At 46.7% G+C, this 128,417-nt stretch overlaps 1 protein-coding gene and 2 non-coding genes across 5 annotated transcripts; 2 read left to right on the top strand and 1 right to left on the bottom strand.

Moving 5' to 3' along the window:
• Positions 1 to 47,291: 47,291 nt before the first annotated feature.
• On the top strand, positions 47,292 to 47,364 carry TRNAV-CAC (transfer RNA valine (anticodon CAC)). Its single transcript has one exon. It is a non-coding gene; the product is annotated as a tRNA-Val (tRNA).
• A 754-nt stretch (positions 47,365 to 48,118) lies between these two features.
• Positions 48,119 to 48,190, bottom strand: TRNAG-UCC (transfer RNA glycine (anticodon UCC)). Its single transcript has one exon. It is a non-coding gene; the product is annotated as a tRNA-Gly (tRNA).
• A 1,081-nt stretch (positions 48,191 to 49,271) lies between these two features.
• DPP9 (dipeptidyl peptidase 9) lies at positions 49,272 to 98,572 on the top strand. 3 transcript variants are annotated; one of them, XM_060275381.1, is made up of 22 exons: positions 49,272 to 49,491; positions 55,246 to 55,335; positions 58,626 to 58,700; positions 61,324 to 61,580; positions 63,320 to 63,432; positions 64,323 to 64,496; positions 68,479 to 68,647; positions 70,754 to 70,864; positions 72,521 to 72,649; positions 73,080 to 73,141; positions 75,883 to 75,983; positions 77,803 to 77,980; positions 80,533 to 80,698; positions 82,802 to 82,881; positions 85,349 to 85,501; positions 86,020 to 86,155; positions 88,246 to 88,391; positions 90,344 to 90,490; positions 92,348 to 92,500; positions 93,893 to 94,035; positions 95,311 to 95,422; positions 96,967 to 98,572. In XM_060275381.1, exons 2-22 carry the CDS (start codon positions 55,280 to 55,282, stop codon positions 97,057 to 97,059), a joined length of 2,754 nt encoding a protein of 917 aa, XP_060131364.1. In that variant the 5' UTR covers positions 49,272 to 49,491; positions 55,246 to 55,279; the 3' UTR covers positions 97,060 to 98,572. The 3 variants fall into 3 exon arrangements, with proteins under 3 accessions (XP_060131364.1, XP_034974305.1, XP_034974303.1); XM_035118412.2 differs by having other exon boundaries at positions 49,273 to 49,491; positions 70,754 to 70,867; XM_035118414.2 differs by lacking the exon at positions 58,626 to 58,700 and having other exon boundaries at positions 70,754 to 70,867.
• The last annotated feature ends 29,845 nt before the right edge of the window (positions 98,573 to 128,417 follow it).

The raw sequence follows: 128,417 nt of genomic DNA, 5'->3' as shown, positions 1-128,417 counted from the left end.
CTGGCTAGTAGGCAGTTCAAGGTGTTACTATACAGTGGTACCTTGGGTTACAAACACTTCAGGTTACAAACGCTTCAGGTTACAGACTCCAGTAACGCAGAAATAGTACCTCGGGTTAAGAACTTTGCTTCAGGATGAGAACAGGAATCGTGCTCTGGCGGCACGGCGGCAGCAGGAGGCCCCATTAGCTAAAGTGGAGCTTCAGGTTAAGAACAGTTACAGGTTAAGAAGGGATCTCCAGAACGAATTAAGTTCTTAACCCGAGGTACCACTGTACTATTAATATATAAAGCCCTTAACCACTTGCGACCAGTTTACCTGCAAGGTCACCTTACCTCATATTCCCAGCGTCAGGATTTCCCCAAGCGCCAGATGTGTTTTGCAACTGCAGGTCCTATTGCAACCATGCATACCGTAGATTTCTGGATACCAGGCTGGCAACTGACATCTCCACCTGGCTGGCCCCTCCATCTTTCTTAAGCAGATAAGCAGAAGAGCTTATTTATTGCATTTATCTCCCAGCTTTTTCTCCACGGAGCACATGGTTCACCACCCCACCACCCCACTCAGTTAATCCCTACCACGACCCTGTGAGGTAGGCTGAGAGAGTGACTGGCTCCAAGGTCAACTCAGTGAGCTTCATGAGAGAAGGGGGATTTGAACCCTCATCTCCCAGGTCCTACTCTCACACACTAACCCAGGCCTAGGCAAACTCCGTCCCTCCAGATGTTTGGGACTACAATTCCCATCATCCCTTACCACTGGTCCTGTTAGCTAGGGGTGATGGGAGTTGTAGTCCCAAAACATCTGGAGGTGCCAAGTTTGCCTATGCCTGCTCTAACCACTACACCCCACTGGCTTCCTAGAGTACTTCTGCTATGGGGCAGCTCTATAAATTAAGCAGGGAAATAAACCGGGATTGTAGGATTGGATGTTTCAATGTGTTGTAAAATACAAAGTGGTATAGAAATGAGATTAATAAATAATAATAATAAATAATAATAATAATTGCCATTGGGGGGGGAAAGGTGCCTACACCAGGCATCCCCAAACTTCGGCCCTCCAGATGTTTTGGACTACAATTCCCATCATCCCTGACCACTAGTCCTGTTAGCTAGGGATCATGGGAGTTGTAGGCCAAAACATCTGGAGGGCCGCAGTTTCGGGGTGCCTGGCCTACACATTTCATTGTCGCAACTGCAACCTAGGTTTCAGCCAGGCGCCATTTGGTGATTAGCTAGATCAGAGCTTTCCAGGGGCCTGGGAAAAGGTTAGTTTTAACCTCTGGTTTGCTAGCAAAACTGAATTACCGTGTCACGAAATGATGCATGCCTAAAAAGTGTGTCGCCAGCATGAGACGTTTGGAAAGCTCTACAAATGCCCGACTGAGAAAAGCAGTTAGAACAGTTCGTGCCATTCAATAATAGTATCACCAGTACCCAGAGCAGAGCTTTCATAGAATCGTGGGATTGCAGGTGTTGGAAGGGACCCCAAGGGTCACCCACCCCAACCCCCAAAGCAGGAATCACAGTTCAATCATCCCTGATCGCCGCAGGGGAGTGGGTTGCCATTACTCAGAGGGAGAGAGGGCTTCCTTGGGGGCAGGGATGGGAAACATCTGTGGCCTTCCAGATGTCGTTGGAATACAACCCCCATCATCCCTCATGCTGGCTGCTGGGAGATGCAGTCCAGTCGCCTCGGGAGCAGACGATAACTGGGCTGTGTGGTCAAAGAACCTGACCGCTCCCTCCGTTAGCATTCATGTATGAAAAGGGGCATAAAAGGGAGACTGCAAATTTTAGCAGGGTTTCCAACAGATATAATTTTAGAGGTGATAAATATTACAAAGGGTGGGATAAGAAATGGGATGCTGCCGAGTCAGACCGTTGGGTCCCCCTAGTCCAGTGTTGTCTGCACTGACTGGCAGCTGCTCCCCAGGGCTTCAGGAAGGAGGGTCTCTCTCTCCTCCAGCCCTACCTGGAGGTGCTAGCGAGGATTGAACCTTGGGTCATTCTCCATTCGAGACAGGTGCTTTGCACCCAGCGATGACGCTTCCACAAGGACAGTGTGGTGTACCAGTTTCACCAGGATTAAATGAAAATTAATGCATGTAGGCAGCTTTTCTCTATCCGGTCTACCTGACACTTCTTTGCAGTCTTAATTTGGCCTCATTTCTCCCCCCCCCCAGATCTACCCCCTGCCAAGCTGCCTTTGGGGTCAATGCTGAACTAAGTCCCTGAAAGGGGACCATAATAATAATAATAATAATAATAATAATAATAATAATAATAATAATACAGTGGTACCTTGGTTCTTTTATATGCCTGTTGTCTTTGTCCATGGAGTTTTCTTGGCAGGGATACTGGAGTGGCTTGCCAGTTCCTTCTCCAGGTGGATCACGTTTAGTCAAAACTCTCCACTATGACCTGTCCATCTTGGGTGGCCCTGCATGGCATAGCTCATAGCTTCTCTGAGTTATTCAAGCCCCTTCGCCACAACAAGGCATTGATCCATGAAGGGGATCAGCCCTGAGTGCTCACTGGAAGGACAGATCGTGAAGCTGAGGCTCCAATACTTTGGCCACCTCATGAGAAGAGAAGACTCCCTGGAAAAGACCCTGATGTTGGGAAAGATTGAGGGCACTAGGAGAAGGGGACGACAGAGGACGAGATGGTTGGACAGTGTTCTCGAAGCTACGAACATGAGTTTGACCAAACTGCGGGAGGCAGTGCAAGACAGGAGTGCCTGGCGTGCTCTGGTCCATGGGGTCACGAAGAGTCGGACACGACTAAATGACTAAACAACAACAACACCTTGGTTCTTGAATTTAATCCATTCTGGGAGTCCGTTCGATTCCCGAAACTGTTTGAAAACCAAGGCGCGGCTTCCGATTGACTGCAGGAGCTTCCTGCCATTCTGGACGTTCAATTTCCGAAAAACGTTCGCAAACCGGAACACTTACTTCCGGGTTTGCGGCATTCGGGAGCCGATTTGTTTGGGAGCCAAGCCATTCAAGAACCAAGATACCACTGTAATGTAATACAGGGCGATAATTTGTTTGGGACCAACTCCCATTGGGCGTGGTGGCAACTTTCCACAGAACTCTTTGCCAGTCTCTGTGCAATCACAAAATCTCTCACCGTCAATAAAAAGCTGCGTTGGATGAGCCTCCTCTAAGCTTGTCTCTATGTAGCATTGCATCATCAATATTCTTTTGGAGATGGACACACACACACACAATTTCGGCCTCGTTTTCTCCTGAAGCTAAAAAAGAGCAGAGTGAAACCTGGAACCTTATTCATCATCTTCCCTTTGGGGGGCTAACCCAGTTGATCACAACAGCGGGTCAGGCTGGCGTAAGCTCACGTACCTAATCCTTGGAATCCCTTCCAACTCTATGATTCTATGACTACCTGCCCGAAACTGTTGCCAGTCAGTGCAGACACGACCGGGTTAAATGATCTGACTTGGCAGAAGGTACCTAGGTTCTAGCAGTTCGAAAGCACGTCAAAATGCAAGTAGATAAATAGGAACCGCTACAGCGGGAAGGTAAACGGCGTTTCCGTGTGCTGCTCTGGTTTGCCAGAAGCGGCTTTGTCATGCTGGCCACATGACCTGGAAGCTATACGCCGGCTCCCTCGGCCAATAATGCGAGATGAGTGCGCAACCCCAGAGTCGGTCACGACTGGACCTAATGGTCAGGGGTCCCTTTACCTTTACCTTACCTTGGTTCTCAAACACCTTGCTACTCAAACGCCTTGGTTCCCAAATGCCGAAAACCCGGAAGTGAGAGTTCCGGTTTTTGAACATTTTTCGGAAGCAGAACATCCGATGCAGCTGTTGGCTATTGTTTCCAGGGCGCCTGCACCAATCAGAAGCTGCGCCTTGGTTTTCGAATATTTCAGAAGTCAAATGGGCTTCCAGAATGGATTGCGTTTGGCGCTTTTGTTTTTGCTATTTATTTTGCGTTTTTGTTTTTGAGGCTTTTCCGGTTAATTTGTTTTTGTGACTGTGTGAAACCCAGTTAAACTACTGATTGATTGATTGAGTGAGTGAGTGAGTGACTGCGGAAATGGATAAAAGCCCCCCCCCATCCAAACAATGACTGTCATCAGTGCAGGTAAGAAATTAAAATTATTATTATTATCATCATCTACAATACTGTTTCATTTATTTTATAGTACGGTACATTGATTATTGCTTTCATTTCATGGAGCAATTAGATAGTAAAATTCATGTTAAATTGCTGTTTTAGGGGTTGTTTTTAAAAGTCTGGATTAATCCGTTTTGCATTCCTTTCTATGGGAAAGTGCACCTTGGTTTTGGAACGCTTTGGTTTTGGAACAGACTTCCGGAACTGATTAAGTTTGAGAACCAAGGTACCACTGTATTCCAATTTAAACCAGCCCTTTCTTTCAAAGTCATGCGGACCGAAATCTTGCTTTAGTTTATTTTTTTTAAGGAAATGAACATAACTCAGCGGCAGAACTCTGGCTTTGCACCCAGAAAGCATTGAGTTCAATCCTCGGCGTCTCCAGGAAGGGCTGGGAACATACCCTGCCTGAAAACCTGGAGGGCTGCTGCCAGTCAGTGTGTAGACACTACAAAGCTACATGGGCCAAAAGGTCTGATCCTTCCCAGGCGCTTTGATAAATTGGCAAGGCTTTAAACTGCCAGGGGCAGAACCCTTTTGAGCGCCATCTCCCTTCTTTTTCTCCAGTGAGTCAGCATGACCACATACATGGAAAATTGGAACAGAAGACAGATCTCTGCCCCAAGGAGCTTACAGTCTCAGATTCATCATGTGAAAAAGGCTGTAAGCAGGAACATTTAAAAAGCTAGCCTGAAAATATTCTAAATGAGAAAATGATGTATCAATGATATTTAACTCCTAGCAAATTAGCAAAAATGTATAAAACTGGCTCAACTATATGCTGGAAATGTAAGGGAAAAGAAGGCACCTTTTATCATACGTGGTGGAAATGTAAGGTAGTAAAAGATTTTTTGGGAAATGATATATAATGAATTTTTAAAATGTTTAAAATAACATTTGCTAAAAAACCTGAAGCCTTTCTTTTAGGAATTCTAGGTGCCGAAATCCCAAGAGAGCAGAAAAGACTATTTATCTATGTGACCAAGGCTGTGCGGATGTTATTGGCCCAGAGATGGAAAGAAGATAAAGTCTTGACCAGAGAAGAATGGCAGATCAAGTTGATGAATTATGCCAAAATGGCAAAAATGACCTGAAGAATCAGAAATCAGGAAGACCAAAATTTTAATAAAGAGTGTGGGGAAATTATATCTTAAAAACCATTGTGAACAGTTAAAATCGTTACTAGGATTGGAATAACACTTGTAGTTTAACGGTGAATTTTGAATATAATGGAGAAGTAAAATATTTGGATGGTCATAAAAGATGCAGGAGGAAATGATGAAGAACGGGATCCTCCACAAAGGAAAGGAGGGAAGTCCAGGAGATTCCTTGGAATCTTGTTTTTATGATCTATGTTCAATATATGACTGGAAAATTTTAATCTGAAAAACCAAAAAAATAAATGAAACAAGTATATATTCCTAATGAAACAAAGAATGGAGGTCCACATATTCTTAGGCTTCATTACAGTAGAAGATGGGGTCAGTTTTGAGGTGCGCACGGTTGGAATTTGTTAATACTGGGGCAACCCTTCCACCTTTTCTCTCCAAGGAAATCAAGGCGGAGTACTGTGGTTCTCCCCCTCCCTCCCTCCCTCCCGCCCTCTTCATTTAATCCCTACAACAACCTTGTGAGGTAGCTTAGGCTGAGAGGAAGAGATGGGACCCCAACACATCCACACACCCCTGCGAGATCCATGGCCAAGTGGGGGATTCGAACCCTAGTCCCGACACTCTAACCACTGCACCACCCAGTCTCTCTTCCTACATCCCCAGGGAACCGAACAGAGGAGAAGCACATCATTTTGATTCCCCCTCCTCTGATTCATGTGGATATTAAGATACAAAACAGACAAGCACCAGAACCCCAGGACTTTCCTCCCCACCAACAACTGCTGGAAACTGTGCCCCACACAAGAGGAACACCCAACCCCAGAGGCTACCCCCGCCGCCCCCACCCCCCACCCCAAAAAAGCCCAGAGGAGGGATTTTGCAGCCTTAATGGACAGGACAAAGGTGGAGACTGTCGGAAGCGACGCATGCAAAGGAGCGATGGAGAGGGATCTTTTGCAAGAGGAGAAGCTTGCAACTTTTCGCCTGGCAGTCCACAGGTGGCTTTTCCATCCTGAGTTTCCCCACTTGCCTTGGAGATCAGAAACAGCTGCTGTGGGGGGGATGCAACCCCCCATCCTCCCCTCTCCCCTCCCTCCCCGTCGGATTTCCTTTCTTCCCATTCCCCAGCCCGTTGCCTTAAGAGCAGAAAGAAAGAAAGAAAGAAAGAAAGAAAAGGCACAGAATCCAGACCTCACCTGCGTCTCTCTCTCTCAAGGCAGCTTTTGCAATTCGGAGCTCCAAAAAAGGCAGCCCGAGCCGGAGAACCCCCGCTTTTTATAGAGGGGCATATGGGAGGGGCTGCCATGCTGATGAGCCCATTCTCTCTCTCCCCCCCCCTCCACCTTCCCCTCTTTTAATGCAACCAGTAAGTTTTCAGCTACCCACCCTCTCGTCTCTCATCTGTGCAAAGGCACAGATTACATCATAGATATAGTAGCCTCTCTTTCATGATAAGAGTCTCCTCCCACCCTGGGTGGGAGGGGAGGAAAAGAGTAGTGGGGGGGCAAGGCAGAGGGGGGAAAAGCAGGCTAGCAACAGGTTTGATGAAGCCGGAATCATTGGAAGTTTGGAGGGAGGGAGGAGACTGGGAATGAAGGCGAGCTGGCATAGACACTGTGACTTGGCATCAGTAGGGGAACACATCTCCACCAAACACCTGTGCCATTTTCATCCTGAACTTTAAGTGCCTAGCTATTGCTTCTCCATCACATTGAGGGGAAGAGGTCAAGAGTGGCCGGTCCAGCTGCCAAGAGGACGGTTCTCTGCAGACCTTCAAGTGTCCCTGTTTTTCAGTGGCAGTTCTGGGCCGGGTTTGAGCCGCCCCAAATTTCTGATTTGATCCTGCTTTTCTTTAAGGCGTCCCTATTGTTACTGTGCCCTTTCTTCTAGCACAGATCACTGGACGTCTGTGGTAGATCACTGGTAGATCACTGGCTCCCCTCAAAGAAGCTCAACAACTTTGACCCGAACCCCCTCCAAAACAGGGCTTCCCCTCCTAAGAAAAGCTCAACAACTTTGACCTGAACCACCAGAAAGGGGGCAGATCACAGCCAGTTTTTTTTAACTCTGTGAGTAGATCACAGACTCTTGGGAGTTGGCCACCCCTGCAGATCAAGAGGATCAGGTGACAGCAAAAACTGTTTTCTTACCGGGAGGCAATTAGAATAAGATCTATTATTTGATTATTGAAGTAAGTCTCCAAAATGCATTTCGTATCGTTATGTTTTTACCTCTATCTTCAGTATTTTTCATTTTATTGCTATGGCTAGTGGCTGATGCAAATAAAGATTTTCCTGATCTGATCTGTTCTTGTTTGCTCTTTCTACAGATAGTTTATTTCACTTAAAAGAGACAGAGGTATATAATATGCATTCATTGTAGAAATGCTGAAAGGTATGGAGTCCAGCAACACACACACACACACACACACCGAGCCAAGGAGATAAGTAACTTTACAACCTTTAGAGAACACCTGAAGGCAGCCCTGTATAGGGATGGGTTTTTTTTAAAATGTTTTATTATGTTTTTATATATATGTTGGAAGCCGCCCAGAGTGGCTGGAGCAACCCTGTCAGATGGGCAGGGTACAAATAATAAGATTATTATTATTATTATTATTATTATTATTATTGAAAAGGACATCCCTATTTTCATTGGAAAAAATGTTGGAGGGTATGTTTCTGTAGACTCTTGAAAGTCCCATGGACTGCAAGAAGATCAAACCTATCCATTCTGAAGGAAATCAGCCCTGAGTGCTCCCTGGAAGGACAGATCGTGAAGCTGAGGCTCCAATACTTTGGCCACCTCATGAGAAGAGAAGACTCCCTGGAAAAGCCCCTGATGTTGGGAAAGATGGAGGGCACAAGGAGAAGGCGACGACAGAGGACGAGATGGTTGGACAGTGTTCTCGAAGCTACCAACATGAGTTTGACCAAACTGCGGGAGGCAGTGGAAGACAGGAGTGCCTGGCGTGCTATGGTCCATGGGGTCACGAAGAGTCGGACACAACTAAACGACTAAACAACAACATGTTTCTGTAGAGGGAAGTGAGGGGCAGGTGGGGCTCGTCCACCTGGGAAGGGAGCCCATGTCGGAGAAGGAAAACACTGATCCTAAACCTCCGCTGCTTTGCAGGATATTTTCTAGAGAAGAAAAGGCTCAGGTGTAGACTCTCCGCAAAAATGAAGCGGAGTCCCTGAGGTGGTTGGATAGCGCCTTGTACGCCTCCTTCCGGCAACTCCTGCAGCCAAGCTGGTGCCAAACGTCTTGCTCTGTTTTCCTTTGGACCACCTCAGCGAGGCCGAGAGGGGGGTCTTGCTGTCTGTGCAGCCCAGGACCTCCATCCACACTGGCCAGGCTGGTGCCCCAGGGAGGTACCTGCAGTGCTTCACCCCTGGAGACGCACTCCATTGTCTCTCTCTCTCGAGACAGACAGATGCCAACATCAACTCTGAATCCCCCAACCTTCAAGCAGGATGACACTCTCCTGTTCCCCAGCAACTGGGCTTCAGAGGCAAGCTTCCTCTGATAGCTAAGGGAGATTATACCGTCAGGGTCATTGGTAGCCTTTCCTTTTGCTGAATTAGCCCAACCCTCCCCTTTAATGCCATCTAAGAACTATTACCCCCTTCATGGATCAATGCCTTGTCGTGGCGAAGGGGCTTGAATAACTCAGAGAAGCTATGAGCTATGCCATGCAGGGCCACCCAAGATGGACAGGTCATAGTGGAGAGTTTTGACTAAACGTGATCCACCTGGAGAAGGAACTGGCAAGCCACTCCAGTATCCCTGCCAAGAAAACTCCATGGACAAAGACAACAGGCATATAAAAGTTATGACGCTGGAAGATGAGCCCCTCAGGTCGGAAGGCGTCCAACATGCTACTGAGGAAGAGCGGAGGACAAGTACAAGTAGATTCAGAGCTGATGAAGCGGCTGGGCCAAAGCCGAAAGGACGCTCAGTTGCGGATATGCCTGGAAGCGAAAGGAAAGTCCGATGCTGTAAAGAAAAATATTGCATAGGAACCTGGAATGTAAGAACCATGAATAGAGGTAAGCTGGATGTGGTCAAAAATGAGATGACAAGAATAAATATCGACATCCTGGGCATCAGTGAACTAAAATGGAAGGGAATGGGTGAATTCAGTTCGGGTGACTATCATATCTACTACTGTGGGCAAGAATCCTGTAGTAGAAATGGAGTGGCCCTCATAGTCAACAAAAGAGTGGCAAAAGCTGTAATGGGATGCAATCTCAAAAATGACAGAATGATCTCGATACGAATCCAAGGCAGACCTTTTAACATCACAGTAATCCAAGTTTATGCACCAACTACCGGTGCTGAAGAAAGTGAAATTGACCAATTCTATGAAGACCTACAACACCTTCTAGAAATGACACCAAAGAAGGATGTTCTTCTCATTACAGGGGATTGGAATGCTAAAGTAGGGAATCAAGAGATAAAAGGAACAACTGGCAAGTTTGGCCTTGGAGTTCAAAATGAAGCAGGGCAAAGGCTAATAGAGTTCTGTCAAGAGAACAAGCTGGTCATCACAAACACTCTCTTCCAACAACACAAGAGACGACTCTACACATGGATATCACCAAATGGGCAGCATCGAAATCAGATTGATTATATTCTCTGCAGCCAAAGATGGAGAAGCTCTATACAGTCAGCAAAAACAAGACCTGGAGCTGACTGTAACTCAGATCATCAGCTTCTTATAGCAAAATTCCAGCTTAAACTGAAGAAAGTAGGAAAAACCACTGGGCCAGTAAGATACAATCTGAATCAAATCCCTTATGAATACACAGTGGAAGTGAGGAACAGGTTTAAGGATTTAGATTTGGTGGACAGAGTGCCTGAAGAACTATGGATGGAGGCTCGTAACATTATACAGGAGGCAGCAACGAAAACCATCCCAAGGAAAAGGAAATGCAAGAAGGCAAAATGGCTGTCCAACGAGGCCTTACGAATAGCGGAGGAGAGGAGGCAAGCAAAATGCAAGGGAGATAGGGAAAGATACAGGAAACTGAATGCAGATTTCCAAAAAACAGCAAGGAGAGATAAGAGGGTCTTCTTAAATGAGCAATGCAAAGAAATAGAGGAAAACAATAGAATGGGGAGAACCAGAGATCTGTTCAAGAAAATTGGAGATATGAAAGGAACATTTCGTACAAAGATTACCATAATCAAGGACAAAAGTGGTAAGGACCTAACAGAAGCAGAAGACATCAAGAAGAGGTGGCAAGAATACACAGAGGAATTATACCAGAAAGATATGGAGGTCTCGTACACCCCAGGTAGTGTGGTTGCTGACCTTGAGCCAGACATCTTGGAGAGTGAAGTCAAATGGGCCTTAGAAAGCACTGCTAATAACAAAGCCAGTGGAAGTGATGATATTCCAGCTGAACTATTTAAAATTTTAAAAGATGATGCTGTTAAGGTGCTACACCCAATATGCCAGCAAGTTTGGAAAACTCAGCAATGGCCAGAGGATTGGAGAAGATCAGTCTACATCCCAATTCCAAAGAAGGGCAGTGCCAAAGAATGCTCCAACTACCGCACAATTGCGCTCATTTCACACGCTAGCAAGGTTATGCTTAAAATTCTACAAGGCAGGCTTAGGCAGTATGTGGACCGAGAACTCCCAGAAGTGCAAGCTGGATTTCGAAAGGGCAGAGGAACCAGAGACCAAATAGCAAACATGCGCTGGATTATGGAGAAAGCTAGAGAGTTCCAGAAAAACGTCTACTTCTGCTTCATTGACTATGCAAAAGCCTTTGACTGTGTCGACCACAGCAAACTATGGCAAGTTCTTAAAGAAATGGGAGTGCCTGATCACCTCATCTGTCTCCTGAGAAATCTCTATGTGGGACAAGAAGCTACAGTTAGAACTGGATATGGAACAACTGATTGGTTCAAAATTGGGAAAGGAGTACGACAAGGTTGTATATTGTCTCCCTGCTTATTTAACTTATATGCAGAATTCATCATGCGAAAGGCTGGGCTAGATGAATCCCAAGCAGGAATTAAGATTGCCGGAAGAAATATCAACAACCTCAGATATGCAGATGACACAACCTTGATGGCAGAAAGCGAGGAGGAATTAAAGAACCTTTTAATGAGGGTGAAAGAGGAGAGCGCAAAATATGGTCTGAAGCTCAACATCAAAAAAACCAAGATCATGGCCACTGGTCCCATCACCTCCTGGCAAATAGAAGGGGAAGAAATGGAGGCAGTGAGAGATTTTACTTTCTTGGGCTCCTTGATCACTGCAGATGGTGACAGCAGTCACGAAATTAAAAGACGCCTGCTTCTTGGGAGAAAAGCAATGACAAACCTAGACAGCATCTTAAAAAGCAGAGACATCACCTTGCCGACAAAGGTCCGTATAGTTAAAGCTATGGTTTTCCCAGTAGTGATGTATGGAAGTGAGAGCTGGACCATAAAGAAGGCTGATCGCCGAAGAATTGATGCTTTTGAATTATGGTGCTGGAGGAGACTCTTGAGAGTCCCATGGACTGTTAGAAGATCAAACCTATCAATTCTTAAGGAAATCAGCCCTGAGTGCTCCCTGGAAGGACAGATCGTGAAGCTGAGGCTCCAATACTTTGGCCACCTCATGAGAAGAGAAGAATCCTTGGAAAAGACCCTGATGTTGGGAAAGATTGAGGGCACTAGGAGAAGGGGACGACAGAGGACAAGATGGTTGGACAGTGTTCTCGAAGCTACGAACATGAGTTTGACCAAACTACGGGAGGCAGTGCAAGACAGGAGTGCCTGGCGTGCTATGGTCCATGGGGTCACGAAGAGTCGGACACGACTAAACGACTAAACAACAACAACAAAGAACTATTACGGTCAATCCTGCAGTGGTGATTCTCATTGATCAGGATTAACATGTGTGGTTCATGAAGACGCTCTTCCTTTTGTCCAGGCATCCCCAAACTTTGGCCCTCCAGGTGTTTTGGATTACAATTCCCATCATCCCTCACCACTGGTCCTGTTAGCTAGGGATCATGGGAGTTGTAGGCCAAAACATCTGGAGGGTCGCAGTTTGGGGGTGCCTGCTTTTGTCTGACCCGAATCTCCTGACATTCCTCTTCACTGGATGTCCCAGGTTCTGATGTCCTGGCGAGTTTTCCCACCTGTGTCCACTTGTCTCACCTAATGCTATTAAGTCTAGATACCTCACCTCTCTCTCTCTCTCTCTCTCACACACACACACACACACACACACACACACACTCATCACCAATTCTCTAAGCGTCTGATGCGGCTGTTGGCTATTGTTTCTGGGCAGCCTCCGCCAATCAGAAACTGCGCCTTGGTTTTCAAACATTTCAGAAGTCTAATGGACTTCCGGGACGGATTAAGTTTGGCGCTTTTGTTTTTGCTATTTATTTTGCGTTTTTGTTTTTGAGGCTTTTTCAGTTAATTTGTTTTTGTGACTGTGTGAAACCCAGTTAAGCTACTGATTGATTGATTGATTGATTGATTGACTGAGTGAGTGAGTGACTGTGGAAATGGATAAAAGCCCCCCCATTCAAACAATGACTATCATCAGTGCAGGTAAGGGGAAAAATAATTTTAATTTTTATCATCTACAATACTGTCTTATTTATTTTACAGTACATTAATTATTGCTTTAATTTAATGGATCAATGGTCTCGTTAGATAGTCTCATTAGATAGTAAAATTCACGTTAAATTGCTGTTTTAGGGGTTGCTTTTAAAAGTCTGGAGCGGATTAATCCGTTTTGCATTACTTTCTATGGCAGGGGTAGGCAACCTAAGGCCCGGGGGCCGGATGTGGCCCAATCGCCTTCTCAACCCAGCCCACGGGCAATCTGGGAATCAGTGTGTTTTTACATGAGTAGGATGTGTGCTTTTATTTAAAATGCATCTCTGGGTTATTTGTGGGGAATAGGAATTCGTTCATCCCCCCCCCAAAAAAATATAGTCCGGCCTACTGCATGGTCTGAGGGACAGTGGAGCAGCCCACGGCTGAAAAAGTTTGCTGACCCCTGTTCTATGGGAAAGCGCACCTTGTTTTCGGAAAGCTTTGGTTTTGGAATGCACTTCCAGAACGGATTAAGTTTGAGAACCAAGGTACCACTGTATTGTCTTTTTTTCTCTCCCCGCCCCCTGAATTTTAAAGGTGTGGCTTATATTCAGGCCAATATGGTATTTTAAATCCTTTTAAAACATCATCTTTTATATGTTGTTAGCTTTCGTGTATTTTATTCAAGATTTTTTTAATTTTTGTGAGCCACCTTGAGTCCTGGTTTTGGGATATAAATAAAATTAACAACAACAACAACAACAACAACAACAACAACTGGAAATACTTGGCAGTCATGTTTTTTTTAACAAGAACAACAATAACTGCAAATACTTGGAAGTCTTTATTTAACAAGTTCTATGCAATTTTTCACACATTTTACTTACCAAGCAAAACTAAACAATACTAATTTAACTAAAACATCTTTCAAATTCCCAATTCATGTTACAACCTTTTTTAAAAAATCATTTTTTGGAATTTGAAAGCTGAAAAATTCAGCACACCTTAGTCTAGCAGGAATCTCAACACTCAGGGATTGCATAAATATGGTGTGTGTGTGTGTGTGTGTGTGTGTGTGTGTGAGTGTTTGCTACTATGGTATGTGTTCTTGTGTTTTTTATATTGTATAAAAATACCAGCGCCACATCCACACCACACTTTTAAAGCACCACGATACCACTTTAAACAGTCATGTCTCCCCATCCCCCGAAAGAATTCTGGGAGGTGTAGTTTGCTAAGGATGCTGAGAGTGGACCAAAAGCCCCTATTCTCCTCACCATACTACAGTTCCCAGGGTGCTTTAACCATGGGTAGGCAAACTAAGGCCCGGGGGCCGGATCCGGCCCAATCACCTTCTAAATCTGGCCTGCGAACGGTCCGGGAATCAGCGTGTTTTTACATGAGTAGAATGTGTCCCTTTTATTTAAAATGCATCTCTGGGTTATTTGTGGGGCATAGCAATTTGTTCAAAATATAGTCTGGCCCCCCCACAAGGTCTGAGGGACAGTGGACCGGCCCCCTGCTGAAAAAGATTGCTGACCCCTCCATTCCTTTTCGGAGGAAACTTGGGAGCTGTAGCTGTGTGAAAAGAACAGGACAGCCAAACAGGGGCGTAGCAAGCGGGGGGCGTTGGGGACGGTCCGTCCCGGGTGCCACCCTGGGGGGGGGTGACACTTGGCGCGCCGCTCCCTAGCCAGCCCCTCACCTCTGCCCACAAAGGCACGTCCCGTGCTGACTGCGCTCGTGCATGCTGGCCCATTTCGCAACAATTCCCACCTGGCACATTGAATTCTCGAGGGTTTATACCTGAGTAGAAGTGGTAAGGCTTGGGCTGTTAGTGTGGCTTTCCTGTTTCCTATTCCAATTAATGGAAACATCGTTCCAAGGGGCACAGAACTCTTGAGCATAAGCTCCGTGCGAAGACCGTCTCCAACTCACCCGGAGGAGGGGCGAGACCTCGCGGGTGGGATCCGTGTTACTTCCCTCATATTAAACCTGAATTGAAATAATCCAAGTTCACAGCTGGTATATATTGAACGCTGTGCTTCTGAAGGCAACAACGGCCTCTTTCATGAATGAATGAAGGTGAGCATGAGTTGGATGGAGGTGCGCCCTGTGCTGGGGAAAACCGAATTATTTGGGTTGCCGAAAGAGCTCTCCCGACGTCATCCCCCAATGCTGAACTGTTCCGTACGTTGCTCGATCCCTCTCTTGCTGTTATTGCAGCCGGTGGCCCGAAAGGCGGGAAGAAGGCGGCTGCCCCAGAGTGCGTGCGTGCACTCGTGTTTTTGTTATCCGCAGGCTTAATTGGGAGCAGGGCCGGCTCTAGGTAGAGTCCCGGTGGCGCGGGGTGCTAGGGCGCTGGGCTGGTAGGTGGGGCGCTGTGCGACGAAGCCACGCGGAAGCCATGCCGCGCGCTGCGAGGGTGGGGGCGCCAGAGCGATCTCCGCCCCTCAGCGCCAGGGCGCCTGACCTGCTCAAGACTGCCCTGATTGGGAGCTGCTGCTGCGGCTGCCTAGGAGCATCATGCGCTGACCTGGCAGCGGCGTTCCGTGCTGACTGCGCACATGCTGGATCCGGCGTGTGCGCAGTCCGTTCAGGTACCAACTGGGCTAGGAAGGCCACTGCAACCAAAGTGTCTGGGAGCACAAAAATGCAGTATCCGTTTATCATCGTTTATGCTATGACATAATCAGCCGGCACTCGATTCACACGTAAACCATGGCAAAAATGTTTTCAGAAACACAACAACAATTGCTAATGATTTTGTACTCTGCAGCAATTTCAGAGGAGCTTGTAAAGAGTTGCCAGAATCTAGGGGATATTTTGGCCTCTATTTATTACCCCAATATTATCTGTGTTATCCTGGAAAAATTAATAAGAACATTTTTTAAAAAAGAGAGAGAGAGATGGAGTGATATGGAGATAGCATTTTGGGTGTTGTAATTTCTAACACCAAATCCCCCCTCCCTGCCCCAATAGAGGTTTTCTGCTGTTTTCGATCTATACTGCTGACTTTATGCACCTTTATGTGCTGGTCTGCAAGGCTCATAATTCATTGTTTTCATTGTTTAATTTTTGCAAATGGAACTTGAATTTTTTTTAATGATGTAAAACTGCCAAAGTACAGAGTTAATGTGTGACAAAATAACAACAACAATTTATACCTGTGTTTTTGTTTTTTAAAAATATATATGTTTTTGACCATTATTCTGCGTTTTACTTATTGCAGCAAGCCACCTTTTCTGAACATCGTTTGGTGGAAAAATGGGATACAAATTTAACAGCAAGACAGAAAAATTGGCCCAGCGCCTCACGGTATAAACATGCCGAGATCTGAACCCAGGTCTCCCCAGCCTTAGCCCAACACTCTAAGCATCACAGGAAACTAGCAGGGGCCAAGTCACTGTGAAACTAATGAAACTTAAGCTTCAGGGCCCTAATCCCAGCAGGGCTCCAAAAGTAGCTTTAGCCCACATTGCTTTTAAAAACTGGGTCTAGTAGACCCAATCTGAGTCTCATTGATTTGAGTCAAATTGATTAACTTTTTGTTTTGCGTGTGTGTGGGGGGGCACGTGCACCCACACACCCACACATTCAACAACCCCAAAGTTTGAGAGTCAGTAGCACAGAAGTTGTAAATGTTTGATGATCTGCCACGAAAGAATCCCACTCAAGAAGATGTCAGTGGGGCCCCCAGACCTCGTCATGGTTGCCAAGAGCCCCGCCCCGAGAATTCAAGCTTCAGGCCCCCCAAAAGGTCTGCCATTTCCCTTCCTAGACCCTTCTTAAAATAAGATGTCTTGAATCACTGGCAAGGCTTTAAAAAAAAATGAAGCCTTTGTGATGGCTTCTTCCCTCTCCTCCTTCGCCACCAGGTTTCAACAGCATAACACACACCTCCAGAGGTTACCCTCTGGGGAAAGACAACACTTTTTGCAAAGTTGCAATCACTGCGGCTGGAGGGAGGCATTCCCAGTTTTAAAAAACCCCGGACGTCCCGTTGAGGAGGAGGAGGATGCTCACAGCCATAGCTGCCAAGTTATCCCTTTTTTTAAGGGATTTTCCCTTATGCTGAATAGGCTTCCTCGCGAGAAAAGGGAAAACTTGGCAGCTATGCTCACAGCGCATCCGTTTGCAAGATCTGGGCCCCTGTCTCTTTATCCTCCCTTGACAAGCAACGCCCGCGTCTGTTTGCTTTTCTGCAGGAGAGACCCTGTCCACCTCCATGGTGGATCCAGTCAAGGCTCTCCCTCTCGCTTTCTCCACTGTTACTATAGAGACGGCAATGTCGCTCTTGGAAAGTGTTTACAAAGCAAGGCCACTGGCAGACAGATGGTGGCCTCCAGCCCACCTCAACCTGCGTTGCGTGTTTTTCCATCCAGGCTGGGATCTGGAGCTTGCAGAGGATTAGAAAGGAGGGTTAAATTTTACACATCTGTTGTGGCTCCGAAACCTGAGCTTTTCCTCCAGGTTGGAGGGGATTAACTGGCATGGCAAATGCAGGGTCTCACATGGAAACAGCTGGTCTGGCAGTAGGCGCTTGCTGCAGGCAGCTCACCTGGTTTCGAGTGTATTACTGGTTTTGGAGAGAGTGTGCTCTTTTTCTGCTTCCACTGGAGATGTGTATGTAGGATCTAGGATTTAAAAACTGCACTTCCCCAAATTTTTGCAACCCAGTTCTCCAGCCAAGTAAGATGTATTTATTAGGAGAAACTGTGGCTATGATGCATATCTTAGCAGAACAAACCCTACAAAAATTGGTAATTTGAAATTAGCTTGAAGCGACTGGATGCATAAAAACCGACTCCTGCTGGAAATAAAACATTGTCAAGGCCCAATAAGTTTAATTAAAGCTTTTCTTGCATAACTTTCTTCAAAGCAAAACACCCCCCCCCCCAGTAAATTATACCGGTACAACCAAATGAATCCATACAATATCTTGTGCTGTCCAGCATCAGGCTCAGCATCTTGGAACTAAAAGAAAATCCCAAACAGACCTGTATAAGCAAAGGTATTTCCCAGTACAGCCTCCGTTTTTTCCTGCAGTTGTTTACCTGGACATTTGCATCCTTACTCTCACAGAGCCTGGGAACAAAGACCAAAGGCAACTCCTTTTCAAACTGGAGATTTGCAACCCAATACCTTTGAGACTTGATCTCAGTAGAGGACAGCAACAATTAATTATAATCTCATCAAGGAGTTCAGAGACCACTTAGTATACTTTAGTGGAATTGTTGTTGTTGTTTAGTTGTTTAGTCATGTTGACTCTTCGTGACCCCATGGACCAGAGCACGCCAGGCACTCCTGTCTTCCACTGTCTCCCGCAGTTTGGTCAAACTCATGTTCTCGTAGCTTTGAGAACACTGTCCAACCATCTCGTCCTCTGTCGTCCCCTTCTCCTAGTGCCCTCCATCTTTCCCAACATCAGGGTCTTTTCCAGGGAGTCTTCTCTTTTCATGAGGTGGCCAAAGTATTGGAGCCTCAGCTTCAGGATCTGTCCTTCCAGTGAGCACTCAGGGCTGATTTCCTTCAGAATGGATAGGTTTGATCTTCTCACAGTCAAGAGTCTCCTCCAGCACCATAATTCAAAAGCATCAATTCTTTGGTGATTAGCCTTCTCACTTTCATACATCACTACTGGGAAAATCATAACTTTAACTATACAGACCTTTGTCGGCAAGGTGATGTCTCTGCTTTTTAAGATGCTGTCTAGGTTTGTCATCACTTTTCTCCCAAGAAGCAGGCGTCTTTTAATTTTGTGACTGCTGTCACCATCTGCAGTGATCATGGAACCCAAGAAAGTAAAATCTCTCACTGCCTCCATTTCTTCCCTTTCTATTTGCCAGGAGGTGATGGGACCAGTGGCCATGATCTTAGTTTTTTTTATGTTAAGCTTCAGACCATATTTTGCGCTCTCCTCTTTCACCCTCATTAAGAAGTTCTTTAATTCCTCCTCACTTTCTGCCATCCAAGTTGTGTCACCTGCATATCTGAGGTTGTTGATATTTCTTCTGGCAATGCTTGCAATTTGGTCTCTGGTTCCTCTGCCCCTTCGAAATCCAGCTTGCACTTCTGGGAGTTCTCGATCCACTTACTGCTTAAGCCTGCCTTGTAGAATTTTAAGCATAACCTTGCTAGCGTGTGAAATGAGTGCAATTGTGCGGTAGTTGGAGCATTCTTTGGCACTGCCCTTCTTTGGGATTGGGATGTAGACTGATCTTCTCCAATCCTCTGGCCACTGCTGAGTTTTCCAAAATTGCTGGCATATTGAGTGCAGCTCATCTTTTAAAAAATTTAATAGTACAGGTTAATAGTTCATCACTTCCACTGGCCTTATTATTAGCAGTGTTTTCTAACGCCCATTTGACTTCACTCTCCAAGATGTCTGGCTCAAGGTCAGCAACTACACTACCTGGGGTGTACGAGACCTCCATATCTTTCTGGTATAATTTCTCTGTGTATTCTTGCCACCTCTTCTTGATGGCTTCTGCTTCTGGTAGGTCCTTACTACTTTTGTCCTTTACTTGCCCCAAATGGAAAGAAGAAGTCCCAGCAAAAGAAGAATGGATACAAAAAATTATGGATGATCAAAAAATGGAGAAACTTACCAGAAGAATAAGAAATCAAGACAACAAACCTATTATAAAAGAATGGAAATGGTTTATCGAATATTGACAGATAAATTGTAAACAGATAAGAACATTGGCAGGATTATTGTAATAACCTGCAGTTTCATAAGGATACAGTGGTACCTCGGGTTAAGAACTTAATTCGTTCTGGACGTCCGTTCTTAACCTGAAACTTTTCTTAACCTAAAGGTAAAGGTAAAGGGGCCCCTGACCATTAGGTCCAGTCATGTCTGACTCTGGGGTTGCGGCACTCATCTCGCTCTATAGGCCGAGGGAGCCAGCGTTTGTCCGCAGACAGCTTCCGGGTCATGTGGCCAGCATGACAAAGCTGCTTCTGGTGAACCAGAGCAGTGCACGGAAACGCCATTTACCTTCCCGCTGGAGCGGTCCCTATTTATCTACTTGCACTTTGATGTGCTTTCAAACTGCTAGGTGGGCAGGAGCTGGGACCGGGCAACGGGAGCTCACCCCGTTGCAGGGATTCGAACCGCCGACCTTCTGATCAGCAAGCCCTAGACTCTGTGGTTTAACCCACAGTGCCACCTGGGTCCCTTTTTCTTAACCTGAGGTACCACTTTAGCTAATGAGGCCTCCCGCTGCCGCCACGTGATTTCTGTTCTCATCCTGAAGCAAAGTTCTTAACTTGAGGTACTATTTCTGAGTTAGCAGAGTCTGTAACCTGAAGCGTCTGTAACCTGAAGCGTCTGTAACCCGAGGTACCACTGTATATATTTAAAGAATATGAATAAATGAGCAAATTAAGTTGATTTGGATATGCAGGAGATATTAAAAATAAATTTAAGGAGCCGCAGAACGAGGGGGAAGGAAATCGAGTTTGGAAATATCAAAATGATTGTAAAATGAGTGAAATGTATAAACCTGAAAAGTATAAATAAAAATTAAAACATAAATTAAGTAAATTACAAAGCCTTGAATGTGGAAACATTTCCTCATAGTGGGGTTGGTCCAACCCTTTGATCATGCTGGCTGTCCTTTCTGAGACAGAAACATAGAATAGAATCATAGAGTTGGAAGGGACCCCGAGGGTCATCTAGTCGAACCCCCTTGCAATGTGACTAGAATGGTACAGCTGCTCCCCTGGTCAGGGCTGGCGCACTCGGGCAGCAGGACCCAAAGGGGCAGCAGCTCCAGCCACCAAGGAATGCAGTTCCTGCTGCTGCCGCAGTGGCCGCAACGGCTTTGGCATGCTTCTTGGAAGTCGGGCCTGCCATTTCCTCAGCAGTCCCCCAATGCCGGTACTACAGCAGCCCCTTGGCCAATAGGAGGCGCTGATGGACTCCTCCCACTCTTGTTCCCAGATGTAGATCCTACCTCAAGCCTTCTTCCCTGGTGGTGGGACGCCATTTTGTGGTTAGCCTGCCCCCGATGACAGCTTTTGCAATGCACAACAACAACAACTTTGAATCGAATTGAAGATTAACCAGATTCTGTTGCTTTATTTTTTAAAAAGAAGGGCTATTCATAGCAAGTAGAAGTGCTGGGAGTGCTGGGCGAGGACTCTCAAAGAGATTCTCTTTATTGATTTTGACCAAATCCATAACCTGTCCCATCAGGTGTTGAATGTTGCAGGCAGGGAGAGCCCTAGTTTTTAAAACCTATTTTCAAGTCTGTTGTTTGCTGTCCCTCTCCACCAACGATAATGTTGGTCTTATGTGAAAACCTCTTATAATTTATCTGCTTATTGCTGCTTGACTAACCATCTCCTGGGGATGAAGGATGAACTCATCCTTGATACCCTGGTTTAAGAAGGTCTTATTGCAATATCTATTTATAAAGGGGTCCTTTACCTTTACCTTTTATTTATAAAAAATATTACTGTCAATTACTTTGTATGGTTTTATCACAATGGTTTGTTAATTATCTTATGTGATTTGTGTTGCAATTGTCATGTTCCATTGTGTTATTTATTGTTTGTAAGCCGCTTTGAGATTCATTTGAATGAAAAGCAGAATAGGAATGCAATAAAGAGCTCGGCTGGTTAGAGAGTGGTGCTAGTAACGCCAAGGTTGCGGGTTCAAATCCCTGTATGAGGACAGTTGCATATTCCTGCATTACAGGGGGCTGGACTGGATGACCCTCAGAGTCCCTTCCAACTCTACAATTCTATGAAATCAAATCAAATACGGTAAAGGGGATGCTTCCAGAAGACTGAGAAAGAAATGGAAGAAAGGTAAGAAGAACACACAAAGAAGGCTGCTGGATCAGGCCAGAGACCCATCTAGTTTAGCTTCGTTTTTCCCAAAGGGAACAATCTTTTCCAGGAAGCTATGAGCAAGCGGAGAGAACTTGTCCATGAGACTTAATTCCGAGTAGGAGGATATAGGATTACAGCTTTAAGCTCTAGTGGGTGGTGCAGAGAATACGTTCATTTCATGTTCTTTTCCGTTGCTCATTTCCCCCAGCCTCAAATTCGGTTCTCCCCATTTCCACACCTGTTTTCTGCCGTGTGCGTTTTTCAAAAGTCCTCGTGGAAATGCACCAGGGTTTTAGTGCAAATTTCCCCCTGTGTTTGCATGCAGGTCTGTCTAGATAGACACATTTCCGCAAAGCGATTCTGCAGACCGTAATGCTTTATTGCATGTTATTTTCACCAGTATGTGCATTTAAAATAAAAAATGACACATTGGTACGTGGCACTCGTTTATTGGCTGGAGAACTACATTGAGAAATTCAGAGAAGCGCCCGTTTTGAAGGACAGCTGTTTGTCAGTTTGCATATTGTTTCTGAAAGTGAGAATTTGGATATTTCCCATGAAGCGCACCAACTGAATTAAATTTATTATCTCTGCCCGGGAGGGAACAGATACTTCCTGACTCTTAATGCACAGCCAGGTAAACAAAGGCACAAGAAAACAACTGCCAAGACCCGGCCTAACATTTCACATACAGTGTCTAATGCAGTCTATGCCTGCGTTACGGTAAGATGAGTATGATTTTCAAGTGTGTATCCCTGCACCCAGACACCAAGGACCCTCTCTCGGCTTTTAAATCAATGGAAGCTGCAGTCAATAAATAGCTGAATCTAAGTGGGCCTTGGACAATGGCCCTTGACAAGAACATAAGAACTGAGAAGAGCCTGCTGGATTGGGCGGTGGGGTGGGTGGGGGGTGGGGGGCGTCTAGCCCAGCATCCTGTTGTCACAGCAGCCTTTGGGAAACCCTCAAATAAGATCCGAACACAAAAATAACACTCCTCCCCTCCTGCGGCTGCTGGCAGCTGGGGTTCAGAAGCATTGCTGCTTCCGACTGTGGAGGTCGAGCGAAGCCGTCATAAAGGTAAAGGGACCCCTGACCATTAGGTCCAGTCGTGACTGACTCTGGGGTTGCGGCGCTCATCTCGCTTTATTGGCCAAGGGAGCCGGCGTACAGCTTCCAGGTCATGTGGCCAGCATGACAAAGCCACTTCTGGTGAACCAGAGCAGCACATGGAAACACTGTTTACCTTCCTGCCAGAGTGGTGCCTATTTATCTACTTGCACTTTGAGGTGCTTTTGAACTGCTAGGTTGGCAGGAGCTGGGACTGAACAACGGGAGCTCACCCCGTCACGGGGATTCGAACCGCCAACCTTCTGATTGGCAAGCTCTAGGCTCTGTGGTTTAACCCACAGCGCCACCCGCGTCCCAGCTAGCAGCCACTGATCGCTCCAAGAATCTCTCACTGCCTCCATTTCTTCCCCTTCTATTTGCCAGGAGGTGATGGGACCAGTGGCCATGATCTTAGTTTTTTTGATGTTAAGCTTCAGACCATATTTTGCGCTCTCCTCTTTCACCCGGAGCAGAGCCCGTCGGAACGCCGCAGGCTTTTCTGCTGCGGGCACTGAGGCAACCGGCCGGCTCCACCCTCCTGCGCACCTGGGATTGGCAGGCCGCCGAGAGACCCGCCCAGCACATGCACGCTACTCACACGAGGCATGCAGCTTCCCTCCCAAGCCTCTGCGGGGATTGCTCTCTCTCCACCCGCAGCAGCACGGGAGAGAGTTGGGCGCTGGGCAGGTTTTTGCACCCTGGCGCCGCATATGCTAAAGACGGCCCTGCTCTTCTCCAAGGTTGCGCCTGATCCCAAATTTAAGGGGTGTTCTCAGAACCGTTCCTTTCAAGGAGTGTCCTTACACACGGGGAGTCCTTCACTCCTGAGTTGCAAAAGGGCTTTGATTACACAGGCACAAACCTCATTGGGCTCCTGTAGCCTGGGGTCAAATCATGAAGTGCCTTTAGCTCTTAAGTAAAGGTAAAGGTAAAGGGACCCCTGACCATTAGGTCTAGTCGTGACCGACTCTGGGGTTGCACGCTCATCTCGCATTATTGGCCGAGGGAGCCGGCGTATAGCTTCCAGGTCATGTGGCCAGCATGACAAAGCTGCTTCTGGCAAACCAGAGCAGCACATGGAAACGCCGTTTACCTTCCCGCTGTAGCGGTTCCTATTTATCTACTTGCATTTTGACGTGCTTTCGAACTGCTAGGTTGGCAGGAGCTGGGACCGAGCAACGGGAGCTCACCCCGTCGCAGGGATTCGAACCGCCAACCTTCTGATCAGCAAGCCCTAGGCTCAGTGGTTTAACCCACAACGCCACCTGGGTCCTGTGAGCTCTTAAATAGGAAGGGGCAAATCTGACAATTTCAGTTTCTCTCTGCTTCTCAGTTCTTTCCTGATATTAAGTTCAGGCCTCTATGTTTCTGCATCACTTTGCAAATTCCTTTTGAGAGAGGGGGGGGAGGGAGAGGGGGAGAGAGAGGGAGGGAGGGAGGGAGGGAGGGAGGGAGGGAGGGAGAGAGAGAGAGAGAGAGAGAGAGTCCTGATGAAGACTTGTTGTGCCATGTTCATCTAACAGACACATTTTTTTTTATTGCAGTTTCCCTGATGCACACGTTTTTACAAAGCAATTCTTCTCAATATTATACTCGTTTTGAATGCTACGATCATGAATATATGCTCATTTATGCACACTTCCCCCCTGGTATATGCCTTTTGGTACACGCTACATGGCTGGAGAACCCCACCGCAAAATTCAGAGAAGTGAGGCTCTCAGATGTCTGTGTTTTTGGTTTGCCTATTGTTTCGGTAAGTCCGAGTCGAGTAAGTTAAAACTTCAAAGGTGAGCTACATCGAATTTTCTCCCCATACCTTCTTTCAGACCTTTGAACAGGACCCTCTGGAGGTGGCCCAAAGTCGCACCCTGTGAGCTTCATGCCTTGAGTGTGCAGATTTGAACCTCTGTCTCCCAGGCCCCAGTCCGATGCTCTAACCACTGCACCACACTTGAAATGCCTCTATGGATTCCCCCCCCCTCCAAAAAACGTTGTTTTTAATGTCTTGGAGAAGTGTTAATGTGGCAACCCTTTGTATGTTTTTGTACCCTTTATTTATTCCCACCCCTCAAAAGACAAAAACAACACACCTTTATGTGATGATTTGTTGCGCATACCAATTTTACTTCTAATTCTTTGGCCTTTGACTGGAAAGCAGCAAAGTTCTCCGGAGGTTCATTTCTGTTTATCAAGTCGGGGAAGCTCTGCAGGGGGGGCGGTAAGGTAGATCTGTCATCGGAAAGAGTGGGCGAGGGCAAGGGGAAGACCTTGGCGATGGAACAGGTGAGCCAGGCAGATGCAATTGCAAAAGGTCAGGGTTGAAAATGCCGTCATTTCGGAGTTGTTTTCTACCCAGGTGTCAGCTTCCTCCACCCTAATTGTTCTTTGGGGTAATTAGTAGTCCAATCTGATCTTGGCAAAGAGGGAGGCGCATTTGCATCTGACAGAGGAGATTAGTTGGACTTTGGCCTTCGCCAACCCAGTTTTTGCAGCCTGCCTGGTTCACCCCCACCCCCACCCCATGCTAACCACATGACAGGTGTTGGCAACCTATTGCCAGAGCTGATTCAGATGTTTCCAAGGGAAACGCTTCACCTCCCAGGTGAGAAAGAGCAGCTTTCCCTGGTACCACGGCCAGAAAGATGCACCCGGTGTGTGTGTGTGTGTGTGTGTGTGTGTGTGTGTGTGTGTGTGTGTGTGTGGCTTTCGCTCTTCACTGCAAAACCCACAAGGCCCTCCTTTCTCCAAGAAAGAAAAACCTCCCTTCCCATTCAGAATTGTTGTTGTTGTTGTTGTTGTTGTTGTTGTTGTTGTTGTTGTTGTTGTTGTGTCATTTAGTCATGTCCGACTCTTCGTGACCCCATGGACCAGAGCACGCCAGGCACTCCTGTCTTGCACTGCCTCCCGCAGTTTGGTCCAACTCATGTTCGTAGCTTCGAGAACACTGTCCAACCATCTTGTCTGCTGTCGTCCCCTTCTCTTTCCCAACATCAGGGTCAGGGCCGACCCTAGGCCAGGGCTGGGTGGCGCCTGGCCATCAGGGGCGCCGAATTCTGGTGTCTGCCTCCGCGTGCCTCTGCTGTTGAGCGGCTTCAGGCAGCTCTCCGGAGGTGCACGGGGAGCGCTGGCCTGGGGCCGCCTGAACAGCTGAGAGGCACAGCGCGGCGGCCCCCTGGCTCGCGCTCCCTGCGCGCCTCTGGAGCTTCGTGCGGGGAGCGGGAGCCTGGGGCCGCCTCCTCCGCGCCTCTCAGTTTTTGAGCGCCTTCAGGCCGCTCTCCGGAGGTGTGCAGGGAGCGTGAGCCTGGGGCTGCCTCCTCCGCCCCTCTCAGCTCCCTGCGCACCCCTGCTGCCCGCCTCACTCATGGGGGGCGGGATCTTGGCACCAGGGTGCCAGATATGGTTAAGACGGCCCTGATCAGGGTCTTTTCCAGGGAGTCTTCTCCTCTCATGAGGTAACCAAAGTATTGGAGCCTCAGCTTCAGGATCTGTCCTTCCAGTGAGCACTCAGGGCTAATTTCCTTCAGAATGGATAGGTCTGATCTTTTTGCAGTCCATGGGACTCTCAAGAGTCTCCTCCAGCACCATAATTCAAAAGCATCCATTCTTTGGCGATCAGTCTTCTTTATGGTCCAGCTCTCACTTCCATACATCACTACTGGGAATACCATAGCTTTAAGTATATGGACTTTTGTCGGCAAGGTGGTGTCTCTGCTTTTTAAGATACAATGTACTAAATAGCTAGGTTTATACCATAGAATCATAGAATAGAATCATAGAATCATAGAATCATAGTTGGAAGAGACCACAAGGGCCATCCAGTCCAACTCCCTGCCAAGCAGGAAACACCATCAAAGCATTCCTGACAGATGGCTGTCAAGCCTCTGCTTAAAGACCTCCAAAGAAGGAGACTCCACCACACTCCTTGGCAGCAAATTCCACTGCCGAACAGCTCTTACTGTCAGGAAGTTCTTCCTAATGTTTAGGTGGAATTTTCTTTCTTGTAGTTTGAATCCGTTGCTCTGTGTCCGCTTCTCTGGAGCAGCAGAAAACAACCTTTCTCCCTCCTTTATATGACATCCTTTTATATATTTGAACATGGCTATCATATCACCCCTTAACCTTCTCTTCTCCAGGCTAAACATACCCAGCTCCCTAAGCCGTTCCTCATAAGGCATCGTTTCCAGGCCTTTGACCATTTTGGTTGCCCTCTTCTGGACACGTTCCAGCTTATCAGTATCCTTCTTGAACTGTGGTGCCCAGAACTGGACACAATACTCCAGGTGAGGTCTGACCAGGGCAGAATACAGTGGTACTATTACTTCCCTTGATCTAGATGCTATACTCCTATTGATGCAGCCCAGAATTGCATTGGCTTTTTTAGCTGCTGCATCACACTGCTGACTCATGTCAAGTTTGTGGTCAACCAAAACTCCTAGATCCTTTTCACATGTACTGCTCTCAAGCCAGGTGTCTCCCATCCTGTATTTGTGCCTTTCATTTTTTTTGCCCAAGTGTAGTACTTTACATTTCTCCTTGTTAAAATTCATCTTGTTTGCTTTGGCCCAGTTGTCTAATCTGTTAAGGTCATTCTGAAGTGTGATCCTGTCCTCTGGGGTGTTAGCCACCCCTCCCAATTTGGTGTCATCTGCAAACTTGCTCAGGATTCCCTCAAGCCCATCATCCAAGTCATTGATAAAGATGTTGAACAAGACTGGGCCCAAGACAGAACCCTGTGGCACCCCACTAGTCACTACTCTCCAGGATGAGGAGGAGCCATTGATGAGCACCCTTTGGGTTCGGTCAGTAAGCCAGCTACAAATCCACTGAATGGTAGCATTGTCTAGCCCACATTTTACCAGCTTCTTTACAAGAATATCATGGGGCACCTTGTCAAAGGCCTTGCTGAAATCAAGATAGGCTACATCCACAGCGTTCCCTTCATCTACCAGGCTTGTAATTCTGTCAAAAAATGAGATCAGATTAGTCTGACATGACTTATTTTTCAGGAACCCATGCTGACTTTTAGTGATCACAGAGTTTCTTTCTAGGTGCTCACAGACTGTTTGCTTAATGATCTGCTCTAGAATCTTTCCTGGTATTGATGTCAGGCTGACTGGGCGGTAATTGTTTGGGTCCTCTCTTTTCCCCTTTTTGAAAATAGGGACAACATTTGCCCTCCTCCAGTCTGCTGGAACTTCGCCTGTTCTCCAGGAATTTTCAAAGATTATTGCCAGTGGTTCTGAAATCACCTCTGCCAGTTCTTTTAATACTCTTGGATGTAGTTCATCTGGCCCTGGAGACTTGAATACATCTAAACTAGCCAAGTATTCTTGTACTACCTCCTTACTTATTCTGGGCTGTGTTTCCCCTGCTGAATCATCTGCTCCATATTCTTCAAGTCGGGCGTTTTTTTCTTTCTTGGAGAAGACTGAGGCAAAGAAGGCATTGAGGAGTTCTGCCCTTTCTCTGTCCCCTGTTTGCATTTCACCATCTTCTCCTCTGAGTGACCCCACTGTTTCCTTGTTTTTCCTTTTGCTACGGACATACCCATAAAAGCCCTTTTTGTTGCTTTTAACCTCTCTGGCGAGCCTGAGTTCATTCTGTGCTTTAGCTTTTCTGACTTTGTCTCTACACGTGCTGGCTATATGTTTGAATTCCTCTCTGGATATTTCCCCCCTTTTCCATTTTTTGTACATATCCCTTTTAAATCTTAACTCAGTCAAAAGTTCTTTAGATAGCCAGCCTGGCTTCTTTAGGCACCTTCCATGTTTCCGTCTCATTGGTATTGCCTGAAGTTGTGCTTTTAATATCTCCCTTTTAACAAACTCCCAACCATCATGAACTCCCTTCCCTTTTAGTATTACTGTCCATGGGATTTCACCCAGCGTTTCCCTAAGTTTTCTGAAGTCGGCTTTCTTAAAGTCTAGAATTTGGACCTTAGTATGCTTGGTTGCTCCTTTCCGCTGGATAATAAACTCCAGAAGAGCATGGTCACTCCCACCTAATGATCCTGCCACTTCTACCCCACTAACCAAGTCATCACTATTGGTTAGGACCAGATCTAAAATGGCTGATCCTCTTGTTGCTTCTCCCACTTTCTGGACAATGAAGTTGTCTGCAAGGCCAGTGAGGAATCTGTTTGACCTTATGCTCTTGGCTGAGTTTGACATCCAACAAATATCAGGATAGTTGAAATCCCCCATTACTACTATCTCACTTCCTTTGGAATGCTTGGCCATCTGTTCCAGGAAGGCATCATCTGTGTCCTCAGTTTGGCTTGGGGATCTATAGTAAACTCCCACAATGAGATCACTGTTGTTTTTCTCTCCCTTAATTTTGACCCAGATACTCTCAATTTGGCTTTGAAGTTTTAAATCCTGGATCTCTTCACAGGTATACATATCCCTAACATATAAAGCTACTCCTCCTCCTTTCCTGTTTGGTCTATTTCTCTTAAATAGATTGTATCCCTCTATTACTACATTCCAGTCATGAGACTCATCCCACCAGGTTTCAGTGATGCCTATTATGTCATATTTAGTTTGCTGTACCAAGAGCTCAAGTTCATCTTGTTTATTTCCCATGCTCTGTGCATTAGTATACAGACATTGAAGACTGTTGATCATTCCCCCATGTCTCTTATTTAAGGATATTTTCGTCCCACCACTAGGTCTGCATGCTGCTTGCTCCATTTGGTCCTTGACATTCGGATGATCATCTTCAGCATTTGATAGACTCCTACCTTCAGGACCACTGTCTCCCTCCCCCACATAAGTCAGTTTAAAGCCCTCCTGATGAGGTTTTTGAGTTTCGTGGCAAAAACATTCCTCCCAACTTTTGTGAGGTGCAGTCCATCACTTGCCAGAAGTCCATCTTCAAGAAACTGCAGACCGTGATCTAGGAATCCAAACCGTTCCTGTTTGCACCATTTGCGAAGCCAGTTGTTCACTTCCCCTATTTTTCCCTCTCTCCCTGGGCCATGTCGTTCAACTGGGAGGACAGAAGAGATGACAATTTGTGCATCTAATTGCTTCAACTTCCTGCCCAGAGCCTCATAATCATTTTTGATCTTCTGTAAGCTATGGCTTGCAGTGTCATTGGTTCCCACATGCACCAAAAGGAAGGGGTATTTGTCGGTGGGTTTTATGATTCCTTGCAGCCGTTCTGTTACATCTTTGATCTTGGCCCCAGGTAGACAGCACACCTCTCGAGACATCTTGTCAGGCCCACAGATTACTGCTTCTGTACCCCTCAGTAGGGAATCCCCAATCACCACTACACGCCTCTTCATAGGCTTGGTTGGGATTCTTCCATGTGCTGTCCCTTCCAAGGTTACCTGCATATTCCCAGAGGACTGACTACCAGTGCCAGTTGCTGGCGTAGCAGTTGGGCCATGAGTACAAGCCGGCTTGCTACATTCTGAACATTTGCTCAGGGAGATGGGTTTCCCCTTCTGAACCAGAAGTAAGACCCAGGAGGCCTGGGTTCAAATCCCCGCTTGGCCATGATGCTCACTTTGTGGTCTCGGCGTTGAGGAAGTATGTGGATAACAACACGGCATGGATGGGTTGGACGCGGAGGAATGGTGGGAGGAACCAGATGAGGAACCCCCAAGGGATGTCAGCTCAGAGCCTGTGGAGCATGAGTAGGCAAACTAAGGCCCAGGGGCCGGATCTGGCCCAGTTGCCTTCTAAATCCGGCCCGCAGACATTCCGGGAATCAGCGTGTTTTTACATGAGTAGAATGTGTCCTTTTAGTTAAAATGCATCTCTGGGTTATTTGTGTGGCATAGGAATTCGTTTATTTATTTTTTCCTCTTCAAAATCTAGTCCGGCCCTCCACAAGGTCTGAGGGACAGTGGACCGGCCCCTGCTGAAAAATTTTGCTGACCCCTGCAACGAGAAGTTTGAGGAATGAGAGAGAGGATACTGGGAGGTGGAAATGTTGGAAGCTGGAGGGGTTACACGGCTTAGTGAGAAGGTAGAGTCCAGAAGCAGAAGCAGGATAGTGGGATGAGGGAGGCCAACAGGCAGAGAGGAGTCCAGCCGGTGAAGAACCACAGCTGTCTCCCTCTCCTGCTGCTGTGGCAAGCTCTCCCAGAACCAGAAGAGGGAGGCATGAAAAGGGCGGAGCAGTGGTAGGCCACACTCAGGCAGAGTCTCCGATTGCTTAGATAAAGCCCTGGAGAGAACTTAAAAGAGCTCTGAGAAGACAGGGACTAGCAATCTCGGCAACTGACTTTCATGGAATAAGACCACCGTGAATGAGCTGCTTTGTTTGTTAGGCCTAACACTCAACTCAGTCTGTCGAGATCATGTTTTTGCTTAAAAAAAAGAGAGAGAGTTAACTCCAAGTTTGAACTGTGTGTTTAAAGTCACACTCCTGTGACACAACAACCTCCATGGGCAAAAGTGTTACTAACCATTAAATGCATGTGCATTGGGGTCAGTTGTTGTATATACCAAGTCAGATCTTTGGTCCATAGAGCTCAGTATTGTCTACACTGACTGGCAGCAGCTCTTCAGACTCTTTCGCTACCTTTCCTAGAGGCACCAAGAATTGGACCAGGGGTGCACGCAGAGCATCTTCTCTACCATTGAGCCAGGGTCTTTCCTCCTAAAGATCATGGGAACATTGCCAGCCCTATCTGGAGATGCCAGTGACTGAACTGGGGATTGATCTTTCCCCTTAAGCTAAAGCAAGGTTCTAGTCCTCATGCTTCTGAATCATGGCTGAAGAAAACAGGAAGCTGCTGAAGGGTACATGGGTTCCCACGAAGTAAGACACAGTGTATATAAAAGCAATTACCTTTACTGAGGTAATGGAACTGAACAACAGGGACCAAGCAACTGCTTACTGTATATACATTTCTGAAGGCCTGGGCCACTCCCACTCACGTGATTGGCTGTCTAAACTCCCAAGCAGCGAATCATAGCTTTAAGAGCCAATGGGCAGTAGCCCAGATCCTGAAATGTTCTGTGACTGGACATAATGCATCGAATCAGAATTCAGGGGCTCAGAATCATTAGTCCAGACTCCAGCTCAGGCAAATGCAGGCCACTGAATACATAACAGCTGCCTAGGTCCTGAGTTAGACCAATGGGCCATCCAGTTCACTATTGCCAACACTGAGTGGCAGCCATCCTCCAGGGTTCCAGATGGTGACTTTCCAAGTCCTACCTAGGGATAGCGGGGATTTGAACCAGGGACCTCCTGGGCTACATCCCTCCCCCTAAAAAAAACAAACCAAGATGATAGCCCTCATTGTTCTGAATAAAAGGCTCGCTTAAATAGAGACTTAGGAAGCTCAAGGTTCCATGCGGGGAAAACACCACTATGTGCTCTTTGGATAAAAAATGCAACAAATACACAGTGCTTTTTTCAGGAGGGGGGGGGCGTACACATACCCCTAAACATTTTGTGAATCTTTATACTTTTGTCCATTTACTGTATTTATTTTTCCCAATTTAAACTATAAAATGATTATTGTCTTGTGTCAAAATCAGAGTACCCCTAAACATTTTTTTAGAATGAAAGCACTGGAAATACATAATACGGTAGCAGTGCTTCCCCCCCCCCTAAAAAAATGTTTAGGGGGTACTCTCCTTTTCCTATTCATATTGAGATACTGCCCCTCAATGAGGCCAAACTTAGATTCACAAAATGTTTACGGGCATGCGTACACCTGCGTCCCCCCAGGAAAAAAAAGCACTGCATAATAGTAATCGCTCTTAGAAATATTATTTCCCAACTGAAATATTTTCTTAGAGGGCTTCGCAACCTGTCCCCAGCCCCCTCCACACAACCCGAGCCCGTTTCTTTTGCACATGGAAAGGGACGCCGCAAAAGCGCCTCTCCAGCAATCAGAAAAATGTGCCGCCTTCGTCTACCTTCTATTTTCAAACCTCGGCTGCCCCGCCATGCTCTCCCCTCTCTGATCCTGAGTTCCACTTTTGCATCTGTGGCGGGAACAGAAAACTGGTCATTTTGTGGTTGGTGGGGAATCGTGCAGAATAAAGGAGCTGCAGAGATGAGAGGTGGCTGTTTTCCCCCCAGAGCAGAGACTGCTTTGTGCTCCAAAGGCAATCAAAGTCATCTGCTCCCCTGCACGTCCGGCGTTCACCGTGCACTTTGCTGGTGGTTAAACCGTGGCCAGAGTGGTGCCTGGCCCTCGCCGCTGATTGACTGACGTCTCTCTCAAACATGATTGACTGACGTCTCTCTCAAACATCCATAACATGCTCAGGCTGTCAGGGTTCTCGCAGGTTTGCAGGTGTGAATCCAACAGGGGACTTTCCTATCTTTGGAAAAAAGTGTGGCGGTCAAGAGCTTCATCTGATGGAGATGAGTTGTCACCCTCTTGATTGACAGGCCTTGCAGAACGGCATCCTGTCCTGGCCATCAGTTTATGGCAGGCATAGGCAAACTTGGCTCTCCAGAGGTTTTGGGACTACAGCACCCATCATCCCTGACCACTGGTCCTGTTAGCTAGGGATGATGGGACTTGTAGTCCCAAAACATCTGGGGGGGGGCGAGTTTGCCTATGCCTGGTTTACAGCTTTCCCTGGGAGCTCTTGCATTTTGAAGCTGGATGCTAAAGTGCCTTTTTGACTTGTGTGCTGCCCGCCATGTTTCTTTGTTTTTGTTTTTGGCAATTAAAAAAAAACGGGGGGGGGGGGAGAAACCGGCTAATAAATTCTCTGAGAATTTATTTGCACAGGGGTTACGTTCCGAGGCACCATACATCAAAGGCTTGTGGGCTCACTAGACACTATTCTTGCACTATTTTTGCTGTTTTGTGCTCTTTTAGGGCCTTTTTTGCCCCTTTTCGTGCTACTTCTGGGCAAGGGCGTAGGAAGGGAGGGCGGAGGGGGTGGTCCGCCCTGGGTGCCAATCTGGGAGGGGTGACAATATGGCCCTTGCCTCCCCCCAGCTGCAGAGTGGCCGAGGGCACGTGCAGTCCGTATGGGAGCCGCTCATGCGGTGTCGGCATGGGCTGCCGCTCTCGTGCACCATCCGTACGGGCTGCGCATGCCCCTCGCGCAGCAGCCAGCGGCAGTCCGTACGGACTGTGCATGTGCGGCATTCCGTTCAGAGCGCGCATACGTGGGATGCCGCACATGCGCAGTCTGTATTGGCTGCGCCGCCCCGGGTGCCTGAGAGGGTTCCTCCGCCCATCTAGCTGGGTTTCCCTCCAACATTTATCCAATGAAAATAGGGACGTCCCATTCCATAATGATAATTTTACTATTTATAACCCACACATTTTACTGAGTTGCCCCAGCCACTCTGGCGGCTTTCAACATATATAAAAACAAAATAAAACACTGAATATTTTTTTAAATTTTCCCTATACAGGATTGCCTTCAGACGGCTCAGGAGTTGGATAACTCCATACCCTCCAACATTTCTCCCATGAAAATAGGGTTGTCCTAAGGAAAACAGGACATTCCCGGGATCAAATCAGAAATCAGGACGGCTTCTCTAAATCAGGGACGTCCTTGGAAAATATGGTCTGGGTTTGCATTTAAAGTCGTACTTACACCAATTCACACTATTTTTTAAAGAGACCCTTGTTTCTGAAATTTTAAGTTATTTTAAACTGGTTTTTTTTAAAGATATTGTATAATTTTATGTTTTAATTGTTGTAACTAACTCTGTGTTATGAGAATTATTAGGTCCAAGATATAAAATAAATGTTCATAAATGTACCAGGCAAACATATACATATAAACCACGTCTGAAACAGTACAGGAAAAAAGTCCTGAAACCATTTTGACTCTCCCAAATTGAACTCAAATGTTTATCTGCAAGGATGAAGGAAATGGGAAAAGCCTCCCCATTGTGTCTCTGCTCACAAACCCTGCCTTAAGGGAACATTTGAGTATGAATAGGGTGGACGAAAAGCAATGCCAAACCTAGACAGCATCTCAAAAAGCAGAGATATCACCTTGCCGACAAAGGTCCATGTACTTAAAGCTATGGTTTTCCCAGTTGTGATGTATGGAAGTGAGAGCTGGACCATAAAGAAGGCTGATCGTCGAAGAATTGATGCTTTTGAATTATGGTGCTGGAGGAGACTCTTGAGAGTCCCATGGACTGCAAGAAGATCAAACCTATCCATTCTGAAGGAAATCAGCCCTGAGTGCTCAGTGGAAGGACAGATCCTGAAGCTGAGGCTCCAAGACTTTGGCCACCTCATGAGAAGAGAAGACTCCCTGGAAAAGACCCTGATGTTGGGAAAGATGGAGGGCACAAGGAGAAGGGGACGACAGAGGACAAGATGGTTGGACAGTGTTCTTGAAGCTACTAACATGAGTTTGACCAAACTGCGGGAGGCAGTGGAAGACAGGAGTGCCTGGCGTGCTCTGGTCCATGGGGTCGGACACGACTAAACGACTAAACAACAACAGGGTGGACTCAAGAATTTATCATCACAAAAGAATAACTGTCCAGGTAAACCCATTAACAGGTTTCCTGTCGGACAGGATTCTGCTGTAGACCACCCCTTCTATGATGTATTAGGATGGTGGTCTTGAGCTAGAGGATGCCAATTTCAAAAAGTCTATATAAGGGCTTGCACACCTTTGTTCTGGGTTCCTCCTCCCTCCTGCGTCTAGTTGTGAGCACCCTGTTGCAACAGTTTTAATAAAGATCAGGCTTACTAGCTGCTTTGCTTCTCAATATTCTTTGGTTGGCCTCTGTTATTTTCTCCTACCAATGGAGAACGTACATTAGGACTCTATATGGGCTCTTGGGTACCCCATAAGGCAGGCATGGCCAAACTCTGCCCTCCAGATGTTTGGGGACTACAGTTCTCATCATCCCATACCACTCGTCCTGTTAGCTAGGGTTGATGGGAGTTGTAGTCTCAAAACAGCTAGAGGGCCAAGTTTGGCCATAATAATAATAATAATAATAATAAAAGTAATAATAATAATTTATTATTATTATTTATTATTATTATTATTATTACCCCGCCCATCTGGCTGGGTTTCCCCAGCCACTCTGGGCGGCTTCCAACAGAAATATTAAAATACAATAATTTATTAAACATTGAAAGCTTCCCTAAACAGGGCTGCCTTCAGATGTCCTCTAAAAGTCTGGTAGATGTTTTTCTTTTTGATATCTGGTGGGAGGGTGTTCCACAGGGCGGGTGCCACTACCGAGAAGGCCCTCTGCCTGGTTCCCTGTAATATGGCATGTTTGCCTGCCATAAGGGAAAAGGAGCTGTTTTTTTTTTCTTATAACACCTGCCACCTTTGGGTGAGGGAAGGGTAGTAAATCACAATTGTAAATCACATACGTGGCTTGAGCTGGCCTAGAAGCCTTCATTCAAAATCAGTTATCTCTCTCTCTCTCCCTCTCTCTCTCCAACATTTTTTTTTCTGCCAGAGATGGATCCCCTCTTTTCATTATGGTAATGGACTCCTGACTTTCCTCACCTCCATTTGATTCTGCTCTCTCTAGCACTCCAAATGGGAAATGGCATCTGCTTTAAACTATTATCTCTCTTCTTCATTTGCCTGGCATCCTGGGTTATTTTATCCCCCACCCGAAGCAGGTGCTAATAACAGGAGCATCGAAGGAGCCTTGTGCATTAGCTGCAAGCATCTCATTAACACTCCACCGGTCCTATTCTTGGCAGAGACAAAAAGGACTTTGGTGGAGAGGGAGAGACCAGGGGCCTAGAGCACGAAGCCGGGATTAAAATGAAAATGTTCCCCTCTCCTCCATGCACTTGTGCCCCCTTTCCCAAGATCGATCAAAGCCAGAACATGAGAAGAGCCAGCTGGATCAGGCCAATGGCCCTCCAAGTCCAGCATCCCGTTCTCACAGTGGCCAGTCAGGTGCTCCAAAGGAAAGCCATCAAGCAGGATCCAATAGCAACTCTCCCCTCCTGCGGCTTCCAGAAACTGATCCTTGCACTTTGCTGCAGACGTCAGAGCCGTCTTTCCCATAGGGCTTAGTGGTGCGTTGCGCCAGGGCGCCGGCCTCTCAGGGACGCCCCAGCGAGGGGGGAGCTGAGCGGCTTTGCCGGCGGCCTCCTCTTTCCCCGCCCGCCCACCCGCCAGCTGTGCCCTGTCAACCATATGGCTGGTGGGTGTGCAGCTTCCTTCCCAAGCCTCTGCAGGGATTGCTCTCCCGCAGCAGCATGGGGGAGAGTTGTGCCCCCCCCGCATGGCTGGCAGTGCGCAGCTTCGCACCCAACAAATATCTGTGGTAATTTGGGGGCGCTGGGTGCATATTTGCATCCCAGCGCTGCATCTGCTAAAGACGGCCCTGGCGGAGGTGGACATCAAAAGTCCACCCAACCCAACATGGTCTACTCTAACTGGCAGCAGATGCCCAGGGTTTCAGGCACATTGCTTTGATGCGTTAAGTCATGCAACTTTAAATGGTAGACAGCGAGACAAAGTAACCTAGCATTTGGGGGAGGCTGAATTGCAGTGGAATGGAAACAGCGTGGGTTAGTGATTAACGCACATTGCTGCCTTCTTACATCCATAAAAAAACCGATTGGTGTGTACAGTAAGCTGCTCTCTCTAAAAGAGAGAGAGAGAGAGGTTTTATTTTGAAATAGAAGTTGGAAATAAAAAGAACACCACATATTAATTAATTAATCCACATTCCTTGTTTATTCATTAACCATAGAATGTATACACTGCTTGACTTTTTAAAAAGAAACCCTTCAAAGCCTTTTACAAAAAGAATAAAACAATGAGATCATTGGTTAAAAGACCTGCTAAAAACAATGATAACATTTTTAAAAATAATATTAAAATTGAAACCAGCGATAAATGAAAAGCAGATTAAAGCACAAATCCACATTCTCAATATCCGGAGAGGCTTGTCTAACAGGCATGGCCAAACTTGGCCCTCCAGCTGTTTTGGGACTACAACTCCCATCATCCCTAGCTAACAGGACCAGTGGTCAGGGATGATGGGAATTGTAGTCCCAGAACAGCTGGAGGGCCAAGTTTGGCCATGCCTGTTAGACAAGCCTCTCCAGATATTGAGAATGTGGATTTGTGTTTTAATCTGCTTTTCATTTATCGCTGGTTTCAATTTTAATATTACAGTGAATGCACACAGTGAATGCACCTGCCTGATATCAAAAGGCAGGGAGTTCCCAAGTTCAGGCACCACGCAGTAGTTGTAACATATGCCTCGTCTCGCCCAGGTTGGCAGACAGCAAGTGATAAAACAACATACGTCTATTTAAAACAGAATCCCAGGAGTAACAAAAATGAGACCATTCTAATACAGGCTGGGAAAGATCTCAGCTTGAAAGTCTTTTTGAAAGTGGAAAGGTGCTCAGTAGTCCCTGAAAAGACACCAGAGATGGCACCTAATATTCAAGATTATAATATTCGGCGCAGAACGTTACAATATAACGAATTAAGGAAACGTGGTTCCTTCTGGACGTTGCTGGACTACAGTTCTTAACATCCTTGACCACTGGCCATTTGGGCTGAGGCTCCTGGGAGCTGAACCCCAAGCCCAGACAGTACCCAGAGAGAGCCACTTTGAGCATCCCTTCTCTCGGGAGCGGAGAGCATCGTTCTGCCTACGGGAAGACTGGCACTTGCAGCCTGAATGTTGGAAGAAGCGGGGGTGGAGATGGCAGCCAGGACCAAGCCTCCTAACCCCGGAGCAGAGGATGCAGGAAGCGGGAAAAGCCAATTAAAAAGTTTAGATGTTGGTCAAAGTAATTCCTGACAAGTACAAAGAGACCCTCCTTGAGAGAGCTCTTGAAGAAAATGGAAAAACCGGCTCCCCTTTCTCCCCAACCCCCATTCTCCCCACAGATTGCAGCTCCTGTACTACAAATCCATTATCGCTGAGCATCTTGTCTGCAAAAAAAAAAAGAGGAGGGGGCGCAGGTGTGCTTTGTCCAAAATGAAGAGCTCTACTAAAAAAATAAAAAATAAAAAGAAGAGGTAAGGAGGGGGGACATTTGCTTCTCCCTCCCCCAGCGCTCCCGCCCCCCAGCTGGTCCCAGCCCTCCCTTCCCAAGGGCTGCAAAAGCCACCGAGAGCAACACTCCCTTAGGCTATGATGGTTGTACAGTGGAATCTCAGTTTACGAACACCTCGGGTTTATGAATTTTCGGTTTACAAATGCCACGGACGCATCTGGAACGGATTAATTCACTTTCCATTACTTTCAATAGGAAAGTTTGCTTCAGTTTATGAACGCTTCAGTTTATGAACAGACTTCCGGAACCAATTACACCCATGCTTCGGGTTAAGTACGCTTCAGGTTGAGTACTCCACGGACCCGTCTGGAACGGATTAATCCACTTTCCATTAGTTTCAATGGGAAAGTTTGCTTCAGTTTATGAACAGACTTCCGGAACCAATTGTGTTCATAAACTGAGGTACAGTGGTGCCTCGCTTAACGAATGCCCTGCTTAACGAAATTTCCGCTTAACGAAAGGATTTTTCGAGTGGAGGTTGCCTCGCTAGACGAATGCGTTTTACGAAAAATTCGTCTAGCAAATCGCGGTTTCCCATAGGAATGCATTGAAATTCAATTAATGCGTTCCTATGGGCAAAAAAAAAGTCGAAAAAAATTCAATGCATTCCTATGGGATTCGCTAGACGAATTTTTCGTTATAAGAAAAGACCCGTGGAACGAATTAAATTCGTCTAGCGAGGCACCACTGTATCACTGTACTCTTCTTCCAGGATTGGAGGCAGGGGTGCTTCTGGATCCCAGTTGCTGGAAACAGCAGGAGGGGAGAGTTGCTCTTGTGCTCGGATCCTGTTTGCGCGTTTCCTAGATGGGCCACTGGCCAAATCCAGGAGAGCTCCTCTTATTCGCATCTTCAGGCCAGAGGGCTGATCCTTCCTGTGAACCGCCCTGAGACCTGCAGGTATAGGGTGGTATAGAAATTCAACAAATAAATAAAATCTAGTCCAGATTCCTGTTCTCACAGCGGCCAGCCGGATGCTGCATAAGGATAGGGCTGGCCCCGGTTGTGAGGATCTAGCAGAGGGAATCTTCAGTAGCCTAAGCTGCGTTGAGTCCCACCAGGAAAAAGGCAGGGGGGAAATAAATATGTAAGAAATATGTAAGAAGACCCTGGCTGCTGGATCAGGCCAGTGACCCATCTCCCAGTCTGTTTTCCCAGTGGCCAACCAGATTCCTGCAGGAAAAGTGCAAGCAGGATTCAAGCACAAGAGAGCTCTCCCTTCCTGTGGCTTCCAGCAATTGATACTCAGAAGCATGAGTCCAACCATGGAGGCTGAACATAGCCATCATGGCCCTTGCAGGATTAGGCCATCAGTGACTTAGCAGCCCATCTAGTCTAGCAGCCTGTTCTTGCAGTGGCCAGCCAGTTGCCTGTTGGCCTAATGAGCAACTCGTCTTAGTAGGTCTTGCCCCTATGAGGCAGTTGTGGGGGCTGAAGGTCCCTGCCTTACGACAGCTGCCTAAGTCTCCTCTCCCAAGGTCTTTCCCAAGCAATCAGAGACTACACCAGTGTGCCTGCCTTTGCTCCTCCCACTTCATGACTCTCCTGGCTCTGGGAGACAGAGGGGAAGGGAACTTGTCATAGCAGGAGAGGAGGACACCTTGACCTCTTCACCAGCCGGACCCACCTCTGCCTCTTGGCCTCCCTCCTCTCCTGCTTCCACTTCTGCTTCTGCGATTTCTTCTGCCACAGACTCTCCCTGATCACTAAACCCTGTTGCCTCTTCAATTTCCAACACCTCTTCCTCTGAGTCCTCTCCCTCTTCTCTCTCTGACCGCTCGGTGTCATCTAACCACCAATCCCCAGGCTCTGAGTCTCCTTCCCTTTGGCGTTCACAGGCTGGTGGCCCTCCCCATTCCAAGACACCTGAATTTCAGGACCTGAGCACAAGAGCCCTCTCCCCTCCCATGGTTTCCAGCCACTGGTATTCAGATGCATTGCTGCCCCCGACCTGTTGCACAGCCATCATGGCTAGTAGCCATTGATTTCCCTCTGGGGGGATTCTGTGTCCCTCAGGATCAGAGCCCTGCACCCGGTCTGGCTCCTGAGCCTCTGGTTCTGAGTCTTGCCTGCTGCTTGACTCTGAGGGTCATATCATGGGGAAAGGTGGTGACGTTTCTCGGGAAATGTAAGTTTAGACCAGGGGCAGGCAACCTAAGGCCCGTGGGCCGGATGCGGCCCAATCTCCTTCTCAATCCAGCCTGCAGACGGTCCAGGAATCAGCATGTTTTTACATAAGTAGAATGTGTCCTTTTATTTAAATGCATCTCTGGGTTATTTGTGGGGCCTGCCTGGTGTTTTTACATGAGTAGAATGTGTGTTTTTATTTAAAATGCATCTCTGGGTTATTTGTGGGGCATAGGAATTTGTTCATTCACCCCCCCCCCAAAAAAAATATAGTCTGGTCCCCCACATGGTCTGAGGGACGGTGGACCGGCCCACGTCTGAAAAAGGTTGCTGACCCCTGGTTTAGACTCAATCCAATTACCGGCGGACAGTGCTTCCTGTAGAAAGCCCTCATCTTGCCTCAGACACTGAAGTTTTCGGATGCTAATTAGGCTTCCTCTTATTGTGTCTATACCAGGGTCAGCAAGGTTCACTCCACGAAAGTAGGTATATGTGCCCCACTGCATGGGTTTAGCACAGTGGGCAGGGACTCGCCAAGCGGGCGGCTTGGTTCGGGGGTGGCTCGTGAGCCGGTTAAACGACCCCCGTGGGCCGCTTGTGGCCCATGGACCTTAGGTTGCCGATCCCGGTCTATACTGTCAAAAGTAAATATCTCAAGCAGCAGCTTCTGAGGGAGGAAATCTGCCTCAAACCATTCTAGGCTTTCTCCAATGCCTTTGCAATACAGTGGTACCTTGGTTCTCAAACTTAATCCATTCCGGAAGTGCGTTCAAAATCCAAAGCGTTCCAAAACAATAGAAGCGCTTTCCCATAGAAAGGAATGCAAAACAGATTAATCCCTTCCATACTTTTAAAAACAACCCCTAAAGCATCAATTTAACATGAATTTTACTATCTGACACAAGACCATTGATCCATAAAATTAAAGCAATCGTCAATGTACTGTACTATAAAATAAATGACAGTATTGTAGATGATAAAAATTAAAATTATTATTATTTTTTACCTGCACTGATGGTAGTAACTGTTTGGATGGGGGGCTTTTATCCATTTCCGCAGTCACACAATCAATCAATCAGTAACTGAACTGGGTTCCACACAGTCACAAAAACAAATTAACCGAAAAAGCCTCAAAAACAAAAAGCAAAATAAAGAGCAAAAACAAAAGCGCCAAACTTAATCCGTTCCGGAAGTCCATTTGACTTCTGAAATGTTCGAAAACCAAGGCGCAGCTTCTGATTGGTGCAAGTGCCCTGGAAACAATAGCCGACAGCCGCATTGGATGTTCGGCTTCCGAAAAACACTCAAAAACCAGAACACTCACTTCCGGGTTTTTGGCGTTTGGGAACCAAGGGATTTGAGTACTGTACCAAGATGTTTGAGAACCAAGGTACCACTGTGTTGCCAAATTAGGCACCTAATTATAGGCAGAGCTTCAAATGGCCTTAATTTTTCAAACCTTGGGGTTGTATCCAGCTAAATTCTGCACAAGTTAGACCCAATGGAAGTAACACAACTTGGGTTGTTGTTTTTATTGTGATTATGTACTTTGTGGTTTTATATTCCGATTTTATCCTGTAAACTGCCCTGAGACCTGCAGTATATAGGGCGGAATATTGGGCAGTATATAAAGTCAATAAATAATAATAATAGTTTCAATGGTTCTTCTCTCAGTAGGGCCCACATTGGCTACAGCCCTAAGGTTCAGTTCTCCACATTTCCACAACATAGAATTGTAGGGTTGGAAGGGATACCAGGGGTCATCTAGACCAACCCCCTGCAATCCAGGAATTACCGTAATGATTAAAAAAAGAAAAAGAAAGTCCTCATGAATTTTCACCAGCATTCAATTGCAATTTTCTCCTAATATACACCTTATCGTATGCAATATACACATTTTTTAAAAAAATTTTTGCAAATCACTTCCCTATAATATAAGGCATTCTTTAATGTTCTTGTTCACTAACAGATTCATTTTTATACGCATTCTACCCATCTACATTGGTATTATCTGGAAAGCTGCGTGCAAAATTCAGAGAAGTGTGTATATTAAACAGCGGCTTGGTTCATGTATTGTTTTGGAAAGCACGTTTTGCCTTTAAATGTGCACTGACCACATCCACACGCCATACATTTAACACACCACTTTCAAACATAATGGCTCCCTCCAAATAATTCTGGGAGCTGTAGTTTGCTAAGGACGCTGAGAGTTGTTCCCTTTCACAGAACTACAATTTCCAGAGCACCCTGGGAAGAAGGATTGATTGTTCAACAACTCTGGGAATTGTAGCTCTTGGAGGTATTCTATTGGCTCTCCACACCCTGAAAAAACTACAGTTCCCAATATTCTCTGGGGAAAGCCATGGGTGTTTAAAGGATATCTAATCCAAGGCCTTAGATTGTTTGTCCCTCATCTGTATCTCTGATCAACAAGCTGCCCAGTGCCGCCTTTCGCACCCAGGTCTCAAGCATTTGTGGTCTTGCCTTGCTTGTGCCAATGCTTCAAAAACCTCTCCTGGCGCCCTCTCCCCACCAAAGGCAAGTAATCACTGATGAAGGATTGATCAGGGACGGCCGTGGGGGGGGGGTCAGTGCCTCTTGTTGCTTGACAATGAGGCTCTGAGACCTGGCAGACAAAAAGCTCTTTCATAATAACCCTCAATTAGACATTCATTTGATCTGGCGGTGCTGCAGAAATGCAGAGAGATGGGGTGGGGGGGTCTGGAGGAGAGAATAAAGTGAAACAAATGGATTCTAACAGGAGAGAAGGCCAGGCAGGCAGTTAGCTTTCGTCCACTGGAACGGACGTGGGTTCAGCTGCAGTCACAATGTTGTGGAGTGGAGAGAGCAAAGGGGGAAATGAAGTTTTCCCTGGGATTTGGGTGTATCACTTGTGCCCCCTAACCAACAGCTGACTAGGGCTGCCAGGTCAGGAGTATCCTGGACCCTGAGATTTCAGGGTGCGGAGCTGAGATTTAGGGGGGGACCCCTGACGATGTCAGGGGACACGGGTGGCGCTGTGATCTAAACCACAGAGCCTAGGGCTTGCCGATTAGGTCGGTGGTTTGAATCCCTGTGATGGGGTGAGCTCCTGTTGTTCGGTCCCAGCTTCTGCCCACTTAGCAGTTCGAAAGCACAAAGTGCAAGTAGATAAATAGGTACCGCTCTGGCGGGAAGGTAAACGGCATTTCCATGTGCTGCTCTGGTTCGCCAGAAGCAGCTTAGTCATGCTGGCCACATGACCTGGAAGATGTATGCCGGCTCCCTCGGCCAGTAAAGGGAGATGAGCGCTGCAACCCCAGAGTCATTCACGACTGGACCCAACAGTCAGGGGTCCCTTTATCTTTTACCTGACAATGTCACCCTGCAGTAGACACCCAAAACCCTGTCTTCCTCTTGAGCCCAGCCCACTAAGCTCTGGAGACGGAGAAATGAGGCAGAGAGATGTGAGTTTAGTCGTAACTCCCCCATTTATTTTATTTATTTATTATTTCAAAGTAATAATAAGAATAAATAAATAAGAATAAAAATGTGCACCCCATATCGAGACCATTCCATTGTAACTATCCAACCTCCCAAAATTTTAACACCCCTTGCGATGGTTTGACTCCTTTCTGTTTTAACAGTACAAATTCTACAAACACCACCAAAATGATTTCTCCTCCATATTCCCCGTCTTAACCTTAATGGCACATGTTAGTTTATCATTAACTAGCTGGTCCGGCCATGCATTGCTGTGGCTCATCCCTGTGACTGCCCCCACCCTGTCCCGACCTATGACCTATTCTGCCCCCTCCCCCCCACCCCCGGGTCATCCCTGTGACTGGCCACACCCTGTCCCTACCTGTCAGAGGTTATTACGGCTACTCCTGAGTAACGACTCTCCACATACTTGTCTTTCAGAGTCTTTATTGGTGCACGTTATTTACAGTATGATGAGCTGTCGGTTTCATGTCCGCTTATTCAGTGTCAGAATCCGGCACTGCCCCTTTTCGCCCCTTAGACCAACATAAGAGCCTGGGGACAGCGAATCTCCTCCCTCTTCTCCTCCTCAATTCCAGTGCCGGGGGGAAAGGTCTACCCTCCGTCTTTTCCCTCTCCCCCCTTTCCGTCTCTCTCTCTTCCCGCCTGTGGAGCAGGAGCTCTTCCACCCTGCCGGAGCCCTGGCTCTCTCTCTCTGCTTCCTGACTAGCTCCTTTAGACCCTGCGCTTCCATGGCTGCTTGGGGAGGAGCCGCTCCTGATGATAGGGGGAGGTTCTCTATACTCTCTTCCCCTTACACTCCCCATGACCTATTCTGTTCCCTGCCCATCTGACTGGTTGCCCCAGCCACTCTGGGCGGCCTCAAATGTAACAAAAACACAGCAAAATGTCAAACATTAAAAACTTCCCAATACATGAATATAATTATACTAGTCTCATTCAACCCGTTAAGAAAACGGGCGCTAGAGGTGCGACGGGGCCACGGAGAGAGGGAGGGAAGGCCGCGGCCCCGCCGCTCCTCCCACGGGCCAGGTAGGGTTGTCAGGAGGAGGAGGCGGCGGACCAAGATGGCGGCATCAGACTCTGGGGCCGCGGCCCGTGGCGGCGGGGGGACCAGGACCGGGCTCCCGCCACCGCGGCCCCGGAGCCCGGTGCCGCCATCTTGGTCCGCCGCCGCAGGGGAACGGGAGGCAGAGGGTTGGGGGGGAGAGCGCGCGTGTGTGTACACACGCCTCTTCGTCCAGTCCCTGTGTCCGTGGGGCACATGCGCATTAGCGCGGACACAGGGACACAGGGACTGGACGCAGAGACACTTGCACTTTATTATATAGGATTCGAGCCTCTTACATACGTACCTTAAGTATTTTGATACTCTACTATACTTAAAGTATGTAAGAGGTTCGTTTATGATTATAGATTTTTTTGGAATGGTTCATGTTCCTATGCAGCTGCCTTGTTGTATTGTAAAGTACCTGTAGCTGTGTTCTGTGTTGCAAATCAAGCACTGTCAGGAATTGCTTCTTTTTGTTTTCTGATTATCGATAAAACATTCCGTGTCCTGCTGCGAGCAATCTTTCATTCTGAAGGTGTGGCCTTTGAGAACCACTGACCTAATCTATTGGAACCATCCCAATCTGGCAATTGCCCTGGAAGAAAGGGAAGTTTTTACCTGGCCCTCAAAAGATGAGGCCAGGTGGGTGGACTTGAATGCTGGACTGCTTGTGCTTTTTCCATGATTCCGTCTCCAGCCCTTGTGAGATTTTCAGGGCTGCTAATATTAGTTGGCAGGTTGTGGGCACGGATGCCGAGGCAGCCTCTTCCCCAGGGATACCTACCTGCCAAAAAAGAGCCCTTGCTATTCCTGCTGTGTCGATACCATTGATCCCTAAAGCCCAAAAGAGACTTCTGAGGGACTTGATGCCTTATTATTTCATTAAATAGCACAAGGGAGCAGTGTGGGAGGGAGGGAGGGTGACAACCGAAGGACTAGGAACTTGCAAAGTCATCCTGACCTTGGCATTAGAAAAGCCTAGTATGCTGGGTCAGGCCCATGCCCCATCCAATCCCAACATCCTTTTCTCAAAGTTGCTGACCAGATGCCTCTTCCAGGAAACCCTCTTCCAGGACCTCACAGGCAGGAGAACAACGCGGTTAAATACAAAATAACAAGTATCCTTTTAAAACCAAGCAAGGGAACACAAACAGGAAGCAAAATTCGTGACAGAATGGGGAAAATGGGGCAGGCGAATCTAGTCATGCCATTCGATCGGTGAAATCAGCTGATTTTATTTTCAGGCAATCTCCAGGTTACAATCTACCTTTCTCATTAAAATCAAGGGCTGGTTCCCTCTTGAAATCAGTGGCTCGTTCCATCAAATTCCCCCACCCCACCCCAGCATTTTCCAGGTTGCAATCTACCTTTCTCATTGAAATCAGTGGCTGGTTCCCTCCCCCCCCCCCGCAATTTCCAGGTTGCAATCTGGCAACCTTCCCATTGAAACCAGTGACTGATTTCCCCACCCCAAGCAACCTGTGGCTTGCATTCCTTTCTGCTGTTCATTCAAACGGGGGAACTTCGAATTGTCCAAGAGCGTTAGCAGCTCGAGTTTGGCTGCTGATGATAAAAGATGAGTCTCTCCTGACCTCTAATGGCGACAGTGGGATCCCTTTTTTTTTCTTTTCTTTTTTAGCAAAATGCATTGCAATCAGGGAGTGTTGAACAGGGCCACCCGATTGCAAAGGGTGATCCTTGGTTCGAGGTGGGGGGCCTTCGCCTCGCAGGTGCAAAACCGGAACATTCAGCACAGGGCAGGATATTTCAAAAAGCATCAATAACTAGCACGGGCGGATAGACTATAAAGTGGAAGCACTTGAGTTAATATCAAGCAGCATGATGAAGGTTTCCACGTCGGTTTCCGTAGTGTAGCGGTTATCACGTTCGCCTCACACGCGAAAGGTCCCCGGTTCGATCCCGGGCGGAAACATTATTGCCTTTTTCTTGAAAAACCCCTTCCAGTTTTTATTTTAATTTATAATTATGACCCTACCAGTTTAGCTGATTAAAATTAAATGCATTTATTTAATTTCTGTGTTTTTGTCAATGTTTTACTTTAGAATGATGAGTTCCCCAGCATAGCTGATTAAAATTAAATGCATTTAATTTCTGGGATTTTTATTCTTGTATTTATTTTTTAATCAGGGCAGCCACCTCTTTCCAGAGGCTACCATGATGCAGCTCAGCTGGTCATTAGATGAACTTGTTCCTTTGGAATCTGCAACCTAAGGTGGCTTATTTCCTCCTCCCTCCCACTCCACCTTTCCTTTTTTGTCTTTTTTAAAATTGCAAACCTGTGAGCAGGCTTTTTTTAGTTTAACAATATTATTTGAAAACCTCAAATAAACCTAGTATGATAGTTTGCAAAAAAAAAATTCTTTTACAAAGCTGAATAAAACTAATTGCATGGCAATCTGGTTTTTATTTCCTTTCTTTTTTAGAATATTCCCCTCCCCCACACACACATACTGTACTGTAATCATATATACTGTATAAATATAATTTCTCGCTAAATTAGGAGGGGGAATTAATGAATGCACACATGTAAAGAATGATAAAATTCTCAGGTAAGTAACTGAGAAACTTTGTTTAACTTATGAGACGTAGCGTTCGGTCTTACTTGCAAGGCACTGTTTAAATCATTGCAAGTTACATAAGAATGAAAAGAGAGGGAGGGAAAATACTGCGTTGGCCGGGAATCGAACCCGGGTTAACTGCTTGGAAGGCAGCTATGCTAACCACTATACCACCAACGCGGCAGATGCGCTTGTTTGAATTTTCTTAGCCTATACACGATTTAAACGGGTTAGACTTAGAGAACGGTTGTTTCAAAAATACCTCCTAACCGCGTATGTGAAACTGCCTGCCTACCGAAAAAAATTATTAGGCCTGCTTCTTTCGCTGACCCCTACTCCCTCCCTCAATGTAATTGATTCTCCCACCTCTCCGTTTCAGAAAACGGTTTCCGTCCGAACGTGGAAAATCCCAACCCCTCCCCGGTCTCACTACTATGCGAAAGTCGTCAATACCCGTTCCCATAGCAACCCCTCCCTCCCCTTTTTAATGCTAATGGTTCCTTCCAAACTATTTTTAAAAATTACGTAAGAGACCGTTTAATTTGTGCTCTTTATTTTATTTGATCATTTATGTCCATTTATACAATATATGTGAACACAGTCGCGCATATACAAAAAATATATGTGCATATTGAAATGATTTTTTATTTTGCAAACGTTTATTAAATTTTATTATGTATTATTTGTTGTTGTTTAGTCGTTTAGTCGTGTCCGACTCTTCGTGACCCCATGGACCATAGCACGCCAGGCACTCCTGTCTTGCACTGCCTCCCGCAGTTTGGTCAGACTCATGTTCGTAGCTATGTATTATTATTTTAATAAAACATTAGATATAATTAAAGATATAGGCATGGGTTGTTTTTATTTTATTTATTTTTTCACCCCAAAAAATCTTCCATCGTGCTCCTATTGAATGGTTCTGTTGTAAGCCAAATTGGCTTACAACAGTTCCACCAAGTTCGCCGCCATCTCAAATCCTTACACGAACATTCCTCCCCACCCCTCCAAAATTTCCTGGGTGGTCCCTCCCAACCGTCAGAGGAAACCTCCCGTTTTATGCTCTATGGTTCCTTCTGTGTTCGCAAGAGGAGGGGCCCCGCCCTTCTTTCGCTTACTCCCGCGAGAACAACCGACCCATGGAGATGGACAAGAGCAGCGGAAAATAAGTCAGTTCGAGACCCCGCCCCCTTTTCCGCACTCGCTATCTCGAGATCTCGTTCCGGGCCGCGTTTAACTATCGCGAGATCGTAGAGAACGAGAGTTCGGAGATGGCAGGAGAGCGGGCTTCCGCTTCCGGGCGAAAGGTCGCGGCGGGAGGCTCGCGGAGACCGGCGGTGTCCCTTCCCCCCTCCCCGGAGCTCCTGCGTCTCCAAGAAAGGAAATGGAGCAGGAGTGAAGCCTCCGCGGAACCCAACCCTCCCCTACCCCCCTCACCCCGCAGCGGACGAAGCCCGGCCTGGGGGAGGCCGAGGAGCCACAGAGTGAGTGATCAGCCGGCTGGCTGGCAGGCGGGCCCTCTGACGGGACGGGGGGAGGGGCCGACCGGAAGAGGCCCCGCCCCCTTTCCGAGGAGGGGGTGTCCAGGTCACGCTTCGAATAGGTTTTCCTGTGGCCACGCCCCCTGGAGAGGGTCCTGGTGACCCCACCCCTCTTAGGCCACGCCTCTAGTGCGCAAGGCCACGCCTTGGCTCCTGAGAGTTAAAACAGGAAGGGTGTTTTGCAAAGCCCCCTCGGAAGGGGGCTGCTGGCCACGCCCTCTTCCACTTTGTGGGTGGTGGGGCCGAGATTTCTTCGGACCACACCCCAAATAGGGTTCCCATGTACCACGCTCCAGCTGAATGCCCATGCTCCTGGATGGAGGGAACGCCCTTGCTGTGGATCATCAATGGGAGGGTGTTTTGGTCTTGCCTCCTTGGAGTGGGAGAGGTAGGAAGAAAGGGGGTTGCTGGCCCTCATGCCCTCCCCTGCAGTCACCGCTCCCCATGAGAGCCCCTTTTGGAATGGGTGCTTCTTCAGTCCTGCCCCCTCCCTTCCCAGCTTCAGAACTTTGGGGACCCCCATCCCTATAGAATAAAGAAAGTGTTTTGGACTGTTTGCCTCCACGGGGTGGTGGGGCTAGTTTTGTGTGGTGAGTTTCAGTGGCCTGGGTTCAAATCCCACTTCAGCCGTGACCACAGAGCATGCTGGTGAAGAGGCAGCAACGGCCGCCAACTTGGATGGCTTTAAAAAAAGCATTAGGCAGATTCATGGGGGTTCTCAGTGGCTACTAGAACACAGTGGCTGTGTTCTGCCCCCCCACGATCAGAGGCAGCTACCGGTATGTTTCTTGATCCAGGGCTGGGCAATATCTGGTTTTCAAAATTGGAATATGCTGATACATCACGATGTCTGAAATAAGGATGGAGCTATGTAGAGGCATCAACTGGCCTCGTGGTTTCCCCCACATTGTGATTTATGCCATAACACACGTACACATAATGATTTATGATATATTGCCAGGTAAAAAATTATGAAACCAATATCGCAATATGGACTTCAAATTGGTTTTGGATGATATAGCAACCTATCACCCAGCCCTATTCTGAACCCTTTTAGCTGGAAGCTGCAGGAAAGGGATGGAGTGCTGCTCTTGTGCTCAGATCCTGCTCGAGGGTTTCTTAAAGGCATCTGGTCAGTCACTGTGAGGACAGGATGCTGGGCTAGAAGGGCCATTGTCTTGATCCAGCAGGTTTTTTGTGTGTTACTATGACTTACCCGTCATTGTGTAGGCAGCCTGTGCCTCCTTGGATTCTGTGGGCTATTATGGCTGGAGCAGGATACTGCCAAATATTTAAGATCGAACAAGGTGGTATGATAATAAGAAAGCTTACAAATCTCCCTGGTGCACTTGCACCAAAATGAATCTTCAGGTGATACTCTACCTCCACTGTCGGAGCCAGTATGTCTCTGCATATCACTAGTTGGGAGAGTTGTTGTTGTGCTTAGGTCCTGTTCGCTGGCCTCCCATGAGGGCACCTGGTCAGCCACAGTGAGAATAGGAGAGTGGACTAGATGGGCCCTCCCTTGGCCTGATTCAGCAGCCAGGCTCTTGTTACCAGTGTTAGAAACTGGTATATAAGCTAATTGCCAAATAGCACCTTAAACCTAGGTTACGGTTGCCACAACAGAATGGCTAGACTCCATTCTCCCCCCCCCCCCAAAGGAGGGATGTTTTTTTTTAAAATATTATCTAGCTGGCCCGGCCACGTGTTGCTGCGGCTCATCCCTGTGACTGCCCCCACCGTGTTCCGGCCCATGAGCTATCCTGGCCCCTCGGCCCAGTCTGCAAAGCCGAGCCGAGATGCTGTGGAGAGGGAAGGTTTCCTAGGTGCAGTACCAGTGTAGTTGTCGCTAGAGGGCGCTGTTTGGCAACCTCTCCTGTGCTCCCAGCATCCCCGACTGTCTGAGTTTTGTGTTCGGGAACAGTGGATTTTACCTGCCATAGGTGTGACATCTATCTACGCAACCTGTATATGGTCGCTTGCATATTTGCTTGGGACATTGTGTCCAAATTTGAACGCTGTCAGTCAAGCGGTTTTGGAGAAAAGTAGAGACTAACCCACATGCCCAGTTTACATTTTTATAGATATAGATTTCATTTATATACTGTACTGTTTTGTATTTTAAAGATAAAAATCTCAAAAGTGGTTTACAACACATTAAAACACCAAATAAAACAATCCAGAATAAAACAAGTTCAAGCATCAAGTAAAATATTTCTGATGCTTCCCTAAGTGCCATTTGGCTTTCCCCATATTTATTTACCTACTTAATTTATAGAACTGCCCCCTAGCAAAAGGACTCCAGGAAGGTAGTGTGGTGTAGTGGTTAGTGTTGGATTAGGACCTGAGAGATCAGGGTTCAAATCCCCACTCAGTCAGGAAGCTCACTGACTGATCTTGGAGTCAGCCACAGCCTCTTAACCTCACAGGGGTGTAGTACAGATTAACTGAGATGGGTGTGAACCATGGACTCCTTGGAGAAAAAGGTGGGAGATAAATGTAATAAATAAGCTTTTCTGCTGACCTGCTTAAGAAAGCTGGAGGGGCCAGCCAGGTGGAGATGTCAGTCGCCAGCCTAGGCATCCAGAGATCTCCAACGTGGCCGCAATTGGACCTTCCCAAGTCACAAAACGCATCTGGCACCTGGGGAACTTCCAACATGCCTTGTTACATTCTTCTGGCCTTGGCCCAGTTGCTGTCTCTCAGCCTAACTTACTTCACAGGGTTATTTTGATCATTGGCAAAGACTGATTGAGCAAGGGCTCAAAAAAATAAAAGTCATAGTCTATACGTTAATATGTCTTTTATATATTGTAGGTGCTTTATTTTGTAATAAGAATATAATGTTTTAAGAAACATAGCAATTTAGAAGGGTCCCAGGAGTAAAGGCTTGTAAGCTTTGATTTCGTCCACATAATTCTACGACTCCTCTTGAAACTGGGATTAAACTCTGGTTCCTCTTTGGGGGTGGAATGTGGATATTAGACACTTTCATTCATGGCTGTGGACTTGAGAATGAGGATTTCCACAGAATTCTATCTTGAATGTCAGCCCCATTCCTGACATTGCTGCAACCTTCATTTTTTCCTCCTTTCTTCAACTTTCCCCATATCCTTATTAAAAGCTGAATGTTAAAAGGGGAGAATTTGGGGAAATGAATGTACCTCACTTTGAATGCAGAAGGTCCAAGTATGACCCCCCCCCCCAGCTTTTCCAGGTGGGTCTAGGAAGAGCTTTATCTGAAGCTGCAGTCAAGGGATCTAAATTGATTGGTGGGCTGACTCAGTACGTATAAGGCAGCTTTCACCTGATGTTCCTGGAGGCTGCAGAATAAGATGTCTCTGGCGCCGTGCCATGTACAACTCATTGCACAAGTGATAGAGAAGAGGTCAGACAACTGGTGGTACCCTTTATTATTATTCTGTGCTGAGGATCCTAAGGGGGGGGGGTCTTTAGATTCCCCCCGTAATAGTGAAAGTGGGGGCAGATCCACACCCTATATTTAAAGCTGCTGTACATCCAAAGCACGTGACTTCCCCCAAAGCATCCTGGGAAATGTAGTTCCCACTTCCCAGAGCTATAATTCCCACAACTTTTAACAGCCTACAGTTCCCAGGATTCTCTGGGAAATGTCACGAGCTCTAAAAGCACAGTGTGAAGATGTAGTTCCAAAGACTGCAACATTGCAGCTGGGTGTTTTTGTGGTTTGGCAAAAGATCTTTCTATCCTGTCTCCTTGACCCTTGCCCATTCTGACTTATAAAAGCTAGCTGGGAAGGGCTGGGTGATGGGCTTCGCGGGGTGGTGAATGCTTCTCTCTGTGAGGGAGCCTTCCCAGACCCTGAAGGCTGAAAGAGGCGGTCATTAAACCGCTTCTTAAAAAACCATCTTTAGATGTAGCCAATATGGCCAACTATCGCCCAGTCTCAAATCTTCCATTCTTGGGCAAGGTAATTGAGCGACTAGTTGCTGAACAACTCCAGGCACGCCTGGAAGAAGCGGACCATTTGGATCCCTTCCATTCGGGATTCAGGCCTCATCATGGGACTGAAACTGCCTTGGTCGCACTGGTCAATGATCTCCGGCGGGCTAGGGACAGAGGTGAGAACTGTTTCCTACTTCTGCTGGATCTCTCAGCAGCTTTTGATACCATTGACCATATCCGTCTGGACCGTCTAGAGGGGCTGGGAGCTTGGGGCACTGTTACACAGTGGTTCCACTCCTTCCTCCTGGGCCGTGTTCAGAAAGTGGTGGTAGGGTAGGGGATGATTGTTCAGGCCCCTGGGCTCTCACTTTCGGGTTCTGTCCTCTCCCCCATGCTTTTCAACATCTACATGCAGCCGCTGGGAGAGATAATCAGGGGGTTTGGGCTGGGTGTTCATCAGTATGTGGATGATACCCAGCTCTACCTCTCTTTCAAATCAGAACCAGTGAAGGTCCTGTGTGAGTGTCTGGAGGTGGTTGGAGGCGGCTAACAGATTGAGGTTGAATCCTGACAAGACAGAAGTACTGTTTTGGGGAACAGGAGGCAGGCAGGTGTGGAGAACTCCCTGGTCCTGAATGGGGTAACTGTGCCCCTGAAGGACCAGGTGTGCAGCCTGGGAGTCATTTTGGACTCACAGCTGTCCATGGAGGTGCAGGTCTAGGGCAGCTGTTTACCAGCTCCATCTGGTATGCAGGCTGAGACCCTATCTGCCCACTAACTGTCTCGCCAGAGTGGTGCATGCTCTAGTTATCTCTCGCTTGGATTATTGCAATGCGCTCTATATGGGGCTATCTTTGAAGGTGACCCGGAAACTACAACTAATCCAGAATGCGGCAGCTAGACTGGTGACTGGGAGCGGCTGCTGAGACCACATAATGCTAGTCTTGAAAGATCTACATTGGCTCCCAGTATGTTTCCGAGCACAATTCTTGGTGCTGACCTTTAAAGGCCTAAACGGCCTCGGTCCTGTATACAGTGGTGCCTCACTAGACGAATTTAATTCGTTCCGTGGGTCTATTCTTATAACGAAAAATTTGTCTAGCGAATCCCATAGGAATGCATTGAATTTTTTTTTTAAAAAAATTGCCCATAGGAACGCATTAATTGAATTTCAATGCATTCCTATGGGAAACTGCGATTCGCTAGACGAATTTTTCGTAAAACGAATTTGTCTAGCGAGGCAACCTCCGCTAGAAAAATCATTTCTTTAAGCGAAATTTTTGTCTTACGGGGCGTTTGTTAAGCGAGACACCACTGTACCTGAAGGAGCGTCTCCACCCCCATCATTCTGCCCGGACACTGAGGTCCAACGCCGAGGGTCTTCTGGCGGTTCCTTCGCTGCGAGAAGCCAAGTTACAGGGAACCAGTCAGAGGGCCTTCTTAGTAGTGGCATCCGCCCTGTGGAATGCCCTCCCATCAGATGTCAAAGAGAAAAACATCTACCAGACTTTTAGAAGACATCTGAAGGCAGCCCTGTTTAGGGAAGCTTTTAATGTTTAACAGACCATTGTATTTTAATATTTGGTTGGAAGCTGCCCAGAGTGGCTGGGGAAACCCAGCCAGATGGGCGGGGTATAAATAATATATTATTATTATTATTATTATTATTACTATTATTATTATCCCTCACCCCCAAAGCATGTGTGTATCTCTGCCAGTTTGCTTCCAAGTGATCACATGACCTCTGTTTCTTTCCTTCCCCCCCTCTAGTTTCTTACTTCGTCCAAGGCTCGCTTAGCAGTTGATGCAGAAAGTAAAGAGGGCTCGGCTGGAAAACGAAAGTGCAGGAAGTTGGAGAAGGTAACTTTCCGAAGTTGACTTGAGTAGCTTTTGGAGAAGCAGGAAGTGTTGGGGACTCAGGAGATTAAAAACAAGGGGTTTGTTTTCTGAATGGCAACTCCTATCAGATTCCTACCATCTCTGTCTGTTAGCTGTGCTGGCTGAACCTGCTGAGAGTTGCAGTCTCAGGATCATATTGAGTATGACATGTTTCTACTTCCCTGTTGTAACACATTTAGAGCCGGAAATTAAAATCCAGTTTGCCCGGACAGCAGCCCCAGTGGTCAGCATCATCTGCCCCTTAGTTTCCAAAGGCCTGTCTGAACAGGAAGGTCCCTAACCTGCCTTCCTAGAGGAGGGAACCAGTCTAACTTCTTCTGAAAGGGAATTCCACAATATGGGAGCAGATACAGAAAAAACTCTTTCCTGTCACCACCAACCGTGCCTCTGATGTTGGTGAGGCCGAGACAAGGTGTTCACCTGAGGACTTTCACACCTGGGTAGCTTTGTACAGGGAAGTAGGAAAATTACAGTGGTACCTCAGTTTACAACCACAATTGGTTCCGGAAGTCTGTACTTAACCTGAAGCGTACTTAACCTGAAGTGAACTTTCCCATTGAAAGTAATGGAAAGTGGATTAATCCGTTCCAGACGGGTCCGTGGAGTACTCAACCTGAAGCGTACTTAACCCGAAGTATGAGTGTAATTGGTTCTGGAAGTCCATACTTAATCTGAAGCGTACTTAACCTGAAGCGAACTTTCCCATTGAAAGTAATGGAAAGTGAATTAATCCATTCCAGATGGGTCCGTGGTGTTTGTAAACCGAGGTGGTTGTAAACCGAGGCAGTTGTAAACCGAGGTATGACTGTATATGGCTTGGGTGACCTGAAATATCTTACCAGTGCTAATTGCTGTTATTAAATAGCTGTGAGTCAAAAATTCTTGCTAAATACCAGAGATCACCCACCCCTATATTTTGGCTGATGGTCACAAACATTTGTGTATTGTATGATACAGGTGGGAAACTGGCCCGCAGTCTCACTTTATGTGGCCCATTGACCCCTATTCCTCTCATAACTACAATTCCCAGAGTGGTTTAAGAGTCAATCCCTCTTCAAAGGGAAACTCTGGGAATTGTAGCTGTGGCTACAATTCCCAGGACTACAGTTCCCAGGATTCTTTGGAGCCATGGGTGTTTGAAGTGGTACATTAGCGCTTCAGATGTACAATGCGGATGTGGCCAGCAGGGTGGATAAAAATCAATGATTTTTTTAAAAAAATCAAAAAAATCGAATTTTTTTTATTTAAATCGGATTTTTTTGATTTAAATCGATTTTTTTGATTTAAATTGGATTTTTTTAAAAATAAAATGCTTTTTGAGGAAAATATATTACCATCCAAAGGTTATTCCATCATGAAATATAGATTAGTTTTTAAATTATGTAGAATAAGGTTGTATATGTTTAATTTTGGGGGTAAATAAATTCCATTAATCCATTCACAATGTCATGCTCTTCCAGAGGTTTTTGTAAGATTATTGGGCAGTTTCTCTGCCTACAAGATATTATCACAGGTGCTTGGTTTACTTTTGCAGTTCTCAAAACTGAATTTGACTCAACAGAGATCACATGCCTCTTCTTCACAGCAAAAATGTTATAACATGAACAGAGTTGAGAAAAATACCTTAATCCTATTGTTCTACAAACCTATGAATACAGCAACAACCCCTTCAGTGCTAAGTTCCAAGAAGTTCAGTGAATAGAATAGAAACAATATTTTTCTGATTGTTTGGAGTGGACAGCATTTAAGTTTTTCATGTGTAGGCTGGGCTGACAGTCTAAGTTTCTTAAAATATATATATATTGTTTTTGTTTAGCCAAATTACTTAACAAACATGGATGTTTGTTTAAGCAAATAACATATGCTGTAATGTTATTGTTTCAGTTGAATAAATCTATTTAAATTGTTATTATTAAGTTAATGATTATTTTTCTCCTTCCTAAGTACAACAGTAAAGTTGTCCAAATATGAATAACCCATTAAACTGGGGATAAAAAACTAATATGAAAAGTTGTTATTCTAAAAATCTTCATCTACTTGCATATTAAAGTTATACCAGCAAGAATTAGTCTTTATGTAGAAAACTATGATTTAAATCAAGCCTTACTGACTAGTGATTTAAATCGTGATTTAAATCGTGATTTAAATCAGTTTGATTTAAATCAAATCCACCCTGGTGGCCAGAGACAAATAGTCTGGTTTTCCCCTCCCTCTATTAAAATTACTCTAGTGTACCACTTGGAGTGCGGTTCCGTACACTCTGCTCCCATATAGACAAATCTGATTCTCAAGCAGAGTGCCACGAAATCTATACAGGCTACTCCACATTTACATGGGGGGGGGGGGCTACTTTCCAAAGCACTGCATCTCTAAAAATCTCATATACCGCATTTACTCAAATCTAATGCTCACCTTTTAGGCACACCTTACTTTTTGCAACATAATTTGGCCTAAAAGGTGGCATTTGCCAGGAAATACTTCTTTGGTTTCAAGGTTCTGAAAATTGAGGTGCGCGTTAGTTAAGGTGGCGCATTAAAGGTAAAGGGTAAAGGGACCCCTGACCATTAGGTCCAGTCGTGACCGACTCTGGGGTTGCGGTGCTCATCTTGTGTTATTGGCTGAGGGAGCTGGTGTATAGCTTCCGGGTCATGTGGCCAGCATGACAAAGCCGCTTCTGGCAAATCAGAGCAGCGCACGGGAATGCCGTTTACCTTCCCGCCGGAGTGGTACCTATTTATCTACTTGCACTTTGATGTGTTTTTGAACTGCTAGGTTGGCGCATTAGAGTTGAGTAAATACGGTATTGGGAACACCATTGGAAAAAAGCTTGCAACTCCCACCTCTCCACAGGCCTCAAAAGTTCAGTGCAAGTTCAGTGGGATTGCACTTGCAAAGGCTTGTGGGATTGCCGGGGGCTGTTTTTGCACCATGTTTGCAGTTTTCACGCTCTCTTAGGGCTTTTCCATGCCGCTTCCAGGTTTGCGGCGATGCGCACCTGTGCTGTCGTGTGTGCACAGGAGTTGCCTATAATGTAATTATAGGAGTTGCCTATAATGTATTTTGCGTACATAAATCGTTGAGTCCCAGGATCAAAGAGGAACTGGGGTTGAGGGTTGGGCAGTTCTTTAGCCTTATCAGTGCTCATACAGGGGCAACCCAAATGATGTGTTTTATAGCTGCCCCCGCAATGTTACGAAAGACGCTGGGACCATCGTGTGTTTTCAGGAAAAGTTTCCCTTCCTTTCCTACAGGAGGAGCTGTTGCTCAGTAGCAGAGCATCTGCTTTGCATGCAGAAGGTCCCGGGTTCAAACCCCGCCATCTCCAGGTAGGATTGGGGGAACGACACTAGTTTTTTTAACCCCTGTAGGGATGCTGCCGTCCTCAGTGCGGAAACAACGGAGATAGCTAGACTGAGGCCTCTGGCCACATTCGCACCCACACATTTAGAGTGCTGCTGTAGCAGCTTGTGGCTTCCACCCCACCCCGCACCAAAAACAAATTCTGGGAGCTGTAGTTTGTTAAGGACACTGAGAGTTGTTAGGAGGCCCCGATTCCTCTCCACAGGGAGCTCTGGGAATTGTAGCTCCGTGGTGTGGATGTGGCCTTTGTGTGAGGCAGCTGTCTATGATCCTGTCTAAACCAGAACTATGAGGATTGGAATACTGCTCTCTCTTTTTAGAGAGAGAAAGCATGATAAAGAAGTGGGTAGAGGGCAAGAAGTCTGTCTCCAGGCAAGGCTGTTCAGGTCCCCTGTTCTGAAGCCCCGGAGAGTGGCTGAGCTAGATGAACAAAGCAGCTTCTTCCGAACTAGGCCACATCCACTCCATCCGCATTTAAAGCAGATGGGCTTCTTCCCCCCCCCAAAAAAAAATCCTGCGAACTGTAGTTTGTTCCGGGTGCTGGGAATGGCAGCTGTGGGAGGGGTAAACTACAGTTCCCAGGATTCTGTTTGGGGGTAAGTCATCTGCTTTAAATGTATGGTGTGGATGTGGCCCCAGTTTTTGGTCCTGTGTTGTTTTGGGCAGCAGGTGGAGTATTTCACATTTAACCTTCCCCTTGTAAAAGGCCTCCCTGAACCCAGCAAAGCAAAATATCTTTGAGAAGGCTAAGCTTGAACCCTTCCGTCTGATGTGCTAGGTTTTTTTTTAATGCAGGGAGCTATTTTGAAGGCACGTGGGGAGCCTTTGTTTTACGGACCATGTTTATAACCATGCTCGCAAGCAGCTAAAAACCAAAATTACAGTTCCCAGATCGGTTTGCACCGATCAGTAATAAGAGTTACCTGCCCCACAGGCTTACAGTCCAAAAGACAATGCACGAAAGGAAAAGGGGTTGGTGGAGAGGAGGAAAGACAAACCAGCACAGGCAGTACTTTTTGGAGTTTGTATAAATATTTTTTTCTGATAGGAAGGAGGGAGTCATATATATTATTAAATTTTCTGTTTTACAGTCTAAAGTATTCATTTCTACATCCTTAAAATATGGATGACTTCTCTTCTTTTTCCATGGTTCATTTTACATATCATTAATCCCTGCGGGTGGCACTGTGGTCTAAACCACAGAGCTTGCCGATCGGAAGGTCGGCGGTTCAAATCCCCGCAACGGGGTGAGCTCCCGTTTCTCGGTCCCAGCTCCTGCCAACCTAGCCGTTCGAAAGCACGTCAAAGTGCAAGTAAATAAATAGGTTCAGCTGCGGTGGGAAGGTAAACGGCGTTTCTGTGCACTGCTCTGGTTCGCCAGAGGCGGCTTAGTCACATGACCCGGAAAAACTGTCTGCGGACAAACGTCAGCTTCCTTGGCCTGTAAAGCAAGATGAGCGCCTCAACCCCAGAGTCATTCGTGACTGAATTGTCAGGGGTCCTTTCCCTTTACCTTTGATCCCTGCATATTTTACAAAAACTATACCATTCAGTATTCCATTATTACAACCATCATTTATTTATACTGTTGATTTTTTTCTTAATGCTGCCAGCGTTTTCAGCCTTACACAGTTATTTCCCATGTATTCAGGAAACGTTTTCCAATCTTCTCTAAACGTATGTTCTTCTTGTTCCCTTATTCTATATGTTAAATCTGCAAGCTGCGCATATTCCGTCAACTTAAGTTGCAATTTTTCTTTGGACCTCGCGCATTTTCCATTTTGGGGCTAACAAAAGACAGGCCGCAGTAGTAGCATACATAAATAAGCTTTTTTGACACCTGGGGATTTCAGTCTGAGTTATCCCCAACAGAAAGGACTCTGGGGTTGTTGTTTTTTTGGGGGGGGGGAGAGTACTTTTAAGCATTTTTTTTCAGTTCATTATGGATCATTTCCCAATATTCTTTTACCATTTTACAAGTCCACCTCATATGAAAGAATGTTCCCTCTACCTCTTTGCATCTCCAGCACTTATCTGAGTGTGTTGTTCTTTAGCTGTGTGGTCTCAGACTGGACTGATAACAGGTAGGTAGCCGTGTTGGTCTGAGTCGAAGCAAAATAAAAAAATTCCTTCAGTAGCACCTTAAAGACCAACTAAGTTTATATTTTGGTATGAGCTTTCGTGTGCATGCACGAAATCTGAAGAAGTGTGCATGCACACGAAAGCTCATACCAAAATATAAACTTAGTTGGTCTTTAAGGTGCTACTGAAGGAATTTTTTTATTTTGCTTGGACTGATAACAGTTCAGGAGAACCTTTACTATCAGATAAACCAGGCTCCCTCAACCTCACCCCTCCAGATGTTTTTGGCCTACAACTCCCATGATCCCTAGCTAGCAGGACCAGTGGTCAAGAATGCTGGGTATTGTAGTCTCAAAACATCTGGAGGGCCGAGGTTGAGGAAGCCTGAGATAAACTGAATGAATGAACCCTGACTCTGGGTGGAATTGACGCACCCTCCTCCCCTTTCGTTCTCCCTTTCTCTATCCGTTTCCCCAATCCACCAATTTTCTCTCCCCACCCCACCAGCTGCCTAACCAATTCAGGAGGAAGGCTGAAGATGACAGCGGTGGACGCCCTGTCCGACAGCTCAGACGCCGTGGAGATGGAGGACACGTCCGCTTCCCACTTCCAGGTGGAGAAGCATTCGTGGGAGGGGCTGCGTGACATCATCCACAGCAGCCGGAAGTACACGGGGATGATCGTGAACAAGGCGCCCCATGACTTCCAGTTCGTGCGGAAGACCGAAGCGTCAAGCCCTCACTCCCATCGGCTGTATTACCTGGGTAAGATTGGATTGAGCTGGGAACCAAAGGGTCGGAGACAGCCGCCCCCCCCCCCCGGTTTATGGGGGGGGTTACGTTCCAAGGCACCGTGTGTCTCAGTGGAATTGCATATAATTGAAACCCATTGGAAAAAACCTGCAAACGCCCTGTTCTGCCCCCACCCCCCGGGTTCCACCCTTTTAGTGACGTTTCAGTTACGCCTTTATGATGTTTCCAGGTTACTTCCGGGTTCGGTGCTATATGCGTATACACATGCACATATTGAACGCGTGTAAATGGAGGGCTGCCTACATATCTGTCTGTCTGTCTATCTATCTATCTATCTATCTATGAGCATCGCTCCTTTTTGAGGAGCTTCTTCCATGAAGCAGCTTACAATCTTAAAAATGAAACAAAATCCAACTCCATCTGACAAATGTGGGTTCTAGGAGTTCTGCGGATTCTCTCTCTCTCTCTCTCTCTCCCCCTCTCCCCCCCCCCCTAACTCTCTTGCTAGAGGGTGGATCTAAGGCATGGGCAGGCAAACTAAGGCCCAGGGTCCGGATCTGGCCCAATCGCCTTCTGAATCCAGCCCGCGGATGGTCCGGGAATCAGTGTGTTTTTACATGAGTAAAATGTGTCCTTTCATTTAAAATGCATTTCTGGGTTATTTGTGGGGCCTGCCTGGTGTTTTTACATGAGTACATTGTTCGGATATATCTTTCATTTCGGAAATTTATGATTTGTATTGGATTGATTTGTAATTCAAATTTAGTTTTAATAAATAAATAAATAAATAAGATTCTGAGACCATACAGATGGAATATTTACAGAGAATATTTAAAAAAACATTGTAACAACATAAATTCTTTGGCAAGTCTGGATTGATTTCTGCATGAAATAAGAGATCGCCACAGAATTAACATAACGGAATAACTTAGGAGAGATAAAGTTAAGTGCATAGCTGTGGTGAAACGTGGGAAGCACAATGAGGGGCATTGGAAGTCATGTTAGAATTAGTGACAGATGAACTCAATTTTTTCTTTTTTGTGTGTACGGAGTGTTAATTTTGGATTGCCATTTGCTGATTGCTGTGTAGTGTCTTGTTTTGTGTTTGTTGTGTTTTAAAAACTAATAAAGCTTTAAAAGAAAGAAAGTTCAGAAATAAGAATGTCCTGCTATCCAAATTCTCAGTATATGAAAATTCACTTATCCAAACACGGTGAGTTAGTACCCAAACCTCGCTATGGACACCACAGATTCAGATATCCAAACCTGTGTGTTGTACTGTAAACAAATAAGTGGGTCTTAAACAAGCCTTTTTTGTCTTTTGCTGGTCTGCGGCAGTCATTTTGCCAGAAACCGTGGTGGGAGAGAGGGACGGGGAGAGATCGCACAAATAAGAGAGCATTTCCCCCTTTATTGTTTGCTTTTTGTAAGGATTCAGAGGGTTTCCCTGGATTTCCCTGTTACTTTGGGATCAAGTTTTGTGCATTAGAAAATTCCCCATGGGAATCAGTGGAAATTGTTGGCTTGTTATGCGAACGTTCAACTAACAATTGATTTCCTGAGAATGTATTGCGTTCGGACAGCGGGAGCTGTGTGTAGACTAATTTGAGGAGGTGAAGAGTGGCGTTTTCAACAAATATTGGAATGGCGATTATGGGGTTTTTGCTTCACTTCTACGAGGAGAGAATTCTAGAGAACTTGTGGCACAATAGTGTAAAAGCACGCGCTTGAATCCGTTCCCATTTCAACAGGAATGCCATACGGAAGCAGGGAGAACTCCCTCCTCTACTCCGAGATTCCCAAAAAGGTACGGAAGGAAGCCTTGCTCCTGTTGTCGTGGAAGCAGATGCTGGACCATTTCCAGGTGAGGCGCGTTGGAGGGTGGGCTGTGGCTTCACTCTGCTTGGCCTCAGCTCCTATTCCATCAGGTTGCCTAAGTGAGAGAGATAGGAAGCAGAAGACTCGCTCCATCAGCTTTGTTGAAAGACCAGCTCCCATCAGGCACCTCCTGTCCCTAAAACTATGCAAGCTGATCATAAGAACAGCTGTTTCAAAACCAGTGCCTGAGTTTGATCCCCCCCACCTTCCCATTTCTCTTATTTATTTATTTATTTATTGAATTTTATATACCGCCCTATACTAGGGACTCTCAGGGCGGTTCACAGAATAAAATCAAGCTATAAAAACGCAAAATACATAACAAAAAGGAAAACAACAACCCAATAGCTCCCCCCCCAAAAAAACCACTACATTTTAAAAGAGCATAGGCCTGGTTGAGAAGGAACCTTTTTGCCTGGCGCTTAAAGATGTATAATGAAGGTGCCAGGTGACCTTCCCTGGGGAGAGCATTCCACAGAAGGGGAGCCACCGCAGAAAAGGCCCTGTTCTCATGTTGCCACCCTCCGGACCTCTCGCGGAAGAGGCACACGAAGGAGGGCCTCAGAGGATGATCTCAGGGTCCAGGTGGGTTCATATGGAAAGAGGCGGTCCTTGAGGTATTGCAGTCCTGAGCCGTTTTAAGGCTTTGTAGGTCAGAACTAGCACTTCCCTTGTGTGTTGTGCATTTTTAGATTCTAAGCCTGCAGGCATGGACTGTCTTCTTCTAACAGAAGCCGCTCTTGGGGGTACAAATCCCCCTGGGTAAACAAATAAGATTTGCACAGTAGGTTGGTGGCGGGAGCTTTCTTGTGTTTTCTCTGCGTGTACCTTTTCTTCATGACCTTTTTTGGGGGGCCCTCCCCTGCTTTCCACCAGGCCACCCCCCACCACGGGATGTATTCCAGGGAGGAAGAGCTGCTGAGGGAACGCAAGCGGCTAGGGGTCTTCGGGATCACTTCCTACGACTTCCACAGCGAGAGCGGCCTCTTCCTGTTCCAGGCCAGCAACAGCCTTTTCCACTGCCGGGACGGAGGCAAGAACGGCTTTATGGTGAGCGTGCGTGAAAGGCAGCAGCCATCACACGCTGCGCTGATCCACAGCGCTTGGTCATTGTTAGTAAACTGTGTGAAGTTTTATTGCCCTAATGAGTATTTTATGGCTCAATTAGGGCTTTGCCAAAGTTCACAAAGGTCCGGCACGCTCCCAGCTCAGCGTGTTTCTTGGCAAAATGCAGAGTACCTGTTGCACAGTCGAAAGCTTGTGTGGCTTTTCTAGAAGTAGCTCACTAATAAAACTCATGAAGAACAGCTTAATACTAAACTAAAAAGCTTTTTTTACAACTAAACCGGGAGAGACAGCGGACATTGCTTCTCTCTTCCGAGCAAAAACGAAACTGATTTACAACACACAGAACAAAGAACATTCCCATATGTAGGGACCTCCCAGTGATCAGGTGACTCACAGCACAGTTTAACCCCTTAGTGGTTACTTGCTAATCCTCACAAACTGCCCTTGGATATGGAAATTCTCTTTGCTCTCCTGTGCTTATCTACAGTGCTTGGTAATGGTCGGTATACAGTCGTACCTCCGCTTACGTATCCCTCTGGATACGTCAACTTTGCGAACGTGGCAAACCCGGAAGTATTTTTCCGGGTTTTGCCGCATGCGCAGAAGTGCTTTACGCAGTGCGCGCATGCGCAGAAGCACTAAATCGCGGTCCTCTGGTTGCGAATTCCTCGGCATGTGACCAGACCTCCAGATCAGATCCCGTTCGCAACCAGAGGTACCACTGTACTGCCCTTGGATATGGAGGTTCTCCTTGCTCTCCTGATTAGTAGCCATCAAAAGACGCTCTACCCATAAGAGTGAAACAAGAGCCTTGCCGGGTCAGGCTAAAGGCCTGTCCAGTCCTGCTTCCTACTATGGCCAGCTAGGACACCTCCTGGGAACCTAGAAACATGATGATGAAGATGATTTGTGTCGGGTAAAAAGCCCAGCTAGTCAGGCATCTGTTCTAGCAGTAGCCAAACAGCGGCTTATTCTAGGAAGCCCACAGCCAGGAAGGTTGTGAGCCACATTCTCCCGCTGCTGTTCCCTAGAGGCTTTTATTTAGAAGCCTACTGATCCTGATAGCATAGTGAAGAGCAGCCATTGATAGCCTCACCCTCTTTGAATCATCCAGCCATCCAAATTGGTGGCTGTCGGTCATTACCTCTTGCGATTTCCATAGTTCTGACTTCTCCCTGCTTGAGTAAGTCTGTCATTTTCGCCTGTCTTGAATCACCCAGCGTTCTGCTCCCACCATGGATGGCCCTGTGTTCTAGAGAGGGAGAAACACTTCTCCCTGAAGACCATTCATCTCAGGGTCGTGGGTTCAAGCCCCACCTTGAGAAGAAATTCCTGCAATGCAGGGGGTTGGACTACTAGATGACTGTCAGGGTCCCTTCCAACTCCACAATTCTATGATTTTATCCACTGTCTCCACACCATGCATCTCTTAACACATCTTCTCTTACTTGCCTTTTCTCTAAACTAAAAAGCAAACAAACCCAAATGTTGTAACCTTTCCTTATAGGGGAAATTGCTCAATCTCTGATAACTTTGGTTGCCCTCCCTTTTTTTAAAAAAAATACACTTTTCAGGTTTATACATTTCACTAATTTTACAATCATTTTGACGTTTCAAAACTCGGCTTCCTTCCCCCTCTTTCTGCGGTTCCTTAAATTTATATTTAATAACTTCTGCATATCCAAATTACCTTAATATGTTCGTTTTTTTCATCTTCTTTAAATATATACTCTTACGAAACTGCAGGTTATTACAATAATCCTGCCAATGTTCTTATCTATTTACAATTTATCTGTAAATATTCAACAATTTCCATTCTTTTATATATATATATATAAACGTTACCTTGATTTCTTATTCTTCCAGTAAGTTTCACCATTTCTGCATATTCCATAAGTTTTTGCATCCATTTTTTCCTTTGCTGAAACTTGCTGCTTCTTTCCATTTTGGGGCAAGTAACATTCTTGCTGCTGTAGTCGCATACATGAATAAATTTCTGTACAGTAGTGTTAAGGTGCCAGCAAGTAGGCACACTGAAGAGCAGCAGACGGGGTCGGAAAAGCCAAGGTCAATAGACTGGTCAGAGTCAGTTGAAGTCAGGCAGTTACATAGGAGTCAAGAGTAGAGAAGGTCAGTTCAAGCCAGAAGTCTTACTTGGAGTCAAGAGTAGAAGTCTTACTTGGAGTCAAGCCAGAAGTCCAAAAGCCGAGGTCAGGGAAGCCAGATCAAGATCACAGGAACCAAAGACAAGATGAGCTAGGCAACTAGGCACTTCAGTACGACGCTGAGGAGTGGCCAGCCCGCCTCTCTCTTAAGTAGCAGGTTCCCTCCCCCTCTTTTTATGAGCTGCAGCTGTTTCCAATTGCAGCTGGCGTTTTTCAGCTCTACGTTCCTTTGCAGAGAGGGGGGGGGGGAAAGGGGCCATCTGATAACCTGCCTGACTGGGGCCTGGTTCTGGATCGACTTGTTGCTGCAGTTCTGATCTTCCCTCCTCCCTGTCAGATTGCTCTTCTTCCGAGGAGTGCCTCCACCAGTCTTCCCCAGGTGTGAATTCCTCAGATTCCTCTGTGGGGGCTTGCCTCTGTGGGGGCTCGTCAGGGGGGGCTAGCCACCACTCTTCCTCGTCCTCTGTCTCAACCCTGACAAGTAGGTACAGTAGGTAGTTCTGTCCCTATAACAGGCATCCCCAAACTGTGGTTCTAAAGATGTTTTGGCCTACAACTCCCATGATCCCTAGTTAATAGGACCAGTGGTGGGGGAAGCTGGGAATTGTAGTCCAAAACATCTGGAGGGCCGAAGTTTGGGGGTGCCTGTCCTATAATAATACATCATAATATGGTATATAATGAAGTGAAAAGGATGGTTAAAACGGGTCAGCAAATTTTTTCAGCAGGGGGCCGGTCCACTGTCCCTCAGACCTTGTGGTGGGCCGGACGAGCCCCAGTGGCTGCTTACCTGTGTCTTGCGAGCGGCAGGGGCTGGCGGCGGCAGCAGAGGGATGATGAGCGGCACTCGAAAGGGCTCTGGAGAGGGGTTGCTTAAAACAGTGTTTCTCAAGCTTTTTTGGGCCACGGCACACTTGAAAAAAATCACGAGGCACACCACCATTTAAAAAGTTAAAATTTTTAACTCTGTGCCGCCCTATATTGACTATATAATTATGACTGTAAGAAACACTTGCCAATTGCTGTGTTGGTTGCAATCTCCTGTAATAAGGCTTCACAAGCCGCTGATTTCTCTGCCAGCACAATCCTTTGCTCAGCAAGTTTCAGGTTGAGCTCATCCAGCCAGCTTCTTTAAGTTTGTCTAAAACCACCCTCCAGTCGTTTGCACTGAGCTTTGGGAAAGAGGAGGAGAAATATTGCTTTCCGGCGGGTCAGCGCTGTGTATTGGCGGCCGCCAGGCATGTGACAATGCAAATCGCCCTTCTCGTCGCCGCACGTCGCGGCACACCAGCCAGCAACTCGCGGCACACTAGTGTGCCGTGGAACAGCGGTTGAGAAACGCTGGCTTAAAATGGTAGCTGCTGCTGCTGGCACCAACAAAGCCCAGCCCCCTTCCTCCTCTAGGCAGGGCAGGGAGAAGCCAGGTGGAGGGAGGAGGTGCCGCCGCTGCCATGTGAGGGAAAGGGAGAGAGAATGAAAGAATGTGTGCGCTGGCGATCCACACGGAGATTCCCAAACCATCTGCAAGCCGTATCCAGAAGGCAATTGGGCCCGATCTGGCCCGTGGGCCTTATTTTGCCAACCCATGGTTTAAAATAACCTTTGTTAAAAAAACCAACAACAACCAGAAGCTTTTCTTTGGGTTTCCCCTTTCTGAACCTTTCTATTTTGTCTACCTTGAACCTCTGAACGTTCAACTTCATGGGTTGCACACGAGTTCTAGTACTTGCAAAAAAGGGAGAAAAATTTTTCTCTCCCCACGTGGATAGTTCACAGGTGTGTGCGCTGCTTGCCCGCAGGTGTCTCCGATGAAGCCGTTGGAAATCAAGACACAGTGCTCAGGCCCCAGAATGGATCCCAAGATCTGCTCCGCCAATCCATCTTTCTTCTCGTTCATTAACAACAACGACCTTTGGGTTGCCAGCATCGAGACGGGGGAGGAGCGGAGGCTGACGTATTGCCAGAAAGGTGAGCGCAGTCTATAACATTCCCGTCTTGTGTTGAGGGGGAAATAAACATCCCTGTGGTATTTTTTCTGCCTGGTGCCAGATCAGCCTCTAAATTAATAAATTAACTTAGCTGGTAAGTTAAGGCAATTTTTGTTCGCATCTGTCTCAGGAGACAATGCAGGAATGCACCTTTAAAGATGAAGTCAAACTGTTGGAAGGCTGTAGCGCCTGCTTTGGCTGTAGACACCGGTGTAGGAGAGACATGTTTTGTTGCAGTTGGGACAGAGGATGGTGTCCTGTTGGGCTGCTGCAGAGGCACCGTGGCTTTTTTCCCCTGTGCTCCTCCCAGCAACCATTCCTCCTCTGATCACTGCTGTGGATACATGACCTGACTTTCTGTTTCCAGGCACTGTGGTCATTTGCAAAGGGATTCCCACATGGCAGGGTTGATACTGCTAATCCTTCATGTATTCTTTGCAAATACCAGCATGGTTAATGGTCTTGTCCATAGATTTCCTAAATGGGAGGTGTACAATGACCTCGGGGCCCAAGCCTAGTCTTTCTGTCCCTTGCATTCAAATAATCCAATATGATAGCTGAAGAGAGAGGGAATTCTTGTGTAACCGATTCCAATGTATCCTGTAAATCAGAATTACAATCCTTAGAGCTTTTTGGAGGGTGGTAAACATTTGTTCAGGTTTGTTCAGAACCCTGTAGGCTAGTCAGGTGAATAATTTGAAGACAAGGTGAGTTGACTTTTAAGTTAGTGGCCACCCCAAAAGCAGAGCCACCTCTGATCCTTCCCTTCTTACGATAATTCCTCAGGGGCAGTGAGATGATGCTGTTGGGGGACACAAATCATTCTTTGGATGGCATGCTAGGGACTTCCTGTATGACCACTGGGGTCCTCTGCCAGGGCAGGGCAGGTGACATGAAACGAGGAATGTAAAAAGCCCTCCTGCAGCTCCCTGCGACCCCAAAAGCAGAGGATGACTTGCTCTGGAGAGAAGGGAACACAGTCATCTTGACTCGCACACCTCTACGCACGTGTGCCTTGTCTGCAGAAGGACATGGAAGAGAGGACCTGGCTCGGTCATTTCATAAAATGGCCTTGGCTATGAGCAGTCACAACAATAAAAACACAGCACGTAGGCTAATAGTAGAGAATATATAATAGAATAATGATATTCAAATTATAGGAATAAGCCAATCAAAGTTCATATGTACAAAATAACAGAGTGATAGCCGTGTGTTCAAAACAGATGTCTTAAGGACAGTCTCACAATAGTGTTTCAAAAGTTTCAACGGAACACATCTCAAAAGCCTCAAGAGTCTCCGGAATGAAACTACTATTTTGTAACAGTAGCATCAGTGAGCACTGATCCTTAGCATGAATCTTACTTACATATTCTGTTGAAAAATATCGGCTAATGAAGACTATTACGAAACAGTAGTATCATTCCGGAGACGCTCCTTTTGAGGTTTTTGAGACGTCTTCCATTGAAACTTTTGAAAGACAATAGCGAGACTGTCCTTAGATATCTGTTTTGAACACATGGCTTGACGGTCCTCGCTACCACTCTGTTATTTTGTACATATGAACTCTGATTGGCTTATTCCTAAATTTATTCTATTATTTATTCGCTACTACTGAGTTTCTCCGAAAATAAGCCATACCCTGAAAATATGCCATACCACGAAAATATGCCATACCACGAAAATATGCCATACCCCGAAAATAAGCCATAGTGATAGGCAGTTTAACCTTGTAGGGTAAACTGTACCATACTTAATAAAAAATAAGACATCCCCTGAAAATAAGCCACAGTGGTTTTTTTTTGAGGAAAAATAAATATAAGACGGTTCTTATTTTTGGAGAAACACGGTAACTATTAGCGTACGTGTTGTGTTTGTATTCTTGTGATTGGTTCTTATTGCAGCACAGGGGTTTGTTTTTGATTCATTGTTGACTATGAGCAAGGCAGCTTCCTTTCTTCTTAGGGGAGTTGCTGCCCATCGGAGAAAACCACTCAGGGCTAGGTGATCAGAGCCAGTGTTGCTGTAAGGCAGCTGTGGTAGATTCAATTCCCTGGCCCAAACTCTGCCTCCTTTCTCCCCACTGCAGGCTTATCCAGCGTGCTAGATGACCCCAAATCTGCAGGCGTAGCCACGTTCGTCATTCAGGAGGAGTTTGACCGGTTTACAGGGTACTGGTGGTGTCCCACATCTTGCCAAGAAGGTGAGTGCTCTGGGCACCTAGGCCACGCAACAATCCTACCAGCCCTTAGATCAGCCTTCTCCCATCTCCTGCCAACCTAGCAGTTCAAAAGCACACCAGGGCAAGTAGATAAAAAGGTATTGCTGTGGCGGGAAGGTAAACAGCATTTCCGTGCGCTCTGGTTTCCATCACGGTGTCCCGTTGCGCCAGAAGCGGTTTAGTCCTGCTGGCCGCATGACCCGGAAAGCTGCCTGCAGACAAACGCCGGCTCCCTCGGCCTGAAAGCGAGATGAGTGCCACAACCTCATAGTCACCTGACTGGACTTAACCATCCAGGGGTCCTTTACCTTATTATTATTATTATTATTATTATTATTATTATTATTTATTCATATACAGTGGTAACTCTACTTACGAATGTTTCTACTTACGAACGGAGCTCTGTCCACCATCTTGGATGCGGTTCAGATAGGATTTTTTCTACTTACAAATTTTTAGATAGGGTTGCTTCTACTTACGAATTTTTTCTCCCAATGCATTCCTATGGCATTCGACTTACGATTTTTTTCGACTTACAAATGGGTGTTTGGAACGCATTAAATTCGTAAGTAGAGGTACCACTGTACCGCCCTTCATCTGAAAATCTCAGGACTGTTCACAATATAAAAATACAGGATGACATCACAAAATAAATAGTTAAAACAATAACAAAGCGAAACAATACACCCCCAACACATTTAAAAGGTTGTAGAATATTAATTGGCCAAAGGCCTGGTGGAAGAGGAACAATTTCATTTAAAGATGTATAATGAAGGCACCAGACAAACCTTTGGGAGAGCATTCCACAAATGGGGAGCCACCACAGAAAAGGCTGGTTCTTGTGTTGCCACTCTCTGGACCTCTCGTGGAGGAGGCACACAAAGAAGGGCCTGGCTATTTGACAGCTCCCTGTGTTTGTGTTCATTCCAGCCTTTTCAGAGCAACGAGGGCTGCAGTCTCAACTTTATTTTTAAAGGGAGGGTTTTGGGCACAGTGTCTGGGTTGGTTTATATGGAGAAGGGCAGTCCTTGAGGTATTGCCCATTTTTCTGAACCTTTTGCAGTTCTACAATATCCTTTTTGAGGCGAGCGAGTTCCGTAGGCGAACTGTGTGCTGCGTGAATAATTACTTTTCCCTCTCATCAGTTTCCACAATAGGCTTTCACATGGCATAGAAGCCGCTTCCAGAAATATAGCAGAATAGAGCACAGGTTTAGCACTTATTTTTGTGATATTTTGCAAATGAAAATCCCCTCCCCCAAGCAAACAACATGGAAATGACCTCAAAGCTTGCACCATGTTCTGCTGCATTTCTGGAAGTGGCTTTTGTGTCGTGTGAAAGCTCAAAACACAATGCAGAAATTAACAGTTAGGGGGAAAACCTTGGGAAAATGGGATAAACTGCTCTGCAAATGCACCCTTGGACCACAAGCTTCTAGACATGTGAGCAGGAGTGTTTTCCTTGGAGAAATACAGCAGCATTTTCCTGCCCCGCATTGCTTCATCCAGAAGAAGTCTGTGTTGTACAGTCCTCTTCTTGTTGAATGGGCCACGCTCCAAGGTCAGTGTATGCAAGAAGAGACTGCTGGGAGGAGCTGCCTCAGAATTACCTCCCCATCTTGCCTCCTCTATCTAGGTCCCGAGGGCTGGAAAACATTACGAATCCTCTATGAGGAGGTGGACGAGTCGGAGGTGGAGATCATCCACGTTCCTTCTCCCGCCCTGGAAGAAAGAAAGACGGACTCGTACCGCTACCCCAGGACAGGTCAGTGGGGGAGCTGTGGGGTGAGGATGGAGGGAGCTTGGAAAACCCCACCCGGCAGACGACATCGCCTTCTGCCCTAATCCTTTTAACCAGAGGTGGCCGGAGTTGAACCCGGGACTCGCAGAATACCTTAGGAGGCGCCTCCACTTTCCATGGATTCTGATTTTCTTCCAGGAGAGCCAGATCATTTAATCTTTTGTAGCCCAGTGGCCGTTGCAGTTGTTACTCACAAGAAAAAAATGCAAGGCAGTCTAATAGTAGGTTTTGGTGTTGTAATAGTGGTAGAAATGGCAATCCTGTGCTACTGACCAGCCAAGAACTGGGCTTGCCCTTCTACAACCTACATGAAGGGAAATCGGCGGGGGCGGGGGGGCGAGTATTAAAAGCATTCAGCTCAGCTGCCTCCTCATGTCCTTCCCCTCCATTCCAGGCAGCAAGAACCCCAAAATCTCGCTAAAGCTTGCTGAGGTTCAAGTGGATAGCCAAGGGAAGGTAAGGGAGCTGGCTTGCCGTTTGTTAATTGTCTTTGACTTCTTTCCTCTTGGGCTTTCCTTCACAAAGCAAACTCAAAAGCAGCTCAAGGTATTAACAGTCGTTCTGCAGAGCCCAGAACCAATCCCAAATCCAGGGAGCGGATTTTGGTAATCTTTCGTAATAAGATCTCCAAAATCTCAATTTTGCGTCCTCCTCAGCTTGGCGTCCTGTGCAGGGAACTGCCCGTACAGCCCTAAAATACAGCGCTGCCAAATTGAACCTGCTGGGAGTTCTCCAGAGCTTTTGTAGCCAAAAACAGTTTTTGCAGAAGTTGGCATCTCTGTTGAAGTTGAATTATGTGTGCTGTGCTGTTGGCCTATTTATTACTAATTTTTTTCCTTTTTCTGAGTTTAAACGGTTACTTTATTAAAAAAAATTATTTTGACAAAGTAATAATCATAAATACATAAGAATAAAACTGTGCACCCCACCCCCATTGTAACTATCCAACCTCCCAAAATGTCAGCACCTCTTGCGATGGTTTTAACAGCCTTTCCATTTTAACAGTACAAATTCTACAAACACTCTCCATATCTCCTCAAAATAATTTCTCCTGCATATTCCCCGTCTAACCTTAATGGCACATGTTAATTTATCATTAATGGCTATATCCGACACCTCTTTATACCATTATTCCATTTTATATTCTGCTCGCCCCCTTCCACTTCTTTGCTATAATTCATGCTGCTGTGAAAATTTTTGTTGAGCACGTGTGTCATAGCCTGTGAACCTTGATAATAATGCTGCCTCAGAACTTTCGGTCAGCTTTAACCCAGTGATTTCAGTTATCTCCTTAAAAATCCTCAGCCAAAAAAATTGTACATACAGTGGTACCTCGACATACGAATGCTTTGACTTCCGAAGGTTTCGACTTGCAAAGTCGACAACCCTGGAAGTCTTTTCGCCGCGTGCGTTCTGCATCTGCGCAGAAGTGGCGTGCATGGTCTTCGCATGCGCAGAAGCGCAGAATCGGGCGCTTCGACGTCCGAAAACCTCGACTTACGAACAGCGCCGCGGAACGGATCGTCTTCGTAAGTCGAGGTACCACTGTATTTAGACACCCCCCACAACATGTGAACATTTCTATTTCCTGATATCTATTTATTATTAATTTCAAATATTTATATAACACTGTTATTTACTTGTAAAAATATACGCTGCTATGTCTTAAAAATATACCAAAGCATTTTTCAGCAATAAAAAACATAATATATTTCAATAGAAACCAGACATCTGTTAACCATTGAGGAAAGATGTATCCTTGGTGGCCTGCATAAGATATTTGTTGTTGTTTTATTTCATAAGATTTAGGCACTGCTTGATTGTGGGGGTGGGGAAACCCCAAACGCTCAAAAGTTAAATTACTAAAAACGTGTTAAAACCCACATCAGCTTTCTGAGCATCTGGCTGGGCTTATCTAAACAGGAATGTTTTTAGAGAGCACAGGCAGCGGCCTGAACTCAACAAGCAAGGGGTCCGAAGTGCAGGTGCTGCGACACTAAACGATGGAGCTCTTACAAGGGTAGAAGGTGTATTATGTGGCACCTGTAACTGTGCCAGTTCCGCCAGTTGCAGCAGTCGAGTGGGGTAAGGCAATCTCGCAATCAAACTGCTCCCAAGTCGCTAATGGCTTTACATGCTAATACAGTGGTACCTTGTGTTGCGTAACCTCGGGTTACGGCCGTGGCAAACCCGGAAGTGTATACTTCCGGGTTTCGCCACTCGTGCAGAAGCACTCTATCACACTGCGCATGTGCGCAGAAGCAGTGCCTCTAGTTACGGATTTTTCGGGGTGTGCATGGCACCCCGAAATGAATTAAATCCGTAACCAGAGGTACCACTGTAGTGGTGCCTTGAACTTGGCCCAGTAGTAAATTGGCAGCCGGTGCAGATCTCTGAGCCCAGGCGTTTTGTGCCAACAAGGCTCGTGTCAGCAACCAGTCGCCGTCTCTTAGCCTAACCTACCGCCCAGAGTTGTTGTGAGGATAAAATGAGGAAGGAGGAAAACCTTGGGCACCACCTTGGGCTCCCTGGAAGAAAAAGTTGGCGCTCCTAAATGTAATAAATAAATGCAGGCAAGCTTTCTGTTTCCTCATGTTCAGTATATATGTACATTGCATCAAACCCAGAAGTGACCTGGAAACATCGCAAAGATGTCACTAAAAGGGTGCTTGCAGGCTTTTCAAACGGCTTTCGATTATGCACGATTTCACAGATGAATGTGGTGCCTCGAAACGCAACCCCTGCGTAAACATGGAGCTGCCTGTGAAATAAATAAAAATTCATATAAACAGTGAAATCTATAAAGCACCAAAGCCCATAACATAGAATTCCGCTCGCTCAGCATTCACACCTCTCCCTCGACCACTGACACCTGCATGCATTCAGCCACACTTGGACATTCCCAACAGTTACAGGTTCCAGAAATCCCCTGGGCGCATAGATACGAAGGCCGCTCTACAGCACTGGCATCATAGAGATGGAAGGGACCCCCAGGGGCCGTCTTGTCTGAAGTCCCTGCCATGCAGGAACCTTTTGCCCCATGTGGGGCTTGAACCCACCACCCCTGAAATTAAGAGTCTCGTGCTCTACCAGCTGAAGTACCCTAGCTGTTTTTCCCGTGGCCTGATGGAGCGGGTGCTGTCAGTGGTGGGTAAAATGAGTGGTGACTTTCCCCCTCTCCCCTTTCCTGTTTGCAGATAGTATCTTCCCAGGACAAGGAGCTGGTGCACCCCTTTGCAACGATGTTCCCGCGGGTGGAGTACATCGCACGGGCCGGGTGGACCCAGGATGGTAAATAGTAAGTGGACTTTGTGATGCAGTGGGGAAAGCAGGGAGCTCCTTACCCCTGGCCAGACCGTTTGTCCATCTGGCCCAGTGTCGCTTGCCCTTACTGGCAGTGTCTCTCCAAGGCCTCAGCAGAGAAAGAAAGAGGTGTTCCTTGCCGCTGGGCCCCTCTGTTCTTCTTTAACGGGGGATTGAGCCTGGGGCCTTTCTGCATGCAAAGTGGATGTCTTGCAGCTTCCCACTGTGGTTCCTCTCCTTGTGTGTCTGTGTCCAGCCCCCTGCCTGAGAAGTTGTCACAGATTTAGGGCTCATCCACACTTCCATTGCCTTTCCATTCAATCCGAACAAAACTGAATCACGAGGGGGGATTCTTGGTTTGTTGTTGTTCTTATTTTTTGCTATGTTAATTTGTGGTTTTATATGGTGATTTTATGTTGGGAACCGCCCTGAGATCTGCGAATGAGGGGAAGTGTACAAATTTAATACATTGTTGTTGTTAATTCAATTTACATACTGACCTTTTTCAAAAGATTTCAGCATTAGAAACACGTTACAAAACAACAGTGATAAAAACATAATGAAGACATATTCCATGGGTGGGCAAACTAAGGCTCGGGGCCTGGATCCTGCCCAATCGCCTTCTAAACCTGGCCCGCAGACGGTCTGGGAATCAGTGTGTTTTTACATGAGTAGAATGTTTCCTTTTATTTAAAATGGATTTCTGTGTTATTTGTGGGGCCTGCCTGGTGTTTTTACATGAGTAGAATTTGTGCTTTTATTTAAAATGCATCTCTGGGTTATTTGTGGGGCATAGAAATTTGTTCTCCCCCCCCCTCAAAAAAGGTCCAGCCCCCCCCCACAAGGTCTGAGGGACAGTGGACCGGCTCCCTGCTGAAAAAGTTTGCTGGCCCCTGACATAGTCAGAAGCATGTCATGGATCCACACGTCCTTCCACAGTGGGGACATTGGTTTCCAGACGGGAGTTGATCACGGTGTGGCTTTGCCAAGCATGCCTTCCTCTTAGCACGTTTCTCCCTTGCGTCCTGAGATCGAGTTTCTTCAAAGCCCATGACACCTTTGGTAAAGGCTGTTCTCCAACTGGAGCACTCACAGGCTAGTGTTTCCCAGTTGTCAGTGTTTATACTACATTTTTTAAGGATTTGCCTTGGGACAGTCTTTAAACCTCTTTTGTTGTCCACCAGCATTACACTTTCCATTTTTAAGTTCGGAATAGAGTAGTTGCTTTGGAAGACAATCAGATTTCTAATAGTATAACCAAATCAGTAATAGTTACAGGTAGGTAGCCGTGTTGGTCTGAGTCGAAACAAAATTAAAAAATTCCTTCAGTAGCACCTTAAAGACCAACTAAGTTTTTATTTTGGTATGAGCTTTCGTGTGCATGCACACTTCATCAGCATGCACACGAAAGCTCATACCAAAATAAAAACTTAGTTGGTCTTTAAGGTGCTACTGAAGGAATTTTTTTATTTCAAATCAGTAATGTTTGATATCACTGTAAATACTACTCTGAAAATGTATTATTCCAAAAGTGAAACCTTCATCTGGTTGTAAATATTAAGATTATACCAGCAAGAATGAGTCTTTCTGTAAAAAAAATATGATTTAAATCAAGTCTGACTAGTGATTTAAATCAAGTCTTACTGACTAGTGGTTTAAATCGTGATTTAAATCGATTTGATTTAAATCAAATTCACCTGGGAGGAGAGGCTACCACCTTGTGAGGCTGTCCATTTTGGGGGTCTCCCAGTTACGGAATATTGATTCTCCCACTCCCTCGTTCTCTTTCTCTCTGTGTCTCTCTCTCTGCTCAGTGCTTGGGCCATGTTCCTCGACCGGCCTCAGCATCAGCTCCAGCTCGTCCTGTTCCCCCCTGCCCTCTTCATCCCGGTTCCGGAGAGCGAGGAGCAGCGCCAGGAGTTTGCCAAAGCTGTGCCGGGGAACGTCCACCCCTTCATCATTTACGAGGAAGTCACTGACGTCTGGATAAACGTAAGGGAGCGGCGTGGGCTGGAATGACTGGAGGTGGGTGGGAAGGGCCTAGCACCCCTGCCTCTTCCCCCTGCCTTTCACTGCTGCTGTTTTGGGAAAGTAAAGATTCCTCCCCTACACTTTTATTGAACACACACACACACAGACGCCCCGCCGACCTGGATCCCTGCCCAGAGGGGCGAAACACCAGGCTTTGCATTCCAAAGGTCCACCATTCAGTGCCCAACATCTCCAGCTATGGTGCGGACAAGGCTCCCGTCTGAAGCTGCCAATCAGTGCGGGCGCTCCCGTGAGAGATGGGTTTATGCGCTCCTCTAACTGGGGTTGCAGCGGTGAAGCAGAGGGGTTTATTTTTGCATCCCCCTCCCAAAACTTGCACCCCCCCAAAAAAAATCAGGGTGTCTGCAAGGTTGCACCAGAGTGCCTTCCAATCTGGCTGCTCTGGCCTGAATCAGAAAGGTCCAGAAGATGCTCTGACGCTCGTCAGCAGCGTCACATCAGAGCGCTGGGTGGGAAGATGCTCCAGCACAAACCACCTGGCAAGTGCCAGAGTGAGAGCCTTTCGTCTGGAGCAAAAACCGGGACATTTTGGGATGCAAACAGAAGTCAGGATTGGCTTTTGTTATTCTGGCTATCCCGCTTAAAATGAGACAGTTGGGGGGTACTTTTTTTTCTTCACACAAGGCAGCTGCTCGAGTCACTGAGTGTAGCTTCCCTTCACTTCTGAGGGCTCTGAAAATGATGTCAAGAGGCCTGGGGCCGCAGGAGAGGCAGCACGGTGTAGTGGTTAGAGTGTTGGACTGGGTGTGTGTGACCTTGTGGGCCAGCCACTGTCTCTCTCAGCCTGACCTACCTCACAGGGTTGTTATGGGGACCAAATGAAAGGGGGGGAACCTTGTTTACCACGTTGAACTCCTTGGAGAAAATGGTGAGATAGGAATGTAATTAAGAATAGTAAAAATGTTTCTAGAGCCCAAGCTCCCCACCCCAACAGACCACTTGGAAATTGCTGGAGTGGTCTTGGCAGGACCACTTAATGGTTTTTCTGCCTTCTCTAGCAATTGCACTGCGCTGTGCTAGAGGCCGTGTGCTTTTCAGTTGCCTTTTGATTGCTTCCTTTATTTATTGCGTACTGTTGTTTCATAGAATTCAGATTGTAGCGCAATAGAATACAGTGTCGGAAGTAAGAGAAGCAATGAAAAACCAGTATAGCGTGACTTTTTCTTGCAGTCGGTGTACTGTCTCCCATTTTCAATGAATTCAGTTAATTAAAATAAAATAAATCGCAAATCCACAGACATGCCACGGGCCACGTGAATGAAGTTTGTGGAGCTTTGGTCTGGCTTCCCCTGGCCTAGAAGCTAGTTTGCCCTGTGAATGTCTGGAATCCATAGTCATTTAGGTGAGGCATAGCTTTCGAGACAATGGCCACACAGCAGGAGGCTAGTTTGGCCTGTGTGGAGAGTTTATATCAGATGATGGTTTGTGTTATGGCCCTGTGCTCTTAGCTGGGAGCCTAAGTCACCCCCTCTGTTTTTGATGCGCTTTAATAATAATCCATTCATAATTTTATTTGCACTCTTTTTTCCGCCAGAAAAAGAGAGAATCCTGTTCAGAGCAGTCTATAGTACACAAAACAGGAATGCATCTCAAAATCAGCTATCACAGGAACACTTCCATCATAATGCAACAGAAAAAATTTAAAATAACGTACAACACACCCCAAACTTTTCAGTACAGTGGTACCTCAGTTTACGAACTTAATCTGTTCCGGAAGTCCGTTCTTAAACCGAAACTGTTCTTAAACTGAGGCACGCTTTCCCTAATGAGGCCTCCCGTCACCGGTGCCCTTCCACTGTTTGGATTCTGTTCTTTAGACCGAGGTAAAGTTCTCAAACCGAAACACTATTTCCGGTTTTGCAGCGTTTGTAAACCGAATCGTTTTTAAACTGGAATGTTCTTAAACCGAGGTACTAGGTAAAGGTAAAGGGTCGTGACCGACTCTGGGGTTGCGCGCTCATCTCACATTATTTGCCGAGGAAGCCAGCGTATAGCTTCCAGGTCATGTGGCCAGCATGACAAAGCCGCTTCTGGCAAACCAGAGCAGCACATGGAAACTCTGTTTACCTTCCCGCTGTACTTCCTATTTATCTACTTGCATTTTGACGTGCTTTCGAACTGCTAGGTTGGCAGGAGCTGGGACCAAGCAACGGGAACTCACCCCGTCACAGGGATTCGAACCGCCGACCTTCTGGTCAGCAAGCCCTAGGCTCAGTGGTTTGACCACAGCGCCACCTGGGTCCCCAACCGAGGTACTACTGTACTATAAATTTAGCAAGATTACACCCAACCATGTTACACCTCCTGGCAGTAGCCAAAATAACAAGGGAGCTTGATACTTCCACCTTTGTCTGGGAAAGATGCTTGCCATGGTGTTACTCGCGGTCCTTCTTTTGCCAAAACTTGCAAGGCTTTCAAACATGGAGGGTAGGTTTAGCTGGAAATGCCTCTCCCATGATGTTGCTAGCGTACCTCCCCTCTCTTCCGGGCAGGTCCACGACATCTTTTACCCTTTTGTCCAGCCAGAGGGGGAAGAGGAGGAGCTTTGCTTTATCCGAGCCAACGAGTGCAAGACGGGCTTCTGCCACCTGTACAAAGTCACAGTCGTCCTCCAGCGGGGCAGCTTTGACTGGATGCAGCCGTACGTCCCTAGCCAAGGTGAGATCCCAAGAGCTGCCTGCCTGCCCCCTGCCTGCCTGCCTGCAGTGCGAGTTTTCCAGGAAAACATTCTTCCACTCTGCGCCTTGAATGTTTTTCCAGTAGCCAAGAGCAGTTGGAGGGGCAAATCTGGTTAATAATAACAATAATAATTTATTTATACCCCACGCATCTGGCTGGTTCCCAACAGAACATTAAAAACAAGATAGAACATCAAGCTTTAAAAAACTTCCCTGAACAGGGCTCCCTTCAGATGTCTTCTAAAAGTCAGATAGTTGTTTATTTCCTTGATATCTGATGGGCGCCACCACTGAGAAGGTCCTCTGCCTGGTTCCCCATAGCTTCACTTCTCACAGTGAGGGAACCGCCAGAAGGCCCTTGGAGCTGGACCTCGGTGTCCGGGCTGAATGATGGAGGTGGAGATGCTCCTTCAGGTAAACAGGACTGAGGCTGTTTAGGGCTTTAAAGGTCAGCACCAACGCTTTGAATTGTGCTCGGTTGGCAAAGTGAGAATGCATTTGTAGTGCAGTCTTGTGCATTTTAACACAGACCTGTCCATTGAGTAATGGCACAAAGATTGCCGTCCTAGGGGTTCAAATGCCCTCCCAACACACACACACACACACACACCAGTTAAAAAGCTTTTCATGGGCTTCACCCACTTTTTCAGCCATTCCTCATTGGGCTTTGCTCCAATCCTGGTTGTTCTCTGGACTTTTGTTTAATTTGCCAGATCTTTGGTCTCTAATCTAGTATTGATTTATATATTTCATAAAAATTCATGTACGGATTGATAGTTCAAAGGAACCTCAGAAGAAGTTTACAAACAGAATAAGAGAATGATAAATAAAAACAGTTACAAGCAACTTTTTGACACATTCAGAAAATAATTGAAATCAAAAGTAATCTAAAAACCAGATTAAAACACATATTGACATTCAACATGCCTGGCTAGGCTGAACAAACAAGTTTTTAGCAGGGGCTGAAAAGAATCTTGGAATTGTAGAGTTGGAAGGGACCCCGAGGGTCATCCAGTCCAACCCCCTGCAACACAGGAATCTCAACTATAGCATCCATGACAGATGGCCACCCAACTTTAGCTTAGGAACCTCCAAGGAAGGAGAGTCCGCAAACTGCCAGGGGCACACATTCCACTGTCAAACAGCTCTTACTGTCGGAAAGTTCTTCCTGATGTTTAGTCAGAAGGGTATAGCGAAGGTCTCTGCCTGATATCAAGAGGCAGGGAGTTCCAAAGTGTGCATGCTGCCACACTAAAAGACTGGTTCTGTGCAAGTGTGGAACGAGTATTACATGGCACCGGCAACTGCGCCAGTTCGCAAATTGAAGCGGGCGACTGGCTGTGTACGGGGCAAGGCAAACTTGTCCCAAGTTGTTCAGGGCTCTACATACTAATAGTAACACCTTGAACTTGGCCCACTAGCAAATCTACAAGTGGTGATGGTCTTTGGGCAGGTTTCTGCCCCACCCTCAACAGCACGGCAGGAGCAGTAGTCCGGGACAACTGCAAAAAGAGGTAAAACCTGTACCACTGGTACCTGTACCTCTGGAGAGACAGTGAGCAGGAAGACCTGTACCTGTACCTGTACCTCTGGAGAGACAGTGAGCAGGAAGGCAGGGTCTCATCCATTGTACCAGATAGTAGACAGCCGCCCTGGGCACAGAATTAACCTGCACCTTCATGGACAGCTATGAGTCCAAAACAACCTCAAGGCTGCACACCTGGCCCTTTAGGGACACAGTTACCCCATCCAGGACCAGGGACTCCCCCTCCCTGCCGTCCCTGTGTGTTTTATGCCCGAAAACAGGTACTTCTGACTGGCAAAGCAGAAACAAACAAGGAAATAAGGAAGTGAGCAAACTCCAGGCTGAATCTGTGGTTGTTTGCAGCAAGGTTTGGGCATAATTCTTCACGTGCGGATAAGTGGATTTCAGCACAGTGAGCAGGCAGGTGGCCTCACCTACGGTGTTACCTACATGTGCATAGTTTCAGGTTTACTTAACAAGTTGATTAAATAAATAAAGGCGACCGCAGCATTCTGCATTGGACAGACACGTTCTCTGTCTCTCTTTTTTTTGCCCCAGAGGACTTCAAATGCCCTCTCAGGAAGGAGGTGGCGCTCACCAGCGGTGAATGGGAAGTCCTGGCCAGGCATGGATACAAGGTACAAGGAGCCCCCTTGGATTCGGCAGCACAGAATTGAAACTTCGAAATCCGCAGCCTGCCTCGCGTTTTGATTTCCGTCTTCGTCCTCAAAATAAAGGGGTGGCAAAGGAGTCGCCAGGCGAGTCTCTCTCTCTGGTGATGGCCTCCCCGGGATCAGGATGCCCACATGCAGCTGTCGGCCTCTGCATACAGCAGTGGCCAAAATTGTGGAAACCTTTTGGAAAAAGTGTACTTCCGAGGTTTGGTGGCTCATAACACCACCTTTTTTTGGAGTAATACCCTAAAAAATTATATGTCAGTGGAAAGATAATTTAATGAAGAATGTAATGCAACAGGTTTATTCGGTTATCTGTATTCTATCGAAAGTTATAGCCAAATAACCAGAAAAAGGAGTGTTTAGAGAGCCAATCAGGTGTCATTTTGTTTTGGCAATGATGGCTCAACAACACTTTCTTTGGAGTAATACCATAAAATTCTACAGTGGACACTCCGGATACAAACTTAATTCATTCCGGGGGTCCGTACTTACCCTGAAAAGTGCATATCTGGAGGCGCATGCGTGCATGGCAAAACCCGGTAACGTAACCCGAGGTACCACTGTATATCAATGGAAAGATAATTTAATGAAGAATGTAATGCAATAACTTTTATGAAGGATAATTGAACAAACTTTGGAAATTTTGGAACGGCCCAGTCAGAGCGGTCCTAGGCCAGGAGTTCATTTTATAGGACAGCACATCTTTAGAAGTGGGTTTTCCTGCCCCGCTCCCCAAAGCAGAACAACAGAGCACTGGGAAAGTGTTCCCCCCACGCCTTTGTCTAGGGCAGGACAGGCCAACTTTTCATACCAAGTGTGTCGCAACATGGAACCCCCAGGCTGCTGCACTGGCTTGTCGCGTGGGGGTGGAGCGAGGCCAAAATTTGAAGATGCCTTTGCAAAGCCAGCTTAGTGAGGCGTCAAGCTTTGAGAAGGAGGCGTGAGGCTCTGGTGGGGTCCAAGTGCCTTCCCACCCCGTCCCCAAAGCTGGGAATTGGCCTTTGGGAAGAAGGTTAGAAGATTCTAGGACCCAAGGGCATTCAGATGTCATTTTTTTCGACTGGTCTTAGGAGTTCCTAAAAGTGTTCTCTTATTCGGCGATATATGCCGAGCTAGGTCAGCACCTCTTAGAATCTAGGGGTTGGATCATGACTTTTAAACACAGTGGTACCTCAGAAGTCGAACAGAATCCGTTCCGAAAGTCCATTCGACTTCCAAAACGTTCAGAAGCCAAGGCGCGGCTTCCGATTGGCTGCAGGACCCGTCGGGCGTTCGGCTTCCGAAAGAACGTTCGCAAACAGGAACACTCACTTTCAAGTTTGTGGCGTTCAGGAACCAAAACATTCGACTCACAAGGCATTTGGGATCCAGGGTACGACTGTACTGGTTAAAAATTCATTTTAGTACAGACTCGGAAAGCCTACTAACTTGTTTACTGAGAGATTTGCGTAATTTTACATGGTTTTCTGCAAAGCAAACTCAGACGAATAGGAATTGCAATAGATTCTCTCCTCTTCCTGGATGAGTTGCATATTTTCTCTCTCATTAAGCAGAAGCTCATCATAAATTTCAAAACATTTATCCTGTATGCTCATCTGCTTACTTAGGTTTGCAGCCTCATCATGAAATGACACACAACTATTTTCATAATTTAGATAGCTTTTTGTGTCGTAGAGTTTTTATGTTAGCCCACTTGAATGAATTCCCCTCATTTGTACTGTCTGGAAGTACAAATACCCTTCTAGAGTATTTGTCTTCTGGTATGAATACACCAGATATGATATACAATATTATTTTGGACTTCCCTGTCTTCGACATTGTTTGGAGAGACCCCTACTGGTGGCTCCTTTGAAGCTTAAAGTATCTACTTGCGAAGAATTTTTAATCCAATATCCTTTGAGGGATGATATACCTGAAAACTACTGAGATTGTTTCAGGAGATTTAGCTGAAATTTTAAAAGTCAATTAAAAAAAAACTACTTAAGATGCTTACTGAGTCTTTTATATGTTTCATGTGCTTAATATGTCTGGATTGCCAATGTTTTGTGGATTTCTCTCTCTCTCTCTCTCTGTGATTTTATTGTTTAAATTATGCCAATAAAGGCTGGTTGAATGAGTGAGTGATCCTATGCATAACAGGAAGTAGTGCGGTGTAGTGGGTAGAGGGTTGGACTAAGTCCTGGGAGACCTAGATCCAAGTCCCCATTTGGGTGTGAAACTCACTGGGTGACCTTGGGCAAGCTGCTCACTTTCAGCCCAAACCACCTCACAGGTTTGTTGTGCGGATAACCCGGGAGAACTGTTGTGAGCGCCACCTTGACCGCCTTAGAGGAAGCGGGAATATAAATTTAAAACAAACAAACTGGCCAGTTGTATCCAGATCTTAAAGCAATTTTCCATTGTAGTCTCCCCCTCTCTCCCCCTACAGATTTGGGTGAATGAAGAAACCAAACTCGTCTACTTCCAGGGCACGAAGGATACCCCTCTAGAGCATCACCTCTACGTGGTCAGTTACGAGTCGCCCGGGGAGGTCGTGCGGCTCACCACCCTGGGCTTCTCCCACAGCTGTTCCATGAGCCAGGTCTGTCTCTCTAGGTCGCAGAATTCCTGTGTGCCTGGTTGGTTTCCTTTTTTTGAAAAAGGGAAGCAAATCTCTATTTTTTTTAAAAAAATCATTTTTATTAAGGATTTTCTTTGTTTACAAAGATAAGAGCAATGTCTCTCTTAAGATTTTTACAACTCAGTTTCGTTTGTTGAGACATTGGTGAGGGGAGGGGAAGGATAGTAGGTGGAGGGAGGGTGGGTTTTGTGGGGTGGGCTTTTTCTTGTCAGCAACGTTTGCATAGGTTCTCTGTTCGCTTGTTTTCCTTTGTTGGTGAGAGATGCTGGGGTTGGCCTAGGATCTGGTTGTTCCTTTGTGGTTAGCTGTAGCAAATCTCTTATTAGGAGGAGGCAGCTGTGAGGGCAGTGGGGTCCGTAATTCTCCTCGCCGAGATGACGACGACAACAACAACAAGAATAATAATATGTTGGGTAAACTGTAGGGCTGGTTGGAGTGTCTCCCGACCCACCTTGCCACTCTTCCTTGCCTCCCTGCAGAATTTCGACATGTTCATTAGTCACTACAGCAGTGTCAGCACCCCTCCCTGTGTCCACGTTTACAAGCTCAGTGGCCAAGAGGAAGACCCCCTCCACAAGCAGCCGAAATTCTGGGCCAGCATGATGGAAGCGGCCAGTGAGTAGATTTCTCTTGGCTTCCTGTCTCGTTCAAGGTGTAGTTCAAGCCTGGTTTCGATTTTATCTATTGCAGTTGCACTAAGGGCTTTTTCTGCGTCGTTCCACATTTTACGTTGGGGTTCGTTGTTGGAACGATAAATCTTAAAAGTGGGAAAAAACAACAACCAGCAAACCTGTCGAAAAGCCCAGGGTATTCAAGATACCACATTTTGCAGAATCTTGTACAGCGGAGCCTCGGTTGTTGAACGTAATCTGTTCCGGAAGAGTGTTCAACTTCCGAAACGTTTGACAACCGAGGCGCAATTGCCGGTCAGCAATCTCAGTGGAGGAACGCGCCCCGGAAGCCATTTGACTTCCGAGGCGCGTTCGGAAATGGAAGCATTCACTTCCGGGTTTTCAGCATTTGGGTTCTGAATTGTTCGGCTTCCGAGATGCTCAAAAACCAAGGTTCCACTGTATAGCCTTTTATTGAAAAGTATGTATGTATAAGTGTGTTTATACATCAGGGGTCGGCAATCTAAGGCCCTTGGGCCACAAGTGGTCCATGGGGGTCATTTAACCAGCCCGTGGACCCCTGCCACCCGCTCGGTCGGCTCCCGAGCGCCGCAGCCAGTGGGAAGCTGCGCACGCCTCTGTGCCGGAAGGAGCGCCGGAAATAGCGTTTACGCATGCACGCACACACACACACAAACACACACTCCAGCCCACCATGGCGTCTGCGGGACTGTGAACCAACCCAAGCCACAAAAACTTTGCCAACCCCTGGTATACATGGAGTATGGGGGACCTGTCCTGTTACTTCTGGGGCAGTTTGCTCAACTTTGATCCCCACCCTGCACTCAGCTCTCACTTGTGGCTCCTGGAAGCTATAAGCAGGCGACAGCGGCCACAATCCTGGAATGGCTTTGACTGGCTAACTGAACCAGGCAAGGAGAGCTGATGGGTCTCAAACCCTCGCTGAGTTAGAGACTTCTGTGTGTGAAGATAGGCTCCAGCGGATGGAGCGGACGAGACCAGGAGTGAGTCCAGCGGTCAAGAAGGCAGTTTCTGCTTGTGCCGTAGAAGGAAGCGAGCGGCAGGTAGGGCTTGTGAACCTGGGAAGGGAGCCCATCAAGGAGAAGGAAAACTCTGGTCCTAAACCTCCGCTGCACTTGCCTCTGTAATCATTTGTGAGAAAGGCTTTGGGAGTAAATTTGGAGGAAAAACCTACCCACTGCCTCGCGGGATTTCTTTGGGAGAAGAAAAGGCCAAAGAGGAAACTGCACAAATCTGGGCGGCGCCTTGTCCTCCTCCTTCCGGCAACTCCTGCAGCCAAGCTGGTGCCGAAACGTTTTGCTCTGCTTCCCTTTGGGCCACTTCAGCAAGGGTGTGGTGATGGTTCTTGTCGCCTGGGCAGCCCAGGACCTCCAGACACACTGCCCAGACTTGTGGGGAGGTCACTTCAGTGCTGCTCACACGGCGGTTTGACTTCACCCCTGGAGGTGCACTCCATTGTCTCACAGTGAAGCTGTGTTAAGCTCTTTGGGACACAGCATGGAGTTGGAGCTTGGCCCAAAGCTGGACCCCTCCCAAGCCTACCCTTCCCATTTCACTTTTGAGTGGCCGTTTGTGTGTAATAACAGAGAACAATTGCCCCCCCTTTGACTTGGAGACCCAGTAAAATCACTCTCATGGGGTACCCTGGGTGGTTTGTTTTTTCTCCACTGCAGAACACAAAATCTGATTTTTCAGTTATTAGTATTGTCATTACTTTTAAAAAATATATATACAGAATATATATACAGTACAGTGGTACCTTGCAAGACGAATGCCTCACGCAACAAAAAACTCGCAAGACGAAAGCGTTTTGCGATGTTTTCGGCGCTTCGCAAGACGGATGTTTTTCGGCGGTTTTTGTTTTGTTTTGCTACGGCAAACCGCGCTTCGCAATTACCGCAAGATGAAGCGACTCGCGGAACGAATTACTTTCGTCTTGCGAGGCACCACTGTATATGCCTTTATGCAGTCAAATGGGTGTTTGGCAAGATTCCATGACAGTGCACCACCCATATATTGGGTGACTCTTACCTGCCCTTGGCTTTTATGCAGGCTGCCCCACTGATTACATCCCCCCGGAGATCTTCCACTTCCGCACACAGTCGGACGTCGAGTTGTATGGGATGGTGTACAAACCTCACGACCTCCAGCCTGGGAAGAAGCATCCCACTGTGCTTTTTGTCTACGGAGGGCCTCAGGTAGGCTGGCTGCTGAGCTGGAGCCAAGGAGCACGGGTGGGGGCGTCATCAGAAGCCGCCTCTGAGCCGTCGAGCGGAGTGTTGTCCACACCGGCTCCAGGGTTTCAAACTGGCTTTTCTCTCCCAGCCCATCTAGGGTTACCAGGGATTGAATCTGGGACCGCCTGCTTGCATAGCAGCAGATAGATGCTCTATATTCACTGAGCTACAGCTTCCCCAGAGTCAGCCTGTTTTGAGTTGCAAGGTGGCATGTTGTGACATAGAGCAAAGTAAGGCTTAGAGGGGCTTGGGGGTTGAGCACTGTTTGCACACAGAGCTTTGCCGCTGATTGTACTCACACTTCAGAGGTAAAGGTAAAGGGCCCCCTGACCATCAGGAACAGTCGTGTCCGACTCTGGGGTTGCGGCACTCATCTCGCTCTATAGGCCGAGGGAGCCGGCGTTTGTCCACAGACAGCTTCCGGGTCATGTGGCCAGCATGACAAAGCTGCTTCTGGCGAACCAGAGCAGCGCACGGAAACGCCGTTTACCTTCCCGCCGGAGCGGTTCCTATTTATCTACTTGCACTTTGACATGCTTTCGAACTGCTAGGTTGGCAGGAGCTGGGACCGAGCAACGGGAGCTCACCCCATTGCAGGGATTCGAACCGCCGACCTTCTGATCAGCAAGCCCTAGACTCTGTGGTTTAACCCACAGCGCCACCTGGGTCCCTGGAGACGCTGGCCAATTCTGGCTCCCATAATATGCTTTTTTTCCAGACCAAGGTGCCCAGAGTGGCATACAACTAGAGATGGGAAGGCCTGGGGAAAAAAACCTGGAAAAATTGAAAAACAACAGGTTTTTTCCAAAGCCTTTTTTAAAAAAAAAAAATTTAAGAAGAAGAAAAACCCGTTTGATATAGTTTGAATCTTCCACACACCTTTTTTTTTCAATTTCCCCAGGAAAAAAAATGGCTTTGGAATAAAATTTTCCAGTTTTTTTCCAGGTCTTCTCATCTCTACGTACAACCCATTTAAAAGCAGAATGGCCATTTTTTATAAAGTGCCTAAAGTTTCCCAAGCGCTGTGTACAGATTAAAACATAGCAGTCTCTGATGGCAGGCTTACAGTCTTAAGGGGAGGGGGAGGAGGAAAGCAAGCAACAGCGGTACCTTGGAGTGACAAAGTTATCGCTCGAATGCAGACATTTCCAAGAGGAGGAGCTAAATGGAGTTCTTGAGCTTTTTTTAGGGTTGAGGTTGTTTAGGTTGTTTTTTTTAGGATTTTCCCCAGGAAATAAGCTGCCACAGGGGCCGGATTAAACCGACTGGAGGACCGGATTAGGCCCCCGAAACGGACTTTGGACATGCCTGGTCTACTCTTAACCTCCTGCAGTGCAGTTGTTTCATTCAGGGATCGAACCTGCAACCATGGCATTGTCAGAACCACGCTCTAACCAACTGAGCTATCCAGCTACCCCTTGGGACCAGTAGCTGGGAACGCTTAAGTGGGGATGTCATAGAATCATAGAGTTGGAAGAGACCACAAGGGCCATCCAGTCCAACCCCCTGCCAAGCAGGAAACACCATCAAAGTATTTTTGACATATGGTTGTCAAGCCTCTGCTTAAAGACCTCCAAAGAAGGAGACTCCACCACACTCCTTGGCAGCAAATTCCACTGCCGAACAGCTCTTACTGTCAGGAAGTGCGCTGTGGCTTTCTTTACGTGACCTGCTTGGGGCCATCGAGTTGTGGCTACTGCGTCAACCAGAATGCCCAGACGAGGCAGGCCTTTAGCCAGATCAAGCAACGAGGCTCTCAGTGATGCATTGTGGGACACGGCAGGTTTTCTTGGGTGGAACGAAAAGCAGGGCGGCACTCGCTGGCACTCACAAATGCAGCCGCGGAATGATGAGCGCGAGTCGTGTGCAGAGGCATTTTCCCCACCCCTTTCCTAACTTTCCCCACCTCCCAGGTCCAGCTAGTGAATAACTCCTTCAAAGGCATCAAGTACCTGAGGCTCAACACGCTCGCTTCTCTTGGCTATGCCGTGGTGGTGATAGACGGCCGGGGGTCCTGCCAGAGAGGCCTTAAATTTGAGGGGGCTCTGAAGAACCAGATGGTAAGTCCTCAGTTTGCCTTGTACAGGTGAAACTCGGGAAATTGGAATATCGTCGAAAAGTGCATTCATTTCAGTAATGCAACTTATTGTTTGTTATTTTTCTTTTAATTTTTACAAATGCTTTCTTTCGGAAATTCCACAGTAATAAAACAAATAGTTACAATTAATACAAAAATAAACATCGCTATTACATTTCATTAATTCCATTCCATTTATAATTGACCCGCCTAACAAATAATTACAATTACAACAAATATCTTGCTTTGCGTGTCCTGCATCTATCTCATATATTGGTTTCACCTTTTAAGTTGCATTACTGAAATAAATGCACTTTTCGACGATATTCTAATTTTCTGAGTTTCACCTATATGTAAGAAAACCATTACGAAGCAATAAACAGCTTTTTTTGGGGGGGGGGGTGACACACCGCTTCAGATACCTAAAAATTAATAGGGATTACTCAAAAAGCTGTTGGATGTGCCAAAAGGAGATGGGAGGGGGTTTTGGGGGGGTTGTCTATATGTATAGTGGAGGTATGTGCAGAAGCTAGGAAACAGGAAAAAAAATAATTGCTGCTTAAGCTATGAAAGTCCACTGTTGTGTTTCTGCATAGGAAAGACCGCACGCTACAAATCATTCATTTCATATATTAATTTCGCATGTGAAGGCAAAATTCTGTGCTTGTGGCCGATATGTGAAAGACACGATTCACTTCCTGTCAATCTGCCCTTTATACAGTGATCTGAGGGAAGAGAGACATTTCTAACAAGGCTTGCTGACATATGGAAACAGGAATGCCCTGGTAGAAATGGTTGTGTTTCTTCTGAGCGACACTGATGGCCTTTGTGGCACATAAAGTGGCCCTCTTTGCACTTGCCGTGAAAAAGATTAGTGAAGGGAGAGTTAGGGAAAATACTGCTGCGAATTGTTTTGGCAACTTAGAGGTTTAATCAGATTTTTTTCCCTTCCTGGTTCTTCTGTCAGTGCTTCCCAAACTTTTTCAGTCCTTTGCCCCCTTAGATCCATAAATTCATATAAACTCATATGCTCCCCACCCTATAAAAAAGCATTATTCAGAACTGTGGTTTGTAGAACCCACTAAGGAAGGTAATAACACAATAACACTCAAAACAGTAACGATTTATTGCACGTTTATTCAGAATCCAATTAGAAGCCTTTAGTTTAATTCAGCAAAACTGAAGAACCTGATTCAGTGATAACAGATTTTCACAGTCTGAAGGTCATTATCACCTTCTGTGCCTCTTTGCCCCCCCCCCAAGTAATCCCATTGCCCCCCACTTTTGGAACCACTGCTTTATGTCAGGGGTGGCCAGCTCTCAAGAGACTGCGATCTACTTTCAGAATTTAAAAATGGCAGTGATCTACCTCCTTTTCTTGGGAAGGAAAGCCCCATTTGGGGGGGGGGTCAGCTCAAAGTTATTGAGCCTTTTTTAGGGGGGAGTTCAGTTTTTGGGGGGGTTAAAGGCAAGGGACAGAGGAGGGGTAAACTTACTCATGAAAAGATCACTATGGATCAAAACAGCAGCACAGAAAGCTCCGTCTTCCCTTCCAGATCATACAACAATGGAGGGTGGGGTAGGAGTCAGTTTTAGCGGTGCTAAGGAAAGGGAGCCAGAGATTGACTGCGATCCACCAAAACCTCACGGGCATCTACCGGTAGATCGCAATAGACCTGTTGAACATCCCTGCTTTATGTTATTGATGTTACCTTACAATGTACCTAAGTGTAAGTCAGCAAACTGAATGAATGAATGAATTTACAGAGCGTGTAAATGAGCCAGCTATCCCCAAATGAGCAGGTAGCTCTCACTTCCCTCCTTTGCCACCCGCTTCTAGGGCCAGGTGGAGATCGAGGACCAGGTGGAAGGCTTGCATTACGTAGCAGAGAAATACGGGTTCATCGACCTCAGCCGCGTCGCCATCCATGGCTGGTCTTACGGGGGCTTCCTCTCCCTCATGGGGCTCATCTGCAAACCTCACATCTTCAAGGCAAGTTTGGAGTTTGCTGCCGCCTGTGCCAGGGTGGTTAGGGTGGGCAGCCAATACGTTGCGCTCCGTGCCAGTCCTAGGTGGCGTGCGGGGAAGCCTGTGTCCTTTGGAATCCCTGCTGCCATCAGGGAGCATGAAAGTGTGTAGTCCTATCAACATCCGGAGAGCCACTGGTTCCCTCTCTGTGCTGAAGGTAGAGTGAAGACTCAGACCCAAATGATCTGCTCCCAGTTCTGCAGGGGAGTAGATCTCACTGTACGATCAACTCCTTTTGCCCTAAGCTTTTAAAAATAAAGAAGCCAACCTTGTGTGATTCCACGAGATCACAGAAAGCCTGCCAACAAAAAAAAACAAACAAACCCAGGAGTCTACACAGGACTTGTCTTCTTGTGAAATGCAGCTGTATGTATGCAGAGATTTGCTCTCCCCAAGGAGACTCGCCTGGCGCCTTCATTACAAATCTTTAGGCACTTGGTGTAATTAAGGAATATTGGGGAACTATATATAATGAATCGAAGAAGATGCTTAAGAAAGCTTTTCGCAAATCACCTGAGATTTTCCTCTTGGGGTTGGTAACAACAGAGGTCCCCCCCCAAAAAAACAAAAGAGTTGACTACTACATGCCACTGCCGCAGCTAGAACCTTATTGGCACAAAGGTGGAGAACAAGTCTAGTACCTACTAAGGAAGATTAACATGTTTGAATATGCTGAACTGACTGGTCTGACGAACAGGATAAGAGAAAACGAAGATAAGGAATATAAGGGGGGATGGATAGTGTCTATGGACTATTTCAGGAACCGGTATAGACAGGTACATAACTTAGCATGTCTCTTGCAAATCCAGCAGAGTTGAAGTAGAGTTTTTAATAGATAGCAAATTGGATGATTAAAAAGATGTGGATTACGTGGAGTAGTAGAAAAGCAAAGGAACCAGGAAAAGGGTGGAAGGGAACTCATTTGGTATGAAGTTGTAAGAGCGGAAGGAGAGGAGGGTTAAATTTTCTACCTGTTTTTGAAAATGCAAATAAAAAATTATAAAAGCGAACAAATCTTTAGGCACCAGCTGAAAACATTTCTCCCAGGCCTTTGGCTGATTCAGGGATCTGTGGCCTTTTAATCCGGGCTGCTGCTGGTGGTGGTATTGTTTCGTTTTGTTACTACGTTACATATTCTATGATTTCATAATATAAACCACCCTAAGATTATTGGATCTTTATATAAAATCAATAAATTTTGCAAGTCGCGGAATGAATTTTGCAAGTTGCGGAATGAATTTTGCAGATTGCAGAATCTGGCTTCCTCAGGCAGCTTAATGGCAGGAGGGGGGGAGAGAGAAGCGTTGGATTGCCTGTCAGCCCTGAGCGTAACGGCAGCCTTCAATATCCCTCCAGGTTGCTATCGCAGGGGCCCCCGTCACGGTCTGGATGGCGTACGATACTGGATACACCGAACGGTACATGGATGTCCCAGAGAACAACCAGCAAGGCTACGAAGCAGGCTCTGTGGCGCTGCATGTAGAGAAGCTCCCCAATGAGTAAGGGTTGTGGGGCAGCGGTGCTGGTGGGCGGCGGGGGCAGAGCAGAGAGTGTGTTGTCCATCAGCCTGGTCCCAGCTAGCACAGACCCTCCCGGGCTGAGAGGGGCAGCAGCAGTCGGCCATGCATTTTCGTATGTTCTGGAGGGATCCGGGGGGGGGGTCACTAAGGTCAGCGAGGCAACTTAGGGGGCCTCAAATGCATGCTCTCTTGACATTCCTCAGGTGAAAATAGGGACATTATATTCTACATAAGCAATAGAATAGAGCAGGGGTGTCCAGCAGGTCGATTGGGAGGCGGGCTCCGTTTCCTTTGTGGTGGCATAAGAGCATCCGGCCCCTTGCCCCGCCCTCCATTTTAGCATAATCGCTGGAACAGAAGACGCGAGTTTTCGCTGTGAGGCAGATTGTTTTTCTAGTGATCTTTTGGTGAGCGACTTTTCCACTTTCCCTTTACTCCATTTTGACATTCCCCCTCTCCTATGGCCAGGGAGAGCCAGTGTGGTGTAGTGGCTAAGAGCGGTAGATTTGTAATCTGGGGAACCGGGTTCATGTCTCCGCTCTTCCACATGCAGCTGCTGGGTGACCTTGGGCTCATCACACTTCTTTGAAGTCTCTCAGCCCCACTCACCTCACAGAGTGTTTGTTGTGGGGGAGGAAGGGAAAGGAGATTGTTAGCCGCTTTGAGACTCCTTCGGGTAGTGATGAAGCGGGATATCAAATCCAAACGCTTCTCTTCTTCTCTTCTATGCCCCACAAATAACCCAGAGATGCATTTTAAATAAAAGAGCTCATGTAAAAACATGCTGATTCCCGGACTGTCTGCGGGCCGGATTTAGAAGGCGATTGGGCCACATCCGGCCCCCGGACTTTAGTTTGGGGACCCCTGCTGTGAGTAGATCACAGTTGGACCCCCCTGTAATAGAGTGTCCTTATTTTCATCTGAGGAATATTGGACTGTATGGAACAGAATTCCAGACTTTCTTCTTCTGGGCTGCCATGTCAACTGCTTGTTTGGAAATTTTTGGGAAAGCTGGAGAGTTTGGGGGGTTGTTTTTAAAAAACAAATAGTGGTGGGTGGGGTGGGGTGGATTGTCTAAAGTGGGGCAAAGGTTCAAAAAATCACGGCATGATTTTTGCTTGCTGGTCACTTTGTGTCCATCAGCCTGGTCATAGAACGCTCAAGTGGTCCAAACTCCTCTCTGCCTTGAACAGCCGCAAACACTCATGCCCAGGATGGCTCTCACGTCCAGTATTTTCCTTGCCTTCCTTCTAGGCCCAATCGCCTGCTGATCCTCCATGGATTTCTGGATGAAAACGTGCACTTTTTCCACACCAATTTCCTGATCTCCCAGCTGATCCGAGCTGGGAAACCTTATCAACTACAGGTGGGTCGAGCTGACAAACCATCCAGCCCATCCCTTTCCTCTTGGGCTGGGCTTGAGGTGGGGTCATTCTCTCCTGGCCTGGCCTACCTTGCAGGGTTGTTTTGAATAAAATGTGGGAGGAGGGTGGAGACGTGGGCAGGGCAGGGCACTCTTTGCCCCCTTGAGCTCCTTAGAGGAAAGGCGGGGTCTAAATTCACTAAATGGTACAGTGGAACCTTAGTTTTCGAACTGCTGAACGATTCAGAAGCTGAACGCTGAAAACCCGGAAGTAACTGCTCTGGTTTTGGAACGATTTTCGGAAGCCGAACATGCTACGCGGCTTCCGTTTTGAGTTTCCCTATTGTATTGAGGCTTCCGCTTTCAGTTCAGCTTTCGAACGTTTCAGAAGTCGAACTGTCTTCTGGAACGGATTACATTCAAAAACCGAGGTTCCACTGTTTTTCTGATTCTGCTCTGGGAAATTTATTTACAGTATTGGATACATGGGCGGGGTATAAATAATTTATTATTATTATTATTATTATTATTATTATTATTATTATTATTATTATTATTATTACATGGAATGTGCAGATTTCAGCTGATACATGCATATTCCCCTGAGGCCTGTCAGAGTTCATGCGTATTCATGGGGAAATCAGTTTATGATGTGCAGTCCATTTTCAACCCCAGAGTGGGGGACAGACTGATAAAAATAAATAAGGGGGAAATTAATACCCAAAATCATATTAACTGGACCAAGAAACCGAATGATTCTGTCTCAAGATAAACAAGCCAAAATTACAACAGCATGAATCCAGCTACCCACTCATTCGGTTATCCAAACATAAAAAATTATGCCCATACCTTGCCATATTATTATTTTTAAGATATATATATATATATATATATATATATAACACCTTCATCCACAAGGTGGATTACAACTTAAAAAACACAAAATTCATACCATAATAAACAAAAACAATGCCCCCTTAGTTTCAAAGGCCATAGATTGTTTGTTTTTGCTTGGCGGATAAATATATGTAACAAAGGCGCCAGGCGAGCCTCCCTGGAGAGAGCATTCCACAAACGGAGCCACTGCAGAAAAGGCCCTGTTGTGAATGAGGCACATGGAGAAGGGCCTCAGATGATGAACGCAGCGTCCAGGTCTGTTCACATGGGAATATGGATTTAGATATCGGGAACAGCTAGAGTTTGCCCACTTCCTTACTTCCTTGCTTCTTTCTGCTTTGCTGGTTGGCGGCAGCCATTTTCAGGCAGAATCCATAGAGGGAGGGGGGAGCAGTGATTGGACAGATCAGAGGGCAGGAGCAACCGGACAAATTGCAGGTTAGAAACGTTCCCATGGGAATCGGTGGAAATTGTGGGCTCGTCGTGTGAACGCTTGCACCCCTACAATGCTGTGATTATATGTGCTTTTTCCGTGAGGCCCAGTGAATGTGTACAGCTCAAAGTGACCACTCAACCTACATTTTCCCTAAGGAGGTCCAGAAGCTTCTCATCTCTTCCTGTCTCTCCTCCCCCCCCTTTCTTGTGTGCAGATCTACCCCAACGAGCGACACAGTATTCGCTGCCCTGAGTCTGGGGAGCACTACGAAATCACGTTGCTGCACTTTCTTCAAGAATACCTCTGAGGACAGGGCTGGGGGGTGGGGAACGGCACGGTGTGGGGCGTGGACAGGGGCTGCTGCCTCCCTGCCCACCCGCAAATCGACGTAGATGCTGAAGACTCGCTCCTCCTCTGGCCTCCTTTTTGCCCCAACCTCTCCCCGCCCCCAGCAGCCTCCCGAGACCCAGAGCACCCATCCGTGTTTCCCTCCCTGGGCCCTGAACTCACGAGGGGAGCTGAGACCCCTCACCCCCTGCCCAACTGGATTGGCACTGCTCTGCCTTGTTCCTCCAGATTCTCTTTTAACGTTTTCCTTCCCTCTCTCTCCCTCTCTCTCTCTCCCCTCCCCAGGACCCCTTCTCTGTTTTGCTGCTACTTTTTGGGCCGGGCAGAAAAGTCAAGCACTCCCCTGTCCTCGTGCCCCCCTCCGACATCTCCAGTACTGTCTGTGTTCCTCTTAAACTCCCCCCTCTTCTCTCCTTTCCTCTCTCCACTGACTCCCGCAGCAGAGATTTTCTGGGGCTCGGAAACAGACGAGCGCTTGGTGCTGTGCTGCCAAGCGGGGTGAGGGTGAGGCTGGGGGGGGGGTGAGGAAGAGAACTAATGGACCAGGGGGAGAGACTGGTTCTGACGATGCCTCTATCCTTGGTGCTGTGGCTTCCTGGCTGTGTTTTGTGGCAAATTCAGGCTCTCGGAAGGATTGGGCAGGTGTGTGTTTGGGCTCCCCACTTAGAAGGCTTTGCTGTTTTGACTTCTCTACGTAACCCCCGCATCATTTCCCCATCTCAAACAAAACTCTTCTTTCCCCTAAGGCAACCGTGTCCAGAAACTGCAGTCACTTCTGGGTGGAAAAGGTGGGGTGGGTGGGTGGGTTAGGGGTGTTTTGTTTTGTTTTTGCATTGCCAGATTTATTTATGCAAATACGGCTCCCTCTGTGTCCATTCCCTCCGGCTTAGGCACTGCTCCCCTGTCTCGCCAACCCATCTTCTCCGCATCCTAAGCCCTGAGCTTCCAGCCTCCAACCCCACAGGCGTGCTCAGTTCTCTGCGGGTCAGCGACTGGATCCCTCCACCCATCATCCCCTCTTCTAGCAAAACCTCTTGCCCATTGGTTCCACTTCTCCCCCCGCCCCATAACCCACCTCCGCTGGTCTTAGGGCATCCCCGCAACACAAATTGAACCGCAATTTGGGGTGGTTTATAAAGAAAGGCGGGGGCACCCGTGTGCCAGGGTTCGCCGCAACTTACGCCTCATGGGAGAACCCCCCCCCCTCGCCTGCTTGCTCACACCCTCTGGGCTCTCTCCCGCCCCCCCCCAAACACGCATTCTTGCCTCTCAGGGGTGGGGCAGAATTTCAAGGGAGGAGAAACTTGCCTAAAACGAAACGAAAACCCACGAACCACAAACGACTTGCTCCCCAAGTATCTTTAAGTGCGTATTATGAAAAGAAAATATTTTTATGGATTCTTATTCTTTTATAATTATGAGGTGTAACATGTAGTGACTCATTAAAATATTGGAAATTGGCACAGCGCTTCTCTCCTGGCCTGGTGTGGTTTTGTTTTCCCCCCTGTTGGCTGCAGGCAAAGGGGCGTACGTTTAGAAGGGCATGCCAGCTTGCCAGTACCATTTCTGGCTTTTGAACACTGCATGCCTTTCTCTGGGGCATAGGAACTTTGCAAGCCGCCCTATGCGAAGCCAGACCATTGGTCCATCTAGCTCAGTGGTGTCTGCACTGACTGGCAGCAGCTCTACGACAGTTCAGGCAGGAGACATTCCCAAACCTACCTGGAAATGCTGTCAGGATTTGAACGTGGGACCTTCTCCTTGCACGGCAGATGCTCTGTCCCTGAGCTCTGTCCCTTACCCAAACATCTTTTGCTCCCTTACCTTTTCCTTTAAAAAAGAAAAGAAAAGAAGAACCCCACACATTACAAAGCATTTCCTTCATCACCAAAGGATGGAAGCAGTGACAATATCTAGGATTTCTAAAAGCACCACAGTTGTTATCCTAATTTAAGTAATTGGCAAGCCTTGTTAACGTTCTTCATTCCCATTTCAAGTACAAACTTGTTTTTATATGTGTTGGAAGCTGCCTAAAGTGGTTGGGGCAACCCAGCCAGATGGGTGGGGTATTATTATTATTAGTAATAATAATAATTGCAATAAAAATATATTCATATAAACTAGTACCGGTAGCAGACAAAATAGCATGAGGTTTTTTTTTAATGGAAACCAAAACACAGATCTGTAAAACACGTTTTACAAATAGCAAGAAATATAGGAAAAATTGGCAGCAATGAAAGATTATTAATAATTTAATTAATTATTTATTTATACCCCGCCCTCCCCAGTCAAAAACCGGGCTCAGGGCGGCTCACACCAACAGAATTACAATAAAACATAAAAACAATTAAAATACAGTATTAAAATTTAAAGTGCAGCCTCATTTCAAGTACAGTAGTACCTCGGGTTACGAACACGATCGCGGTTCGTAACCCGAAAAGGTCACAAACCGAGTGTCATTTCTGCGCATGCGCAAAGCGCGCGCGTGCCGAAAACACTTCCGGGGTTGCGGAGTTCGTAACCGAAACTGTTCGCAACCTGAGCGGGGCGTAAACCGAGGTACGACTGTAGTCCATAAATCCAAGCCATGAGGGAGGAAAACACAGGGGTCAGGCTGAGTCTAACCAACAAGCCCCTAAATGGTCCCTGCATGGTTGCTGGCCTTCAAAACTTGGATTTCTGTCCTTGTAACAATCTTTAGCCACCAGTACTGTCAGTATTTTTCTTCGAAGGGAATGAGTTTTGCCACATGCATTGGCTTACCACATTTCTAGCCCATCATTCACCCAAAGGCAACAGGGTGGAAATGCACAACATTGAAATCAATAATATTAGGCTTAGCTAGACCCAGAGTCGGACGGCTGGCGGGTTTAGTGGGGTGTTTCTGGGTCCTGCCTACACCAGCATCTCCACCAGAGTCTCACCATGATGTACCTATCCACATATCCTCCGTATGGGGGTGGCAAGAACACAGCATGTTGAAATCCCTCTCCCAACCTCTGATTATGGGGTCTGGGTGCTCCTTTCAGAGTTGTGAGAACCAAGCCTTGCAAGGAACAGTTGTGGGCCTTGGAGAAGAGACCAAATAGTGACATGAGAGCCACCTTCAAATATCTGAAGGGCCGTCATCGCATGGAAGATGGCGCAAACTGGTTTGCTGCTGCTGCTGTTCCGGGGTGGGGGTGGGCGGGCAAGGGGTTAAACCCAATCCAAAGGTTTCAAATCGCAAGAACGGAGATTGTAACAAAATCTTAGGAGGAACCCTGCTGGAGGTAAGAGCTATTGGACAGTGGAAGGGTCTGCAGGATATTTGCAATGTGGTCGAACCAACAGTGCATGTTTGCTTGATAGGCAGAAATAGGAGCTGAAGCTCATTTGCTAGAGGGAACTCGGAGCCACTTCCTTTGCGCTGTGACGGGCAGGGTGTAGCCACAGACAATCTCACCTTGCTGGTCGCTTGCTCTTTGCCCTCATTCCAGCAATGTAGAACACCACCTATGTCTGAGGCTCCATCTTAAAATAGATTAAAGCAGGGGTCAGCAAACTTTTTCAGCAGGGGGCCGGTCCACTGTCCCTCAGACCTTGGGGGGGGGCAGACTATATGGGGGGGGTGAACGAATTCCTATGCCCCACAAATAACCCAGAGATGCATTTTAAATAAAAGGACACATTCTACTCATGTAAAAACGCTGACACCCGGACCGTCCGCGGGCTGGATTTAGAAGGCGATTGGGCTGATTCAGCCCCTGGGCCTTAGTTTGCCTGGAAACTGTATATTTCATTATGAATCGCCCTGTATTATATTATATTGGTGTCCAATCACTGCATTACTATAGGATATTTCATTTCAATCAATCAAATCTTTATTACGGTAGTAGACCAGCATTCAGTAGGGTGGGGTACAGTAAAGAAGCTGGTAAAATGCGGGCTAGACCAATGTTTCCCAATGTTGGGTCTTCAGCTGTTTCCGGACTACAACTCCCATCATCCCTTGCTAGCTAGACCAGTGGTCAGGGATGGTGGGAATTGTAGTCCGAAAACAGCTGGAGACCCAAGGTTGGAAAACACGGGGCTAGACAATGCTACCATTCAGTGGATTTGTAACTGGCTGGCTGACCGAACCCAAAGGGTGTTCATCAATGGCTCCTCTTCATCCTGGAGAGAAGTGACTAGTGGGGTGCCACAGGGTTCAGTCTTGGGCCCAGTCTTATTCAACATCTTTATCAATGACTTTGATTGGCTTGAGGGCATCCTGAGCAAGTTTGCAGATGACACCAAATTGGGAGGGGTGGCTAATACCCCAGAGGACAGGATCACACTTCAAAATGACCTTAACAGATTAGACAACTGGGCCCAAAGCAAACAAGATGAATTTTAACAGGGAGAAATGTCAAGTACTACACTTGGGCAAAAAAAATGAAAGGCACAAATACAGGATGGGTGACACCTGGCTTGAGAGCAGTACAGGTGAAAAGGATCTAGGAGTCTTGGTAGACCACAAACTTGACATGAGAGTCGGACACGACTAAATGACTAAACAAGAATGGTGCTTGAGTGGTCATGTGCCTCGATATCTTTGTAAGAAATAAAATCATGCCATATCACAGGGGGAAATGTCAGATACTTTCAATTTATGGGAGATCAATCCTGTTGTTTGCTAATGACTTGCTACGCTGCCTTATGCAGAGTCAGACCTTGCATTAGTCCACATTGCTCAGTATCTACACTGATGGGTGCAGCTCTCCCAGTCCTCCCTGGAGATGCGACTGAACCTGGGATCTTCTGCATGCAGAGCAGATGTCCTGCAGGGCTAGGACTCTCCCGCTATTTGACTCTATACTCCTCCCATATACCTTGGAGAGGATAACCAGAAGGAGAAAACCTATGTTTTCCAGGTTTTGCTGGATTTCAACTCCCAACATCACCTCTGACCATTCCTGGCTGCTGGGAGCTGGAGTACTGCAACACCCGGAGGGCCACAGGTGAGAATTTGCCACCAATATTTTGCCCAAGGAAACCAAGGATTCCAATACATGAATCTGCCGTATTCCAAATCAGGACATTGGCCAGTCTCTCCGATTACAGTGCATTCCTCCAACCAGCAAATGTCCCCCCACCCCCTGGTTTTGAGATCTAAGTTGAAACTGGATAGCTAAATCGGTAGAGCATTAGCCTCTCAATCCCTGGGTTGTGGGTTCAAAACCCATGTTGGGTGACAGATTCCTGCATTGCAGGGGGTTGGACTAGATGACCCCCCGTGGTCCCTTCCCACGATGTTTCTATGATTCTTTCCCATCAGGGAGCAGCTTTTTCAACCCAAGGAACACTGGCAGAGCAGGGTCTGAGGCTCTTAACCTTTGTACATTCCAGCTGTGCCAGAGATTTTTCTCAATCTCTCTTTCTTTACATAGTGAAACCTCAAAAGCCAAACACCTTTGATCTTTGAAAGAGGTATCTATCTTTTTTTTAACCCCCAAAACTGCCTGATAAATACTTTAAATAAATTTGGAGTGGGTGGGAGGGATGCCAAGGAGAAAGGAAGCCAAAACGCTTTTTATAAACTCTCCCCACCCCTCCTCCCAACTTTTGTCCTTCGGAGGAGCCTCAAAGTTGCTCTCTACTCCCCAGCCTCAAAATCTGACCAAGATAGCAAAGTCACCTTCCACGGCAAAGTCAGTCCTGTTCTTTTCTCCGGTTACAACCTCCCTTGTTTCAGAATGGGGGGAGGGTCACGTCACATTTATAAACCCCCAATGGATCAGCAAGGGGCTTTAAGGCCCCCCAACCAATTTCAAGCCAGAGGGGAGGGGAGGCCCGGAAGCAAGCCGTCCCCTCCCTTCACGTGGAACGGCCCTTAAAATGGGGAGGGGTCAGAGACACAGACTTTAAGCCCCCTAAGCTATTGGAGACAAACTATGGAGGGGGGGAGCAATAAGCTTTCAACTCCCCCCATCCCAAATTAACTCCTTTATACCAAAAAAGATACTTTTATCTGTTTGTCTTTAAAGGGGGGGGGTCCAACTCAGTTACTCCCCTCCATTTTCCCCTTAGGTGAGGAATCATAGAATCACAGAGTTGGAAGAGACCACAAGGGCCATCCAGTCCAACCCCCCCCCCTTTAGAGGAAATGGACTGATCGGAACCCAACTGTGACATCGGCTCAGAATCCCAACCGCAGCCTTGGCTCAACAGGCTTTGGGTGGCTTAGCCGCTGCAACGGAATCTGAAAAACTGGGGCGTTAATTTATTTTTAAAACTGTTAGGGCAAAATTCTGGGTGCGAGAATGCTCAGCCACCCAGCTCATCAGGTCGTTGCGGAGTATAAAAGGAAGGAGTCCAGCCATGATCCGGAGCAAACAGCAAGGTTTATTACTGCGCAGCAGGTTCAATGCCAGACTGAACACCGTGAACAGGGCTGCAAGAACTTTTAAAACTTCCCACCACCATCCCATAATGCACATCGAAAGCATCATACATACATCACTTGTGACAGGGTAAAACGTCAGAAAAGGGGAAGGTGCAAGGGGCATTAGCATACAGGTAAACAGGAGGTAAGCAGGATTAGCATAAGGTAACAATGCACGATGTCCCAGGACATTGTTAAGCAAGTACCAGTAAGTATCTGGGAGGGGATCCTTGAGTACCTGGTGGGGAAAAACAATGGGTCCAGGTGTGAGTATTGCCTCTGGCTTCGGAGGGTTGGGAATGGCAGGAAATGGTACCTGAATGGATTATGGATATGCAGAGCACCAACACCCTGGCTACCTGACCTCTTGCTTAAGGGATTATGGCTGTTCCCTGCATCCCTGAGAGCCCTTGGCCAGAGTAGAAAAAGGGGGTTTCATTTAGAAATAAAGATACACTGTATTCATTCATAAAGAAATATGGTTACATAGAGTCTCAGGCAACAGAGAAGGGGTAGGAAAGGGAGCCTTTATTACTCAGGGCTTGATCTTGAGGGGGTTCGTGTTGGTGCGATACTAGAGTGGTGTTGTAGGATCAAATGGGGTCCCCTTGAGGGCATTAGTGCCAATCTTGATTACCAAATGAAGCCTCGTTTGGGTGCCCCCCCCTATAAAATTCCCTAACAGTAAAAACCACAACATATTAGACAGCGAGACAGCCGGGGTGACAATCAGCAAAGTCTGAAGATTAAAGTCTGGGGAAATGAGGTACGTAGCAGAGAGAGCAGGAGGGAAGAACTAGGCAGCCCCCCCCCCAAGAGGAGGAAGGCAAAGCCAAGGAGACCACAAGAGCACAGTTCAAAGATTTGCTCGAGTTTCAAATAGGGAGCTGGGTATGTTTAGCCTGGAGAAGAGAAAGTTAAGGGGTGATATGATAGCCATGTTCAAATATATAAAAGGATGTCATATGGAGGAGGGAGAAAGATTGTTTTCTGCTGCTCCAGAGAAGCGGACACGGAGCAATGGATTCAAACTACAAGAAAGAAGATTCCACCTAAACATTAGGAAGAACTTCCTGACAGTAAGAGCTGTTCGGCAGTGGAATTTGCTACCAAGGAGTGTGGTGGAGTCTCCTTCTTTGGAGGTCTTTAAGCAGAGGCCTGACAGGCATATGTCAAGAATGCTTTGATGGTGTTTCCTGCTTGGCAGGAGGTTGGACTGGATGGCCCTTGTGGTCTCTTCCAACTCTATGATTCTATGATTCTATGATTCAGTGGGTAGGTGGCAGCGACCTAAGGGGCAAATGGCAGAAGGGGGGGGGGAATATCAACTGCAAAATGGAACTGCAGAATGGAAGGCAGCTCGGGGTCTTTTGAGGGTGACTCCCCCCCCCCGGGTTTATATTAATTTATTAATTAATACTATTTTGTCTCACAGCTGCAAGAAGAAGAGGAAGAGGGGTCTCTACAAGAGCAGCCTGGCATCATCCCAGAAGATAATAGCAGCCAAGGGCCGCCACACAATTATTCGGCTGGGGATGCTCTACACTACAGGAGCTGTGCCCCCCACCTGGAGACAACACAGAAGAACACCTGGAGCCAAGAGTGAACAAGGTCAGACGAAACATGAAGATAAAATCATTCATAGGAGGCAGGGATAGGTAAGGCCTTGCCTGGGTGGGGTGGGGGGCCGGAATAGGTAACCCTTCCCTGCCTGGGGTAAGGGGGGTGGAATAGGGGGCAGGGATAGGTAAGGCCTTGCCTGGGTGGGGTGGGGTGGGAAGAATAGGAGACAGGGTGTAAACATAACACACACAAAACACGGGGACTCTGACGTACAGGAGAGTCTGAAGGGGGACTCTGATCCTCCATTTAACAAACTGAGCCATATTATGTTATGTTATGTTATGTTATGTTATGTTATGTTATGTTGTTATATTATATTATATTATATTATATTATATTATATTATATTAATTATTATATCTTCAGTATATATATGAAAATGTAGAGGGTGTTTTTTGTTCCAATGAACCTTTCTCCACAAGCACTTATCCGATCGTCCTCAAATTTCCCCACATCATTGGGACCCCATGTGAGAGTGTCTCTATCCACTTACATTGTCCATACACACACCTAGGACAGGTAGAAACCTGGATTTGTATATCCAAAAAAATGCCCCCTCCAGTGGACATCCTACGAACAACATCCAACATACTGCCAAAATCCCGCCCACTCCCCATCCACCCCACCAATCAAAATCCAACATACACCCAATCCCGCCCACTCCCCATCAACCCCACCAAACAAAATCAAACATACACCCAAACTCCCGCCCACTCCCCATCCACCCCACCAAACAAAATCAAATATACACCCAAACTCCCACCCACTCCCCACCCACCCCAACTAAAAAAAATTAAACATACAGCCAAAATCCCGCCCACTGGCAAAATAACGGCCACTCTCCATCCACCCCACTACCCCGGGACACAGCTCACCCCGGAGAACAGACCTCTGCCAGGGACCAGGCCACCCGAACAGTAGCCCGCTCCCCAAGGACCCCCTCCCGCCACGGAGGTACCTACCCCAGAGACCCCCACCCCATAGGTCTTGGCCTTCACCATCCTACCCGATCCACAATCCATGCCCTCCGCTCATATGTCGCACGATCCACAATCCCCGCCCTTGGCGGAGATCTCCCCACCAACACGAAACAGCCCACCCCATAGCCACAATTGTCCCCCCCCCAATCCGCCTACCCCCCAACTCACGACCAGCAGAGAACAACCACCAGGCCGCGATCCGCAGATATCTCCCCACCGACAAGCCCTGTAGGCACAAGGCCGCTACAAAATCCGCCCCCCATCTCGGTCCCAGCAGGAAGAAACCACCAGGCCCCTACAAGGAGAAGGCATCCCAGAGTATCCACAAACCCTCTACAAACTGCGCCCCCCCCCATCTGCCCCCAATCATGCATTTTCCCACCGCAACGGAACAACCCTCCGCGGATATCTCCCCACCGGAACGAAACAGGCCGCCCCGTAACCACCAGGCCCCTACACGTTCCGCCCCCCCCCAAAAAAAATATCGGCACCGCAACAGAACAACCACCAGCCCGCTAAAAGGAGAAAACCTCCAGGACTATCCACAACCCTCTACACAGTCGCGCCCCCCATCTCCCCACCGCAAGTGAACATCCTCTAGTCCGCTACACAGTGCCCCCCTCCACCTCTGACCCACACCAAGGAACATCCACAAGACCCCTACGCATTGTATTATTTCCCCCCCCATTTCTTTAACAATCGCCTTCATTTATACCTCCTTTCTACCTCTACAGAGATCAATACCCCCCCCAAGATCCAACACACCCCAGAACCCAGCCCTCACAGGGAGGCAGACCTCATCCACTATCCAGGTAAGCTAACTCCTATCATTTCAATCCCACAACATCCCCCACCACCACACATAACTCTAACCATCACAACTTCCACAATACCCTCTATACCTAACACACCCCTACTTATATTACACAAATACATACAACTTTTACCAATTTAATTCTTCTTCCACTTTATTCACCATTCCCCTTAATTTATACCTTCTTTATCCCTCTTCACAGGTCCAACAGCCCCCCCCCCAAGATCCATCCCGCCCCAGGAGCCAGCCCGCCCAGGGAGACACTCCGCATCCACTGTCCAGGTAAGATGCGACATATCGGACACAACCTCCATACCTTTACACTGTGCACATTTCCCACAGTAACCCATTACCCCCCATACTTTATTTATACCTTCTTTATAAATACAAACAATCTCCATCACAACTTCCACAATACTCTCTATGCCTAACACACCCCTACTTATATTACACAAATACATACAATTTTTACCAATTTAATTATTCTTCCACTTTCTTTTCCATTGCCTTTAATTTATACGTTCCTTATCCCTCTTCACAGGTCTAACAGGCCCCCCGAGATCCACCCCGCCCCAGGAGCCAGCCCGCCCAGGGAGACAGTCCGCATCCACTGTCCAGGTAAGATACGACATATCGGACACCAAAAGCCCAACAACAACAACTCCGTCTTTACTACCACGCCTACAAAAGACAAAAATAAATACCAGACTTCAAAACATTAACTAACTTCTTCCTTTCGTCATAACTTCACAATCAATGCCACAGCAACGTGTGGCAGGGCCAGCTAGTTATATATTATATTATATTATATTATATTATATTATATTATATTATATTATACTAGTGTATTTCAGCCCGTTCAATAACGGGCGCTAGAACATCCTGGGGTTTGGAGAAGCGCTTGCGCAGCGCTTCTCCGAACCCTGGGACCTGTCCTTACTGTCGGCGGCAGGGGGACAGGAACGGAGGAGGAGAAAGCGCTGCTTTCTCCTCCTCCGTTCCTCTCTCCCAGCCGCCGACAGCAAGGAGACATCCTGGGGTTTGGAGAAGCGCTTGTGCAGCGCTTCTCCGAACCCTGGGACCTGTCCTTGCTGTCGGCGGCAGGGGGACAGGAACGGAGGAGGAGAAAGCGCTGCTTTCTCCTCCTCCGTTCCTCTCTCCCAGCCGCCGACAGCAAGGAGACATCCTGGGGTTTGGAGAAGCGCTTGCGCAGCGCTTCTCCGAACCCTGGGACCTGTCCTTACTGTCGGCGGCAGGGGGACAGGAACGGAGGAGGAGAAAGCGCTGCTTTCTCCTCCTCCGTTCCTCTCTCCCAGCCGCCGACAGCAAGGAGACATCCTGGGGTTTGGAGAAGCGCTTGTGCAGCGCTTCTCCGAACCCTGGGACCTGTCCTTGCTGTCGGCGGCAGGGGGACAGGAACGGAGGAGGAGAAAGCGCTGCTTTCTCCTCCTCCGTTCCTCTCTCCCAGCCGCCGACAGCAAGGAGACATCCTGGGGTTTGGAGAAGCGCTTGCGCAGCGCTTCTCCGAACCCTGGGACCTGTCCTTACTGTCGGCGGCAGGGGGACAGGAACGGAGGAGGAGAAAGCGCTGCTTTCTCCTCCTCCGTTCCTCTCTCCCAGCCGCCGACAGGAAGCAGACATCCCGGGGTTCGGAGAAGCGCTTGCGCAGCGCTTCTCCGAACCCTGGGACCTGTCCTTGCTGTCGGCGGCAGGGGGACAGGAACGGAGGAGGAGAAAGCGCTGCTTTCTCCTCCTCCGTTCCTCTCTCCCAGCCGCCGACAGCAAGGAGACATCCTGGGGTTTGGAGAAGCGCTTGCGCAGCGCTTCTCCGAACCCTGGGACCTGTCCTTACTGTCGGCGGCAGGGGGACAGGAACGGAGGAGGAGAAAGCGCTGCTTTCTCCTCCTCCGTTCCTCTCTCCCAGCCGCCGACAGCAAGGAGACATCCTGGGGTTTGGAGAAGCGCTTGTGCAGCGCTTCTCCGAACCCTGGGACCTGTCCTTGCTGTCGGCGGCAGGGGGACAGGAACGGAGGAGGAGAAAGCGCTGCTTTCTCCTCCTCCGTTCCTCTCTCCCAGCCGCCGACAGCAAGGAGACATCCTGGGGTTTGGAGAAGCGCTTGCGCAGCGCTTCTCCGAACCCTGGGACCTGTCCTTACTGTCGGCGGCAGGGGGACAGGAACGGAGGAGGAGAAAGCGCTGCTTTCTCCTCCTCCGTTCCTCTCTCCCAGCCGCCGACAGGAAGCAGACATCCCGGGGTTCGGAGAAGCGCTTGCGCAGCGCTTCTCCGAACCCTGGGACCCGTCCTTACTGTCGGCGGCAGGGGGACAGGAACGGAGGAGGAGAAAGCGGCGCTTTCTCCTCCTTCCTTCCTCTCCCCCAGCCGCCGACAGGAAGGACGCGCGCACTCTCCCCCCCCCCGCCTCCTCCAACCGCCGCTCCTCACGGCCAGGGAGGGTTGTGAGGAGGCCTTCGCCGGCCTCCACCCCGGCGGGAGCGGCGGTTGGAGGAGGCAGAGTGGGGGGAGAGTGCGCGCGCGCAGTCTCTGCTGTCCAATCCCTGTATCCCTGGGGCACATGCGCAGTGACCCAGGGACACACGGGACATCTGGACGCAGGGACAACATGGACATTATTATATAGGATTATATTATATTATATTATATTATATTATATTATATTATATTATTATACAGTGGTACCTCGACTTACGAATGTTTCGAGTTACGAATGTTTCGAGTTACGAACAGAGTTCCGTCCGCCATTTTGGATGCGGTTTAGATAGGATTTTTTCGACTTACGATTTTTTTAAAAAAATTCCCCCATTGGCTTCGACTTACGAATTTTTCTTTTTTTTTTTAAATATATTTTATTAATTTTCCAATTAAAACCAATTATATCACATTCATTATTTCAAATTATACACATATATATATATCAATCAAACCGAATGTTATGCCAAATCGTCTAAAGAATTTTTTATTTGGGTTCCCATGCTTCAAGAAATTGGGGATTCCTCGCAACCGTCCACTGCCATCTTTTTTCTAAAGTTCAAATCGTCCTCCAAGTTCATAATAATCCAGATCTTCCCCTTACAGTCACATAGATGTTTTCCACTTTCAACCAATTGTTTCCCAGCTGCTGAGATAAATATCAAACGAGGTTTCACAAATGTTCTTTCTCCTGTGTGGGTTAATCAGTCCAGCCTCCCCATAAATCTTCTTAGTCTGGAGCTCCCTGTTGCGTCGAAGCAGCGCCATCTTAAAAAGCTCAAATCACTTTCGTTTTCTCTCATAGCCATGAAGATTAACGATCTTTATAAAATTTACAGCTTTTCCAGGCAGAAGACCCAAACATCAAACCATAAACTCTTGGTAAATTAATGGATCTCCTTGCCCTGTAGCTGAACTTAGCTTCAGGTCGCTGCTCCAATTCAAAGTGTGTCACAGCTCATAAATCCTCCGAACGCGTCCAGGACTCCTTCCGTCCGACTAGGGGGGGGGCTTTTCTCATCGGCAACTCCACATCTTTAAAAAATATGCTCAGTAACAACAGTTTATAAAGTTCAACTCACACAGTCTTTTGCTTCTCTTTCACTCCAAACAAGCCAGGACATCGCGTCTGGGAAGGTACGAAGTAACTCATATGAAGAAAAATAAAACTCCATTCCCTTATCACTCCGTCCCCATCAATCCTTCTTCCAGATGATATACAGCCTTTAACTCCTCTCCCTCAGCAGCATAGATTTCTCAGCAGTAAACAGCGCTTCTTCCCCTCCTTCTGAAGTATGTCCATAGATTTAAGCCTAATTATCTTCTTTAACCATGGAAATCCCCGCCATGCAGATTAGCGTCCGGGAGTCCTGGCCCTCGTAAGTGCTTTTCAGCCCAAGCTCCCCCCACTCCATAAACAGTCGGAGTGGGTCTGGGGGCATCGCGGGCCAGCGGCCCCTCTCCGTAACCCCCGGAGAGGGTAGGGGGTTGCCATTTACTCCCCTAGCAACCGCCAAATTCCTTACGAAGGTCAGAGGGATGGAAAACAGGTCCGCCATTCCTGCCGGCGGAAACCGGTACCTCGACTTACGAATTTTTCGACTTATGAAGGTCTGTTCGGAACGGATTAAATTCGTAAGTTGAGGTACCACTGTAATATTATATTATATTATATTATATTATATTATATTATATTATATTATATTACGGTATATTATATTACCATATTTTTCCATGTATTACACATTCCCCCTATGTTGGTGGACTCCAAATTAACAAAATGGGGGAAATCCCATTTTCCTCATTTTATACATGGAAAAGTACGGTACTGTCCCTCAGTACGCCTTAGACCTTCTGGGTGGCTGTGGCGGAATAGTGCTTGATGATGATTCCAGTTCATCATGAGTTAATCTATCACTCCCATTATAGGCAGGTGTTCCCTGGGAGGCGGAGCTAGAGGGCATTCTAAATGGCACTTGAAAGTTGGGAGTTGGCTGTGGAGAGTAGAGTGTCAGAGAGGGATGCAGGAGTGGTATTAACAAGTCTGTGTTATATAAAGAGAAGATATGTGCTTTTAAGAACCAAAGAAATTCATGTTTATAAGTTAAATAATAAAGTTAAATGTGCTTAAACGTTCACTGACTCGGCAGTGTCTCAGTACCTTCAGAGGTGTGACGAAGAAGGGAGAACAAAGCTTTCCTGTGGAAGAGGAAACTGTTGGCTTTTTCTCCTGTCATACAAAGGGCTGGTTAGCGAAGCCAAAGGAGCCACATAGTTGCCTAAGGGAGAGGCACACTGTAGCAGTAGGGATCCATGGGAGGGACACCCCACTGGTGGCAATAGGTTTCGAACGCAGTGCCTGAGGTACTCTGGAGACAAGCCCAATTTGGACACTGGAGGTTTTTCTCCTGTTTGTAGAGAAGCACAGGGAGAGCCTCTGTTGTTAAAGCAGTGAGGGGTGGGAAAGGAGCGATTCCTCACAATTATTTGGTGGCAGCGTTGTGATTCGAAAGCAACACCCACACGCTGAGTGAAGTCGAATAAGACAAACAAATCCTGTCAGAAGATGGCACATTTACGAAAAGGGAGAGAGGCGAAGGGAGATGTGAGAACTGAGGAAGTTGAAACTGGTGAAGAAAATTCCAACTCAGAGCTACAAATTTTGAAAGTTCAATTGGAGATAGCTCGAGTTCAAGCAGAGAAAAGTAGAGTTGAAGCAGAAAAAGAAATACAGCTGGAACGATTGAGGACAGAGAGAGAGATGTATTCTCTTCAGCTTGAAGAGCTGAAATTAAGGGCAGAGTTACCACATTATCTCGATAATAATGAAGTTACCTCAGTGAACGTGAAACGTTTCCCTAAATATGTGAGTGGGGACAATATTGAGGCATTTTTATTCTCTTTTGAGAGGGTATGTGGAGAATTTCATATCCCTGAGGAGAATTGGATGATATATTTACGTCCTCAGATCTGTGGGATCTTGAGTGAAATTTATTCAGACTTGAGGGAGGAGGAATTATCAAGCTACTCAGTTTTTAAATATCGGGTTAAAGTGTGTTGTGGGCTCACAGCAGAGCAGAGTAGGAAGGCATTTCGTGGAATTAAGCGGAACCCAAAGGAAACTTATGCCCAGTTGGGAAGTCGCTTGGATAGACTGCTGAATAGATGGGTAGAAGGAAGCGGTGTGAAGAGCTTTGAGGAGCTTAAACAGTTAATTGGCTTAGAGCAGTTCTTCAAACATGTTCCTACCAGTTTACGGTGGTTTCTGAGGGACAAAAAATTACAAACTGTGGCAGCAGCAGCAGAAGTTTTAGATCAAATGGAAGGGGAGGATGGTGAAATAATATTCCCTAAGCCTTCACAGAAAAATAAACTGTGGCGAGCTGGAGAAAGTCGGGAAAAACAAGAATACAACCCTGTCAGACAAACGGGGTCTGATAAGCCACCTCAAAAGAAAATTACATTTACATATTTTGTGTGTGAAAGGGAGGGGCACATTCGAGCTAAATGCCCCCTACTGGCAAAAGCACAAACTGCAGGTGATGCTGCGAAACCAGTAGAATTGTTGCTTCAAACGGATACTATACACCCTCCTCAGACAGCAGGCCAAGTGCCAGAGCCCAGTCAAACAGAGGATTCTGCTAAAGTTATGCAGGTCTGGAGAGCTGAGGGAGAGGTTAACAAGGAATCCATTGAGACTGTCAGAGTAAATGGGCAACAATTAATGGGACTTAGAGACACTGGCGCACAGGTTACTCTGGTGAGACCTTGTTGGATCCCTAAAGAACAATATCTCCCAAATCAGTCTTACAGCCTAAAAGGTATATGGGGTCCTGAATTTGTGGTGCCGGTAGCAGAAGTAAACATTCAGTACCAAAGCTTTAATGGCAAGTGGACAGTGGTTATATGGGATGATCTGGAGGTTCCTGTCTTAATAGGGAACGACTTAGCAAAACAGAGACATTGTCACAAAAGCGAAATCTCAAGCCCTTGCGGGTTCAACCCCTGTCCCTAATGCACTACCCATAGAGCCTGTGGGAGAGGAGGTACTGCTTACATTGCCGAATGCACAGGAATTTAGCACCCAGTTTTTAGTAGAACAGAAGGAGGATGAATCCCTGAAAGAATTGTGGGATAGGGTGCAAAGTCCTGACACTGAAGTGACTGTAGAGAATCCCTGTGTGTTTACTGAAATAGAGGGGAGACTTCATAAAATAGCTAAAAGGAGGGAAAGTGCAGCAGTATGGAAAACAAAAAAAACAGTTGGTTTTGCCCCAGAAATAGCGACTGCAGGTTTTACAGCTGGCACATGATTCACCCATTTACCGCTCACCTAGGCATTAATAAAACCAGAGACAGAATACAATCATGGTTTTATTGGCCTGGGATGGGAAAGGCCATTTGGGCCTTTTGCAAGTCCTGCCCGATATACCAAAGAGCAGGGGAAAGTGGTGACAATACCCGTGGCTTGCTGCAACCGATTCCTGTAGTAACAGAGCCTTTTTCCAGGATTGGAGTGGATATCATTGGACCAGTTTCTAGAGCAACTCAAAGATGCGCATATGCTCTTCGTTCATTTTATCATTGTCCTGATGATGCGGAATCTGATCCTGTTAGGATTTGAAAGCAAAGAGAAGCCCACAGGAAAATGATTGCCAGAAAGCGAGAAAAGGAAGGGAGCTAAATCTATAACCCTATGGTTAAGGTTTCACATCCCCTGGAAGATATACAAACAGGATTGTACCGGGTCAAGTTTGCCAACTACATCATCGAAGTTGTTTGATATGCCAAACAGATGCTTTCTTAGTGAGAACGGACGGTCCCTTGTGCATCTAATCAAAGACTGAGACAGTTACTTCTCAAATAGAAGTAAGAGAGCTCTTTAACTTCAATATATAAGTCAAACCAATATTTAAAGTTTTAGTTGAAAAAACCGGGCAACAAGCTTTGTTGAAAGTCGCGAGGAAAGAACGTCTGCTCTAGCTTCAGAGTCATCAGTGCGAGTCTGGTGGTCTACGCATCGCAGAGCCAGATTAAGTGCAGCGCAGTGGAAGAAAAGCGACACGGCAGGAAGAGGAAAAGCAACGTAGTAAAGTACAGCACGTTTCTCCTAATGCAGAGTGCGACGAAAGTCCCTCTCACTTTCCGTCTTATAACTCTGACCTCTCAATTATTAAAAGCACTAGCAGGGATTTCTGAGGTAAATAAAACCTCCCACTTATTCCTCTAGCCTTTCTTTAAACCCTCTAGCACTCGTGGGTTTTCAAAAATAAAAGAGAGTCCTCTTCCAGCCTAAACGTGACCAGGTACCTATATAGACTTGGGGCTATAAATAAGACTGTTCCTATGTGCGCTCAGATAAGGGTTTCCCTTCACTAGAACCTCCCTTACTGTAAAGCTAGCCTCCTTCCTGAGGTAACTTTATTATCACTCAGAACCTGTCTCCTCCTTTAGCTCCCCCCCCCCTTTCTTGGTGCACTCTCAGCCACAAACTAACCTTTCTCCTCTAAAAGGCAGTTTTGACAGTTTAAAAGAGTTCCCCACCACCTGGGTTCCTGGGTACCTTAGCTGGAAAATGAAATAGACGATTACTAATGTGACACTTTAAAGATGGATATTTATTGGCTTGAATCTTAATGGTTGCTTTCTGGTAACATTGGTACAAACTTAATTTCACAGATAACGTTCTTGGTAATCAAATAACAGAATACCTATCCACTACTTCATCTACTCTAAATTCTACCTTCTCCACAACCACCCAAGCTCCCACACAAAAAACCCTCAACCGCCAACTGACATAACGGTTCCCCTTTCCATTTCAAACCCCCATGCAGGCCACGCCTCCCATGGAATGTTGCTGTCAGTTAACCAGGAGTCTGGGTTAACCCTTCGATAGGTTGGTTGTGAAACAAAAACATGACATAACAGTTTCAAATTCGTCACACAGAGTCATCAGAATTTCAACAAACAAGTACAGCTTGAGACTTTCATCTGCATCACCTGTTGAAACCTCTTCCTTCAAAATCATTAGTGACTTTTGTGAAAAGGATTTTTGTCTATTAGGTGTAGCAGGAAGAAATGTCGAAAACAAATTCCTTCCTTATTTGAGGAGACAAGTGGGAAGAGTATCGCACCTCGTTATTTGGGGAACTTCAACTAGAGGGGGAATTTGAACAGTTGAAAAGTATCCCCAGTTCAAATAGTAAAATTGAAGAATTTATTGTGTTTTTGTTAAGGTTGACAACATGATCTTTTTACTGCAACTTACTTAATTGTTCGAGTCTATATTGTAGGTTTTGATTGTATTTATCATATTGGTTAATGCTGAAGCTGTATGCAACAGGTTAGTATGAAGGTAGAATGATAAGGGGATTATCAAAATGTTCAAGCGGTAAAATCGAAACCTAGGATGGGATCTATCTGACTTGACTTATGTAGATATGGGGAATGTCTTTTACAGCAATGTATTTAAATTCTGGTATAATTTTGAAAATATTTTTTAAGGTATATAATCAATTTTTCTTTATTTGAGACACAGAAATGTTTAGTATAAAGTTTTGAGATATACACCAATTTTGACTGTAAGGAATACCTTACACTGTATATACCTAGGTGGATGTCAATAGGAAAAAGTATTTGGGTCCTTTTGAAAAGCTAAAGTGTATAGTGAATATGTGTTGGTGGAAATAAGATAAAGGTAAATAAAAAGAATCTGTTAAGTAATGTTAGAACAAAGAAGTTGTTGACAAAGGGAATTCTGAGTTAATTGGTTTTAATTAAGCTCAAAGACATTGCTTCGGCATTGTTTAAAAGTGCAACTATGCCTATGCAATGACTTTGGGAGAGGGACGAATGTGGCGGAATAGTGCCTGATGATGCTTCCGGTTCATCATGGGTTAATCTATCACTCCCATTGTAGGCAGGTGTTCCCTGGGAGGCGGAGCTAGAGGGCATTCTAAATTGTAGTTGGCAGTTGGGGGTTGGCAGTTGGGAGTTGGCGGTGGAGAGTAGAATGTCAGAGAGGGATGCAGGAGCTGTATTAACAAGTCTGTGTTATATAAAAAGAAGATATGTGCTTTTAAGAACCAAAGAAATTCATGTTTATAAGTTAAATAATAAAATTAAATGTGCTTAAATGTTCACTGACTCAGCAGTGTCTCAGTACCTTCAGAGGTGTGACGAAGAGGGGAGAACACAGCTTTCCTGTGGAAGAGGAAACTGTTTGCTGTTAACTAGGGTTCCCATATTTCAAAAAGTAAAGAAACCAGATACCTGTGCCAATGGCACACCTAGTCCAGAATCCTATTCTCACTGTGGCCAGCCAGATGCCCAAAGGGGGACCCCCAAGCAGGATCCAAGCTCTCCATAGATTTAGGAATACGGAATGAGATTTAAATGGAAACACAACCCATCACGCCACATTCAGGAGGACAGAGTACTAATAATTTAAGTTGTTACTAATAGTCAAATAAATCCACAAATGCAGAGATGCGGATGTGCATGCCCCAATCTCGCAGGGTTCCAGGTGCTGACGCAGGTTCAGTTTCCTTGGAATGATGGTCAGCGGAGACCGTGGTGTCTTCAGGAGGCATGGTTTGATTTGCACAAGTACAACCTGAGCAGGGGATCTACGACCCAGCAGATTTTGCTTCTCCATTAAGTCCTCCTCTAATTCTGTTGCACTGGCAGAGGAAGGGGTGTGTGCAGAGGTAAGATACTGGGGGCCGGGGCACATGATCAAGTGGTGTACAAATTAACCCAGCAATGCTTTCTGGTAGCCGTATCAGCCAGTTGGATATCGGGGACTCTGACGTTGCTGGAGGCCAAGCTGGAAGAAAATCCTTGCTCCCCAGAGAGACACCAGCTTGAACAGCCCCCTGAGCTTCAACTACGAAGCCTACAAGAGTGACTCCAACTGTAGCTTCCTTGGGGCAGAGACCTGCCTGCAGGGCTGATGCCACACATTCTCACCCCTCCTCCCAGCGCAACTGACAGAGCTTCTCCCTCTTCCTCCGCAGTTTCCCAAAATTGGATCGGAGAGCTCGCTGACTTCCCACGAAGCTGAAGAAAGTTTTTGGAACTCCCCCAAGGAGGAAGGCAAAGGAAAGGAGGAGACCCCAAAACATCACGATTGGCTGAGCCCAGATTGGGTAGGTGGCAGCGGCCTAAGCGACGATTGTCAGAAGGGGAGGGGGGCATATCAACCGCAGAATGGAAGGCAGCTGGAGGCCTTTCGAGGGCGACCTCCCCACCCCCCGGTTATATTAATTTATTAATTAATACTACCACGATAATTACTTCTATCCCTCTCTTCAGTAAAAAGGCTCCTAGAGCAGCTTGCAGCTCAGTAAAATGCAAGACACTTCCCCTGCCCTCAGCCTGTCAAATTGAATGTTTCAACACAAAAGGAAAGAGGGATGAGGAGGGAAGAGGTTATATAATGTGACACTGTTCTGTTGTTTCAGTTATGAGTTCCTTGAGTTTTAATGTTTGGTTGTGTTTTTTAATTGCTCGTCTTTTGCATCTTTTCCTCGCAGGTGCCGAAAATCTCCCCATGGAGCTCCCTAAGCTCCTTGTCCTCGCTGGACTCACTCTGGGACTTGCTCAATGAGGTATGTAGCAGACAGAGCAGGAGGGAATTCCTGCTGAGCTGCACAAAGGCATCCCTGAGGCTGGAGAGGGACCCATTCAGAGTCATGGGTCACAGTTATTTGTGCTCATGCATTTCTACTCTGAAGTCAGATACAAGCCTGTGTCCCAAGTTTTGATTTCCTGGAAAGGCTTTTGTGCAAATTGCTTCTCTGCTCCACGGCTCTGTCTTCCTCACACTGACACCTTCCATCTTGTCAGCCTCCGATTGTAGCTTCCTTGGTGCAGAGACCTGCCTGCATGGCAGATGCCAAATCAGCCCTGAGAGCTCCCATAGCTCCCTCAGTTCCCTGACCTCCCTGGACTCATTTTGGGATTTGCTGAATGAGGTATGTAGCAGACAGGGCAGGAGGGAAGCCCTGCTGAGCTGCACAAGGGCAACCCTGAGGCTGGGGAGGAAGAGGAGGAGGAAGCTGGCCGGCCGGCCAGGCCACCTTCTGGACCGGTCGTGAGCAAGGGGGCTGACAGGCAGGGAGCTGCTGGGGGCAGGCTGTGCCTGCTGGCGCACTCGTCCTCATGGACCAGACCCCATGGTGTCAAGGCTTCCCTGACAAGCGACTCAATGCGGGCAGGAGAGTTTGGCTTCTGGGTTCCTGCCTGTTTCATTTTGGGCTGCTGTCTTTCCCCCTCTCCCTACCACTGCCACCACCTCTGGGCTGCTTCCACCATCCTGTCTGGGCCAAAAGTAATCCTCTGGGGATGAAATCTCACGTGACAAAGTGACAGAGGACGGAAGCCCAGGCAGGCAAGCCAGAGTGGCCAGAGATCCTTGTAGCGTCAGGCTAGGTTGCAGAGGATTATGGGAAGTCTGTCCCCTCTTCCTCACACTGACACTTTCCATCTTGTCAGCCTCCGATTATAGCTTCCTTGGTGCAGAGACCTGCCTGCATGGCAGATGCCACACATTCTCTCCCCTTATCCCAGCGCTGCTGACAGGGCTTCTCCCTCTTCCTACGCAGTTGCTGAGAATATCATTAGACAGCTCCCTGTCATCCCTGGACTCGTTTGGTTGTGCCAAAAATCACCCCAGAGAGAGCCCTTAGCTCCATCAGTTCCCTGTCCTCCCTGGACTCTTTTGGTTGTGCCGAAAATCAGCCCTGAGAGCGCCCTTAGCTCCCACAGTTCTCTGTCCTCTCTAGACTCATTGTGGGATTTGCTGAATGAGGTATGTAGCAGACAGAGCAGGAGGAAAGCCCTGCTGAGCTGCACAAGGGCAACCTGAGGCTGGGGAGGAAGAGGAGGAGGAGGAAGCTGGCCGGCCGGCCAGGCCACCTTCTGGACCGGTCGTGAGCAAGGGGGCTGACAGGAAGGGAGCTGCTGGGGGCAGGCTGTGCTTGCTGGCGCACTCGTCCTCATGGACCAGACCCCCATGGTGTCAGGGTGTAACGAAGTAACCCTAGGATGATATATTTGGTCACAGCCTGGATGTATAAGGGTTAATGCATCTCCTACCCTGAGTTACATCACATGCTTGTGGGGGCGGGGTTACGAACATTCTATGAGGAGAAAAACGGCAGTTAGTGACAGCTGACAGTTGGGAGAGAGAGGGAAATGAAGCAGGGGAGTTTGAGCTTGGGTGATGGTAGAATAGGTTTATAGAGTAGTGTTAGGTGAGGAATGGGTGAGGTTTGAAGTTATATGTTTAACAAGAACAGTTCCATTGAAACCACATGCTTGTACACATGAACCTTGAATGCAACCGTTAAGTTCATAAGACATTAAATGTTAAATTAAAGTTCCATCCGTACCATCGTCTGTGTGATCTTTCCAGCAGAGGTTGGTTTAGGGGCTGTACTGGCACAAGAGGGAGAAGGAGGTTTTTTACACCCGGTGTTATACATCAGCAGAAAATTATTGGAGAGGGAAAAGTCCCTCTCAACCATAGAATGGGAGTGCCTAGCTATTTTGTGGGCTGTAGGTAAACTGAAGCCTTACCTATGGGGTAGAAAGTTTACTTTATATACTGATCACTCACCACTGAAATGGTTAAACCAAATGAAGGGTAACAACAGTAAGTTAATGAGGTGGAGTATGCAGTTACAGGATTACACATTTGATGTCAAGCACGTAAGAGGAAAGGAAAATGTCATAAAGTGTTACCTTTTGGGTTAAAGAACGCGGCAGCAACGTTCCAGCGACTCATTGATAAGATGTTAAGTGGTCTGAAAACGTTTGCCGTTTATTACATTGACGATATACAGCCCATCCTGGAGAGATCACTTGCAACATCTTAGTGTGGTTTTTCAAAGGATAAAAACTGCTGGCTTAACGGTAAAGGCAGCTAAATGTCAGATGGGGAAAAGGCAGGTAAAATACTTAGGACATGTTCTTGGAGGGGGAGTGATCAGGCCAGATACAAACAAAGTGGAAGCCATCAGAAACTGGCCAATTCCCAAAACAAAGAAACAGGTACGTGCCTTTATAGGGGCGATAGGATATTATAGACGTTTCATCCCCCAGTTCAGCACTCATGCGGCTGTCTTGAGTGACTGTACAAGGAAAAGCCACCCCGACAAGGTTGTCTGGACGACACAGTGCAAACAAGCTTTTGAATTTTTAAAGGCTGCTCTGATGTCAGAACCCATTTTAAAAGCACCTGATTTTTTTTGCCCTTTTAATTAATGACAGATGCATCAGGTGTTGGTTTAGGGGCTGTACTGGCACAAGAGGGAGAAGGAGGTTTTTTACACCCGGTGTTATACATCAGCAGAAAATTATTGGAGAGGGAAAAGTCCCTCTCAACCATAGAATGGGAGTGCCTAGCTATTTTGTGGGCTGTAGGTAAACTGAAGCCTTACCTATGGGGTAGAAAGTTTACTTTATATACTGATCACTCACCACTGAAATGGTTAAACCAAATGAAGGGTAACAACAGTAAGTTAATGAGGTGGAGTATGCAGTTACAGGATTACACATTTGATGTCAAGCACGTAAGAGGAAAGGAAAATGTCATAACTGACGCTTTGTCTAGGTATTTTTGAGGTGTATGGAAATGTGCAAATAATTATATGAAATGTGGGAAACCCTAGCAAAGCATATGGACTGAGCCACTATAATCTAACATATGTGCAGAATGTGATTTATCTATGTGAAAGTTTAGGAAATGTTAATTAAGTTAGCTTTGTAGTAGGTATGGTATGGAATGTATTGAAGTAATTAAAACCCCAAGCCCATTGCTTTGGCATTGCTCTGAATAGTTAAGAGCATGCCTACACAATGTCTTTGTGGTGGGGGAGATATGTAACGAAGTAACCCTAGGATGATATATTTGGTCACAGCCTGGATGTATAAGGGTTAATGCATCTCCTACCCTGAGTTACATCACATGCTTGTGGGGGCGGGGTTACGAACATTCTATGAGGAGAAACCGGCAGTTAGTGACAGTTGACAGTTGGGAGAGAGAGGGAGATGAAGCAGGGGAGTGTGAGCTTGGGTGATGGTAGAATAGGTTTATAGAGTAGTGTTAGGTGAGGAATGGGTGAGGTTTGAAGTTATATGTTTAACAAGAACAGTTCCATTGAAACCACATGCTTCTACACATGAACCTTGAATGCAACCGTTAAGTTCATAGGACATTAAATGTTAAATTAAAGTTCCATCCGTACCATCGTCTGTGTGATCTTTCCAGCAGAGGTATCTATTGCTAATCTGGTGGGGATACTCATTAAAAGGACAAAACCCCTTATCTAAGGCAGGAAGGATAGGTTGTTGTCCCTTGAGTGCACCGAGTTGGGAGGAAGAGGGAGACTGGTTCGAGGGTGACACAAAGTTTCCTCAGGTGGGAGGAAAGCTTCGAGTGGGGGGGAAAGCGCGAGTGAGGAGAACCCCTTACTGTTGTGTACATTAAGAATAGTCTCATATTTCCCCTCAGAGCTTGAAAGAAACCGTGCCACGTTTTGGGCTGGAAAAGCACTTTCATTTTACCTTTAAACTCCAAGCGTTGTGAGGGGGTTTATAAGGAGAATAACTGGGATAGTGGGAGGTGAACTTTACCTCAGGACATCCCCATTAAAGCCTTGCACCATCTGAGAAGTAGGTTGTACAATAAAGACGGAAAGTAGAGGACTTTCATCACATTTTTGGTGGCAGCGTCGTGATCGAAATTCAAAGCTCACGCGCCTGGTTTGATTTGGTTTTGCCAGAAATTTCCTGTGAGGAAAATGACACATGCAAGAAAACCCAGAGAGGCAAAAGGAGATGAAAGAGCAGATGGGGTGGAGGAAAGAGAAAACCCTAATTCAGAACTACAGGTTTTGAAAATCTGATTGGAGATGGCTAAAGTTGAGGCAGAAAAGGAGAGAGTAGCTGCTGAGGAAAGAATGCAGTCAGAGAAATTAAAAGTACAATTAGAACAGGAAAGGTTGGCTGTGGAAAAAGAAGTGCAGATGGGAAAATTGAGGCTTGAAGAATTGCAGCTACGGGCAGAATTACCTCAGGGCCCAGTTAATAATGATAGTACCTCAATTAGTTTGAAGAGATTTCCAAAATTTGTAAAAGGGGATGATATAGAAGCATTTTCATTCACCTTCGAAAGGGTTTGTGTGGAGTTCCAAATACCTGAGGAAAACTGGATGATTTACTTAAAAGACCTCAAATTTGTGGTATACTAAGTGAAATATATGCTGACCTGAGGGAAGAAGAGCTGTCATGTTACCAAGTATATAAGCAAAGGGTCAAGGTTCGATGTGGGCTCACGGCTGAACAAAGCAGAAAGGCTTTTCTTGAGGCGAAAAAGGAACATAAAGAAACTTACGCCCAACTAGCTAGCCGGTTGGATAAATTACTTGACAGATGGATTAAAGGGAGTGGAGTGAAGAGCTTTAATGAGCTAAAACAATTAATTTGTTTGGAACAGTTTTTTAAGCAAATCCCTAGCAATTTACGTTGGTTCTTGAGGGATAAAAAACTGTGGCAGAAATCGCACAGATTTTATATGAATTACAAGGAGATTTCAGTGAAATAGCATTCCCAAGATACTCACAGAAGGGTAATCTCTGGAGGAACAGAGAAAATAAGGACAGGCAAGAAAATTTTCCTGTCAAAGAAACAGTTTCTGACAAGACAGTGTCTAGAAAAATTATTTGGGGTTTTTTTGTAACCGAGAGGGTCATATAAGAACCAAGTGCCCCCGCTGGTTAAATCGCAAACTACACCTACTGCAGCTAAACAAGTAAAACTCATAATGCAGGCAGAGGCAAATAACTCGCCTCAGACAGCAAACTCAGAGAAAGCAGTCAGTCCAGCAGAGACTACTTCCAAGGTCTGGCAGGTCTGGAGAGCTGAGCAGGAGTGTAACCAAGATTACATGGAGACAGTTGAATTAAATGGTCAGTTTTTATTCGGATTGAGGGACACAGGAGCTGCGGTGTCGTTGGTGCAACCACAATTTGTTCCAAAGGAGCAGTACCTCAAGGGTCAGTCCTATAGTTTAAAAGGCATATGGGGCCCACATTTTGAAGTCCCATTAGCAGAAGAGAGATTACCTACAAAGAATTTTGTGGCAAATGGAGAGTAGGAATCTTGGATGAGTTGGAGGTACCCATTTTAATAGGGAATGACCTAGCTGACCGGAAGCACCGTATTCAGGTGGTAACTAGGTCGCAGTCTCATATCATTGAGAGCAACCCTCCTGCCGTTATATAGTCACCCATAGAGCTTGAGGAGAGTGAAGGGCTGATTAGCATGCCAGTGGTCCAGGAGCATGGTGCCCAGTTCTTGAGGGAGCAAAAAGAGGATGAAACTATAAAAGAGCTTTGGGGTAAATCACAAAGTCCTACTGCAGAAGTAACTGTAGAGAACCCCTGCTTATTTACCACCATCGAAGGGAGACTGTATAGAATTTCTAGGAGGAGAAAGACTGCTGCTGTTTGGGAAAGAAAGAAAAAGTTAGTGTTGCCAAGAGCTTACAAATGGCACACGACGCACCCACAGCAGTGCATCTAGGCATTAGGAAGACTAGTGATAGAATCCAAGCAAGATTTTACTGGCCTGGTATGGGCAAAGACATCAAAGCATATTGCAAGTCCTGCGTGATTTGCCAAAAAGCGGGTAAAAGAGCAGGCAGAACCCGAGGCTTGTTGCAGTCTATTCCTGTAATTACGGAGCCCTTTTCCAGAGTGGGAGTGGATATCGTGGGGCCTATCTCCAGAGCTACCAAAAGTGGGAATAGATTTATTTTATGCCTCGTGGACTACGCCACACGCTTTCCAGAAGCAATCCCCCTAAACGACATTGACTCCAAGACCGTGGCTAAAGCCCTCATGTCAGTATTCTCCAGGCTTGGATTCCCTAAAGAAATTATAACGGATTTAGAGACAACCTTCACATCTAAGACTATGGAGGAGTTGTTAACTCTTTGTGGGATTAAGCATGTAAAAACGACTGCTTATCCGCAGTCGAACGGATTAACCGAGAAGTTCAACGCGACTCTCAGCCAGATGGTAAAAACTTATTCCATCAATCATCCTAACGACTGGGATGAGAGGCTGCAACACTTTCTGTTCGGTTATCGCGAGGTACCGCAGGAAAGCACGGGTTTCAGTCCTTTTGAACTCTTGTTCGGACGTCAGCCACGAGGACCCTTAGACTTGATGGAATCAGCGTGGTCTGGGAAGTAACAGATTGACAGTCCTGACATTGTGATGTATATACAGGAGTTGCAAAGCGACCTTCAAGAGTTACGGGAACAAGCCGCTCACAATTTGCAGCAGGCACAGCGTCGATAAAAGCAGTGGTACGATGCGCATGCAAGGGACAGAACTTTCCAGCCCAGTGACAGTGTGCTCATGTTGAGAACAAGACGCCGAAAGAAATTGGAGATGTCGTGGGACGGTCCCTTCAAAGTTGTCGAAAGGATCTCTGCGGTGAACTATTTAGTAGAATTAAATGGGGATGGGAACCAATGTAAAAATTTTCATGTAAACTTGCTAAAGCCTTATTTTGATAGAAATAAGTTGGTGTTACAAGTTAAGGGGAAAGTGAAACAAGGAATTCATTTGACTGGGTGGGGAGAGCTGAGTAATGGTACAACCCTAGCGGAAGTGTCATTTGATGTTAATCTGACCCCAGAGCAAAAGGAGCAGTTAAAAATAGTCCTTGCTCAGTTTGCTCAGATCTTTTCAAACCTCCCAGGGAGGACCAGTCTAGCCACACATAAAATAGACACAGGGGAAGCAAAACCCATAGCCACCCCTCCTTACAGGGTAACGGGAGAGCACACAGATTTAATCTCATTGGAGATTAAGGATATGCTTGACCTGGGGTTGATTGAGACCTCTCACAGCCCCTGGTCATCGCCCCTACTCTTAGTCAAAAAGACAGACAACATTTTTCGACCCTGTGTGGACTTTAGAAAGATAAATCAGGTGACCGTGCCGGACGTTTACCCCATGCCACGAGTGGATGACTTGAGACTATAGGAAAAGCTAATTATATATCCACTCTTGACTTAAATAAAGGGTACTGGCAAGTGGAGATGGATCCCTTAGATAAGCCCAAAACAGCTTTCATCACCAGAGATGGGTTATTTGAATTTAAAGTGTTACCTTTTGGGTTAAAGAACGCGGCAGCAACGTTCCAGCGACTCATTGATAAGATGTTAAGTGGTCTGAAAACGTTTGCCGTTTATTACATTGACGATATACAGCCCATCCTGGAGAGATCACTTGCAACATCTTAGTGTGGTTTTTCAAAGGATAAAAACTGCTGGCTTAACGGTAAAGGCAGCTAAATGTCAGATGGGGAAAAGGCAGGTAAAATACTTAGGACATGTTCTTGGAGGGGGAGTGATCAGGCCAGATACAAACAAAGTGGAAGCCATCAGAAACTGGCCAATTCCCAAAACAAAGAAACAGGTACGTGCCTTTATAGGGGCGATAGGATATTATAGACGTTTCATCCCCCAGTTCAGCACTCATGCGGCTGTCTTGAGTGACTGTACAAGGAAAAGCCACCCCGACAAGGTTGTCTGGACGACACAGTGCAAACAAGCTTTTGAATTTTTAAAGGCTGCTCTGATGTCAGAACCCATTTTAAAAGCACCTGATTTTTTTTGCCCTTTTAATTAATGACAGATGCATCAGGTGTTGGTTTAGGGGCTGTACTGGCACAAGAGGGAGAAGGAGGTTTTTTACACCCGGTGTTATACATCAGCAGAAAATTATTGGAGAGGGAAAAGTCCCTCTCAACCATAGAATGGGAGTGCCTAGCTATTTTGTGGGCTGTAGGTAAACTGAAGCCTTACCTATGGGGTAGAAAGTTTACTTTATATACTGATCACTCACCACTGAAATGGTTAAACCAAATGAAGGGTAACAACAGTAAGTTAATGAGGTGGAGTATGCAGTTACAGGATTACACATTTGATGTCAAGCACGTAAGAGGAAAGGAAAATGTCATAACTGACGCTTTGTCTAGGTATTTTTGAGGTGTATGGAAATGTGCAAATAATTATATGAAATGTGGGAAACCCTAGCAAAGCATATGGACTGAGCCACTATAATCTAACATATGTGCAGAATGTGATTTATCTATGTGAAAGTTTAGGAAATGTTAATTAAGTTAGCTTTGTAGTAGGTATGGTATGGAATGTATTGAAGTAATTAAAACCCCAAGCCCATTGCTTTGGCATTGCTCTGAATAGTTAAGAGCATGCCTACACAATGTCTTTGTGGTGGGGGAGATATGTAACGAAGTAACCCTAGGATGATATATTTGGTCACAGCCTGGATGTATAAGGGTTAATGCATCTCCTACCCTGAGTTACATCACATGCTTGTGGGGGCGGGGTTACGAACATTCTATGAGGAGAAACCTGCAGTTAGTGACAGTTGACAGTTGGGAGAGAGAGGGAGATGAAGCAGGGGAGTGTGAGCTTGGGTGATGGTAGAATAGGTTTATAGAGTAGTGTTAGGTGAGGAATGGGTGAGGTTTGAAGTTATATGTTTAACAAGAACAGTTCCATTGAAACCACATGCTTCTACACATGAACCTTGAATGCAACCGTTAAGTTCATAGGACATTAAATGTTAAATTAAAGTTCCATCCGTACCATCGTCTGTGTGATCTTTCCAGCAGAGGTATCTATTGCTAATCTGGTGGGGATACTCATTAAAAGGACAAAACCCCTTATCTAAGGCAGGAAGGATAGGTTGTTGTCCCTTGAGTGCACCGAGTTGGGAGGAAGAGGGAGACTGGTTCGAGGGTGACACAAAGTTTCCTCAGGTGGGAGGAAAGCTTCGAGTGGGGGGGAAAGCGCGAGTGAGGAGAACCCCTTACTGTTGTGTACATTAAGAATAGTCTCATATTTCCCCTCAGAGCTTGAAAGAAACCGTGCCACGTTTTGGGCTGGAAAAGCACTTTCATTTTACCTTTAAACTCCAAGCGTTGTGAGGGGGTTTATAAGGAGAATAACTGGGATAGTGGGAGGTGAACTTTACCTCAGGACATCCCCATTAAAGCCTTGCACAATCTGAGAAGTAGGTTGTACAATAAAGACGGAAAGTAGAGGACTTTCATCACACAGGGCTTCCTTGGCAAGCGACTCAATGCAGGCAGGAGAGTTTGGCTTCTGGGTTCCTGCCTGTTTCATTTTGTGCTGCTGTCTTTCTCCTCCTCTCCCCACCACCACTGCCACCACCTCTGGGCTGCTTCCACCATCCTGACCAGGCCAAGAGTCATCCTCTGAGGATGAAATCTCACGTGACAAAGTGACAGAGGAGGATGGAAGCCCAGGTAGGGAAGCCAGAGTGGCCAGAGATCCTTGTAGCGTCAGGCTAGGTTGCAGAGGGTTCTGGGAAGTCTGTCCTCTCTTCCTCTGCAGTTGCTTGAAAGCAATATCGGGGACAATCAGGTTCTGTGCTTGAGGACCCGAAGCGGCAGGAACCCCCTCGACCCCCAGAGAGATGCTGGGGGACTCCGGAGAGATACTGGGGGACCCCCTGGGGGACTCCGGAGACCGAACAGCTGTGGTACGAAGCAGACAGAGGAGGAGGGAAGCCCAGGCAGGTAAAGAGATCCTTGTAGCATCAGGCCAGGTTGCAGAGGATTCTGGGAAGTCTGTCCCCTCTTCCTAGCGCTGCTGACAGGGCTTCTCCCTCTTCCTCCGCGGTTCCCCGAAATGGATATCGGCTCTGACAGCTCCCTGAGCTTAGACCATGAAGCCGAAGAGAGCGACACCTTCTGTGACTCCAGAGACCTCAAGGACGTACGTGGCAGACAGAGGAGGCAACCTGTAAAGAGCTGTTAACAGAAGTAGAAGATCAGTTGAAGTTGAAAAAGTTTCAAGATATCAAAGATTTACTAACAGATTGGTTTTAGCATTATCAATTAAATGATGTTTTCAAATTTGATTTTAAAA

This window comes from Zootoca vivipara, chromosome 6 (genome assembly GCF_963506605.1).
Source record: "Zootoca vivipara chromosome 6, rZooViv1.1, whole genome shotgun sequence".
NCBI classification, from domain to species: Eukaryota; Metazoa; Chordata; class Lepidosauria; order Squamata; family Lacertidae; genus Zootoca; species Zootoca vivipara.
The sequence above is the reverse complement of the archived record's forward strand: the minus strand, read 5'-3'. Positions and strand labels throughout refer to the sequence as shown.

What these genes read in the sequence shown, in the direction of transcription:
- DPP9 (XM_035118412.2), top strand. Translation starts at nt 55,280, where the DNA reads ATGCAGAAAGTAAAGAGGGCTCGGCTGGAAAACGAAAGTGCAGGAAGT. An exon ending in TCAAACCCCGCCATCTCCAG is followed by an intron (nt 58,701 to 61,323) that starts GTAGGATTGGGG and finishes CCACCCCACCAG; the next exon opens with CTGCCTAACCAATTCAGGAG. An exon ending in GTAGAGAAGCTCCCCAATGA is followed by an intron (nt 94,036 to 95,310) that starts GTAAGGGTTGTG and finishes CCTTCCTTCTAG; the next exon opens with GCCCAATCGCCTGCTGATCC.